This window comes from Anolis sagrei, chromosome 3 (assembly GCF_037176765.1).
Source record: "Anolis sagrei isolate rAnoSag1 chromosome 3, rAnoSag1.mat, whole genome shotgun sequence".
Taxonomy (NCBI): domain Eukaryota; kingdom Metazoa; phylum Chordata; class Lepidosauria; order Squamata; family Dactyloidae; genus Anolis; species Anolis sagrei.
In genome coordinates this window covers 77,159,649-77,275,346 of record NC_090023.1, presented here as the reverse complement: position 1 = coordinate 77,275,346, position 115,698 = coordinate 77,159,649, and the positions used below count along the sequence as shown (strand labels likewise).

Sequence of the window (115,698 nt, the reverse complement as noted above, 5' to 3'; positions counted from 1 at the left end):
CGACCTTTCGATCAACAAGCTCAGCAGCTCAGTGCTTTAACACACTGCGCCACCGGAAGGTCTATTTTAAGACCCCGTTCCTTTATGAGTTTCTCCCTCACAAACAATCTGCTCCATCCCTATCTCATCCTGATTTTTAGTATTTTTAGTATTTTAGTATTTTATCTTGCACATGCGGCTTGCTCGTTGTTATTTTATTGTGTATGATTTTGTTTTATTTTTTTGTACTCATATGTTGTATGTATTTTGCTGTGTTGTTATTGTGTTTTGGTTTAATTTTATTGTAATATGCTGTTGGGCTTGGCTTCATGTGAGCCACCCCGAGTCCCCATTGGGGAGATAGTGGCAGGGTATTAAATATTATTATTATTATTATTATTATTATTATTATTAGTTAAAGCAATGGTATTCCCCATAGCAATCTATGAATGTGAGAGCTGGACTATAAGGAAGGCTGAGTAAAGGATAAACACTTTTGAACTGTGATGTTGGAGAAGAATTCTGAAAGTGCCTTGAACTGCAAGAAGATCCAACCAGTCCATACTTCAGAAAATAATGCCTAGCTACTCACTAGAGGGAAGTATATCAGAGGCAAAGATGAAGTACTTTGGCTACATAATGAGAAGACAGGAAAGCTTGGAGAAGATAACGATGCTGGGAAAATGGAAGGAAAAAGGACGAGGGGCAACCAAGGGGGGAATTGGATGGATGGTATCCTTGAAGTAACTGGCTTGACTTTGAAGGAGCTGAGAGTGGTGATGACCAACAGGGAGCTCTGATGTGGGCTGGTCCATGAGGTCACGAAGAGTGAGAAGCAACTGAACGAATAAACAACAACAATGCCACTTTAGCTCAATGCTATGAAATGTCATAGTACTTGTAGTTCTACAAGGCCTTTAGCAGCAAACTCCAGATCACAGGATTCCATAGCACTGAACCTGGCAGTAAAAGTGGTATCAAATAGTCTCAATTCTATAATGTAGATGTCTCTAGTTCCTGTTTCCATGCCTTTAGTGTTTCGGCAGCAGCGGCAGTGGCAAAAAAATGCAACTATTGACCTCCTCTTTGCTTGATTACATCTTTTCATTGAGAAATTAAAGCCAGTATGATGTAGTGATTTAAGTGTCAGACTGCAGCTTTGGAGACCAGAGTTTGAATCCCTATTCAGTCATGAAAACCCATTGGGTGACTTGGGCAAGCCACATTCTTTTGGCCTCAGAGTAGCCCTCCTACTGAACAAGTCTTGCTAGAGAACGACATCGTAGATTCACCATGAGATCATCATATATTAGAAGCTACGTGAAGGCACACAAAGCAACAGCTTGCAGTTATCTCAATTGTTTATCATAAAGGAGCATTCTTTCCTTATCTGTTGTGAAGCCTTCATTGCAAAGCCTTCACCCAGATCCATGCTTGCCATGAAAACATGAAAGTATTGAATCTAAACTTAATTAAGAGTAAGAGATTAAATTTCTAGACAAAAAACCTTTCTTCTTTTTCTATGTATTGAGGAGAAGAGAACAAGGAACATGACTAGATCCTTTCAATACAGCTAGTGTGTAGACAGTGAGCATCGGGAATGCTTTCTGTATGGCATTATGAAGATGTTTATTGCTCAGAAACTAGGAATGTAAGAGAATTCTCAATTTTCGGAGGTTTTAAAATGGATTTACACAAGCCACATCATCCAAAGTAAACTAAACCAAAAATGAGGAAGTCCATTAATGTGTTGTTTGCAAAATGTGCATGCATTGCAGTTTGGCTATCTTTACCCATGAGTAAATCAGTTTGCATGTTTCTCAAAGACACAAACTGTCAGGGAGTAATTGTTATCAGCTTTATTGGGAAAGCCTACATCTCTTAAAAGCAGTCATGTTAACAGATCAGACAGATAACACCCCGCCCGCTACCACCCCTCAATTCTAGTAAAATAAGAGACATTCCTTTGCTACTTATCTTTTCCCCAGATAAATCCAATGGCTCAGTCTCAGTATTTTTAGCCAAATTCTTCCCTTTTGTATCAGCCTTTTCAATATGACCTTCTGCCTCTATATCTCATGCCTCTCTCCCCACAACCCCTCCTCCCACATTTCTCTGCCTCACCCTCTCTTGGATACACACTGCTATTAACCCTTCCTTCCTTCCTTCCTTCCTTCCTCCCTTCCTTCCTCCCTTCCTCCCTTCCTTCCTTCCTTTCTGTGCTCTTTCATCCTTGATTAGATTCCTTGCTTTTCCTTTGCCTCCATCTTCATCTGTAAAGTTCCCTCTGTATAGTCAACCCACTTAAAGTGTGATAGAATACATGAGGATATTTAACCAAAAACAAAAAACCCTAATCTTACACAGGAATGGAACAGGCTGGTCCTTGAGGTGGGAAATGATCAAAATCGATAGAAACAGACTTGACAGATCTGGCACTTCAAAACACTCCAGTCATTTTGCCCTTAGCTCAGTACTGGCCTGATTTGTTCATGCTACTTTGGTGACCATCAGCGCTGTTTCTTCAAGGGGAGTTTCACATGTAAAGCCTTGACTAATCCAACCTAGAGACTCATGTGGTAAGGTCTATGATCCAATAAGAGATTAAATGCTCTCCATGTCTGCAAGATCCAATAGAATTATCTTATACGATGTAGCCATAGTATCAAAATGTTTCCCAGTGAATGATCAAATAAAGGAACCACCAATTTGTGTAAGTACATGAAAGTTCCACTGGATTTATGAATTCCACCCTAGCTTAACCTCCATTTTACAGTATGTGAACTCAACCTAAACCTCACACAATTGATTACAACGTTTGAAAACTGGTTCAAAAACTAATTCCAATTAAGCAGACAGATGTCCATTGGCTCAGTGGTAGTTCTCCTTCTTCTCCAGCCTACTCCTCCTCAGATCCCAACATCCTCCCCAACACTTCAGAACAGATTTTCAGGGCTGAATGTGAAAGAGGAATTTCAACCATTCACAGAAACATGCAGTTGGATATAACCCCAGGACAGATGCTTCATCTCCTGTGGTCTACAAAGCCAGGTGTCATTACTGTAGCTTAGTAGATGCCATCCAATGTCGAATATTCAGGTATTCTTTTCTTGTCGCTTCATTAGAGGTTAAATCAATTTGAAGGCATAGCAGCCCCATGGATGCAAGTAAGTATTTCCCATGGTCTTCTTCTGCATGTTTCTTTTTTTTTTGGGGGGGGGGTGGCAATTGTAGAGTTAATTTTTATATTCTTGACAGATATCCCAGCTCACTCAGAAGAATAGGACAGTCCATCTCAACTAAGCCAGTAGGGTGCACTGTTCATATTTCTCTCAAGGTAGAGATTCTTCCTCAAGGCTATTTAAGCAGTCTCATTTGCATTTTAAAAATCATCCAGTGACTGCCCAAGCTCAACCATCATATTTTTGATGTGCAACTGTTACAACTCAGCAATACAACAAGACTTATTTTCTTCTGACACGCTTAACACAAGCATTATACAGACACACCCAACGTGAGTGACTTTACCCATTGCTGCTTATGGGTGTTGAGGAGGGGTTTGCCCCATAGAATGGGACTTTGAGGTCACCTTGAGACCACTTTACTTCTATACATAGAATAGAGAGTAGAAACTCCAACTTTAGCTTTCCCTCAGGTAGCAGAATGCCTTGGGCTGGCCCTTAAAGCTTGGTCAGTTAGCAATCTTCCCACAAGAATGGCTACATTTCAGTACTGGCAATAAATGCTTCCTCAGTGACATGAAGGGCTAATACATTTGTTTTCAGTTAACAAACACTCCCCCTCCCTGCTCTACCTTTACCAAATAAAAATGCTGAAACATGCTGTTTTCATCTGCCAAATCTTTCTAGATCTGCTTTAATGTAGGGTATTAATAGGCCACGGACTTCACCCTGTTATCAGGCTGGCTTTGGTGCTTAGCAACTATCTAATCCACAACATCCACTCACAGGGTTGCTTTTCACATTTTATTTCAAAGATGCATTTGCTCTTTTCTCAGGCCCAACCATGTCTGCAGCCTGGCATAAAGGGGAGTAGCTATTTCTATCAATTTGAATAGGATTGTATTTAGCAGGTTTGTTATTGTTGTTTTGTGTGTACTGTACCAAATGCTGATTAGCCAATCTAGAAACCCATGATTATGAAGGGAAAATAAAGCAAAAATGAAATTTGTGCAAACCTATATCCTTGTGCCTCTGTGTTACACTTACAGGGTGTAAAATTGCTGTGTAATCTTACAAATGACAGGAAAACAACAAAAAGTGACCTACATCACTTATCATCGTTCCACTAGGGCTGATATCCCATGTGGATGTTAGCGTCAGCAGAAGTATTATAAAAACTCAGAATAATGGACTCTGGAGTCGTCAGTAAAAAAGCAGGTTCAGCTTTACTTAAGCAGGTCCAAAACACAACCATCACCATAAGCGAGCAGACGTGAAGTACACAGAACAAAGGAAGTGGAAAAATGAAAACAAAACTGCAGCTGGCTAGTGGTTATCTCACTGCTACTCCTTAAACTCCTTAAAGTTTCACACAGCTAGAAATCTCAGGTCACAGGGTCACATTCTCACAGCCTTCTGTGTAAACATACATCCTGGCAATACAATCCCATTGCAACCACATTTCTACTACATGAAATTACATTTAAACATACATCATACATGAAAATACACACTGACAGTGGATTTAACTACCATCATCCTTCCACACTTGTGGCTTTGTCTTTTTCAGATACGATTATTCAAGGATTTCAATTAAAATATTCTTTCTAGAAATCTTGAGGTCCTCCAGTCTGACTCTATGTTCAATTTTCTCTGATCATGGTGGAGAATCCCAGATGGAGGTAGAGCCACAGGCAAAGTCATCTGATGGCTGCTGTGGGGCTCCATACATTAAGAAAGCTCTAAGCATCCTAGGATGCTTATTTTGAGCAATGTGATGAGGTCCTGTATCACATTGCTCAAAATCTGATGATGGATGGGAGTTTCTTAAAGGTGAGATACTGAAGGCACATATGCAAACAATGCCAACAAGGAGAGAAAAAAGAGAAGTCTAAATAAACCAGAATGTGTGTCCAAAGAAGGAAATAAAAAGGGGGGAAATCACCAAAGAGGAATTCAAACAAATAACCAGCACATGTGTGGAAATGGTCTGAAAGGCTAAAGTGCAAAATGAGCTCAGGTTTGCCAAATAAATTAAGAACAATAGCATCATATAATCATTGAGTTGGAAGAGACCTCGTGGGCCATCCAGTCCAACCTCTGCCAAGAAGCAGGAAAATCACATTCAAAGGGGTTCTTTGGTTATGCCAGTAGAAAAAAGGAAGAAAAAAAGGAATTGGTAGGGCCCAATTCTCCCAAAAGGAAATTGGTGTTCAACCTGAGCAGTATGGAGCGGTCAAGGTAATAGGATGTATGCAATCCAAAATAGGTAAAGTAGTAGTCCAGGAATACGTTTGTGCATTTGAGGAATGAACAACTAATTCCCATGCCATGTCCCATCCCAGTACCAATTTGTCTTTCTGATGCACTTCATCTCATCCCTTAGTGGAGACTACCTCATTGTTTATCCCACCTAAAGCTTCCACCAGACACAGCACTCTATCTATCTATCTATCTATCTATCTATCTGTATCTATCTATCTCACCCACGGGTTTTACCATTTTTATCCCTTGCATTTGGCCCAGCTTGCCCTTGTTTAAATTTCTTTTAGCATTTTATTCTTTGTTTTATTATGTTATTATCATTATTTTATTCCATTACTATGTTAGTGTTAAGTATTTTTATTTGATGTTGTTGTCTGTTCTGTATGTATTTTATCTTGCTTTATTGTAACTATTTGGCCTTGGCCTCATGTTAGCCACCCCGAGTCCCTTCAGGAAGATGGTGGTGGGGTATAAATAAAGTTTATTAGTATTATAAGTTTTATTACCGGGCTGCTGTAAATGAATTCAAGTCTTCAGGGCCAGATGAACCACATCCAAGAGTTCTGAAGGAACAAGCAGAAGTCCTTTCAGAACCACTGGCAATAATCTTTGAGAACTGCTGTAGACAGGAGAAGTCCTAGCAGACTCGAGGAGGGCAAATGTTGCCCTATCTCCAAGAAGGGTCAGAAAGAGGATGCAAATAACTACCATTCAGTCAGACACCAATACCAGGAAAGATTCTGGAGCAGATCATTAAGGACACAGTCTGCAATCACTTAGAAAAGAAAAATCCCTTTACAATTGTTTCAATTACAGACCAAGATACAGAGCATGACATTTGGAATATTGTCTGGTGATTTCAAATGCTCCAAGCTCATTATAATATTAATTACTTCTGTCTTTTAAAATGGCAATCATTAATTGCTCACTAAAGCAATATTCTATAGATAAATAACACTTTGTGGCCTCATTTTTTAAGGTTGGCTCTACATCTCATGGTGCCAGAGCACAGCCTGTTTAGCATCTTCCAAGTCATCCAGTCTTCTGTGTGCCCAGGGGGGCGTCTCTCATTCCATATTAGACATGGTTTGAGGTTTCGGGTTTTAGCCTGCCACTTTTGGACTCTCGCTAGCTGAGGTGTTCCTGCGAGTATCTCTGTAGATCTTAGAAAACTATTTCTTGATTTAAGGTATTGGCGTGCTGGCTGATATCCAAACAGGGGATGGGCCAGAGATGTTACTGCCTTGGTCGTTTCATTATTGGCTGCTACTTCCCGGTAAATGTCAGTTAGTGCAATAACAGCTAAACAGTATAATTCCTCCAGTGGTGTAGAGCATAGACATCCTGTGATAATGTGGCATGTCTCATTAAGATCTACATCCATGAGAGAAGCCTCCCCACAGGATTGCAACACATCCGGGCATCCCCTGGCCAACATCTTTGTAGACTGCTGATTCTCTCACACCAGAAGCGACTAGCAACAGGCAAACAGCAGTGCTGCTCTCTACAGTATAATGAAAGTAACAACTGTAAGGCACCCAGGCCACACGTTATGATAAAAGCAACTTTGCACTGTATGTATATGTCTGTGTGTTGCTGGAAGGAAAAAAAATGACCAAGACTGTTTCTGCAGCACAGATGGCGGTGAGGGGATCCATGTCACAACAAGGTTCTCAACCACCTGTCCATTTCCCAATCCTGTTTCCCTCCTATAACTACTGAGTACAACTGAATCTGAGTACCTTTGTTGGTCCCACAACACAGATCCATTGGCCACTCCTATCTTAAGTTAATTCATTTTACTTGTGCACACACATACATTCGTAGGAATACCAAGATGCTTGTTTATAAAGTGATTGTCCTTTCAACTCTGTTGTACATCAGTGAAGCACGGATCATCTACAATATTACCCTCAACTTCTGGAAAGATTCAAAAAATCCTGCAAATCTCTTAGGAAGACTGGCGGACAACCATCAGTGTTCTGGAAGAAGCAAAGGCCACCAGCACTGAAGTGATAATCCTCCACCATCATGTTGTCCAAATGTCCTCTTATCATCTCCCAAAGCAGTTATTTTACTCTCAACTCAAAAATGGAAAACAAAATGTCAGTAGACAACAAAAGAGATTTAAAGATGGGCTTAAAGTAAACCTTAAAAAATGTGGAATAAAGACCAAGAACTGGGAAGCCTTGACTTTAACTGGAGGTTCAGCTCTTACCAACAGTGCTGTCAGTTTCGAGGACCACAAACAGAGGATGAAAGGTAGAAATGTGCCAAGAGGAAAGCATGCCAAGCCAACCCTTGTCGGGACTGCCTTCCATCTGGAAATGTATGTCTCTACAGTCACTTACAGACCTATTGCCAAGACTTCTGGAAAACAATACTATTTGGCCATGAGGGATTGTCAATGATGATGATGATGATGATGATGATGATGGTGATGATGATGGTGATGATGATGATGATGGTGACGATGACAACACATACATAAAACTACATTTTATGCAATATGTGGTTTGGCCCAGAAGCTGTATATCCATAAACTGATTTGCAGGTTTGCATTGTATAACTTCATCCCCATGGATATATACATCAATTCCACAAGTATATGATTGCAAAGTATCATGATTGCACCACTTTTACAGGTTTTCTGAGTGTGCTTTGGCAAAGCTTGATGGCTTACATCATTCCACTTTGGGAGGACTTTGGGAAAGACAAGGAAGCACCTAGTTATGGAATGCAGACTTTGTTGGCACTGATGCTTGTCTCAATTCAGTGCCAAATTAAAACTTGGCTTTACAGCCTAATAAGTTTATGCAATATATGATTTTATAATTTATTACATTTGCTTTTTGAACTGTAAGACATTTATTATTGTTGAATGTCTATGTTAGTTTTATTATTCAAATTATTTTAGTCTTAAATTCTAAATTGCTTGAATTCATTTTATAGTAAGCCATCTAGAAACCTTAGAGCAGTGGTTCCCAACCTGTGGGTCCCCAAGTGTTTTGCCTATAACTCCCAGAAATCCCACCCAGTTTACCAACTGTTAGGATTTCTGGGAGTTGAAGGCCAAAACATCTGGGAACCCACAGGTTGAGAACCATTGCCTTAGAGTGTGAGATGTTGTTCAAGTCAACCTTATCATGTAGCGTTATTGGCCAAATTTATTCAGAAAAGGTTTGCTATTGCTTTCCTTTCAGGCTGAGCAAATAGGACTTGCCCAAGGTAATCTAGTGAGCGTTTCCATAGCTGTTTAGGGCATAATGCCCTGGTTTCCAGTATTCAAGCCACTACATCACATTTGCTTATATGATTATGAGATGGCTAAAAATACTGAAAATAAATACATAAATTCCCTATTTGTTCTCAGGAGCAAAATGGAAGCCCAGAGAGATTTTACAAGTTAAGCATTACTTATCCAGAATTCTGAAATTCATAATACTCCAAAATCTGAAATTGTCTACAGGTTGGCTGAAATAATGACATCATAGCTTTCTGATGGTTTGATGCACACAAACTTTGTTTCATAAACAAAATAATTTAAAATATTGTATTAAATTACCTTCAGTCTATGTACATAAGGGATATGTGAAACACATGAATTTCATGTTTAGATTTGGCTTCTATCTCCAAGAAACGTCATTATGTATATAAATGAAAATACAGGTATTCCAAAATCACCCCAAAAATCTGAAATCAAAAACACTTCTGGTCCCAGACATTTTAAATATGGAATACTCAATCTGTATGATGTAAAATTCAAGATCAAGACATTGTAACTAAGATGAATTAATAGTGCCCAGATTTGACACACACTGCAAGTAAGATAGTGCAGATGAGCAGAAACCTTCAATTAATATAGAATAAAATTTCCAAGAGAAGAAGTGGCTACCTTTATGTGTTCTCCCTCCACTATGCAAATCTTCACCACTCTCACTCCCACACCATGGGCAAGAACTTGGAAAAGTTTTAGACTATAACTCTTTAGCCATTGGCTAGACCAGTGTTTGTCAACCTTCCCAATGCTGCCACCCCTTAATACAGCTCTTCATGTTGTGGTGACCCCCAACCATGAAATTTTGTTGCTATTTCATAACTATAATTTTGCTACTGTTATGAATGTAAATGTAAATATCTGGCATGCAGGATGTATTTTCATTCATTGAACCAAATTTGACACAAATACCCAATATCCCCAAATTTGAATACTGGTGGGCTTGGCGGGGGGGGGGGTTGATTTTGTCATTTGGAAATTATTGTTGCTTTGATTTATAATTAACTTACAATCAAAGAGCATTCCTAACTCTACCAACAATGGAATTGAACCAAACTTAGCACACAGAACTCCCATGACCAACAACAAATACTGGGAGAGTTTAGTGGAACATCCAGAAACCAGTGTGGACTCAAACAATGATAGATCTGGGCCAAACTTGGCACGAATACTCAATATGCCCAAATGGGTACACTGGTGGAGTTTGGGGGAAATAGACCTTGACATTTGGGGGTTGTAGTTGCTGGGATTTATAGTTCACCTACAATCAAAGAGCATTCTGAACCCCATCAAGTATAGAATTGGGCCAAACTTCCCACACAGAACCCCCATGCCTTGAAGGGACGTGCTGATGCAAACCTCCCTCCTGCCTTACAAGCTCTCCTTCACCTGCATATGTGCACCACACTACCATGCACCAAGCACGCCTGCTCTTCCATTCCCCTTGGCTGAAAGGCTGCCCAATCACAGCGCAGGAGGGCTTTTGGTGGGAGGATTCACCACCTGTTTCCAAAAAGGAAGAGAAGGACAGGCGGAGAGATCTTCACCCAAAACCATGTTTTCTGATGGTTTTGGGTGACCCCTCTGAAACCTCCTCATGACCCTCCAGGGGCCCTGACCTTCAGGTTGAGAAATGCTGGGCTAGACTATCTGGGAGATTCTAGAAACTGTAGTCTAAAAAAAAAAGAGAGAAACATTTCAAAACTCTATACTAAGCAGTCCACATTACCTGGCCCAACCTTTTGGTATTCATAGAACAGTGGGGTCATCAGCAGGGGAAAAGCCTTCATGCATGTCCGAGTCTATGCAATCATAATTCTGGCACAATCCAATGACCCAATTGTTGAGATGATTACATGAGAGACGCCATTGTGCCTGGAGCCTTTTCCCCTGCAGATAACCCCAATACTGTGTGGCCATCTGTTATAGGGATGCTAGAGACAGAACTAAAATAGATATCTTCACTCTCCATCATTCACATTAAATGCAACCGTTTGTTTACCTAAGCAGCTATATAATAACCTCCTTTATCCATGACAGTGCACTCTCTGGCTACATATATCCCCTCAGTCCCTGATTCCTCAGGTAAGCCCTGGCTGCCCCCCCCCCCTTTTTTTTTTTTTGCAAGAAAAGAATTAATTGCCTCCTACTGGAAACCTCCAGGAATGGTGATCAGCCTTTTAAATTAGTTGCAGCAGCGCCTTCCCTGCACTGTTTCACATGTTGTATAAAGCTCATTTTTCAAGATCAGAAGTAAATTGCTTGGAGGTGTTTTCAGTTATCTGGGCAGCCTCAAGGTCCCAAGGCAGAAAACTGGCCCTCAGACACACTGGCCCACCCTGATTTATGAATACAACCCTCAGTCTGAGTTAATCACAGTTCTTCATGTCAAATGCTAGCATATTCCAAGTTACATCTTCAACATTGCATTCTAAGGCCCCTTCCACACATCTGAATAAAATCTCAGGGTCCCCATATAACAGAATATTAAGGCAGAAGATCCCACAACATCTGCTTTGAACTGGGTTATTTGAAGCCCCCTCCACACAGCTGTATAAAATCCACATTATCTGCTTTGAACTGGGTTATCTGAGTCCAACACTCAGGTAATGTGGGATTTTCCACCTTGATATTCTGAGATATAGGGCTGTGTGGAAGGACTCTCACTTTATCTGCTTTGAACAGGAATATATGGCAGTGTGGACTCAGAAAATCCAGTTCAAAGCAGATATTGTGGGATTATCTGCCTTGATAGTCTGGGTTATATGGTTGTGTGGAAGGGCCCAGAGATACATTTTCCCCATGGCAACTCTTTCAGATGTGAATTTCTCTTCAAAGTAGCAGATTTCTCTAACTGTTTGAAAGGGCCCTAAGCAAATGAACTGTACTGGGAAACACTGTTTGCCATGAAGAGTGAGATTGCTTTGAAATCAGACTGAGAACACTGGAAAAGAATAGACTGGCTGAAAGGACACTGGGAAAAAGTGAACACCCAGGGCCCATCCACACAGACCTATATCTCAGAATATCAAGGCAGTGTAGACTCAGATAACCCAGTTCAAAGCATATATTATGGGATTTTCTGCCTTGATATTCTGGGATATAGGGCTGTGTGGAAGAGCCCTGAGACCCTTTGAAGAGGTGTGGATGGGGGACAGGCTAGCTTAATGCCATAGTAATCTTAGTGGAACCAATGTGGTCTAATGTTGGAAGGTTTGAATCCCCTTTTAGCCATGGATACTCCCTACATGACCGTAGGCAAGTCTTACTTAGGTGATCCCTCGTATTCCGAGGATGATGGTCCTCCAAGTGTAGTGTCCTGGCGGTGGATCCGTAGGTGACTGTGGACCATGGGACTTTTGTTGGTTTGTTTTTATTTTCCTTGGAAACCGCCTGTGTGTGATTTTTTTTTGGAGGTCAGTGCACATTGATCAACACACAGTCTTCACAGAGTGAGGTTCCTCAGGTGGCATAGTTTACCAAGATGACTGTGGATTCTCAATCTGTAGCAACCTTCTTCCGCCTTCACAGCCATTGTAACATGTAACATGTTATCCTCCACCTGCTCTGCCATTGAGGCCTTTGGGTCTTCGGACTGTGCTTGGTCTGGAACCTCCCCCACAGCCTCTCCTGGGAGTGCACAACTCCAGTTGTTGTGCCCGGAGGTTCATTGGAACATGCCAACCCCCTCAGCATGACAAAGTGACAATCCATCGAGGGGGTTAGGCAAGTCACAGACCCAGAGGAAGGCAATGCTCTCCCCTCTCCAAATAAATCTTGCCAAGACAGACCTAGGATTGAGCTACCATAAATTGGAATAGCCTCAAAAGCATCTGACAACAATTGCAGCCACATTGGCTTCAGAGCTAGATAAAGTAGCTTCAAAGAAACAAATAACATTGCCCCAATGGCATTGCTCTTTGTGTACAGAGTCCTGATTTTAGCATTAAGCAGGGAAAATAAAACATTTGCTTCTTCCACAATTCAGCAATGCACGAGTGCCACCTAAAGGTGACATGTATATATTCCGATTTGCAAGTCCTTGAAGGTACATTTTAAGTAAGATGGAACGCATGAGGGCAGCAAGAATCTTGTCAACCATTTTCATGATATGCCTATTTATCTCCCAGCAGAATGAAAGTCAAATGCATAATTTTAAGGAAACATGTAATTCCTGGATTGTGAAATATCTCAGGTTCTTGATTTCATTATGGAAACTTTCATTTCTTCAGACATTAAAAGATTATTGTATACAACTCTAGTATTTGAAAAGATTAAAATGGTTTATAGAGTCTTAAAACAAAAAGAGAAATGTATAGTGATTGGTTTTTCTTAAGAACAGGAAACAAATCACTAGCAAATTAGCAACAAATGTAATCATTAATCTATCATAATTATAATTATAATGTCCAATTAATATTAATGCAACAGGGCTAAAGGGCATATGTTAATACTGCTAATCAACATTCCCTTAATATTGATTAGTAATGGCTGCTTTTCAATAAAAAAAATAACAGAAGAAACAGAGAAAATACAAAGGGGAGAGAATAAATCTCATCCTGAATTTGGGTTATGTCTTCCAGAATTGTTCATCCATCCCCATCCATCAAAGTCAGAGGACAATTTGGAAAATCTATTTTTGAGGAGCCAAAACACCCAGGATTCTCAAGCCCATATGATCAAAAATATTGGTAAGCTTCCCAAGTTCCAGTTCACACATAATTATAAACAAGGGATACTAGAAGAAGGAAGAGTTGGCCCTAATAGGTGGTCACTTCCTCCATGTTGCCACCATTGCTGCTTCTAGCCAGCCACAGAGCTCTGCCCATGTGCTTGGCCACTGCAGTTACTTCTGCTGATGTCAGAATGGGGTGCCCTCACATTCAGCAAGAAGGAGGGGGTTTCTGGTCACATGGGCATTTGCAGGTACAAGGGATGGAGCTCTATGGCCACCTATGTGTGACAGCAATGTCACCCCTTTCCTTGTATTGAGCAGCACAGGGAAAAGAGGTTATGGCAATTGTGTCCATCTGAGGTGCATCTACACTGAACATTTAGGTCAGTGTGACAATCAATCGGCCCAACAGTGACTAAACATTGCACAGGGCCTGCTCTGGGTTAAATGGTGGGGGTGGGGACTGAATCATTAACCAAGATTCAGGTTATTTGAGGTTAACTGGTTTCAGCAGTCTTGACAAGCACCCCTAAACTCAGACAGTCTTGCCCTATCCCCTCCCATCATGTTGCAGCTGCTGCAACTGTGACACAAGCACCTACCTGTCCTGGGTAGTCTGTTAGCCATCTGCCAGACCATGGCCTCCCTAAAGAAGCTGGGGGGGGGGGGGATAGGAATTTCCACTACCACCACCCCTCAGCTATCTTAGCCACCAGTGATCTGGCTGATGTCAACCAGAGCCCCCACCCCACCCAAAAAAAGACAGGTAAGTAGAGTGTCATGACTGTCACTGTCATAACACTAGGGAGGGGATCCCCTTTAGGTCCCTGTCCAGCAGCATCCAACAAGGCTCATTGTAGCTGGGTAGTTGGGCCTCCCTATTATCTCCAAGGTGTTCCTATCAGGCCACCAATGGGGTTGATCCAACATCTGTGATCTCAGATTACCCCACTTCATTTGTCAGCGTAGAACTTTCCCTCAACTGGGCTAAAATGCACACAATTCAGGTGTCTGAACATCCTGAAAACCAAGGGATACTCTGGAGTTTTAGCTACACTCCTGAATGTTCCTGACTTTGTTTAACACATGACAAAGTTGGTTAGAAGGCAAAAGACTCGGGATACTCATTGCCGGCCACTGTGTATCATGAAGGTCCATTCATGGTGAGTGTGGGTTTTCTAGCCCTAAGACACTTCTCCATTTATAAAGTGAAATACCATTCACTACATTTTCCAGAACAATCAATTCATTGTATTGTCAAAGGCTTTCATGATTGAGTTGCTGTAAGTTTTCAGAAGCATGTTACAGAAGCATTCTCTCCTGACATTTCACTCACATCTATGGCAGGCATCCTCAAAAGTTGTGACCTCCCAACCTCTGAGGATGCCTGCCATAGATGCAGGTGAAATACCAGGAGAGAATGCTTCTAGAACATGGCCATACAGCCTGAAAAACTTACAGCAACCCAGTCAATTCACTCCTTTGATTATTATTTTTTTGGAAGAAAAGGGCTTAGGGCTTGATGAACATAGTTGGTGTGACATGTGCCTCCCAAGGCTGTGGCTTTCCCACCGCTGATTTGTCCCATCTATATACATGCTTGCTTGTATGTGTGTTATTGTGGCATCATCAGACTGAAATAATGTCAATTTTATATTTGGTTGCAATGACTGAGAGCCAGTGACTTTTTACCTATCCAAGATTTTCTTTAAGAAAAAAAGAAAGTTGTTAATTAAAACAGGAACAATTTTTCAAAACTCCTTTTGCAGGGCCAGCTTCTGCCATCATATAAGACACAATATGCAAAGCCAAGCAATAACAGGTTATGCAAAAGTAATTTTGCTTTTGTAGTATTTATGACTCACAAAGGTGCACTCATGCCTGTTCAAAAGCTGTTTAATCTCCAACACTGCTCAGTCTGAAAGGCAGCAATTTATTACATACTTACAGTGCGTCTGTTTCGTGAGATTTATGAAGTCACCATGCTGAACTTATCAGAGCATGTAAACATTTTTTACCACAAAGTTTTAGATCTAGTTGAAGGCAATTGCAGACTCCCCCTCCCTCCCCGGCCCTCAAAATAAAGGTCAGCCTGCTTTTGAAACCATTTTTTGGCTCTCTAGAAGCAAAATCACTGGAAATGAAACGCTTGTAGCCCAGGGTAAAGGGTAAGACTTGATTTTAGTCAACCTTAACACCTGCTGCTTAATTTAACTTTTATTGTGTTTGAAAAAAGCCTGAATAAGGCAGTAAGTAATGGAAAGTGTTTTAAACTGTGAGAATGAGCAATAACCCATGAGATATTACAATTATTTATTTAAACTTTTGGAAATATGTATTTTTAATCAAAGCCAGCTTAGTGTAGTGGTTTAGCACTGGACTATGGACCTCATCAAACAATGTTTTTTCCCCGCCCTAGGATGCTGCTGAGATACAGCCAGGATGGAGCCCACCAGAGCCCATCACATGACACAGAGGTATTTCTGGTGGGGCTCCATCCTGGCATCATCTCAGCTGTATCTCAACAACGTGTTGAGAAGTTGCCCTGAGAATAAGGCAGTCGCTTCTTATTGACTAAGCCAGGAACAAAGCCGGGGGCAGATGGGAAAAGCAGTGGGATAGTAAGGAAGCGATGCAGGGCGCTGCCCAACAGTTTCCCCTGCTGTCCCACGGATTCACCCTGCTGCCCCATGGACTCCCCCACTGCCCCCCAGTTTATGGACCTCCATCTGATGAGGTGCTATGATGCTGGAGAGCAAGGCAAAGAATTCTAACTATCCCTCCCTAAATTGCAAATCCCAGATATCCATAGGATATTGCCATGATGCTGAAATTGTGTTCTGTGAAAGGACCTCACTGTTTACAACTACTTTTCTATTGTCCAGACCTCAAGAACACAGGTCCTCCTGCATTCTGGGCCCTAAGAATTCTGCCCACCTGGCTCTCCTTTTCCTCAGCCCTGTCTCAGAATAAAGGATTTTTCTTTCCTCTTTGTAGAAATAATGCTGTTTGATATCACTTCAACTGCCATGGATCAATACTATAGAAACATGGGAATTATAGTTTTACATGATATTTAGCCCTCTCTAACAAAGAGTGCTGGTGCATCACCAAAGCATTATTCCAAAGCATTGCACTCAGACTCCATTGATTCCACAGTGCAGATGCATCCTTAATCAGGTATTGCTGCATGAATAAGTATGCAAGGAATTCTGAAAGGGGGCACAGACTGGAATGGAAGAATATTTGCTATTATGTATCCAGAACTTTTCATTTTAGTTTCATCTAGTGTAAATTTAAATTCAGGGGAGTTGACCTCTCTAGCTAAAAATCTTAAATATTTCAACAGACTACAAATTCCAGGATGCAATAAGATGCAGTCACTGCAGTAAAAGTGTGACCGAACTGCTATAATTGTCATCACCACCCACACATCATATATTTCAGGGTTTGATTGTTTTTCAAATGCCAGCATGATTTGCCATGGCACCCAATGGTCTGGATTTGTGTGACGTTGTTATTTGCAATTTTGTCAATGACAATAGTAACTCTTAATTATGCTTTCCTTTTTTTCTGTGACTTCCTCTTGTATATGACTGCATTGTGATTTTGTTGGTGTATGCTACTAAAGGCTGTGTTATGTGGTCAAGGCTCCTTCTTTGGAAGCTTTTAAACAGAGGCTAGATGGCCATCTGTCAAGGGTGCTTTGAATGCAATTTTCCTGCTTCTTGGCAGGTGGTTGGACTGGATGGCTTCCAACTCTATGATTCTATGATTCTATGTATGTATGTAACATTTCATGACTAACAGGCTCATAGAAATCTGACTATAGTGTAAGAAGCAGTAGGCCCGGTATCCTCATGGTCTGCATTCTTAGAATATAAGTCAAGGGAAGGTTTTCATTACTGAAAATTTCAGAAAAGAGAAATGAAGTAAAATCCTGAACTTAGCATCTAAGGGCACTTCCAGACAGCACTAAATCATGGGTTTTAAACAGGGGCAAAAATCCCAGGACTTCAGAAGAGATTGACATAAAGTCCTGTTGCTCCTGGGATTTCTGCCACCATTGTCCAGACTTGATGCTTTGTTGCAAGATTTAGAGGCTCCCAAGATGGCTGCCATGGGACTTCCGCTAGTAACTTCAGTGGTTTTTTTAAAACCTCAAGATGCAGATATGTGGAGAATCACTGCAAAAGTTCTGTTCTTTGTCCTGGCCAGAGAAACTCTGCCCTCCAGACATTTCATGAAGTATCTGCAACACAAACAAAGTTTACGGGGTAGGACTGCTTCTGCCCAAGTCAGCACTGCACAATCAAGCAGGAATACACACTTTCAACCAGGAACAGAACTCTGTCATTATTGACACTTTTTAGAGCCTGGCAGGCCTGGCCATCTTTCCAAACAGATTTGGTTGTGTACTTATGGCATCAAACAACAGGGTGCTGTTCCTGGGTTATATATGGCTGTCCCTGATTGCTCTTCTTGTGAAAAAAATATACAACGTTGACTAGGGTGCCACAACTTTGTCCTGGCCAGAAGAAATGTGCCCTCCACACGTTTCATGAAGTTTCTGGCACACAAAGTTTTTGCCTTCTACTCAAGTGTCACCTTCTTTTTAGGAACCAACTAATCAGGAACAAACATCTAAAACCCGGGAATGAACCCTGATTTTAAAATCCTGTAATTCTTTATATTCAACAGACAGACATGCGAAGATCTGCATATTCAGCTCAAAATCGCAATATTCCCGCACCTGGAAATCTTGCAATTTTTGCCTCTTGTAGCAATTGCTTCCATTTTTAGAGGCAATGGCATCTGGCCACCCTTCAGTTTGCTGCGGAAGCTCCTGGGATAAAGGTACTGTCTGAACAGGCCCTTAACTTGTTTCATTCTGCCTTATGCTCATATCTCCCTTTGAAGTGGCAGTGGGTCAGTAAACATAGTAGTTCACAGTACATGACCTGCACTTAAATTAATGGAAATACATATGGAGCAGAATTCAATAGTAATGTGTTACAAGTAATGTTACCACTGGTGTGTTATGTTGTTGGGAGTGCTGAATTGTTTTTAACTGAGTTTTTATTAATTTTAAAGTTGTATTTTAGCAGATTTTTTAAATAATTCATTGAATTAAAATCTCTTTTTATTTCTGCATTTTAAGTTGTTATCCACTTTGTGTTCCAACTTGAGAAAAAGCAAAGTACAAATACAGATGATGATGATGATGATGATGGGGATGATGATGATGGGTTGGGCCATGAGGGGCGACAGTGACATAGTTCATAGTATTTATGTTTTAATAATAATTTGTTACTTTGTGTGTACGTGGGAAACAAGCAATGGTTGCTCTTTATATTTCCTTTTACTTTGTTTTGAGTAATTTTGAGATAATTTTTGTGTTTCTTTAAAGCAATTTTAAGAACCTAGCACATTAAAATGTGTTGTCAATGACTAAAATGCAATACCAAAAACACAAAGGAAACCTTTGAGACCAGCTGATAAATAAAAATTGCGAAAAAGGAATTTCTGGCGTACGTTTGTGGGCTCTTATCACATCCAAAGCAGTGTTCACAGATGCTTATGACAGAAAATACTAGAAAAGTTCTTTTTCTTGGTCTTCAAGCCAATGAGGGATTATTTTGTATCAAAGATCATGGTGACAAATGACTTTATCCCAGGGAGGTGATGAACTAATGCGGAAGCAGGACCTTTGGTGATAGTCCCTATGGCACAATGTCATATGACATCCATTGCTGGTCACCTCCCCACAATGAAGCTGTCCCTTGCTATTGATGGGCAAAATCTATCCATAGCCCCTGGTTGCACTACATTCCTAGGACTTACCTGATATGATGAGGTCCAGGTGTTTCAGTGGTTAGGGGTTATACTCTCTCCTCATTGAAAAAAGAGGGATTTCTTTTTCACTATATACTTCATATAATTGCTAAGTGTCTTTTAAAAATTAAAGGGGGGAGTTGCATTGTGGGAGGGTGGAATCACAGCACCCACCTAGAAGTGTGGCCTCACATTGCCAAGGTGCCACATTTGCATGATGTCAACATAATACCAATAAACAGTTGCTATTCCAGGTTGTGGAAATGCCATGGGATAGCGACTTCAGGAAGTAAAGTCCTAAATGTTTTTGCGTTTGTTTTTAAAGCATCTTTATCCTATTTCTTATCTGAAAAGGCTCCCAGAATTATTTGTATAGTGTTTATTTCACATTTTAAAAAGTCAGTACTTGCCTGCAAGTTTATAATCCACAAAGACATGGGACAAAAAGAAACAAGGAAACGAGGGTGGTGACGGGAAAAGAAAAGTAATTCTATTTCAATAGGGTAGAATGAATGGCCTTGTGTCCCACATCATCTTCTTTCACTGCCATTTGCTGGATATAATAGGAATTGTGGTTCAGCACATGTGGAGTATATCAGGGAAGTGGGAAAACTATACTGGGAAAAGTTCACAGCAATCCAAATCACATTACTCTCTTGGTTTCTTGAGCAAGCTTGCAAAAGTGCCCTTGACATGTTTTATTTCTATACATGCTGAATTAGCGTAGCACTTAGGCTCAGACCGAAGAACTTTAAACAGCTAGCAATCCCACCAACAAAGTGACTTTTGTTCTTAAATGTATGCATACACGCCACTGCTTTGTTGGATCCATGCCTTAGCCTTCAAGGTTTACTAGACGTTTAAATGAGCATTGTGTTCTGGTACATCCCAACCTCCTCCTGACAGATCGTGATATAAAACATTTTACTGCACTTCTTACAAATAAACAATACCAGCAAGGAACTTAGTTATATTATATTTTGTGCTCAAAGCTCCCATCTCTCACAACCATGGCCTCTGGAACATTCCAGGCTCTCACTAAATCATTCATTTATCCAACAGAAATGTAACCATCCTACTGCTGATACAGTTCTATATAACGTGAACCAAAAGTTAATACTATCAGGCTTATATATCATATAGGGTTAGCATTATGGGCACAGGCCAGATTGCTATGTCCAGTGCCACATGACTGGGAGAGAGAATATGGGTAGATGTTGTTCATTCATTCAGTCGTCTCCGACTCTTCGTAACCTCATGGACCAGCCCACGCCAGAGCTCCCTGTCGGCCGTCACCACCCCCAGCTCCTTCAAGGTCAGTCCAGTCACTTCAAGGATGCCATCCATCTTGCCCTTGGTCGGCCCCTCTTCCTTTTACCTTCCACTTTCCCCAGCATAATTGTCTTCTCCAGACTTTGCTGTCTCCTCATGATGTGGCCAAAGTACAAAGCACACCGCCATGAGTCGCCCTAATGGGCTGAGAATGGCGGTTAATAAGTGCATCAAATAATAAATAAATAAATAATACTTCAACTTTGTCTCTAGTATCCTTCCCTCCAATGAGCAGTCAGGCTTTATTTCCTGGAGGATGGACTGGTTGGATCTTCTCACAGTCCAAGGCACTCTCAGCACTTTCCTCCAGCACCACAGCTCAAAAGCATCTATCTTCCTTTGCTCAGCCTTCCCTAAGGTCCAACTCTCACATCCGTAGGTTACTACAGGGAATACCATGGCTTTGACTAGGCGGATCTTTGTTGCCAGTGTGATGTCTCTACTCTTTACGATTTTATCGAGGCTGGACATAGCTCTCCTCCCAAGAAGTAAACGTCTTCTGATTTCCTGGCCACAGTCTGCATCTGCAGTAATCTTTGCACCTAGAAATACAAAGTCTGTCACGGCCTTCACATTTTCTCCCTCTATTTTCCAGTTGTCAATCATTCTTGTTGCCATAATCTTGGTTTTTTTGACGTTTAGCTGCAACCCAGCTTTTGCGCTTTCTTCTTTCACCTTGATTAGAAGGCTCCTCAGCTCCTCCTCGCTTTCGGCCATCAGAGTGGTGTCATCTGCATATCTGAGGTTGTTAATGTTTCTTCCAGCAATTTTCACCCCAGCTTTGCATTCATCAAGCCCCGCACATCGCATGATATGTTCTGCATACAAGTTAAAAAGGTTGGGTGAGAGTATGCAGCCTTGCCGTACGCCTTTCCCAATCTTGAACCAGTCTGTTGTTCCGTGGTCAGTTCTTACTGTTGCTACTTGGTCCTTGTACAGATTCCTCAGGAGAGAGACAAGGTGGCTTGGGATGCCCATCATACCAAGAACTTGCCACAATTTATTATGATCCACACAGTCAAAGGCTTTAGAATAGTCAATGAAGCAGAAATAGATGTTTTTCTGAAACTCCCTGCCTTTCTCCGTTATCCAGCGGATATTGGCAATTTGGTCTCTCGTTCCTCTGCCTTTTCTAAACCCAGCTTGAACGTCTGGCAGCTCCCACTCCATGTATTGCTGGAGTCTTCCTTGCAGGATCTTGAGCATTACCTTACTGGCATGAGAAATAAGGGCTACTGTACGGAAGTTTGAGCAGTCTTTCGCATTTCCATTTTTTGGTATGGGGATATAAGTTGATTTTTTTCCAGTCTGATGGCCATTCTTGTGTTTTCCATATTTGCTGGCATATAGCATGCATCACCTTGACAGCATCATCTTTTAAGATTTTAAACAGTTCAGCTGGGATCCCGTCGTCTCCTGCTGCCTTGTTGTTAGCAATGCTTCTTAAGGCCCATTCAACCTCACTCCTCAGGATGTCTGGTTCTAATTCATTCACCATACCGTAAAAACTATCCTCAATATTATTATCCTTCCTATACAGATCTTCTGTATAGTCTCGCCACCTTCTCTTGATCTCTTCAGCTTCTGTTAGGTCCCTGCCATCTTTGTTTCTTATCATACCAATTTTTGCCTGAAATTTGCCCCCAATGTTTCTAATTTTCTGGAAGAGGTCTTTTGTCCTTCCTATTCTGTTGTCTTTTTCCACTTCCATGCACTGCTTATTTAAAAATAGTTCCTTATCTCTTCTGGCTAACCTCTGGAATTGCGCATTTAACTGGGCATATCTCCCCTTATCACTGTTTCCTTTTGCTTTCCTCCTTTCTTGGGCTACCTCCAGTGTCTCAGCAGACAACCATTTTGCCTTCTTGGTTTTCTTTTTCTTTGGGACATACTTTGTTGCCGCCTCCTGAACAATGTTGCGGACTTCTGTCCATAATTCTTCTGGGACTCTGTTTACTAAATCTAGTCCTTCAAATCTGTTCTTCACTTCCACTGTATATTCGCTAGGAATGTTAGTGAGATCATATCTAACTGGTCTGTGTATTTTCCCTGATCTCTTTAGTTTTATTCTAAACTGAGCAATAAGAAGTTCGTGATCTGAGCTACAGTCAGCCCCAGGTCTTGTTTTCACCAACTGGATGGATGTCTGCCATCTTTGGCTGCAAAGAATGTAGTCAATCTGATTTCGGTGTTGACCATCTGGTGAGGTCCATGTATAAAGCCATCTTTTGGAAGAGAGTATTCGTTATACACAGCAAGGTTTCCTGGCAAAATTCTATCAGCCTGCGTCTCGCTTCATTTTGTTCTCCCAGACCATGCTTGCCTGTGATCCCAGTTGTCATTTGACTTCCCACCTTGGCATTCCAGTCTCCTGTAATGAAAATAATGTCTCTTTTTGGTGTATTATCCAGTAGGTCCTGCAGATCCTCATAGAACTGATCTACTTCTGCTTCTTCAGCAGCTGTCGTTGGGGCGTATATTTGGATCACTGTAATGTTGAAAGGCTTTCCTTGCACTCGAATTGAGATCATTCTGTCATTTTTTGGGTTGTATCCAAGCACTGCTTTAGCAAATTTCTTATTAATTATGAAGGCTACTCCATTTCTTCAATGTTCCTCTTGTCCACAGTAGTAGATCTGGTGGTCATCTGATGTGAAGTGGCCCATTCCAGTCCATTTCAGTTCGCTGACCCCCAGAATATCTATCTTTAGTTTTGACATCTCACCAATAACAACATCCAATTTGCCCTGGCTCATAGATCTTACATTCCAGGTTCCTACGGTGTGTTGATCTTTAGAGCATCGGATTCGTCGTTCACCTCCAGTACCGTCGGCCGCTAGCCTTCCTTTCGGCTTTGAGCTAGCTGCGTCATCACATCTGGGACTAGTTGAACTTATCCTCTGCTCCTCCCCAGTAGCATTTTGGCCATCTTCCGACCTGGGAGTCCCATCTTCCAATGGCATACCGACATATCTCTGGTTGTACTGGTCCATTTAGTTTTCTTGGCAAGGATACTGGAGTGGTTTGCCATTGCCTTCCCCAGGGATCACGCTTGGTCTGACCTCTCTGCCACAACCGTCCCGTCTTGGGTGGCCCTTCACAGTTTCGCTCATGACATCATTGAGGTGCTCAAGCTCCAGCACCACGACATGGCGGTGATCCTTTGCCGGAGATCAGGGTAGATAGGGATCTCAAATGCCAGATTTATCATTGTATAACACACTAGCCATCCCCTGCCATGTGTTGCTGTGGCCCAGTCTGTGTATATATGTTTTGTGTATGTATATATATGTGTATATATGTGGTTTTACACATGTGTTGTAATGTATTTTTATTTTTTTGGCTTTTTAAGTCCCTTCCACTATGTTTTTTCAGTGTTTTTATGAATGATTGGCCTGATGGCAGTATTGTATCCAAATTTGGTATCAATTCGTCCAGTGGTTTTTGAGGAATTATGTTAATTCCCTAAACAAATTCCACAAACGAACATTACATTTTTATTTATATAGATTTTTTTCCTCCCTTCCCTCCACCCCTGGACTGATTTGTGTGGAAAATTCAATCGGACAATGTGGATTAATAAAATGATATTTTAGACACTTGCCTTTACATTTTTTTTACACAAAATGCATCTGGATGTTTATTCCAGCATTTATAGAAGCTAGTCCTAGGTGTTGGGAAAATGTTTTGCAAAGCATGAACACTGGGAATGTGACAAATGCAGGCCCACTTGCCTACTTAAGAATGTACAAAATAGGTAATAGCTCTTTTGTAAATATAATGACCCTAGTTTAGAATTTGAATCCATTGTACAGAATGGAGATAGGTTAATGCAACTTTCCCCAATCTTCTACCATTGGGCACTGCTACCACAGCCAAATTATTTATTATTTATTAACTGCACTTCTATACCACTTTTCTCACCCCTGAGGTGACTCAAAGTGTTTTACAACATAATAAATGGCAAATTCAATGCCTCGCATATATACAGAAATATCACATATCCAAATCAATAACATATAACTATAGAAAATACGTGGAGTGTGATCAGGTCTTGTCAGGCCTTTTTGTTCTGTTTCTTATTGTGATATGGCCTAAGGGCTAATCAATAAAATTACTACTACTACTATAGAAAATAACCATTAAAACTATAGAAACATCAAGCATAGACATAAGCATGAAACATATTATTGCTGCAATTAACAATATAGATCCCTTCTCTTTCGCCCCCAACTTTCTCTCCATAGCGTTTCAGCCCTTCTTTTTATACCCTCCCTGCCCCCCCCCCCATCCCATCAGACACAAAGTTATTTAGGTACAGATTGAATACAAGATTGGAAGGGTAAAAAAAAACAAAAACACGTCTTGGGCCTTCTTGGGGGATGGTAAATGTGATATAGGGTCCTTGAGGCGGATGGAGGGAGAGTCTTATCTGATGTTGGTAGTAGTCTACTGATCAGTTTAGTAAAAGTCAGTTGTGGTGTCATAAGTCAGGTGTGAACTATCACTTGCCAGTAGACTCAGGATGGGGAGGGGCACCGAAGTGTAGCTGCCATCAAGGAGAGTTGGTGTGTAGGCTGCACCTGCCACTCTGGAGGAGCTGAAGTCTCCTGCCCTCCTTTTAACTTCCTCCTTGCTGGCTGTTGGTGGGAGGGGGCAGCGAGGTGTAGCTTCTGCCGAGGAGAATGATGGGAGTTCTCATCTGACACATCCTGAAAAGTGCCAGGCTGGGGTGTTTGCTTCCAAAACACCTTAAATGTGCTGCACTTCAGTCAATCTGCGATCATCAATGACTGGAAAATACCTACAGTAGCAGAAATTTTCTTATTCTGAGTTCAAGAATAACGTTTCCATTCCAATGGAATTCAAGAGGAGGAGGAAAAACAACAGGGACTGGGTAACCATCACTCATAGAAGGACTCAAGTAATGGTGTTCTAACCAGGGGTGCCTCCAGGTGATGTTTTTTCATTCCCTCCCCATACTCACTTCGCAGTTGGAAATTATAGGTGTGAAAATAATCAGATGTGCCAGTCACAAGTCCTATTCCACAAAACATCCTGCTTGCAATGGGAAGGGCATGGGAATCTCTCCAGTAATAACTTTTCACTACTTCAATAAAAAGAAGTAATGGATTCATGATGGTGAGAACTTAGGTGGAAGGGGAAAAGCTAACAAGCACTGTGTGTGAGATTATATCCATCATATCTGGTAACTCATTTTCAGTATCATAGTGAGCTAACAAGCAAGATCAAATCTTTCTGTGTGAAATAAGCAGTAATATCAGTAATATAATGTTCAAATAACAACCCTTCATTTCATATATATAAGCCATTACAAAAAGTATATATTAGTTCTGGAATTACATTTCTGGAAAACATCTGCCTTTCCTGTTTTTGCCCAAGAGTCATATACAATGATTAACTAATTTATACATTTCTAATAATAAAAAGATTGTTCTGTCAATGTTTTGATTTTTTGTTTTACTTAATGGACCTACTTGGCTGAAAATATTTGGTCAATTAAGTTTAAAACTTCAGCTTTCTAATGTTTTCATTGCAAAAATACTTTGAAAATTCACATCCAAATAGACAGGATGGTTTGGTAGCTTAGCTATCTTTCTCTGCTGTAGAATGCCTGCCATTTTTTATAACAATTAGCTTGTTGAATTGTATTTCAGCTTCTGTCAGTCTCTGGAAGTGTGTAAAAGATCAATTCAGTTCTATACACATCACTGAAAATTAGTTATATTTCTTTCTTGTAAGTCTCATTTACTGAATATACTCACTATAAGTCAAGATCATGTTTTGGGGACAAAATTATGGGTTTTATCTGATCCATGAATAAGACAAGGCTCATTCAGCAGAGAGAGGACTGTGCCAGTGCCAGTTCAGGGGGGCCAGCCACCCCTGGCAGCCACAGTCACTATTTACCTACTGAGGCATTCAAAAAGACCAGAAGTGGTACCATGGCAGAGAGAGTAGAGGCTGGTGGGGCCGAGAGCAGGACCTCCCCGGAAGATCTTAATCTACGAACTGGTTCATAGCGTTGAACCCCCTTCTGGGGATATAAAATGGGGTATAAACAAATAAATATTGTAATAATACTATTTTGAAACCACACCTCTTGAAAAAGGGAGAAAAGTAGCTCTAATTCAGATGTGCTGTGTTATCTATATGTGCATTCAGGCTTTCAGCATTTGGTAGCCCTAAGACAAACCCATTGCAGGGTTTTCTTGGCAAGATTTCACATTGCTTTCCTTTGATACTGTAAAATGTAACTTGCCCAAGACCACCCAGCTGTTTTTTACGGTTGTGTAAGGATTTGAACCCTGGTTTCTTCCAGCCCTAATCCAACATTCAAACCCCTGTGCCATGCTGGCTCCAGACTACCCCTCCTCCTCAAGTACATTCCTATTCTATGTTCATGTTTTACGTACTTTCCCTTCACTCCTTTCCTCTTTTTTTAGTCATATTTTAAAATCCATTTTTAAAGACTGGCCATGCTATGTGTGTGTGTGTCTCTCTCTCTTAAAAAAATTGAACTTCCTATGATCTGGGGGAAAATGGAAGAAACACAGAGGAAACATAAAACACAGAAGGTCAAGGATTAGATGTGATTTCAAGATGTCCCATAAAATGTGAGTCCAGAAAACATAGCAATTTCAGACTGCGTGTGGGAGCAACCCTTCCCCCATATCAGTTTGTTTACACTATTTCATCCTAATATTTTACTAGCTTTCTTTAAATTTTCAGCATTGTTTTAAACATCCAGCTTTAAACATTGGCAGAGAACAGGTTTTGATGTCAAAATAAGCATATGATCATGACCATATGGAGACCTGGAGTAGTGTAGCAGTTTGAGCATTGGGCTACAATTTGGAAGACCAGGGTTCAAATCCCCACTCAGGCCCCTTCCACACAGCTGAATAAAATCCCACATTATCTAATTTGAACTGGAATATATGGCAGTGTGGGCTCAAATAACCCAGTTCAAAGCAGATATTGTGGGATTTTCTGCCTTGAAATTCTGTGTTATATGGCTGTATCAAAGGGCTCTTTGACATGAAATCAACTAGATGACTTTGGGCAAGTCATATTCTCTAAGCAAAATGTTTTCCCTAATGCCGCCCTAAGTCCAAAATGACTTGACAGCACACAACAAACATCATCATGTAAGTAGTAAAAAGGGAAGGCATTCATGAGTTAGTATTAATAACACACACATACCTTTTGTGTGTCCTACTGTGGTGATAATAGCACTGACAGTGTATTAGCAAAGTAAATATGGAAATACCCATAATACAAGTTCTTTTATCTTGCTATTAATATATTTCTAAGTTTGTTCTGAAGTGAAATGTTGTTGTTGCAAAAAAATTCCACCTTCTCTGTTTACAACGGGGAGAGGGAAAGAATGACGTAATCATATGTTTTTCTGTTCCTCATCTTTATCTAGTTCTTTCTTTCCTAGCTTGGAAATATGATCAATACGTACAAATATCTCAAAATGTCATTGAGTGGGTGGGAAAGGGCTGAAGATGCTAATGCAGGATTTCGCATTGAGAAATGCCAATAGTACAGTTAACGAGGACTGAATAACAGGGCATTACATTTCCCTGGATAATATAATCTAGCTATTGAAATAGTTTTAATAATGTGATCTACAACTCTCGACTACTCATGTCCAAGAAACTTGGTGGAATACTTGGTGGACTATATAAATGTGTCAAATACGGATGCCGTCATTCAATTTATTATTCTTATTTGCCGAATCAGAACAAGAGTTTCTGAACTCAAAAAGATGTCGTTGTAGGCGTCTACTACAGACCCCCAAGCCAGGAGGAAGATCTTGATGAAGTCTTCTGCCAACAGTTGACCAAACAGGCACAGAAAAGAGATGTAGTAGTCATGGGCGATTTCAACTATCCCGATATTTGCTGGAAAACAAACTCGGCCAAGAGTACAAGGTCCAACAAATTCCTCGCTTGCCTTGCAGACAATTTCATGGTCCAGAAGGTAGAAGAGGCAACAAGGGGATTGGCTACTCTTGATCTCATCCTAACAAATGCGGAGGACCTGATCGATGCGGTCGAAGTGGTAGGATCCTTAGGGGCAAGTGACCATGTGCTCCTGCAATTTGAGGTACAAAGGAAGGCCGAAACTAAGACAAGTCAAACCCGCATTTTGGACTTTAGGAGAGCTGATTTCCAAAAAATGAAGGAAACGCTGAGCAGCATTCCGTGGACACAGATACTAAAAGACAAGGGAGCTATGGATGGATGGGAATTTCTCAAGAGTGAAATACTCAAGGCGCAATTGCAAACCGTGCCAACAAAGAGAAAAAATAGGACAAGTGCAAAGAAGCCAGAATGGATGTCCAAAGAACTTCTAACTGTGCTAAGACACAAAAGAGACATGCACAAGAAGTGGAAAAAGGGAGAAATCACCAAAGAAGAATTCAAACAAATAGCCAACACCTGTAGGGAAAAGGTCCGCAAAGCTAAAGCAAAAAACGAGCTCAGACTTGCCAGGGACATTAAAAACAATAAAAAGGGCTTCTATTCTTATGTCAGTAGAAAAAGGAAAAACAAGGAGGCGATAGGACCTCTTCGAGGAGAAGATGGGGCAATGCTGACAGGGGATAGGGAAAAGGCAGAACTACTTAATGCCTTCTTTGCCTCGATCTTCTCACAAAAAGAGAGTCTTCAACCTCAGCAAGATGGAGTGGATGAGGGATTGGAGGACATCCAACCCCAAATTGGGGAAGAAGTCGTCCAGGAATACCTGGCCGCTCTTAATGAGTTCAAGTCCCCAGGGCCAGATCAACTACACCCAAGAGTATTGAAGGAACTAGCGGAAGTCATTTCGGAACCATTGGCAACCATCTTTGAGAGTTCTTGGAGAACGGGAGAAGTTCCAGCAGATTGGAGGAGGGCCAATGTGGTCCCAATCTTCAAGAACGGAAAAAAGGACGACCCAAACAACTACCGTCCGGTCAGCCTCACGTAGATACCGGGCAAGATTCTGGAAAAGATTGTTAAGGAAGTGGTCTGCAAACACTTAGAAACAAATGCAGTCATCGCTAATAGTCAACATGGATTTATCAAAAACAAGTCATGCCAGACTAATCTGATCTCTTTCTTCGATAGAGCTACAAGCTGGGTAGATGCGGGGAATGCCGTGGATGTAGCGTACCTGGATTTCAGTAAGGCCTTCGACAAGGTCCCCCATGACCTTCTGGCAAGGAAACTAGTCCAATGTGGGCTAGGCAAAACTACGGTGAGGTGGATCTGTAATTGGTTAAGTGGACGAACACAGAGAGTGCTCACTAATGCTTCCTCTTCATCTTGGAAAGAAGTGACGAGCGGAGTGCCGCAGGGCTCTGTCCTGGGCCCGGTCCTGTTCAACATCTTTATTAATGACTTAGATGAAGGGCTAGAAGGCATGATCATCAAGTTTGCAGACGATACCAAATTGGGAGGAATAGCCAATAGTCCAGAGGACAGGAGCAGAATACAAAACGATCTTGACAGATTAGAGAGATGGGCCAAAACTAACAAAATGAAGTTCAACAGTGACAAATGCAAGATACTCCACTTTGGCAGAAAAAATGAAATGCAAAGATACAGAATGGGGGACGCCTGGCTCGAGAGCAGTACGTGTGAAAAAGATCTTGGAGTCCTCGTGGACAACAAGTTAAACATGAGCCAACAATGTGATGTGGCGGCAAAAAAAGCCAATGGGATTTTGGCCTGCATCAATAGGAGCATAGTGTCTAGATCTAAGGAAGTAATGCTACCCCTCTATTCTGCTTTGGTTAGACCACATCTGGAATATTGTGTCCAATTCTGGGCACCACAATTCAAGAGAGATATTGACAAGCTGGAAAGTGTCCAGAGGAGGGCGACTAAAATGATCAAGGGTCTGGAGAACAAGCCCTATGAGGAGCGGCTTAGGGAACTGGGCATGTTTAGCCTGAAGAAGAGAAAGCTGAGAGGAGATATGATAGCCATGTATAAATATGTGAGAGGAAGCCACAGGGAGGAGGGAGCAAGCTTGTTTTCTGCTTCCTTGGAGACTAGGACGCGGAACAATGGCTTCAAACTACAAGAGAGGAGATTCCATCTGAACATTAGGAAGAACTTCCTGACTGTGAGAGCTGTTCAGCAGTGGAACTCTCTGCCCCAGAGTGTGGTGGAGGCTCCTTCTTTGGAAGCTTTTAAGCAGAGGCTGGATGGCCATTTGTCAGGGGTGATTTGAATGCAATATTCCTGCTTCTTGGCAGGGGGTTGGACTGGATGGCCCATGAGGTCTCTTCCAACTCTTTGATTCTATGATTCTATGATTCTATGATTCTATGAATGCCTTGCTCCCTTTAGATCCTTGTTGAGCATAAACAGGAACTTCGATCAAGACTTGAAAATATTACATTTGTTTAATTACAGTTCCCATACTCACGGCAAATTTACCAAATGGTAAAATTTCCAAGTTCTATGCACAGTACATTGACCTTGACACCTTTCCCAATCCTTTACTGAACAAATAGAAAGTTAGCATTTTGAAAATATTAACAATAATTTGTGGCAACCAGATGGTTATTAGATTCTGACCACATTCTGAGTATCCTTTATCCAAAATTATTGAAACCAGAAGATTTTTTGATTTCCAGCATTTTAAAAAATTGTAATCATTACATCTGGCCCGGCCATAGTTTTTAATTGCGTCATGGTGTTATTGATATCGTTTAAGGTTTATTGCTTTGTTTTATGAGTTTATTTATTGTTGTATTTGTTATGTTGTTGTTTTGCTGATGTATTTGGCCTCGGCCTCTTGTAAGCCGCACCGAGTCCTTCGGGAGATGTTAGCGGGGTATAAATAAAGGTTTATTTATTATTATTATTATTATTATTATTATTTAATTTTTTCCAGATTTTGGAATACCTGCCTCTGCACATACATTCCTAGTGAGCTTTCTTGGAGATGGTACCCAAGGCTAAAACATGGAATTCCTTTATATTTCATATAAGGTTGACTCTCCATATCTATTCTACATGAACTGATTCAACCATCCACAGCTTGAAAACACACCAAATTCCAAAAAGCAAATCTTGATTTTGACATTCTATATAAGAGATATCATTTTACTACACCATTGTATATGACAGGACTTGAACATCCATGAATTTTGGTATCTATAGGGGGTCCTGGAACCAAACCCAAGTGGATACCAATGGCCCACTGCACACCTGATATCGTAATGCTAATTCTAAACCATATTTTTAATATTTTTGTACAACATTTGTGTACATCAAAGCATCAGAAAGCTAAGATGTCACCATCTCGGCAATCTATGGAGACAATTTAAGATTTTCGAGTATTTTGGAATTTTGGATAATGGATGAATGTTAAGAAGTTAGTCTTAAATCTGATGTCTTGTCTCCAATATTGATTGATAATGAATTTATTCAGTAATGAATCAATTACCGAATGGTAAATCAACAATGGTATATCCTACAAATTAAAAGGTTTGCTAAAATTGAATTGCCAATTGGGTGCAGGCTCTAGGTTTAAAGGACTTTCCCCCCGATAATACAAAAATGACTCTCTGTTAATTGTTTGAAGCCACTTGCAGCAGGAAGAACTTACTAAGTGGATGGAAGTTGATAGCCTTTCCTCATTTGTAAACAGGAGCAGAAACACTTCAGTGTGATATTGTAGGCTTTATGTGAAAGCATAGATTGAAAAGTCTGTTCCAAACAGCAACCCTCAGTTCATCCTGACCTTGGCCATGTTAGTTAGTGCTGATAGGAGATGGAGTCTATAAGTTGCCCTGGGACAGACATTAAATTTTGGTACCTGTATATAAACTAGATCCATAATACAAACAAAATGTATGTCAAGAGCATATGAATATAATGTGTACAACTTATTTTCACAGGGCTGAAGATCACTCAAGATGAGGCAATCCCTAACTATCTATGATGACCTAATGTTCTTCACATTTCTGTCCTGGATGATATCCTGTCTGTGAATTTAGCTTCAGAAATCCACTCACACCTGCCACTAATCTCCATTTTCTTTAGTTTATTGATGGAAAGCCAATAACAAAGAACTCTGGCGTTCCCTGGATGATCATAGTTATGGGCATGTAGGTCATAAAGCTGCTTAGCTACAAATTTGTTGGGGACATGTCATTTGTTGTTTTCATTAGCCAGGCAACCATTCCCCAAGAGACAGGAGGGACTCCTTCAGTGCGTTTAATGGAATCTCTGTGATGTAATTGTCAAAATCCTGGTTGCTATATATGGCAATTATTTCAGACAGATTAGATGACACAGAACAGATGGGCTGCTTGCCTGCTCTCTTCAGGCCCCCAACATTACTTTTTTCATATTTAGCATTGTGCAGTGAAACCCTTCCACCTAATTTAGTATGACCACAGTTCTTAGATCTTTATACAACTGATTGGGGGATTGGAGTGGAAACTGATGAATAATTTCCTCATATGTTCTTTGGAGCTAAAAAGGTTCTAAAACTGATTAATGACTCCTGTTTCACAATGAAAGCCTACATTAACCATCAATGGCCAGGGAGAAATAAAGTCTACCCTCTTTGACTATACAAACTTGCCCAGCTCTCATTCTTCCAACAAGAGTTATCTGATCATTTTAAGATGAGAATTCAGACTCCACCATTTATCTGCTGTCAATAATAACTCTTAGATGCCACTTCATTTATACCTTTGAAATAGGTATTATATTTACTGGAGAATGGAAAGATGAATGAAAATAATTTCTCAAGTATCATTATTTTGTATTTGGTTAATATAAGCTGCCCATGCTGTGATGAAATTGTTAGTTTTGTGGTGTCTTCTTGGTTCTGCAAATTTAAAGGGACACTTTTCTGAAGCTCATTGTTTTGATAATTAATGCCCTAGCTTTAATTAATTGAGATATTAATGTGCATCACAGTGATTCAATACACAAACACATATGAAGATGTGAATAGTCTTCCAGTCTGAAGAATTGTGTTTAAGGTAGTTATAGCAAGAAAGCACGTATAATCTGTATTTTGTCCAGGTGAAAACCCATTAAGGTTGCACTTACCATGTGATTAACACGATAAAAAGAAGTCTTTTTTAAAAAAGTTATACCATATCAGACATATGAATTGTATAGTCTTCCAGATGTTGTTGACTTCGGTTTACAATATTCTTTACTTTTGATGGTTGAGTAAAACTGCCTAGGCTTGAAGTTCAAAGTGATTCCACAAGATTCATACTCTTGTACTGTATGAATGAAAAGACATGGCTACTTTGGAAGCTCTCAGCCCTTCCTTGTAAATATGTCTTCCAAACATTGCAGGAGCCTCACAAGTAGGTCAATAAATTTTCTGTTATTTATTTAGTAACTGCACCTAAATCACAATAAGTTGTCCAGCATTTGGCTGCCAGACCAGATAAAATATAACTCTTACCATCAACACAGTCCATTTTCAAGGCCAATATAAACTAAGGGACAACATTAAAAGATACAATAGGCTTCTATATACAGAGACATCATCTTTCACTTCTTCTAGAACAAAATATTCTGTACACAATGACATTCATTGTACATATTCTATATGTCTTGGCTTTTTTCTGTGTGTTTGTTACATTACTGGCAGGACATTCAAATGGTGAGCCATAATTCCTAATTGGCCCATAGTTAGGATTAAAGAACTGCTGAGACAAAAAATATACCCTTATTATCTTTCTAATAAAAATATATTTCCCAGTATTCAGGTCCTTCCGTTCCCATAACATGAGTTTTTGTCTTCAACGTAAATATACATTCCGATGTCTGTTTCATGATTTGGCACTTTCCCAAGCATTGTCAATGTTCACACACACTATGTAGCTTGAAAATGAAATCCATATTAATGATCCTGTGTGCGAGTATGCTGTTGAAAGGCTACCCTGGTGTCCATTGTTGCCACTGGGAGCACTGCTGCTGAGCTTGTGTCCCTTTCACTTATTCTGCTGCAGCAGACTTTTCCTCCTCCTAAGAGTTGCACTCCTCACAATGGCACGAGAGGATGTAACGGTAGGTAGCGGTGAGCCTCATGCCACCTGAGCAGCGCAACCTCATGGCCTTCAGTTTAGAAGTCTGTGGCCGGCAGCAGTGGCATGTGGATCGGAAAGGCTGTTTCAGGACTGTGCTGAAGGACACCATCGGCTCAGAGCGTGACGTCTGAGTGCAGCGTCCCTCACAACGAGCCAGGAGCACCATCTGAAAAGGAGGACAGCAAACAGATCAGGAAAGGTAGCCCTGGAGTAAGAGCAATATGTGACCACAAAAGAAGAATGTGCCATGCCAGAACTGACTCATTTCTAGATTGTATCTAATTGTTTTATTATAATTGTCATATAAAGAAAGATACAGTGGGCTTCACTGTTGCAGATTTGGTTACTCATGGATTTGATTTAAATGTTCCTTTGGGGAATCTTTAGATCTCCAGTGTGACTCTCTACTGTCAACTTCTGGGGAGTCCAAAATAGGTTTCTCTGAAGTTAAAAACATTTTTATTTGTGTTTTTTTTTACTTTGGAAGGCATCCTGCACCCTAATCCTAGTGAATGTGGAGGGCTGACTCAAATCAGCACTTCTAAGAAACCCAGAATGTTTCTCATGAGAGCTATGCTCTGAGTATATTAAATAAGAAAATGTCCTTTATAAAATGAAGAATGTTTAATTTACATATGACAAGGATAAATTATGGCTGAGGGATGGTAAATTATACTAACTCCATGATCTGGCATCCTTGGCCATTCCAGAAGACTTTCATTTAAAGTAAACCACCTACACATGTGTAACATTAACTGTTTCTTCCCTATTCCTCATAAACCCGGTCCATTTTATGTTCAAACATAAACCATTAGCCCCAGCGCACCTGCCCTAGCAGGTCGAAATCGGAAATTTGAGTAGATCAATAGGTACCACCTTTAGCAGGGAGATAATAAAGGTGCCCTTAAGACATCGATTGGAGGAAAACTCCTCAGAATGGAAGATGGAGTGACAGCACCCCTCCCATGGCTGGAGTCCAGCAAAGCCTCCAAGATTCCAGAAATAAGATGGGGAAAAGTTCCTTTACCTCAATTTGTGTTGTCTGTCCTTGTTAATTGTATAATCGGCATTGAATGTTTGCCATATGTGTGTTCTGAGTCCCCTTTGAGGTGAGAAGGGCAGGGTATAAATACTGTAAATAAATAAATATTATCATTGTCTTTCTCACTACCCAGCAGACTGCTAGGAAAAAGATAAATGGCTCTTGTCAGACATCGAACAGGTTGATAGCAAGGAAGTTCAGAAATCTGGCCAAGGACCCCAGGATATTAGATCCACTGCTGATTACTTACCCATGGCTTAAAACCTAATGGATATGTTGTGGCAAAATGTACATTTCATTAGATGCACTAGTTAGTGAGATACTTTGTCATAATGCATTTGTTAGCTTTTAGGATCTTTTGCTGCAACAGATGAGAACCTGGCTGCACCAGCATTTGTGCAATGCTGGTACCACTTGTTTGTGGTTTTCATTTTTTCTTCAAGTAGAACAGAAGGGACCTAATTCATATTTCAAGGTATAACAGTCTTGTCCTTGTGCAAATTTTGAGATTTTTTGAGCTAGAAAACTAGGGCAAGGACAAAATAGTCAGCAGCAATGGCAGCAGGTGTCAGGGCTGCAATGGATGCTGCTCTCACACTTTCTCCCCTTCCACCCAACAGGACACAGCAGAAAACCCAACAGCTGCTATTAAGCCATACTGAGTATTTCCAAGCACAACATTTCAAACAAAAACACTTTTTTGGCATTTTCTCATGTTTCTAAATGAAAACGAAAGGTTGGCCAAAAATCACTTGAAACCATATGTAAACCACATTTACTGCTTTTGGCTCAAATGAAAATAAAGTTTGAAGCATTCATGAATGACGGATGTGGATAAGCCTCATAGATGTGAGTAAAACTCCTATCCCTCAATAACTGCAGGAATTTTACCTAGATTTTGTTACCAACAGGAATAGGAAAATAGGAAGAGACCATATATCAAGTCATCTCATCACACTGACCCATTTAGCACAGTATTGTCTCCAACACTGGCTTCCAAAGTCCATCTTGAAAATTCTAAGCACAGGACCTGGACCTTCCTCATGCAATGCATTGCTCTAAAGTGTTCCTTTATCAAATTTAAGGAACTTTCATTTCCAGATATTCAATTTTATGTGATTATTTTTTCAGTAGAATGTCCATTTCATACGAAGGTGGTCAATACAGATCTTTTTGTATTTATTTATTTATTTTGTTTATTTATTTCCCACCCTCTTTTTCTCATTGAGGGACTCAGAGTGGCTATGATTGCATGACTTTGTGATGATATTCAGAATGGATACATATTACATGTTTAACTAAGAGAAATACAACCAGCCCTCCACACTCATTGGCATTAGGGATGGAGGACCCCTACAAACGTGGGGAAACAATACAAAAAATCCTACTTTTTTCACCAAAGGGAACACCTCTTTGAGAAATCACTAGCTTCTCCATAATGGCTGTATGGTCAATCTTTGCCAGAAGTAGATTATAGAATTGCACTGGAGGACCAAGAGATTCTGAGAGAGAACATCTTAATCAAATCCAAAGCAAATAATCTGCCAATGTCAAACTCACAAACATGAAGAGTCAACAATACTTTTTCGGGTCAAAACATTCTAAGGCCCAAAATGACCACCAAGATATTTATGCAATATCACCCTGGCAGTTGATTATCTGCCTAAATATTTCTGATTTCTGTATGCGGTTGCAAAAGCTGGACAGCAAATAAAGCTGAAAGAAAGAGAAGAAAACCTGATGCTGGAGGAAGGTTCTATGGTCAAAATACCCAATAAATGGGCGTCAGTGCAAACCATTCCAGAAACCAAAATGACCAAACGATTGTACTTTGGACATATTGTGAAAAGACACAAATACTAGATAAAGGGAAAGGTAGTAAGGGAAAAAGGAAGTCAGGTTACAGGTTGATAGATACAATCAATGAAGCTGTGGACTCAAGTTTGCCAAATTTGAGCAGGATGGTGAGTGACTTGGAGATCTCCTATTTGGCAACTCTTATAGAGTTGCCATAAGTTGGAGCTGACATGAAGGCAACCAACAAGTCAAACTTCCCATCACGCTCCAAAGTGAAGAAAAACACTTTTTTGTTTGGGGCTTTTTTCCCGCTCTTTTCCTTCTTTTTTGGTGACCAAAATTGTTCTCTGCAGAGAAAATAGTTCTCCTGTCTTACAAACAATGTGTCATGTGTGGGAAACACTGCACAATAGCTCTTTGGTAACACTTGAGAAAATGCTGGATCTATTCATTTTCTCCTGCACCAAAAAGGAAAAAGCCATCATTATTTGTTCTCACATGCAAAGACAAACTTGTCAAGATCTGTATCCTATGTGAAGTCGAAGAATTTTGGCAAACACATCCTCTATGAGTAAAATTCTACCCATAAAATGTGATTTGTTGCCATTTTTGGCAACCTACCCCTCCTGTCTAACTAAATTGTACTTTATTCAGCAGGATCCCTGACCCCTCTATATAGGATTTTGAGGACATTGGAAAATTTGGGACACTATGCCTAACAGAGCTTCAGCCCAAGAAAATTCAGGCTACTTATGCCTTTACCAATACAGTAGAAACATTAGTATTTTGCTTCAAGTGTTTATTTTAAAATTGTTTTTAGACTGCTTAAAACTTGTTTCATTCTATTCAACTTTATACTATTTTTGTCACTTCATGGCCCCAAGTGGGCTGAAAAGGAATGTACACTTTTAATACAGTAATTAAAAAATGTTTCCCTATATTATTTGCACATATTCATTAGTTGCTTACTTGTAGTTGGTCAGGTATGTGCCTTCAAGTTGTCTTATGACAGCCCCATGAATTTCATAGGGTTTTCTTTGGCAAGGAATACTCAGAAGTAGTGTATACATTTTCTTCAAGCATTTTTGCTGTCATATCATATTTTCAGATTCATAAACATTCAAACCAATTGCAACCTGAAACATTAAGGCAGTTCACACATTCTACTTTGTGTCTACACAGGTTGTCTAAGTCCTTATCCAAGAAAGCTAATGTGTGACCAAATATATGTCAGCAGAAATTTTTATCACAGTTATGGTTGGAAACAATTTTAACCACACTCAAGGGAAGTGCAGCTGAATAAATTAGTAATGGGCCAGTTTATATATTTCTTCATGCATACACATACCTGGAGAAACAAAAATTATATTGCCTTAACCAGCAATTGGTAAAACTATTATGAGAGCATTCCTTCAGCATCAGATTCTAGAAAGTCTTCCTGTTTCTGAAAACCCCACGTTCAGAATCGAAAGAAATATATAACTACCGTAGTCCTGCATACTGAACTGGGCTTTAGGCCTTGTGTTTCTTGAAAAGCATGGTCATGACACATTCCTTTTCAAAATAACGAACCAAAACACTTTGCAACAAGCTATTTGTAGACCTAATAGAGGAAGAGCATTGCTAATCATGTTTGCAAGGCATCATTATAACATTCACTCCAAATGCTAAAAAATCTGGTCTCTCACCAGGAATTACCCCTTAAATATTATGTTTATTTTAAAGGAAACTGGACTGGACTTTTAGAGTTGTCACAGAGGACTTTTTGCCTGTTTCTATACAAACAACAGTTAACATCTTTCTGTATGTGACTACCTCACATTTTTGAATCCATGTTATTACAGCTCTCTGTTTTATTATGTTGTGGTATTTATTGCATAGGATTAGGATGTAAGATTTTTCTTCATTTCAGAACTTGGTAATATTTTTGTAGAATCCCCCACCAAGCATCTGGAAATTGTAGTAAAAAAGGAACTTTTTCAAAAGCTTGCTTGATTTTGGATACAAGTACACTCACGGTCACCAAGCAAGCTGTCTTCTATTTCTCACAGACATTGTTCCAACATTTTCACACAAATTGGAATGATGTTGATATAGGCTTACTGAGTAGATTTGCTCTGGTGCAAATTCTTTTTGATCTAGGCAAAGCAGTTCTCTCCCTCCCGGTAATGGATGAGACACATAATGTTCTTATTAATATAAAAAGTTTTTGACTATAGTGTCAGCCATCTCAATAAGATTACAACGTGGGTTGAATGTTAACACAGAATGCAAAAAAAGGGTCTTGTTGGTCCCTTTTTATACCCTCCTCCTCCCAATAACAAAAGAATACATTCAGATGCATAAGTCAAAAATTGACCCTAAACCCGTAGTTTGACTTTTCCATGGGTCAATATAAGTACTGTGCATTAACTCTTATTTTAAAAGGGCAGAGGTTATAATTTTATGTGACTTGCTTTATACTTTTGTCCCGTTTTTACCTGTTGTATGTTATATGTGCACCCTGGAGTACCTTGTAAGCCAGCCTGAGTCCCTTCGGGGAGATGATGGCAGGATATTTAAAATTATTATTATTATTATTATTATTATTATTATTATTATTATTTCTAACCCCTCTTTTGAGAACAGTGACTAAAGGCAAGAGAGGCCTTAAGAACCACTTATGTCCTGTTTTCCATTCAACGTAATGCTGCTTCTTACCTTTTTGAATGACCGAGTAGGAAAAAGGTGGTAGCAGCCAGGGCCAACTGGCCTATTGAGATGGCTCTGACCTTTTCTCCTTTCAGTGGAATGACTCTTGACTTATTCATGAGTCACATCAAAATCCATAATTTTGTCCCCAAAACCTACCCTCAACTAATACCTGAAGTTGACTCATTCACAAGTATATATGGTAATGAAGAATAACCACATTTGACAAAATTTCTGGGATGAGTTGGATGTTGGAAACCATCTATGAAACTTCCAAAATGGCACTAAGCCCCATCCTGATGTGCAGCATGATGTACTTTGTTCACAGATTTGAAACCCATTATTTCACTTAACCAAACTCCAAAAAATATTCCCCCCACTGTGCCCTGGAAATGTTTGTAGGCATCTCTGGATCCTCCAGTGCACGTACCTTTGAACTGCACTTGTACAAAGGGTGACTGATGGAATCAACATAGTGATGCCTCATACAGCGTCCTGGATCTGAATCCATCATGAAAGTGCCGTCAGTTTTACTGTCCGTGTCTCCCATTATTGCCAAAAGGGACAGCACAGAAATCGAAGCGGCTAGTACATGATTTCCCATCATTGAAGAACTTCTCAGGAGTAACAGTAGAGGGCGGTAGAGTATCAAAAGAACTCTAAAGGCTGAGATCCAGTCCCTTTTGAGGGAAGTGAAGGGTCTGTTGTAAGTCTTTGGGTTGTCATTGCCGGTTTTGGGTCCCACCGTTGTTGAAGTTATAATCCATCAAAACATCTCGGGTATAGCTGGAATAATAGAGTAAGTAAAAATAAAAATAAATTATGATCCTGAACTAGGACAACAAAATTGTCTCTAGACAATTGGCATAAATAAGAACAAGGTTGGAAAGGGTGATGTTATCCAAGAAATAACTCACTGAGCAAATATAGTCCTCCAGTAGGTGTAATGAAAGAAGAGTTCAAAGCCTTGCCATGTTTCTCATCTTTTCTATCAACACTTTAATAATGAAGACATTCGTTTTTAATATCAGGAGAAAAGTATCCATGAGATGAAAGACCCCGGTGAGATTCATTTCAGTATGAATTATTTAGCAAGAGTACCTGAGGATTTCTGAACATTAAAAGGAGTGCATATTCACATGAAATACCAAAAAAACAATTAAATAGAATTATTGTTACCATAAAGATGGAATGTTTCTCTCAGGAAGAGAAGAGGAATTCACAAGTTCATCCCATTCCCTTGTGCACTGTCATGTTGTTGCCTTCAAAGTTATTTCTGACTTAGGATGGCCATAAGATAACCCCATTGTGAGAATTTGCCTTTGCTTTTCTCTGAGGCTGAGAAAATGTTATTTGCCCTTAGTTTCCCAGTGGGTTTCCATGGCCAAAGGTGGGTTTAAAACCTAGTCTCCAGGGTCATAGTCCAATCACTACGTGACATGGGCTTCTGTAAACTGCAGACATTATGGATCAGTAATTTCCCTACTTAATCCAGAGCTTGAAAGTATTTAATTAGATAATTAATACTTCTTTGTTGTTGTTATTGTTGTTATACTTTCAAGTCATTGCTGACTTACGGTGACCATATCAAGAGGGTTTTCTTAACAAGACTGTTCAGAGCAGATTTGCCATTGCCATCTTCTGAGACTAAGAGTATGAGTAGCCCAAAATTACCCAATGGGTTTTCATGGCTGAGCAGGGATCCAGACCCTGGTCTCCCAGAGATCTAGTCCAACAATGGTTCTCCCAGTGTGTTGATCCATTCTCAAACATCTAAAATACATTTCATTATTAATGTAATGAAGGTTAAATCTACTACTCTTGTGGTGTAGCTTAAGTTTTCTATAGGTATGGGGTATGACTCACAAATGTTGGTTAGCATTGCTTCCACTATATGTCTGGAAAACCCATGTAGAAGAACAGACTTCCCCTTGCAGAAGGTCTTTGAAGTGTTGTGGAGGGAGGGGATAGTGTGCTAGTCTTGGTGCAAGCAAATAACATTTTGCAAACAATTTTTGAATATCAAAATGAGTAATAGGATTTTTTTTGTTAAAAGAACAGCTTTGGACTAAAATAGAAGTGAATTGACTTCAGAATAAGATGCTCTATCTATCAATCTATCTATCTACAATCTATCTTTCCATAAGAATGTGTGTGGTCTGCTGCTTTGCTTTAACTTCCTTAATAGTGAAAGGCAAATCTTATTGGATCACAGCAAAGGACAATCTGGCTTAAAAAAAATAATTCCAGTAACCAGAAAACACAAATACACAACAGACTGGTCACTCTCTAGGTCAGACCACACTGCTGTGCATGAATTCCTGCTGGTTTTTCAACCAATTATTTATTTATTTATTTATTTCCCGCCACCATTTCCCCAAAGGGACTCAGGGTGGGCACAAAGTGCTGTACATAAAATAAACAATACTTAAGCATGTAAACAATGACAACACAAATTTACACACACAAAACATCACATAATAAAAAATTTAAAATGCATAAAATGCAGCAGTGCCTGTGGATAAAATTGGCGGTCTTCAATTAACAACCCAATGTTCCAGAGTGAAGCAATATTTAAGTCCTCAAATCTAAGCATTACAAAGTTGAATCCACGACATGCGAGTATGGAGAAGAGCAAACCACTGACCACCTGCTGCAATGCAACCTGAGCCCTGCACGATGGAGGACCTTCTTGCGGCAACACCAGAGGCACTCCAAGTGGCCAGATACTGGTCAAAGGACATCTAATCAGCTACCAAGTTTGCAAAATTTGTGTTTTTTTAATCTGTTTGTTTGTTTTGTTCTGTTAGAAATGTAATACAATGTTCTGGTTGCAGATGACATGATAAATAAATAAATAGCATTAAAATCTACTCATGGTCAAAGACCTGTCTAAAAAGCCATGCTTTTAGACTAGACCGAAAAGCTTGGAGACTGGGAGCAATAGCCTTAAAATGGAGGATCATACTCCTGTATACATAACATCCATATCCAACAGAGGGCTGATGTTATGCTGCATTTTAGTAGAGCCTTCAAAATACCAGATGAGCATTGATGCTTAATGTACAATGGGACCAAAGCACTATGACACCAATGCTTTTGTCTTGCTATACGTTAGATTGGTATTGCTGCACACTGGGTACCAATGTAATTGGGCACTCTTGCTGGTATCCTATTAAGCAATTTAGCAAAAGGAGTTACTATAGTTATATTTAAAAAGGTAAAGGTTTCCCCTTGACATTATGTCTAATTGAGTCCAACTCTGGGGGGTGGCGCTCATCTCCATTTCTAAGACGGAGAGCCAGCATTGTTCGTAGACATCACCTAGGTCATGTGACCAGCATGACTGCATGGAGCACCATTTCCTTCCCACCAAAGTGGTACCTATTGATTTACTCACACTTCCATGGTTTTTAAACTGCTAGGTTGGCAGAAGCTGGGGCTAATGACAGGAGCTCACCCGTCTGCAGATTCGAACCACAGACCTTTTGGTCAGCAAGTTCTGCAGCTCAGTGGTTTAACCCACTGTGCTCCCGTGGCCCCTAGCTATATTTAGCTGTATCTTTATATATATATCTAGGTATACATAAAGTTATATAGCATACGATTCCAGTGCATCACTCAATCTATCATCAATATATATCTCTTTCCTGGCAATGGAGAACTCAGAGGTCCAGTTACTTTATGGATCACTGATTACACAATAACCACTCCTCTTCTAGACCAATTTGCTAACACTTTAGCCTGCTGTGTTCTACTTGTTGAGAGCAGTTTTGTACTTGAAGAGTTGTCGCAGGACAATCCTGTTGTTGAAGCTGTCATCTGTCTCAAATGCCATCCAGCCCAAATCTGTTTTAATGCAAAATAATGAGACTGAGGAACAAGGGCTTGTAATTTGCTTAACCATACAGACCCCTGGACAGGAGGCAAAACAGGCATACAGTTCATTTCATTCCATGGCAGGACTTAACATTTAAATAGTAACATTTGTACCCAAACACATGGAAATTTTATGCAGCATAAAAAATAATGTATGTTCTTTGAACACTTATCTGATTTGGAAGAGTTTCTTTTGGGATGATAGATTTCTGAGGTTCTAACCCTGTAGTCTATCAATCTAGTAATTATAAGAATATTGTTCAAGAAATGGATTGCTGTGTAAACAAATGATAGCCATATCTTAGATTTTCTGATCTCTGCAGATTGGTTCCCTGTAATACTGTGTGACCTTCACATATGTTCACTCTGTACATACAAATATATGCTATTGGACAAGATGCCTATCAATTTGTGTGTTTGGCTCCCGACCTTCTCTATTACCATTTTACCTGCCTTTGCCATGAAATACTAGATGGCCCTGGAGGGAAATACCTTCTTTTTCATCCTATCAATAGAGCTGTAGGGCAAACACAGCTACTGAAAAATCATAGCAGAATAACAGGTTAAAGTCAAATGTGGGCTGGTGGAGGTATATGTCTCTTGCCTCTCTCCCCACTTCAGACTTTCTTCCAGCCCCTGAGACTACTTACTATAGGAAGAGTTGAGGGGCAATGCTGGTGAACAAGTATTCAAGGGAAAGTGATCCCAAAATCAGATCTGCAGACTTCCATCCCCAGGTCCAGCTCAGTGTATGTGAAGCATTCTGAACATGCTAAAGCAGTAAATAAATTTTACTTAAGTATTTGCATCTTATTTTTCAACTCAAATATAAAATATAAATTCCACAATAAAACTAGATATATAACAGCAGCGGTCTGTTATAGTGATAGCTTGGCTTGGGGAAATAATAGTCTCTTCATTTTGGTGAGTGAAAATGTGCCTGTTGGAGATAATTGAAGCTGCCCTATGTGTTTCTGTGTAAGTGTCTTTATCTATACACACCTGAACTTGGAAAGCTACTGTCCTTTCAGATTACATACCCCAGTCTGAGAATTCTGGGAGCTGGCTTAAAAGGTAACCCTTTTTCATCTCTTGTACATATTTATATGTTGCTGCATGTCACAAGGAACATGTGATTCCTGGTCACATGGAGCAGAATTGTTAAAGGTAGCAACCTCAGATAACTAGTAATAGCTAGTTTGTATGTGTATTTAAGAGTTTAAGCACATTTCACCATTTCCTGATTGTTACTCCTAACCACAATTTCTTTTTTCCTGCCTCAAGTTAACCTGCAGTAAGAGTCCAATATTCAGTAACTTGTAGTTCTTTCTGTTTCCTCCACATTTGAAGAGTTCATATTACAGAGCTTCTCATCATGAGATTTTAGAAAAAATTCAATGTTTTTAAATAAACCTGCTTAGTAAGATTTTCCCAAAGAAGACTAACTTTCTTTATTTCTGTCACGTTGCCAGGGCTCTGCCTTATTCAGGTAGAGATGAACCAAACTCCCAGTTTGTGTTAAACAATTTAATTAAAACAACACTTACTTTCTGGCTGTTTTAGTAGTCCAAAACATAAAACATAAAGATAGCACTCAGCCAAAGAATATAAAACAAAACTGACAGCAAACGCTGTTGCAGGTTCAAGATAACACCATAGTCAGAAGGTCCTGTCCAGTGGTCAAATGCTGAGAGTTCACTGAGCGAAATCCAGGGATCAAGAGTCTATACCGTAGTCAAAAGCCAGTCCAAAGATTCAAGGTTCCAAGGGTTCAAGAGACAGGTCATGATACCAAAAATCCACAAATCTGGGGGGAATCCAGCAGCATCTACCACCAAAATAAGACAAATACTTTTCTCCCAAAGATCAGTCCCAAGGCCAGCTATTATCTCCAGAAACACCCAGCTGCAACCTATCTCTTGCATACCTCCACCCTTAACTGCTTTCACCCATAAACTCTTACTTACAGATTACTCAACCCTTTAGAACTAAGATTTACATTAAGCCTTCCATCACCAACTGCTCGGCCTACCACCACCAACCATCACCAACTGCAGAACATGATACCTGACAATTTATCTTTTAGACTTTTCTGTCAGTGGTGGTGATGTGGGAATGGTTGTTGCTCTCCTTCTGTTTGCAGGCACTAATTATTCTAGGTTCTTGTGGGTTTTTTCGGGCTATAGAGCCATGTTCTAGAGGCATTTCTCCTGACGTTTTGCCTGCATCTATGGCAAGCATCCTCAGAGGTTGTGAGGACCTCACAATCTCTGAGGATGCTTGCCATAGATGCAGGCGAAACGTCAGGAGAAATGCCTCTAGAACATGGCTCTATAGCCCGAAAAAACCCACAAGAACCTAGTGATTCCAGCCATGAAAGCCTTCGACAATACTAATTATTCTGCTTGTGAGAGACACTACTGTCCCCTACATTCCTGAACAAGAAAATGTATAAAGCTGAGATTTGAGGATTATCAGAAAATGCATCATGCTCAGTTGTATTGCCAACAAACATTGTGTTGCCTTTTCCCTCCCATACTCATACTCATATATATTGGGTTATAAAACATCAAACAAGGAGTAATGATCCACTCTCACATGTAGTAGAAGTTTCTAGTCATTTGAAATGACCTGAGGCAGCAAAGAAAGGATGTGTATTATACAGTATGGCCCCCAAATCCATGGGAGTTTCTTGACTTACTACGAAAACATGAATATGCACATAATAGTGAATCCTATTGAAATGAATTGCTTTTGCCAGAAGCATACCATAGAATCGTGATGGAGGACATACAAAATTCCTAGGAAGAATACCTCTCTAGCAATATAGCCCCCTTCCCTCAGCATGACTCTATGGCTATGGCTCTCAAACTGTGGGACCCCAGATATTTTGGCCTTCAACTCCCATAAATCCTAATAAATGGTAAACTGGTTGGGATTTCTGGGAGTTGTGGGCAAAACACCCGAGGACCCACAGGTTGAGAACCACTTCTCTGTGGTCAACTTTTGACAGAAGCATATCATAGAATTGCACTAGAAGACTTAGAAAATACCTAAAGAGAACATATTTTTCAGATTTGAATAAGTGAAACAGTAAGTACAGCTCTCAAGAAAATCGGAGTCGTACTGTATATTCAGAATATCAGAAAAATTCCTCACCTTCTACAAGGAGAGCTGTCACAGGAGAACAGCTGAGTTCAAACTCCATCAGCTGTGGGGAAATTATGGGCTGCAGAGCTCCTTCAAAGTCTAAAATAATTTTTACCGTCCGGTCAGCCTCACGTCGATACCGGGCAAGATTCTGGAAAAGATTGTTAAGGAAGCGGTCTGCAAACACTTAGAAACAAATGCAGTCATCGCTAATAGTCAACATGGATTTATCAAAAACAAGTCATGCCAGACTAATCTGATCTCTTTCTTCGATAGAGCTACAAGCTGGGTAGATGCGGGGAATGCCGTGGATGTAGCGTACCTGGATTTCAGTAAGGCCTTCGACAAGGTCCCCCATGACCTTCTGGCAAGGAAACTAGTCCAATGTGGGCTAGGCAAAACTACAGTGAGGTGGATCTGTAATTGGTTAAGTGGACGAACACAGAGAGTGCTCACTAATGCTTCCTCTTCATCTTGGAAAGAAGTGACAAGTGGAGTGCCGCAGGGTTCCGTCCTGGGCCCGGTCCTGTTCAACATCTTTATTAATGACTTAGATGAAGGGCTAGAAGGCATGATCATCAAGTTTGCAGACGACACCAAATTGGGAGGGATAGCCAATAGACCAGAGGACAGGAGCAGAATTCAAAACGATCTTGACAGATTAGAGAGATGGGCCAAAACTAACAAAATGAAGTTCAACAGTGACAAATGCATGATACTCCACTTTGGCAGAAAAAATGAAATGCAAAGATACAGAATGGGGGACGCCTGGCTCGAGAGCAGTACGTGTGAAAAAGATCTTGGAGTCCTCGTGGACAACAAGTTAAACATGAGCCAACAATGTGATGTGGCGGCAAAAAAAGCCAATGGGATTTTGGCCTGCATCAATAGGAGCATAGTGTCTAGATCTAAGGAAGTAATGCTACCCCTCTATTCTGCTTTGGTTAGACCACATCTGGAATATTGTGTCCAATTCTGGGCACCACAATTCAAGAGAGATATTGACAAGCTGGAATGTGTCCAGAGGAGGGCGACTAAAATGATCAAGGGTCTGGAGAACAAGCCCTATGAGGAGCGGCTTAGGGAACTGGGCATGTTTAGCCTGAAGAAGAGAAGGCTGAGAGGAGATATGATAGCCATGTATAAATATGTGAGAGGAAGCCACAGGGAGGAGGGAGCAAGCTTGTTTTCTGCTTCCTTGGAGACTAGGACGCGGAACAATGGCTTCAAACTACAAGAGAGGAGATTCCATCTGAACATTAGGAAGAACTTCCTGACTGTGAGAGCCATTCAGCAGTGGAACTCTCTGCCCCGGAGTGTGGTGGAGGCTCGTTCTTTGGAAGCTTTTAAGCAGAGGCTGGATGGCCATCTGTCAGGGGTGATTTGAATGCAATATTCCTGCTTCTTGGCAGGGGGTTGGACTGGATGGCCCACGAGGTCTCTTCCAACTCTTTGATTCTATGATTCTAGGATTCTAGGATTAAACTCCAACACTGAAAAAATTCATCTTGAAACACCGGGTACCTTTTCCTGACACATCTCCTTTGGACAATGAGGACTACATGGGCTCTTATTACTTTACAACTCATACAAGAAGGACTTTGACATCATGCCACCTCAGCAAAGCATCTACTTCTTTTTGTAATGCCTTCTTCTTGTTCTTCTGAAATGACATTTTTACACCTTGCTGATAAATGGCAGGCAAGTAAAATACCTAAATGTGAAGTAAGCTGATGTTAGAAACATGAGGGATGTGGAAGGGAATCTAAAATCAACAGTTGGCAACTATGGTGTCTTTCTTAAGATCAATGCTTTTTTATTTCCTCCCCAATTGTTTTGCAGAATAAGTGGGGGGGGGGGTTGCAAATGGTAGAAGCCAGATGTTGTTATTCATACTCAAGGTGTAGGATATGGACTGGATTAATCAATCACAGGTAAGTACTTCCAAGATTATTGTGGGAAAAAGTAGTAACGGCTGCTCCCCTTTCAGAAATGAAACAAACAGGATATGAGCAGAAAGCAGAGATAAAGAAAAAGTATATATTCAGAGCAGTCTGTGTACCAAGACTGCTTTGTCTATGACTGGAGACTGGGTTCCACATGTATTTATCTCCACGCACTGCACAACAAGCTTTCTCGGTTATCTTTGGAGTGTGAGGGAGAAATCATAGTGACATGCATTTGGCTTCTAATATAATGACTAGTACTGAGCCTACAGTGCTCTCTTCTTTTCTGCTTATTTGTTTGGAACTGTTCCCCAACAACAGTTAGAACAGCCAAACCAGAATTGCAGGGAATTTTGAACACAACTCAAGTAGGTTCCAGGCAGAGGTCTTTCCCACTCTTGCTGAATAAAGTCCCTTCCAGCATCTATAAATGAATCAATCTGAAGATTAAATTGCAGCAAGTTTTCCTAGGGCAGATCTATACTAACTCATTATCCCAGACCTGATTTGGTGTGGCATATGGCAGATTGTCCCATAGTGCCCCCTCCCATCAGCTCCTGCAGAGGTGGAAGAGAGTCCGCACTGCCCAGTGGTACTTAACCTAGTTGTCCACTACCAGACTGCCACTCTTACTGTCTCCCCTCATGCTCTGTGTTTCAATGGTCTCTAATTGTGTTATAAGCCCTACCAGTTGGTCATCGCCTGCAGTAACATTGGCCAGGGCAATGGGGTCATGACAGTGGGGGAGAGGAGAAATTGCCATCTTCTCACCCCACCCCCACCCCCTACCCTGATTGCCCTGTCACTCCAGCTGACATTACAGCAGGAAATGGCCAACTGGTAAGACTCATGTCATGCTTGGAGACGTCCACAATTCTGTGAACAGGAGGGAATGCTAAGTATCAATCCTTGTCATCAAGGCATATGAACCCTGGAAACATAGGACAACACTAAAAACATTTGTGACTGATTCCATCTCAAAATCAGCCCAACTGTTTACATGGGCCCAAAGGCAGGGGATACTCTGAATTCAGGGACAGAATATGGACTCCCCCCTGCCTTTGGTTAACCTGGGGCAAGGTGGCCTTGCCTAACATTACTCTGGATCAGATCTGTGTAGCATTTGGCCTCCATGGAGCTGATCTGCAGCCCTTCCATATTGCATGATCAGTGCAGATGTGAACAGAAGGAACTCTGGCGTCAAAGAGACATTAAAAGGAATGTTTCATTTACTATTATTAACATGTTACTCTCCCCTAATAATGGGATTTCCTCAGAAATACACCAAGACTTGTCAATTAAACTAGTGTTTATCAACTAATTAGCAATCACAGAACAGAGTGAATGCAAAATAATTGAGAGGGGGGAAAAACATACCATAGTGAACAGACATCTTTCACTACTTGAAGGAGCACCTTTCCCAAATACATTATTATTATTATTATTATTATTATTATTATTATTATTATTATTATTATTTATTAACAATAATATCCCGCTTTATCTCTCCCAAAGGAAACTCAAAGCATATGCATAACTTCTCAAAGACTTCTAAAATACAAAGTACGTTTAACTAAGGGCAAAGTCCAGCAATGTTTCTGATAAATAAGGTTTCTCAGAAAGCATTCCCTCTGTTCCACATGCCAGCTCCTGTGGCTTTTGTGCGCAGTCATCACATTTATATCATCCCTCCAGGCAAAATTCCCACACATTCCCAAATATTCCTAAACAAAGCACTTCAACTAAATATACATAGTGACTAGATGTGCTGTGTGTATGTACAACACACAACCATGGAAAGAAGTTTCTTTTTTTATGAAAACATTTTTTATCCCATCCTACATTTAAAGATCTGATGTCAATATATAAAAAGGTCAGTTTCACATGTGGAGGGTATGTGATAAAGCAAAAATAAAATGTTGGATGTAGATACATGGTTTAATGGAAGATAGTTTGAAATTTTAAATCCAAACTAATAGATTATTAGTACAACAAAAAGTATGGAAAAATGTTGGAGTACATGATTACCGCTACCAGACTACTTTGTACACAAAGTGGAAAGATACAGGTATTCTATCTCAAGAGCCCCGGGTGACACCGTGGGTTAAATCGCTGCGCTGATTAATTTGCTGACTGAAAGGTTGGCAGTTCAAATTTTGAGGTGAGCTCCCACTGCTAGCCTCAGCTTCTACCAACCTAGCAGTTTGAAAATATGCAAATGTGAGTAGATCAATAGGAACCGCTCCTATGGGAAGGTAATGGTACTCCATGCAGTCACTGCAGCCACATGACCTTGGAGGTGTCTACGGACAACACTGGCTCTTCAGCTTAGAAATGGAGATGAACACCACCCCCCAGAGTGAGTCACGACTAGATGTCAAGGGAAACCTTTACCTTTTATCTCAAGAAGTTTGATGCTGAAAATGGCAGAAATGGAACAATTAGTGACACTAATCAAAACTAAATCATTAACTGCAAGCAAGCCTGGCAAACTACTGTAAGAAACTACTGGGAGAAATTATCACTATTTGAATTTGAAGAATAGTAGTCACACATAAGTAAAATAATAATTATGCTAAGTAGAAAAATTGAGGAAGTAGCATATGGGTTTACTTAGTGCCATCAATGAGATAATTGGAAATTATGTCTCATTTTCCTCCGTATTTTTTTGTATTTTAGATTGTAGCCAAAGTGACTGAACTGAAGCTATCATACCTTGGACAAATTATGAGATGAAATGGCTTATTAGGGAAAAAATGATAATATTTGGTAAAGTGAAAGATATGGTTAGAAAATAGTAAGACCAGGTGGCCTGCATTTACAGAACTGGAGCAGGGCAGTTGATGACAGGACATCTTTTATAGAGGTGTGTTATAATATGTGCATTTGTGGTGATTTAGCTGTGCTTATGTGTTTTAATCATTCTATAATCTGCCTCGAGCCACAAGGAGAGGCAAGTAAGAAATAAAATTACTATTATTATTATTATTATTATTATCAATATCATCATCATCATCATCAACACCAACATTGTCATCATGTTAGAGTCCTCTCATTCATAGGGTCACTATAAGTTGAAGCTGACTTGACAGAAGTTAACAACAAATCTGGATACCATTTGGATTCCTCTTTGGAAGAATGAAGGAATATAATTAGAGTGAATGTATAACTATATTAAAATAATATCTATTATGATTACTGATGTTTATTGTTTTAGGGCCAAGAAAGTGGAGGTTTATGACACTTCCCTGCCTCAACTGCCAAATAGCCTGACTCTGTGTTGGCATTTTGGACAGGGAAGACACTAGTTTATCTGCCTCAGACAACAAATGCTTTGGGCTGGCCTTGGAAAAGGTCTGGTGTGCATTACGCACTCCTTTTCATTGTTGAGTACAGAGAAAAAAAAGAACTTGGTCACTTTTGCCCTTTGTCTGCTGTAAATAAACATTACAGCTATGGGTTTGTCTGCCTACCCGCTTCCTTCATGTTTCCTTATTTAAGTATTTCTGCCTTACTGATGACTGGGCAGACAATGATGTGACTGCATTTGAAACTCTTGCTCGACATTGTCATCCAACTTTAAAATGCCTGGTGAAGTCATAAAGCAGCTGTGAGTGCTTTCCCACTCAGAGGGAAAGTGGTGAAAATAGAGAAATGAAGCAGCTTAGAAAATATTTCTAAGCAATTCAGAGGGATCACACCCCACAACCAACCACATGTATGAAGACCAAATTCAACATGTATGGATAAGAGACGGCTCCATGCAAATTAGCACTGAAGTCAATGGAATACATTTACATCTGTTGCAGTTCTGGCCCACAATTCACACGTTAATCCAATATTATATAAACAACATTTGGCACAAGAGCAAGTATGGGCTTAAACAAGCTTTTCAAATGTTAAGGATGGGCCCGCTCACTTTTGGCTTCTCTGTTTTCTGTGCCGGCCCCATCCTGACCGATGAGCAGCTCTACAAAGACAGACTCCACCTGTTATATTCTTCAACATGACCCTGTAATTTGGAGGAAAAGCTGAGGACACTGTCATTTCCTTGAGAGTCACTTTACTTGGACTGGGTGTACAATTTACTATCACTTTAGGTTTTTTCCTCAGTAAGGTGAATAGCTTAAAATAGACTTAACCTAAAAAATAAAAACTAGGTAGACATTGTCATGGCCTTTTTAAAAAAGCATTATAACTCTGCAATTTTGTTTTTTAATTTCACTGTAGTCAAAAAGAGACAATATTTCTGAAGAACCAGAAATCTGAATATATTTTTAATGGCCAACACAGGAGGAGTGGGCACAGAGCTGTGAGTGTTTTGGTATCTTTCTGCTTAAGGTTATGTGAGGGTTCACAAGATTTGTTAGAGGAACAGCATTCTTCTTCTCTTCCAGACAGATCTTTAAAAAGCATGAATTCTCATGATGCAGCTCAGTTGTTTTTTTCAGGTTCTGTTGTTTGTTTCTGCCTTCGTCTGCAATGGCTGCATTCTGTTGAAGGGTTATTTGTGACTTCTTGGATTCTCACTCTTCCAGAGACATTGCAGCTCCAGCTGGCTGTTCTTAAGATGCTCCATTTACTGGGAGAGCAGTGCAGATGTCATTCCACAATGCCCAGGTCTGCAGCAGGTCAGAAACCTTTCAGCTAGGGTGCTGCCAAGCTAAAGCAGCAGGCTTTCAGGGAGTGGTATCAGACCTGACTATAACCACAAAGCTTCATCTTTGCATCCAAACATGAAGGATCTGGTTGATACTTTTTACAATGGAAATTCATATCTAATAGAAAATTGGAATATGTTCCCACCTGGACAACAGTTTCCTGAAACTGTGGATATGACCAAAGCTTACTTCTGGCCCTAGCATACCATAGTGTTTTGCTGGAGGGTTTAGCAGATTACTATGGAGATATCTTCTCAAAGAATTCATTGAGTCCTCAAATCCAATTCTATAGTAACTAACTTTTGGGGAAAGTATACCATGAAATCACCTAGTGGACCTAGCTAAATCATAGGGAGACCATTTTCCCTGGATGCAGGTATGTAAAACTGCAGGCATGTTTTTTGTAGTTGCAGGGGTCTTAATGTATAGACAGTTTTAAATTGAGTAAAAATGCTAAAACCAATACCAATATAAAGACAAAGTACAAAATGGAGGAACGGGGGAAAATGTGTAAATGTATGTTTCTAGTAGGAACATGCAAGTGAACATGCTTGGACTTTGTGGAGAACAGAGCCCCATATTGTAGGACCCACCTTTGTGGTACTAGGTAAGAGCATTACAATGGTTTTAGAACATCCTCAAATGTCTTCACTAAGGATTTCTACTATATATCATGGTCTTGATGTGGTTTTATACTGTCAACAATCAAACCATGAATATTGATTGGCAGCCTGGATGCATCGGTTTGGGATTTTAGGCAATATCCTATCTCAGCCTTAGCTGGAGATGCCAAGGTCTTTTTGCAATGAGCTATAGCCCTTCCATGTGTTATACCAAAATTTTAATTCTTCTACTGCATTAACAACCACACATACTTTCAAACATGCATTATATGAGTACATGCCACAGAAAGATCTTAACTAGCTGTCATTTCCGCCTGTACTATATAACAAACATCTTGAAGGCTTGGTTAAGTGTCTTTTGGCATTAAGTATTCTCCTGTCATAATTTGCAAGATAGCTATGTGTCATCTGGAATGAACCTTGATCCCATTGTATGTACAGCAACTGTAAGTTTAGTGAAAAATACTCTGGATTTGTGTTGCATATCCATATCTGCAAGATAAACACCCTCCATGAGAAAAGTGGTGATGTGTAAAGGGACTACAAGGAAGTAAAGAATAACCATTTACATTGGCTGAGAAAAGAACAGGAAAGGGGACAGACTTCCCACAGGATCAATGGGATTGGGCCTAAGAGTTCCTATTGTATCCGTGGAACACATGTATGTGAGTCCTGTCTGTACTGCCACTTGGACACTGCAAAGGCCTTGGAAAATGAAGACACCCCCCCCCCCCCAGCATCATTACACCAAAGGCACACTATCCCTAAAAATCCATATTCATAAGGGATGTTTGCAAAATAAGAAACTTTGGGATTAAAATCCTGCCCTGACATGCCCCTCGAAAAGCTTTAAAAAGTTATTTTTCTGAAGTACACATCCAAGAATTTCTCAGCCCATGCTGACTAGGGATTCTGGCAACTGATTTGCTACCTAATATGCTTTGGGAATTCTGGTTGAAAAAAATGATTTTCCCCCTAAGCTTTATTAAGCCAGGAAAGAGCCTAAATATTATCTTGCCTTAACTGCATACAGAACATGTTGAAAATTGAAATATTGATAAGCAAGCTCTTTGTCCCTGGTGAAGGAGGAAATTTCCTTCTTTACAGGTAGACTTCTCTGGTTTCTTGCAGATATGTCCTCAGTATCTTATAGAATCATAGAATCCTTGAGTTGGAAGGGACCTCATTGGCCATCCAGTCCAGCCCCCTGCCAAGAAGCAGGAAAATCGCATTCAAAACACCTCCATAGATGGCCATCCAGCCTCTGTTTAAAAGCCTCCAAAGAAGGAGCCTCTACCACACTCCTGGGCAAAGAGTAACACTGCTGAACAGCCCTCACAGTTAAGAAGTTCTTCCTCATGTTCATGTGGAATCTCCTTTCTTGTAGTTTGAAGCCATTGTTCCTCATCCTAGTCTCCAGCAGAAAACAAATCTGCTCCCTCCTCTCAATGACTTCCCCTCACATATTTATACATGGCCATCATGTCTCCTCTTAGCCTTCTCTTCTGCAGGCTGAACATGCCCAGCTCTTTAAGCCACTCCTCATAGGGCTTGTTCTCCAGAACCGTGATCATTTTAATCAAGTTAGTTATGGCTTAGTTATGGTTCAAAGTATACTGGGATTGCACCCAACTTTTATTAAGGTGGAGGCATACAATTTTTTGAAGTCTTGTAGGCACTATTTTTTTTAAAAAATAAACATTTTCAAGCCAAATGTTTTTGGTCCACCAGCGGAAGTGCCATCATCTATATGACATAACCCCCATTGAAGGATAGGAGTTTTGCTATGGTTAGAGTTGTAATCAGGATAGGTATTCCCAAGCACTCTAATCATAGAATCATCTATGAGAGGAGATGCAGAACACCAGACTAAATGGGAAGATTTTTTAAAGAGCAATAGTTGAGTTCAAGTTTGCAAAAATGGAAGGGGTTTTCTCATTCCAACTCACTCTGCAGACTACCCTATCCCCATAGCTAAGAAGCACATTCATTTGACGCTTCGGTTACCTCCCATGAAGTCTAACCCTCCCTTCAGAATCTGAGTGTTGAGCTGGCAACAATGCTTTAGGAATGCAGTCTAAAAATAGTGGCGTGTGTAGGTATAATTGCTTTGCATGTCTAGAGGGCAAATATAGAACAATCACAGGTAGTTATATTGATCCATGTGGGTAGATGGGAAACTGACGGTAAGGTAAGATGCTTTGAGGACCAACTAAGGTTTAAAAAAAGCTAGGCGACCATATTCCGTTTCTACTTCCTACATTCTAACATTTGAATGCTAATGAATATATGAATATATCTGTGTGATAAGTATTTTTAACAGACCAAGGTGAATAAATCAATTTTGATGAGATTTGATAAATATAAAATTTAACCATTAAGGGAAGGAATCTGAAAACAAGATGAAGATGAACTTCTATTCTCTAAAGATGGGATATAGTTTTGGTGTATTTTATTTATTTATTTATTTATTTACTATATTTGTATACCGCTTTTCTTAGCCCCCGGGCAACTCAAAGCAGGTAACAATAGCAAAATTCAATGCTCAGATCAACATAAAACAGTTAAAAACAATTAAAACAGTAGCATATTAAACAATCAATTATACATCAATAAACACATTGTTAGCGTCTCATAATTAGAATCAGGATCCAGTCTCATCATGCAATTGTTCCATATTCCTATATTCATTACACTGCCTATTCAAATGCCTGCTCGAACAACCAGGTCTTCACTTCCCTCCAAAATGCTAACAAGGAGGGGGCCGAGGGGGGGGGGTGTAGGGAATCAAATGCCCTGCTCATACCCTGCCTGTACTTTCATGGAGTCTTTCCCTAGTGAATGATCTAAAATCTATTCAGTTAATTTAACTACAAAGGTTGTATTTCCTTCTCTTTTGGTTTGTCTATCTGTCTCATCAAGAACACAATTTTCATTAATAGAATGTGAAGTGGTAGTATGAAAATCATTTTAGGCAATAATACATTAGGACTCTCATATCCGCAGGGGAATATGTTCTCATATTTCATGTGGATACACAAATCCATACAAAATAACAAATCCTATTGAAGTGAAAGACCTCCAGCCCAGGAATTCCATAGAATTATGATGGGGGCGGAGAAAATTAAAAAAGCACCTAGGACCTCATCACATTGCCTTATACTCTGTTTCTGAGGTGTGCATGCAATTGCCAATGGTTCTGATCACATGTCGTTTGTTCCCTTTCATCAGCAACCCATTGGAAACCATCTGCAAAACAAGGTAATTGAGCATGGAATTGAAATTGTGTTTTTTTTTTTTTTACCTCAAAGCACTTCAAATGTCTAGCTTGTAATGAGATCCACTTGAGGGTGGATTTGGGGGTGATTCTGCTGACTGGGGATTGTTTATGACAGAAGCAGCCATCAATTCTCTTTCAATAGTTTCCAGGGAAAGACCTTCAAAAAGTTTGTTTAGTAATTAATAACTTTCTTTGATTTCTTTTAAGTTTTTAAATGCTGGATCTGCGTGATTTTTGGAATTTCTAGTGCTGCACAGATGCAAGATCTTTCAAAATTTCATGGTAATGCTACTTTTAAGACTTCCGGGCTACATAAATGTATAATATTTACCCCAAAATAACCTTTTTTTAAAGAACAAAGGGTGTCATCAGGAAATGTCAAATGGATTGGGAGGAGCAACCCATCTGTGGTGCAATGAGTCAAGGCACACTATTTTCAAAATGTAAAAATCAGGTATGATTTGTACCCATCCCATGTGTATAGAGTATGCATCCAGCCCTTATAAACAACGGGATGCATACAGATATAGTGTTTGCCTATATCCCAGAATATCAAGGCAAAAATCCCACATTATTTGAGTGTGGACTCAGATAACCCAGTTCAAAGCAGATATTGTGGGATTTTCTGCCTTGATATTCTGAGATATAGGGATGTGTGGAAAGGCCCTCGGAAATTTCATGAAATGACACAAATAACTCAAAAAAAGTTTTAAAACTCCATTGCATTGTATTGTGTACGCTGCTTGAAGTTAAGCCTTTTACACACTAATGGTAAAATTGTTTGATGACATTTCCTTGGAGACTGGTCCTAGGAAAGCAGAGATCAAAGACATACAAATATGAATGTATTTATTTTACCAAGGGAAACTGTATCCTTTCTCAGTTTCCATTCAGTCTGAGTCTCAATGCTATGGCAAAGATGTGCATGTCACTGCCATGGTATGTTTAACCTTTGCCAAATCAGACTCTGAGTATTAACTCCAATCCTAAACTTGCAGGTCCTAAAGGGCAACATAACCCTTTCCACCTTCAACAATGCCAGGCCAAAGTGGATTAAAGCCTGGTTATAATAAGCAATAACATGAAAACTTTATCAGCAGCAGACTCCCTGACAATGATTGTTGTTGTTAAGGATGGGGTGGTGCTGGCGATGGTTTTTTTGGTGGTCACTAAAATAATATTGATGTAGCTGAATTCCTGGTGGCTCAGACACCCTCTTGATATCAGCTGGCCAGAGTGTTTGATGGACAAATGGTGAGAACATTCAGGGGAAAGAATACACTGTCTGCCATTTATAAAGTAGCTGCTCAGTGAAATTCCAGCACACAGAACGAGAGCCGGTGAAGCTTGGAGGTGGTATTGCCAATGCTACCCGAATTCTATTCTGAATTAGATTATGTGAAGGGGGGAAAACAGAGAGAGAATATATAGACAACCAGCTGCTCCAAGGCTTACTCCAACCTTGCTTTTATTGTTCTGCTAAGTTAGAGGTGGGGCATCAGAAGGATTCCATGCATACCGTCACTGAGAAATTTTAATATGTTCCACTCTGACACATATAAAAAGGAAATAACAGCTGATCATAAGTCAGACCAGGCGACAGCATCCCTCTCCCTGCTTCCCTCTTTCTCCCATGCAAGAGCAGAACTGTGGGTCCTTAGTGCACTCCACATCCTAGCCTGCAAAGAACTGAGAAGACTAGCTCATATAATCTGAGCAACATTTCTAGGAAATTGAACATGGACACTACAAACACCATGGGCTGCAATCCACAAAGGCATTACTCAGAGATAATGGGTTGCAGTGACAAGAAGGCTTTGACAAACATCCTTTCCTCAGTTCTCATATTGCAACATCAAGTCAATGTCAGAGAAAGCAATCTCTGGAGCACTGTTATTGCAGAATATTTTCTCTTTGCATGATCTTGTGGAACTCACAGCCAGAAGGCTTTTTCTGAGATCAAGGGCCCTTCCGCACAGCCCTATATCCCAGAATATGAAGGCAGGAAATCCCACAATATCTGCTTTGAACTGGGTTATCTGAATCCACATTCAGATAATGTGGGATTTTCCTGCCCTGATATTCTGGGATACAGGGCTGTGTGGAAGGGCACCAAGCGTAACTAAGGAGGCTTTGAAAACCAACAAAATTGTTCTATGGGAAGTATGAATAAAAAAATTTTACATGCAAAGATAAACTTTTAGAAGTTTATTAGTTCTTCTCTTGTACTTTTAGACAGAAAGCAAATTGTACCTAGACACAAAGAAACATTGTTACAAGTATAGAATATAATCTGAATTTAAATGCTTACAATAAGTTATTTATATTTAATTCTTTTTTCCTCACAGTGAAGGCATTTGTTACATTATAATTGTAACATGATGAGGAATAAGTTTATTCCTTTTCCAGTTACCTTTATAGTCGTAATTGTGGCTTCACTAATAAGAAGAATATCACTGGCTTATTCTATGTCTTATCCTATTGAAGCACTTACATTTTTTAAAATGAAGTACCTACTTAATTGATTTTTTAGAAATTGGATATGACAGTATTACTTTTAAAAATTACAACTACAATAATAACTATTTGGGGGCTTGGAACTGCAACTATTGGTAATTACTTTTACCATGTGATCTCGACTATTTAATGCCACTGACCATGTGTCATTTGCTCTACTGAAGTGGTGATGATCCAATAAAGCTGGATAACACATATCCTGCTCAGTAAAATGGTTTCTGACTTCTTATAAAATACATACAGTCCCCAAGTTACAAACAAGATAGGTTCAATAATAACTTTAATCATTGAAATGCAATGTATTTTAATTGTGCTATATCCTACTTCTGTTTTTGCTGGGCTTGGTCCCCATGTAAGCCACCCCAAGTCCTTTCGGAGAGATGGTAGCGGGATATAATAATAAAGTTATTATTATTATTATTATTATTATTATTATTATTATTCTGTAGGTTTGTTCTTAAGTTGATTTTTTTGGTACATTTTTTAAGTGTGACTCCAGCAGATAGATAGATAGATAGATAGATAGATAGATAGATAGATAGAAGATAGATAAACTTTAGATACCATAGGGAAGGGTTAACATCCCTGTGGTGTTTGTTTTGCTGTCTGTGCCCCTGTTCAGAAGATTTCACCTCACTTTCTGACTTGTTGTGAAAACAAGGATTGATGAAAGAGTGTGAATTTCTCTTCCGAGGGATAGATTTCTCTCACTTTCTGTTGTCTCATCCCCATTCTTAACTATGAGTTCTTTGTAAGTCAGATGGGACTGCTTATACTATTTTTGTCTGCCATACCTCTTAAAATAGTGATAGGAAGTAAAGTAATGAAATTTTCTGTTGTCTAGGTTCTTGTGGGTTTTTTCGGGCTATATGGCCATGTTCTAGAGGCATTTCTCCTGACGTTTCGCCTGCATCTATGGCAAGCATCCTCAGAGGCTCACCTCTGAGGATGCTTGCCATAGATGCAGGCAAAACGTCAGGAGAAATGCCTCTAGAACATGGCCATATAGCCCGAAAAAACCCACAAGAACCTAGTGATTCCAGCCATGAAAGCCTTCGACTTTTCTGTTGTCGTTCTTTTAAGGACTGTATCAGAAAATAGAAATATTCTGGTAGTGAGGGATCTGAAGGAAAATTTACTCTAAACCTCTAAGCAATTCTCATTCATGATATTGTAACATTAGTGGTAGGGTGAAGGAGGCTACATGTTATCTAGTACAGTAGATAACCCTTATCCAACATAAATGGGCCAGCAGAACATTGGATAAGCGAAAATGTTGGATAATAAGGTGGGATTAAGAAAAAGCCTATTAAACGTCAAATTACATTATGATTTTACAAATCAAGCACTAAATCATCATGTTTTACAACAAATCGACCGAAAAAGTAGTTCAATATACAGTAACATTATGTAGTAATTACTGTTTTTATGAATTTAGTACCAAAACATCACAATGTATTGAAACAGCTGTGGATCCGGGCGGGAGGCAGACTGCGTTGGATAATACAGAATGCTGGATGAGCGAAGGTTGGATAAGTGAGACTCTGCTGTAATCTGAATATATATGCCTCATCTATGGATTCAGCTATCCACAACCTGAAAATACCCCCCTCCCTCAAAAAAATCCAAAAGGCAAACCTTGATTTTGCCATTTTATATAAAGGATAATGTTTTACTATGCCAATGTGTATCATCAGAATTGAGCACCACAGATCTTGGTATCCACAGGGAATCCTGGAACCACAACTCAACTTGTACCAAGAGCCCACTATACTTGGGGGGGGGGGGGGAGAGCTACAGTTCCTAAAATCCCTCATATATCAGTGACCAAGCTGCCTGGAAGACTCTGGGAGCTGAAGTCTCAAAACTTTTGTTTGCGCTCACCAACTGAGACTGCCATCAAAGGTCCATTAACCAGCATTTTATATTAATAATAAGTAAACTCCGCTTCCAAATGAATATCCCTATGTAGCCCAAATTGTGTTATTGAAGCACAAGTGGATGTACCAGAAACCTTGGAGTATCTCCCAAACTCTATATTTTGGGCTAGTTTTAGCTCTGTGTTTTGGGCTATCTTCAGAAATTCAATCGATTCATAAATCCCTTGTATGCAGGGATTATGTAGCCCCACTACTGAAATAGCTCCACTAGATGATTCAACTCCAGTGCTACCAGTCTGTTTCTGGGCAGAAATCAAAGTACTGGTTAGAACACAGTCCCCCAGAATGTTGCAGGACAGACTATAGTTTAAAAAAAATGCACGAATTGCTATGCACACTGCACATATCTTATTTGTAGTGCAAAAGAAACTCATGAAAGAACAATACCATAGTTCAAATGAAGAACAAATATCACCAGCATAAGTTTAGTCCCATCACAGACACTACTTCCACTATCTCCTAAAGACCAGCATCCAATGGCTGGTCCCAGGCTGTGGCACTCCTTTCCATAGGAGGTCCAGTTGGCCTCCTCTGTGTTCTCTTTTTTTGCCAGTAGGCAAAGATCTTTTTATTTAGGCAGAACTTTGATGATTTCAGTGTGATGCTATGTGCTTTTATCTACTGTATTTACTCAAATCTTATGCTCATCTTTTAGCTAAATTAGGATGTACATTAGATTTATATAATATGATAATCCTGGTGCTGAACCAGAGCAAAAGGGGAAGCTCCTTCAGGATCTGCATCTGGAGCCCCTATTTGAGGGATGCCATCTCTAATTTAATTGCCATGACTCATGCTATGCAATCCTGGGATTTGTAGTTTGATGAGGCGACAGCCTTCTTTGGCAGTCTCCATGATCCCAAACTACAGCCCCCATTACCCTATAGCAGTGAGCCAGGGCAGTTCAAGTGGATTCATTCTACAGCTTAGATGGACCTTGAGGCTTTCCTTTCCATTGCTGAAAGCTTTGGTGCCCAAACACTTTTGTTTTTAAAGAAGGCAGCCACTGCTACATGCACCTTTTTTTGCCAAATTACAAACATGTATTTTTGTTGCTGTGCATTACATTCACTAGCAAATACTTGTTTTGGTTTCAGGGTTTTGAAAATTGGTACTTAATTATCCTTTCAAATGGTGCTGGAAATATCTGAGAGTGCTTTTAAAAATAGAATTGCTTGTTTAATTGCTTTTTTCAACTATGTAAATTACATTTTAGCTGATAGTTATAAACTACAAGAGGAGAGAGATGGGAACAATCAAACAATATACAAAAAGGAGAGGGCAAATCATCCTTTACAAGGAGTGCAATACATTTCAGTAAAGAGTGAGCAAACGCATTGTGCAGAGATTGTCAGCAGAATGTTGAGGAGGGAGATGAACCGAGCCAGAAAGTGGCGCACAATGAAATACTTGGGGAAGGAACAGGACTGCAGAATCCCAAACATAACCATTTCACACAGTAACATTATGGTGCAGCTAGCAAGGACCCATACCCAACACCTCCACCCCACTCCAGCATCCACCTGCTCTGCAAACAAGAACCCTGCTAGGAAAAAGGTGGCAAATCAGGGACCCTTTCATACTGTACAGTTAGGGTACCTATGATTTCACTTTGACTTCCATAGTAATATCCTTGGGTTTGTAGTTGAGGGACATAAATTTACAGTTCTTTGCCAGGGAACTCTAGTGCCCCATCAGATTATAAACTACAATCTGATTCTGTCAGAATTTTTTTAATGTCACGAGCAACTTGAGAAACTGCAAGTTGCTTCTGGTGTCAGAGAATTGGCTGTCTGCAAGGACGTTGCCCAGGGGACACCCGGATGTTTGTGGGAGGCTTCTCTCATGTCCCCATATGGGGAGCTGGAGCTGACAGAGGAAGCTCAACCCGCTTTCCCCGGATTTGAACAGCTGGCCTATCAGTCAGCAGTCCTGCTGGCACAAGGGTTTAACCCATTGCATCACTGGGGGCTCTATCAGATGCAGCCATGCAGGCCTGTAGCGAGGGGGGGGGTAGGGGTTCAACCCCCCCCCCGAAATGTTTCAGATTTAAAAAAAACCTGGTTTACTCATGAATTTTAACTGCTTAACCAAATCCCCATGCTAAGTCTATTTATTTATCGTGTCATCAGCAACCATACCATTGTATTACATTTCTAACAGAACAAAACAGACAGATTAAAAAAACACAGATTTTGCAAACTTGGTAGTTGATTAAATGTCCTTTCAGCAGTATCTGGCCCCTTGGAGTGCTTCTGGTGTTGCTGCAAGGAGGTCCTCCCTTGTGCATGTGGCAGGGCTCAGGTTGCATTGCAGCAGGTGGTCAGTGGTTTGCTCTTCTCCACACTCGCATGTCGTGGATTCCACTTTGTGGCCCCATTTCTTAAGGTTGGCTCTGCATCTCGTGGTGCCAGAACGCAGTCTGATCAGCGCCTTCCAAGTCATCCAGTCTTTCATGTGCCCAGGGGGGAGTTTCCCATTTGGTATCACCCACGGATTGAGGTGCTGGGTTTGAGCCTGCCACTTTTGGACTCTCGCTTGCTGAGGTGTTCCAGCGAGTGTCTCTGTAGATCTAAGAAAACTATTTCTTGATTTAAGTCATTGACGTGCTGGCTGATACCCAAACAGGGGATGAGCTGGAGATGTCTCTGCCTTGGTCCTTTCACTATTGGCTGCTACTTCCTGGCAGATGTCAGGTGGTGCAATACTGGCTAAGCAGTGTAATTTCTCCAGTGGTGTAGAGCGCAGGCACTCCGTGATAATTCAGCATATCTCATTCAGAGCCACATCCACTGTTTCAGTATGGTGAGATGTGTTCCACACTGGGCATGCATACTCAGCAGCAGAGTAGCATAGCACAAGGGCAGATGTCTTCACTGTGTCTGGTTGTGATCCCCAGGTTGTGCCAGTCAGCTTTCGTATGATATTGTTTCTAGTGCCCACTTTTTGCTTCATGTTCAGGCAGTGCTTCTTGTAGGTCAGAGCACGGCCCAGAGTGACTCCCAGGTATTTGGGTGTGTTGCAATGCTCCAGTGGGATTCCTTCCCAGGTCATCCTCAGAGCTCGGGATGCTTGTCTGTTCTTAAGGTGAAAGGCACATGTCTGTGTTTTAGATGGGTTAGGGATCAGTTGGTTTTCCCTGTAGTAGGCGGTAAGAGCACCTAGAGTTCGGAGAGCTTCTGTTCAACCATCTCAAAGCTCCCTGCTTGAGCAGTAATGGCACGATCATCAACATAGATGAAACTCTCTGTCCCTTCTGGCAGTGGCTGGTCGTTTGTAGATGTTGAACATGGATGGAGATGTTGTACAGGCAGGCTGTTCTTCTGTTTCTGCCATCTGTTTCTCTGGCCCTGGAACTCAACAAAAAAGCTCCTGACATGAGAAAAGCCTCCTCGCAGGATTGCAAGACATCCGGGCATCCCCTGGGCAACGTCTTCGTAGACAGCTGATTCTCTTGCCTCAGAAGCAACCAGATGCTAAGTCTATGAGATGCAAAAAATTAAGAGTCCCTCTAGAACTGCAAGCACTATCTCAAGCAAATATTGACAATTTATTCACACCGTCATTACTTGCAGCAATAGCCGATGTAGTGAAGCAACCAAGTTGTGTGTGTGTGTGTTGAATGCTCTCATTAAGGAGGCCAGACTTGTTGGAGGTGGTTGACAGGGACGGAGCTGCAGGCTATTGAAGGCTGCTCTTCCCCCTGCTGTGTTCTTTGCTTCAGTGTGAGCAAGGAGGCAGGTTTCAACTGCCCCCCCCCCGGAAATTTTCAACACCCCCCCCCCCAAATTTCAACCCATCCTGAATTTTTTTTCTGGCTACGACCCTGCAGCCATGGTAGCTGAAGTAGGATCATATTCAGCATTTCACCAAATCTAAGGCAACATTGAATGTAAGGTACACCATGTTTTTGAAGCTTCAATTTTTGGGGGTAAAATGAATATTTTCTGGAATTTTCTCTACTTGCATAATACTTTGTTTTTGTTTCAACTCTGAAGTCATCTTATCTGTATGCCTTAAGATGGAGCCCCTAAAATGGGAAAAATACACCTTAGAATGGGTGAAATACAATATTAAACTGAGCAGTGGCTGGGTTAGTTCTTGGTGCTGGCATCTGAGAAAAGATGGTCAATGTATTGTCGAAGGATTTCATGGCTGGAATCACTGGGTTGTTATAGGTTTTCCGGGTTGTATGCTCACGTTCTAGAAGCAGTCTCTAGAATGCTTCTAGAACATGGCCATACAACCCGAAAAACCAATAATAACCCAAAAGACGGTCACTTTACATGCCTACATGCTCACACACCAGAGGGGAACAAAATACTTCAGTTTGTATGTCAGATACAAATATAAAAATAATGCCCAAGATTTTAGATCAGCCACTTAAGTATAACTAAGTAGCATTTCCTTCCCGACCCACCTCCATCACTGACTTAGAAGGCAGCAGCCACTGCAGGCAATAGGGGTCTGTTGTACTGTTGATCAGGGTGCAGGAGTCTGGTGTTTCCCCACCACTAGCATGAATGATCTCCAGGTGTGAGAAGGAATTACAATAGTGATCCTGCTTCTGTCTGTAATGTTGGAAGCTGATCATGAGGTGTTTGTGAAAACATTAGCCTGCTTCATCCCAATCAGTAGAAGAACAGACCCTCATCATTCACAGCAGCTGAGGACTGGGGGTATTTATGATCCATATGCATTTCCTACAGTATCAAATACATAGGGATTGTGAATACAAAAAGAACTACAAATGTTTAACCCTAGGCCATTGGTTCTCAATCTGTGAGTCCCCAGGTGTTTTGGCCTACAACTCCCAGAAATCCATGCCAGTTTACCAGCTGTTAGGATTTCTAGGAGTTGAAGGTCAAAATATCTGGGGATCCACAGGTTGAGAACCACTTCCCTAGGCTATACATTTGTAACTGTGGTCATGAATTCCAGTCAATTATTATAATTTAAATGGAATCATAGTACATCACATCAAAGTGTGACATATGTCCCTGCTCAGTCTGTCACACAGTTGTTAACAAACAGATTTCAGACTTGACTGGATGCCTTTGTACAGAGCACAGATGCATTCCCTAATACTCCTATCTCTTCCTCTGGTGAAAAAATCCTTCAGTTTCTAGAAGACGTTATCTCATTTACACCAACCAGCAGCCAGCAAGTGATTTCAGTGTCCAGCAAATAGCTACAAATACACTCCACATTTGGATCTCAACTTCACAAGGAATATCCAAGGTGCTGAATCAGGTTTGGATCTCAACTTCACAGGAAATATCCAAGGTGCTGAATCAGTTTTGGAAACTAGGCTTGCTACTTTGGATGGTCTTCAGGGAGAGAGGGTAGGCTACAAATAAAGACTGAATCTAGGTGTGGAGTCAGCAGTCAGGCATGAATCGATCTTCAGCTCTCCATTCACTTGTCCATATAGTCCTCCTTCCCTTTTTCTCACTTTTAGATTGGAATAGAGTCTTTAGAAAATGGCTTTATACCTAGTCAGAGTCAGAGCTTGGAAAAATTACTTTCTGCATAGCAACTCTCACAATGCCCCCCAGCTAACAAGGCTAAGCCAACCAGGGGATTCTGGAAGTTGTAAAAAGAAGCAATGCTTACAATGTTTGTTCACACTGTCAGTCAACCAGTGTTGCAGCTTTCACATGACTCTTCAGAAAGAAGCTTTCTTAACCATCTGATTTTTTTTAACTGAAGACTATAATAATAATAAAAATAAAACTTTATTTGTATTCCGCCTTATCTCCCCAAGGGGACTCTGGGCAGATTCCAACATAAAAATGGCAAACATCCAATGCCTACATAAGCCACACGATACTAACATAAAATCCCAGAAAACCCCATATAAAAGTAGCATTAAAGCCTAACATCAAATTAAGACCTAACATCAGTAAATTAAACCTGACAACAATAAATTAGACTACACATAATCAGATCAAATTGTATAATAACATAAATTTAAACAAAACAAAAGAAACTGAAGGATGGATTTAAGGCTTTTAAATGTGTGTCCTAACACAGAGAAAAGCTCCTTACTCCCCATTTAATCAAAAGCCATGGAAGAAGAAAGTAATAGGCTCTTGATTCCTTCCATTGAGAGCAGAATCTACTCCACTTAAATGATCTAGCTAAATGGGATTACCCTAAATTATGTTAAATTAAGCCCTAAAAATATTGAGACTGCTATTTCCCTTGAACCATCTCAGAAAAAAATAAATGTTACCTGCAATCTGTTGTTGTTGTTTATTCGTTCAGCCATTTCCGACTCTTCGTGACCTCATGGACCAGCCCATGCCAGAGCTCCCTGTCTGCCGTCACCACCCCCAGCTCCTTCAAGGTCAATCCAGTCACTTCAAGGATCCCATCCATCCATCTTGCCCTTGGTCGGCCCCTCTTCCTTTTTCCTTCCACTTTCCCCAGCATAATTGTCTTCTCTAAGCTTTCCTTTCTTCTCATGATGTGGCCAAAGTACTTCATCTTTGCCTCTACTATCCTTCCCTCCAATGAGCAGTCGGGCTTTATTTCCTGCAATCTAGTCACACATATTTGGAAGAAAGCAACGCAGAACACATAAAAGGCACTTCAAAGTGCATGTTGTACTTGTAATAGTCTTCATATTTAAATATGTTTGAATGATAAAGGATGGGGGGAGAGTAATTTGCTCTCTCTGTGCAAGTACTTGGGAGTACAGGGATCTTTGAAGAGTTTTTAAGGATTTTTTTTCCTCTCAAGAACCAGCATGATATAGAGATTTCAGCATTGAACTATGACTTTGAGGACCAGGATTCAAATCCTCACTCCGTCATGGAAACCCACTGAACAAATTCACATTCTCTCAGCCTCAGAGGAAGGCACAGGCAACCCTCCTGTGAACAAATCTTGCAAAAATAAACAACAAACCAAACAAATCATGATAGGCTTGCCATAAGTCAGTAATGCCTTCAAGATGCACAACAACCAACCCCTCAAGACTAGTAAAAGATCATTAAGATTTTTTGTGCATACTTAATTGTTTTTACAGAACAGTAGCAATGCAGAATGCAGTGAAGAATAAAAATACCACCAAACAAAGCACTTAATCTACCATTAAGGCATTGACTAAATAATGAACGATTAAAAAAATATCTAAAGCATGTCAGCATCAAGGAAAGGGTAAATGTATAAGACCCCATTAGTGAGTACCAAAGCTGCTTGTAAAGTAAGTCACTGCTAATCAGCAGTTTCTCGGTTAACTATTCCTGAATCTTGATTGCTGATTATTTGGGTAGAGGCTCAGCCCCTTTTGTCTAGCCTTGGGAAGCTTCAAGTTCCCTTCCCCATCCCAGTGTCCCTGAACAAATAAGGCAGTTTAAGGGCAACCTGGCTCCCAAAGTTGAGCAGCCCTAACCATAAAAACAGCTTCAAGATCCCTGTTTTGCTGTCTGTGTTGTGCGCAACTGTAGAATGACAAGCTCTGATGTTTCCCCTACTCTACAGTTTGACTTTTTATGGGATTGCAAATTGAGAGTCAAGGAAAAGGTAGCCTTATTACCCTTTCCTGAGAACCGCAGGCATTTTGCTCCTAAAAGCAAATGGCACACCTCCCTATATGTACACTTACTCCAAGTTCAAGTGTAAACCTTCCAAGTATATCTATAAGAAAAGAATACAATTTCAAATTAAATAACTATTTGCTGCTCTTTTATGATATCCCAAATCTCAGTCTACTTGTCTCAGAAATGCTCACAGGTCTTTTCAAGTATCTTAACATTTTTGTAGGTTCATGTAGCCTTTCTGAGTTGTTGGTTTGGGAAGGGGTTGAACTTGCTGGATAGGTTTAGAACAGTCATGGGCAAACTTCAGCTCTCCAGGTGTATTGGACTTCAATTTCCACAATTCCTAATAGCCGGTAGACTGTTAAGAATTGTAGGAGTTGAAGTCCAAAAGACCTGGAGGGCTGAAGTTTGCTCATGCCTGGTTTAGAAGGAGAGGGAGAACTGTGGAGGAGTAGCAGTTACCAGGCAATATTCAATACATACAGCGCAGAAAGAGATACATTCACATACTTGGACATAGGTAACAAGAGGAGCACAAAGTTAATATTTTTGGACTACATGAGGAAATCCTTTCTTTTTCTCTCCTTTGTACACTAAGATATAAGAGCTTGAAAAAGCAACTTACATTGACCAAAACCTACATGTTCTCTAAAGTAGGATACTTCTTGTCTTTCAGAAACAACAGAAGACTCCTTTCTCAGTGTCTACAGGAAAATCATTTCCCTGTTAGACACATTTGCAATTCATTTCAAATGATATAAAACAAAACATAGGAATTATCTGTCCAGCAAAGAGACTCATCTAAAGAGAGCAGATAAAGAAAAGTTGCTTCTCTCTGTTTCCTCAAAGTCTTTGGTTAGAGGAGCAGAGTTCTGAAGGGTGGCCAGCAAGTCGACTTGAGCACACTGAGTGTATGTTTTGAGAGCCAGGCAGCTGTCTCCACCCTGACAATGTGCAAATTGTATTGCATTAGAGGCAGGCAGCTTGGATAGCTTTGTATTAGCACTCCGACATGGTGGTTATACTACCTGAAGTCAGAGTAGCCTTTGATTCTATCTTTGAAGTATTGATGTACAAATGATTCTGATTAAAAACTCTGCATCAGGAAGTCCATGCCATGTGGACTTCTGATAGCAGTTAGGAAAATGAGCATATTTATTTACTAAGTCCTTAGTTCTGAGGCTAATATTTGTATGGGCAGCCAAGTAAGGAGTCTGAGAAATAGTCAAACATTCACATACAAATAAAAATTGGCTCAGTGTTTTTCTGGTCTCCAAGATTTCAGGAACGAAACAGCCCTGCTATGCTCTTGTTTCTGAGATGTCCTCATAGCATTTCCACAATGCGCTATCTTTTCAGTCTTTCAACAATAATGGTTAGAAAATGCTTTTGAAAGACAAAAGAAACAAATAAGCACTGAGATTGGCAGACTGTTGAATGGTTCGTTCTGAATTCCCTGCCAACTGTAACTATCTAGCGTTCATACCATCCTGCTTTATAAGCCTTTTGAATCACTAAAGCTAATAGCCTCTATGAGATACTCTGACTAATATTTCCTATGAGAGTATGGTTCCCCTCTCCCAAAAATGAATGGTGCTTATCCTGTACTAGTTCAAGAAAATTTTGTATCCCCAGTCCTCTCATCTAGAGATATTCTTTTAAAAATTTACATATCATCTTCAGCAAAGGCAACTAACACTGTAATGCATCATAAGCATCATGATGCATATGTGAAACTGTCTAGATCTAAAGGCAGATACAGCCAGTTTCACCCAATGTGATAACTCAGAGGAAAGACTCTGTGAATGAGAAGTGAGGCTTACAACTAATATATTTAGGCTTGTTGCAAAGAACCTGGGGCTTCCTACAGCTGTATATTTGTGTCATGTTGTATTCCCTCTTCTGTTTATGACAAGTTACTGCTTTAATTCAGTTATTTGTACTATTTTATACAGTGTTAAATGTGCTATTGTTTTTATTATGGATGTATCTGTTAATGGAATAGTTATTTATAATTATTTCTATTTAAATAAAACAATTATATGATGTGTGTAGTATGACCCACTTAACTGTGGGGGATGTGTTTCCAGAGGTTTGTGTAGATATGTGAAACTGGATAAAAGAGAAGCCTATTGAAATGAAGGACCTCTGTTCCAGTAATACCAGAATCATACAAGGACCTAGAAAATGTTTAAGGAGGACATATTTTGCCAGATATGCATAAATGAACTTGAGGCTATTGGTAACACAGATAAAAAGTTCATACTGTAGTTCATTTTATATACCATAAGCCATTTGGGGCAAAATTACAATTGTATGGAGTTAATATGCAGTTGGAAATAAAACAGCAAGAACCTATGGTACTGTAAGAACTAATCAATTCATTATATCATAAGCTTATAGTCTGCTCCATCCATGCTTAAAATATTGCCCAGTATTTCACTGTTATTGTAATTGTTCATTGCATTCTTGTGTTTTGTATTCATTGCTTATTGTATTCATCATGGTTTTATTTTTATTTTACTGTGTTGTTGCTTGCATTTTGGTTTTTTTATTTTATGGTATTTTACTGTATTGTAATTTGCTGTTTGGGCTTGGCCTCATGCAAGCCGCCCCGAGTCCCCGTTGGGGGAGATGATGGCGGGGTATAAATAGATATTATTATTAATCTCTATTTATTAATAATAAGATGCCCTCAACTTACAAATATGAAGCATCTTTTCTAAGGCCATTTTAGAATAAATACAGCTTGTTATTTCAGTTTGCCTTGCTAGGGATCAAAGGCATCTAATATTTCAAATAGGGTGAGAAGGATGTCGCCTCTGAAATAATCTTTTATCTTTCCTTCAGGAAAGATAATGTTGGAAGAGTTTGCTTCCTAAAGCAAGATTATCTTCTTTTTTTCCTTTTGGCACAATATTTCTCTTTCTAAAATTCAGGTACAGCCTATAAAGAATAGTGTAACACCAATGTTCTTATGCAACAAGGTATTACATTTATATGTTTATCACTAGCTGGACTCTATCGTTACTTCAATATCTGTTGGCACTAAGTGCTCTTTAATAATGTTTTGTTTAAGGATTAATCCAAGACTGCGATATACGTTTCTCCATCGCTTCTCACACTGGTACATTTACATTACAATTATATTGTTCAATCCAGCCCTTTAATTAGTTTTAATGTTTATTGATTATGATCCTTTTAATGGTTTTGTTATTACTTAAAGTACTGTTTTTCTCCTTTTCTTTTGTTGAACAAACAAGTAAGTAAGTATGTGCATGTGTGTGTTTCAAATTGCCAGTCAGCTCATGCCAATCCCAAGAATTTAAAAGAATTTTCTTACACAAGGAATATGTGTCTAAGAAAATAATAAAGAGATGGTTTTGGAAGTCCCTTCCTCTGAAATATAGCCTGGAGCACCTGGTATTTGTTGGTGGTCTCCCATCCAAGAACTAACCAGAGCTTCCCAGACAAATAAGAACTGGTGCGCTAATTAATACATACACAGCCTGTTACATTTTTTTTTGGTTTCACACAGTGATGCTGTTTTAAAGGAAGTATTTAGTTTTCACCCTGTCCACACAAATGGACACAGAGATACACATATACAACTCAAGAGAAAATAATTCTTTTCAATAGGTAGCACTCAAGGCCTGGCCCTTTTTTTTCTGAATGTGATGCCCTGCTTGAGCATCTCTCGGTGTCATCTGCCCACCAGACATCCCAATGGCATTATCAGTCGTACAGGAGGGGTGAGCCGGCTGCTCAATATATCTCCTCTGTTCTGCAGCCAAGACAAACACAGTAGATTTCCTCACCATTTTTAACCAATCAAACACACGTATTAAATCCCCCCTAATCCATAACCAGTGCTGTGCAGTCCATGGCTCAACTTCCCAGGAGTTTGGATAAACGCTAAAGTTTGGAAAAGGGAAGGAGGGAGGGAAAGCGGGGAGCTCCAACAAAACCTATAAGTATTCCCTGCAAAGCATGACACACAAGGCTGGAAATAAATGTTGCCTAATGTTTCAAATTATTCTAAGCACTTCAATAGATGGACTGACAGAGGGTAGCATATGTAAGTTATAACAAAAGTAAACACATCAATTTTAAATCTTCACTTTGACTGTCTTTGTGCTGTCCCACTGCAATGAGACAAAGGCAGTGATGGAGATGCCCTCAGCTCCCTTTTAAATACATATAATGTTTCAGCATTTCTCTGTACTACTTCAGTTTCTGGTGAAATGAGAGCCAGTGAAAAGCCATAAAGAAAAAGCCACCAGTGAAGACACAAAATGACGACAATCATGTTAAAGGCAGCAGTGCTGTTGGTTTCTAGTTGAAGGCTCACTAGCATCATCTTCAGAAGGTACACATTTAAAGATTGGCTGGCAATAAAAAGATGTAGGCAGTGAATCTTTAAACCTAGAATGCATTAACAGTAAAAAAAAAATAAACTGTTTAAAGAGCATGGGGTAGTCAAAGAAACCAATTGTTCTCATTTAGGATCTGGAATATTGTGGGTTCTGTACAAAAACCCTTGCATGCTTGCTTACCTTTGCAAAATGTGCTGCTCCTTCCCTCTTCTGGACTCCTAAAGCGAGAGCTAAAAAGAGGTCTTGTTACTTCCAAATGCTTTTGTTCTTCTGTCCCCCGTCACATGGCTTGCCTTTTATATTTGCAACACACAAAAGTTAGGGCTGTTGTTTAAGAGAGAGAGAAAGAGAGACAGAGAGGGAGAGAGAGAGAATGTCAAATGGAGAAGTGCCATTGCAGTCATATATCAATCAGGCTCGCAGCGGCAGCAGCTCACAAGCAAATGGGAATTCCACAGAAACGCAAAGCTCTTGTTATCTGAGAAATCACTAAACACCACCAGTCGAGCTCCCTTCGGCAGGGACTTCTCATTGGAGAGCTGAAACCCTGGATGCAAATACACAGAGATTCAGGATGTCTCCTTTTTATGGCATGCAAGGCTCCAGCGTTCAGGTCCAAATTCAATTCTGCCACAAATAAAAAGGGATTTGAGGCAGGATAACTGGACCACCACAGGGCAGTCTCATTCAAGTTCCTGCTAACCATGTGAAATGTCAAAGGAAAAAGGGGGATAAGTCTATCTCTGTATCTCCGGCACAGCTTCTTTCACACAGGCATTATTCACATTTATGGGACAAGTCAGCTTTTGTCTAAAGAACAACTGGGGTGATTTTCACTGGATTTATGACTTGGATCCTAAATGTGATGTGCCCTGACTTACTGCAGTTCATCAGACAAGATATATGATGTTGCCCCATCATCAAACCTGAATGAATAGCCATGCATTTTCGAGTTTCCCAAACGCTTCTCCCGACCACTTTGAATGTTCATTTTATTAAAATCAGAACAACAAAATTAGTTCACTGGCATTAATGTCTATTTGTCTATGCATGCAAGCATTTTGTTTCTTATATTTTCTCTCATCTGCACTCTCTCTATTAAATATAAAAGCATGCATTATTTTCTCATTTCTTTTCTTGCTTAAGTATTATTGCACCAAAGACAAAATGGCAAATATCCATTTTCAGTGTTGATAAAGTTGAAATGTAGAAAATGCCCCAAATGCAGCACATCTTTTAAGTTAGATTTATCTGTCCTCCAATAAATAAATAATAAATAAATAAATAATGGAAGGTGCTGAACAGACTGCGCCTTGGCACTACAAGATGCAGAGCCAACCTTAAGAAATGGGGACACAAAGTGGAGTCCACAACATGCGAGTGTGGAGAAGAGCAAACCACTGACCACCTATTACAATGCAGCCTGAGCCCTGCCACATGCATAATGGAAGGCCTTCATATAGCAACACCAGAGGCACTCCAAGTGGCCAGCTACTGCTCAAAGGACATTTATTATAATGCCAAGTTTTTTAAACTTTGTATTTTTAAAAAATACATTACAGCTGTACTCTCGATTTGCTTCTGATATGATAAATAAATAAATCCTCCAATGAGTTTGAGTACTGTCTGTGTATCTCCTGCCCCTTCAGTTCTTTTTAGAACAAGTCTATGCAGTATGTCAGGCAGAGAGAAAGGCACTGGCTGAGACATTACCCAAGAAGTTACATTCAGAAAAATATTCCTTGATGGGTTGTTGTTGGTTTTTTTGTCATGTCAAGAGTGACTTGAGAAACTGCAAGTTGCTTCTGGTGTGAGAGAATTGGCCGTCTGCAAGGACGTTGCCCAGGAGATGCCTGGATGATTTGATCTTTTTATCATCCTTGTGAGAGGCTTCTCTCATGTCCCCGCATGAGGAGCTGGAGCTGATAGAGGGAGCTCATCTGCCTCTCCCTGGATTCGAACCAGCGACCTGTCGGTCTTCAGTCCTACCGGCACAGGGGTTTAACCCACTGTGCCACCGGGGGCTCCAGAACTGCTTGATGATGGAATATTCTGCTACTTCGGATGGTGGTGGAGTCTCTTCTTGGAAGATTTAAATAAAGGCTGGATGGCCATTTGTCAGGAGTGCTTTGATTGTGTATTTCTGCATGGTAGGGGGTTGGACTGGATGGCCCTGGGGATCTCTTCCAACTCAATCATATTTGATTATATGGCTTATTTGGGACCTGAAACACGCATGCCTGTATGTCTATGCAACTTCTGAGATTGTGAGGGAATTTATAAAATCATGCTCTTCACTTGTCGAATCACAGATAGGATAGTCTTTGTTATACCATCACAGCCCATTCACTTTCCCAGCATAGTTCTACGGTGTCTAGAGAATCAATGATACCACACAAATGACAACAAAGCAATGCAGCTAATTGAAAGCAAAAAAATTGGGCTCGAGGCTAAAGAACAAGGAGGAAATCTTTCCATTCACAAGTACTATATAAGTAGAAAGTTGGACTCCTAAACAGACAGACATCCTGAGTGAATGCCATCACAAGTCCCTTTAGAGCTGGACAGCCTGGGTGTTGTTAATATCGAAGCCTCTTATGTGGTAAAAGATCAAAAGACAGATGGAAATGATGCTATAAAAATAGACTCCTCTGAAAGGGGAATGGCGTGTAGATGAGTAAGCATAGTGCACACAACAAAGGAAACATATTTTGGCTTGATCGGTACAGTCTGATTTGGCTGGAAGGGAAGCAAGTGGGCCACTCCAGTGTTAGTATAAGAGACTGAGCCATTTATTCCACCCAAGGAGGTCTTTGTGAAATGCTCAGTATATTGTTTTGCCTTTCTTTTGGACCCCAGGTCCCAGAATCCTGCAGACAGAATGCTGATTTGAAGAATCTGCAAGTTGTATTCCTCCCAAAACTGTAAGGTTTTTTAAGGCTCTGTTTGAAAGTTGCAAATCTAAGATCTCTCTCCCTCTTCCCATTTCATTGGTGGCTCATTAATATTAGGAAGAATTTCATGATGGTGAAAAGTGTTTACAAATAGCATGGACTACTGGATGGAGATCTCTCAGGAATGCATTTTTCTATATTGTTCCAGTTAATCCTCTGCTGCCCATTTACTTTGTGGCTTTTAATATGTCCCAGTTTCTCTCTCCTCCTCTCATTTTCCTCCTTTATCTTCAACTTACTTCAACTCAATTGTTGCAATCTGAACTCAAAGTGCAAATTAGCTTTCACTCAATCAACACAACAGGTGGGAAGGGGCAAAGTTCTGTCCTTTCCAGTTGGGTTTTTTTTATTCAGGTAAGGTAAAGATAAAGGTTTTCCCCTGACATTAAGTCCAGTCGTGTCTGACTCTGGAGGTTGGTGCTCATCTCCATTTCTAAGCTGAAGAGCTGGCATTGTCCATCAGCACCTCCAAGGTCATGTGGCTGACATGACTGCATGGAGCACTGTTACCTTCCCACCAGAGCGGTACCTATTGATCTACTCACATTTGCATGTTTTCAAACTGCTAGTTTGGCAGAAGCTGGGGCTAACAGCGGGAGTTCACCCGACTCCCTGGATTCAAATCAGTGACCTTTCGGTCAGCAAGTTCAGCAGCTTGCTGACCAAAGGGGACAGGCCTTTCTAAATTCAGTACATAAACTGAATGATTCCTTTGAGTAAAACAGCAGCTTTCTATATTCCTCCCCATTACTAATTTTTACTCTCTTGTTGTCTGGCTGCAACCTTTTGATCACTGTCTGATGTTGCTTGGCCACAGTGCATCATAGTTTTCATCTGCAAAATGTTGGCAAGTATAACCCCTGAAGTCTTCCAACTCTGATTTTATGATTCCAGAAGTGAAGATGAGTAAGAGATGCTACCCAGAACCATATCCATTTGGCTCTGCATTCAACGCAGCATGTGTGGAAATGCAATGTACATAATTCACAATCTAAGTACAGAGAAGGGATCGTGACAATTGGAAGCAACTTAGTGTTCAACAACTGATTGAAATATAGCCAGATTTTCTTTACATGTACACCAGAGTACAAAGCAAGTATAATGAAGATAAATATTTATTTATTTATTTATGTCCCCTGTTGTTGCGTATCCCAGTTTAAGTGTTCAACAACTGATTGAAATATAGCCAGATTTTCTTTACATGTACATCAGAGTACAAAGGAGGTATAATCAGGATATTTATTTATTTATTTATTTATTTATGTCCCCTGTTGTTGCGTATCCCAGTTTAAGATCTCTAATTCAGATTCCTGCGCATGTGTGTGCTATTGTCATTTAAACACTGCATTTTTGAGCTGCCTATGGTGTGTATATTTATTATTTATTTATTTAAAACATTTATATTTCACCCTTCTCACCCCGCAGGGGACACAGGGCGGAGCACGGCATATATACGACAAATATTCAATGATGGGACACAAAACCATAAATATATACAAACATTAAAATCACTTATCCACATTAAAATCAGTAGCTTAAAAGCCATCTCAGGACACCATTTTGTCTTATTGCACTGCCTTAAAAGGCTTGGTCCCACAGCTAGGCCTTCACCATCCTTCTGAAGGACAGGAGTGAGGGGGCTGATCTAATATTGCCAGGAAGGGAGTTCCATAACTGAGGGGCAATCACTGAGAAGGCCCTGGCACTTGTTCCCACCAAACGTGCTTGTGCCAGTGGTGAGACTGAGAGCAGGGCCTCCCCAGAAGATATTAGGTTCTACGGTGGTTCATAAAGGGAGATCCATTTGAACAAGTAAACTGGGTCGGGGTCGTTTAGGGCTTTATAGGTCAAAGCCAGCACTTTGAATTGTGCCCAGAAGCAAACAGGCAGCCAGTGGAGCTGACATAACATGGGAGTTATGTGCTTCCTGTATGCTGTCTCAGTTATTAACCTGGCTGCCTCACATTGGACTATTTGAAGCTTCCGAACCATTTTCAAAGGCAACCCCACATAAAGCACATTGCAGTAATCTATCCGGGATGTAACAAGAGCGTGGACCACCATGGGCAAGTCTGACTTCCCAAGGTACAGCTGGTGCACAAGTTTTAATTGTGCGAAAGCCCCCCCCCCCCCCCGCCACCGCTGCAACCTGAGGTTCCGGTCTCAGCAATGCGTCCAGGAGGACTCCCAAGCTGCGAACCTGCACCTTCAAAGGGAATGTAACCCCATCCAGCACAGGCTGTAACCCTATACCCTGTTCGGCCTTGCAACTGACCAGGAGGATCTCTGTCTTGTCAGGATTCAACTTCAGTTTGTTCGCCCTTATTCAGACCATCACAGCAGCCAGGCACCAGTTCATGACCTGGCTCTGGTGGAAAGGAGTAATAGAATTGGACATCAACTGGATACAAATGGCATCGAATTCCAAAATTCCAGATAATCTCACCCAACAGCTTCATGTAGATGGTAAACAACATGGGAGACAATACTGAGTCCTGTGGGACACCACAGGACAATGGCTGTGGGGCTGAGCAGGTGTCCCCCAACAACACTTTCTGGGTACAATCCTCAAGGAAGGACTGGAGCCACTGCAGAACAGTACCCCCAAGGCCCATCATCGCAAGGTGACCTAGAAGGATACCATGGTCCATGACATCGAAGGCCACTGAGAGGTCCAAGAGAACCAACAGGGACACACACCCCCTGTCGAGCTCTCTGTGGAGATCATCCACTAAGATGACCATGGCTGTCTCAGATCCATGACTCAGTCTGAAACCAGACTGCAACGGATCCAGACAGTCAGTTTCGTCCAAGAACCCCTGGAGCTCTGAGGCAACCACACGGTCCAAGGCTTTGCCCAAAAAGGGGAGATTGGAAACTGGCTGAAAATTGTTCAAATCAATGGGGTCCAGTGATGGCTTGCAGGGAGAGATGATAAAACAAGTCTTGCCAAGTAAGAATTATTTCCAAAAATGAAAGACTTTGGTCTGTAGATTTCTAACATTTCAATGATTTCAATATTTCAGAGGAGCATTTAGAAATACAGTTTAAGCAATCCAAGGAAAGGGAATTGGCAGTTACCAAGCAATACAAATATAGCAAATAGAAGAGTTCTGGCTGTAAATTATTTTATTTTTATTTTCTATGAAGGATGTTCAAATAAAATAAAAATAACACATGCAAAATAGAAAAAAAAGATAAAGAATATAGTAAGGAAAGTTAATGAAATAGAAATATCTGATTTCCAACTTTCCTTGTGACAATTATGTAGAAAGAAGAGGAGTATGAAATACCAAACATCCATTTCGTTTTGAAATACAAAATGGATTTTTGGCATTTCACACTCCTCTAGAGGAGACCCAAGGCAGCATTCTTAAGACCATTCCTCCACATTACTGAAATGATTCTACTTGAGTGAATCTGACAGATCCCATTCCACGTGATTTTAAGCACTTCCTCCCATTTCCAGGCGCATGAGAAGCTAAGAAGACAATTTCTCTCAGCTTCAATTCCCACTGTTTCTACATACTTCTGACAAAGTTCACTGGCTGATGATAGCTGGAAGTCTGTCTACATCATATTATGGGCTCTATGGTTCTTGGTCTATGAACTGTTTTTGGAGTATGTGGAAATTTGGGGGGGGGGGCACACAGCACGTGCATGTGATGAAGTCCTGTGTCTGCCTTCCAGCAGAGGTTGGTGTGATTATGTCCATTTTGGGTTTGCCCATTAGATGGCTCTATGGTGATCCTGGAGTTTAGTCCATTGTTGTTGGTCAATTTCCAGATGTTTTGCATTTAGAAAAGAAATGGAGAGCCCATGGAATTGATTGTTCGGGAACAGGCAATTTTTCCCTGCATGCACAAAATGTTCCATTGCAAAACAGTTGTTTAGGCCAAGAGTCAAGTAATGCAAAAGTTCTGTTATGTTAGCTGGTGTCAAAAGTGGCTGATGATGATGTGAAAAAGAAAATGAATAGTCCTCTAGCACTCCCAAATCTGATCAAGAATAGTCATTTCTCCTTCCTCTGCCAAATATAATCCCTGCAGACCCTCACCACTACTTTACAAAGAGGGTTTGTCAGTGTTACCAAGGTGAAGTACATTAGCCTAGAACACAGGGACCCTTTCCCTGACAAGTTTTGTGAAGATGTCAATGTTACATGATGTCAGAACACACCCAGTATGTTCTTCCATACTTGGTTTTATTTTAAATGTTCTTCACACCACATAAATGTGAGGAGTTCATGCTGTCTCTGTAATTCTGAGCATGTTTCAAATTTCAAATTATTTCACTCCCACTGCTTCTAGGCATTCATGTGCCACTGAATAAGATGCTCAGGAGAAAGAGGAGAAGGTTCCTGCCCTACCATTTTAGATCCTGGAGCTGCCCAGAGCTCAAGGTGGGTGCTGCCATTGGGGGATTGGGCACAAAGGGAAACATCATTATAACTGCTCTTTGTTTCTGAATGGGAATGATGGAAAAGAATTGGATGGAGGCAACCCAACCCATGTCCAAACACAGTGGGGGTTGCTATTCCCACAATCACCAAAACCTCATTAGGTATAACTGACTTTAGTAGTGCCTAGCATATATTTGTGTTTTCCGAAGCATACCAACTCCTCTGGAGAAAGCTAAAGCAAATGGTGCCATCAGATTAAATTATGGCCAAATGGGACTCTTTCTGAAGCGTTCTAATACAAATATAGGTTACTATAAGACATCCTCTGCTTTGCAGGATACAAATAACCTTCCATTTAGCATCCGCTGTATTGTAGGACAGGATTAAAAGAATAGGATTTCAGCCAAGCACAGCTCCATTGTGCACCCATGGTTGCTAGGTCAGGATTATCCCAGCCCCAGAAATTTCGAGGCCAGTTTCACACCCAGAAATGATCCCCTTGTGAAGTCAAAGAAATCCAGTCTGAAAATGTTACCAGGATAATACTGAAGGGCCAGACCATAGTTGCACAGAATGTGTTATTAAGAAATCAAGTGTAACACATACATACTTTTCAAGACAGTACTGTTACCCAGAGATTCCTCCCCCTCACCTAGAGGACCAGAGAAAAGAGTCCATACCCTGAGATCTGGGAATAATTCCTGCAGACATTCTTATCACCATCTAAAGCCAATGATAGTCTGGCCCTTCCCTCTACACGAAGGAGTAAATATGTTGTGCTTTGAACTTTTCACAAATTATATGGTACTACTTGATAATAGTAAACCCCTGTGCCTCTTTGTGTGCAATTCTATTCTGCAATTCTATTCTTACTTACTAGGGACTGTCATTTGAAGGCTAATGTCCATAACCATAGTCTGTACTATATTGTTAGAATGAGCAACCTTTTCATGCCTTTTTTCACTAATTGCTAGTTTGCAGATTTTCTATTGCTTTGACACACCCACTCTCTCCTTCCTCATCTCCTCTAACCTGAAGCAATTTTTATTTTTGCTATTCTCCATTTTATCAGACTGCACATGATTATGAAGAAGTAAAGTTATTTTATAAATCCCCCCAAAAAATATTAAGCATGTCTTTTATCTGCTTGTTGATGTGTGTGGGGCTGGTTATTGTTCAGCTTCTGCCATGTCAATTTGATTATAATTTGACCAACTACTATTTCTCTCATGAATTTTATGTGAGCTTGAGGTAAAACTTATTTTAAAAATACAGACCAAGGATGGAAATTACATGGGCTTCTAGATCTTTTTAGGGTGATTTTCCCAATATTCTGCACCATTAGAAGGACTGCAAGGGCGGCTGGGAGTTTCAGTCCAAAAACATCTGGAGGCCTACGTAGTTCCCACCCCAATATAATAGGTGACCTATACACACACAATTTCTGAAGTCTAATTTGTCTGGAATTTGACAGTCTTCATCCACTCAGAAGGAACTATAATGCCTGCAAATTTAATCCAATTTTGCCCCTCCAGTTTTTTTCCTCCCGTCTAGAGGCATTTGCTCGTTCCCCAAGTATAGTCAATATCTGAAACTTTGGAAAATGAGGTAAGGTTGCAATTTGGATCCCTGCCAAAGCAGCACGTCATGCCATGAATCTGAGCCAAAGCAGGCCTCTCTCCATGTTGACAAGGTTGGGCTCTATGATGAATTCCCTGCCCCTGCCCCGCTCCCATATACAGCCCTATTGATTATTTTGCTTTGTCCAAATTTTGCTTTTATTATTATTCAGTCAATATTGTTTCCAATCTGTGCCACAGACATTAAAAAAATAATTCATTACTTTGTGGATCTTTAGATCAAAAAGATACAGATTCATAAATAAAACATCTAGTGTCTAAAGAACAAAAAAAAGGTTTGACCATAGCTTTACTATTATGGTGCATGAAATCTATTCATAATACATTCTGACTCAATAGAAGGAACTAAGAAGTATGCCTGTTCTTTCTTCATTTGCTTTGTATCTTTGGGTTGACTCTGGCTTACGGAAGCCCATTTTAGCGTCTAAGGAGAAATCAGGTTTGATTTGCCTCATGTTATCTGTTTTCAAGCTATTTCTAAATTAGGGTGACCCTAAGGTAAACTTATCATGGTGTTGTCTTAATAAGATTTGTTCAAAGTGGGTTTGCCACTGTTCCTCTAAGGCCGACGGTGCATCTACATTGCAGAATTAGTGTAGTTTGACATTTCTTTAATTACCCTGGCTCAATGCTATCAAATCTTGGTAGCTGAAGTTTTACAAGATCTTTAGCCTTCTCTGCTAAAGAATGCTAGTGTTTCACCAAACTACAACTACCATGATCCAATAGCATTGAGCTTGGCAGTTAATGTGGTGTCAAATTGCATTAAATCTACAATGTAGATGCACCTTAAGAGTGTGTGACTTGCCCAAAGTCACCCACAGGGATTCAAATCCTAGTTTCTTAGAGTCTTAGGTTGGATCCACATTACCAAATAAAGCTGTTAAAACTGCATTATATGGTCACTGTGCATCAATATAATACACTTTGAACTGCATTATATGGGTCTATACAAGTGGTTCCCAACCTTTGGTTCTCCAGTGTTTTGGGTTTCAGCTCCCACAACTCCTAACAGCTTTTAAACTGACAGATTTCTGGGAGCTGGAGTCAAAAACACCTGGAGGACAAAGGTTGGGAACCACTTGTATAGACCCATATAATGCACTACAAAGTGTGTTATATTGGTGTACAGTGACCATATAATTGCAGGTAGACTACTATTTTTAGCCAGGGAAGACTAAATTGATTGCATGGATCTTTTAACCAATGATTACTGCCATATTTCATTTATTCTATTGCTCTCTTTATTGTTATATGTCTGATTTTAATGTGTTAATGGTTTTAATGTTGATATATTGTGTTTTATGTGTTGTATGGCACCATTGTGTGTTTTGTAAGCCACCCCGAGTCCGTATGGGAGATGGTGGTGGGGTATAAATAAATAATAATAATTATTATTATTATTATTATTATGGAGCCCACCGGATACATCAAACGACACACAGCTGTTTCCGGTGGGGCTCTGTCCCTGAGCTGTGCTAAAAGCATCCTACAACAGAGGCTTCCTGTGTTCTCGTTGCCTCCAATGGGGCAAACACACAGGGAAGTCAGGCAGCAATCCTTACCCCCGTGTGACGGAGAAGGTGGTGCTGTGGGCAATGCTGGGCACATGGCGACGGATTCCCCCACTGCCCCACAGATTTGCCATGATGCTCCCATGGCAAATCTGTTGCCTGTGTTAGGGCACCTAATGTGATGAGGTCCTTAGTTTCTTCCCAAAAATGGGAGAGTAGGACATCAAAACATAGAATCATAGAGCTGGAAGAGACTCAAGAGATATCCATTCCAACCCCCTGCCACACAAGAACACACAATCAAAGCACTCTCAACAAATGGCCATCCAGCCTCCATTAAAAACCTCCAGAGACGTAGACTCCACCACATTCCGGGGCAGAGTATTCCACTGTTGACCAGCTCTTATTGTCAAAAAGGTCTTCCTAATGTTTAGGTAGAATCTCTTTTTCTGCAATCTGAATCCATTGCTATATATCCTAGTTTCCAGAGCAGCAAAAAACAAGCTTGCCTCATCCTCAGGGTGACATCTTTTCAAATATATAACCATGGTTATCGTGTTCCTCTCAACCTTCTCTTTTCCAAGCTAAAAATACAAATATACAAATTACTACCAAAAAGCTTCAAGTTCACAAATTGAGCAAATTTGATTAAAACACACACACACACACACATTTATTCTTTTCCAGCTCTAGGCATAGGACAGATGAACAAAGATCTTGGGACTTGAGGTTCAGTAAAGGCACAGTACCAAGAGCTTTGTTATCCATTGCTCCATGCCAATGAATCCTCACTCTCCTCATTCACTCTTTTCACTTCATTCAGTACAAGAGATTTTTAAATGAAGTCTTAATCCCTGATTTCCAGATGAAAATCACTTTGGCTGTCACCCCAGTGGCTTCAATCTGTCCCTTCAAAAGAACTACAACATTCATAGCCAAGTGAATGAGGTGTGTAACCTTTGTTTTCTCCAAAGTGATTCCTCTGACTCATTGCATCCATACAGAGGCATGACTAACTATAGACACCCTTCTGAATACAAAGGTTCCTTCATGCTTTTTTTCCCCCTTGAGAGTGTGTTGTAGTATGCTTCATCTGCTTCCCAACTCAGACTTCTTAGTTCGGTAGACTATAACCATTACAGCAAAATGGCATGCCAAGGCTCCAAACCTTTAGAGGTGGAGCATTGGTGGCCCTCCAGAAGTTGTCACATTTCAATTTCTATCAGTCAAGATGACTATTACTATACAGGAATCCATAATAAATGTACATTTTCTCCAAAACTAAAATACACTGTGAAGTTTAACCACACCCTGACTTCACATAATATGCTGGCTTGTAGTAACCACAAGTTTAACTTTACATTTTCTTTTAGTTTGGGAGAAATTACAAAGCTATGTCTACTGTAGTTTCAATCCCAGGATGCATCACCCTGGATGTGTATAGACTCCATCGCTTTGTTTCCAGTCTCACACATCTTGCTTACCCTCTGCATCTTTATGCAAAGCTTGTGTCAGAGATGCCACTATGGGAAAGCCTTTCCTTCAGCCTATCAGAAACATAAAATCAGGCAAAGCTTGGCACTGCTTCTGCTGGATCCCTCCCTGTGAGGAGCCAGATTTAGAAACCATGACATGCCATCACCCAAATCCTGTTTGTTGCCTCTTTTGTTCTTTTACTGCTGCACAGTCATTAGCCTTAGCAACTGAATAACATCCTTATTCCATGACTGACCGGTATGTCTTGGTTCCTCATTGGTTGCCCTGGGCTATATAAAACGGCACAGAGAAAGCAAGAAATGTTTAAGCCACATGACAGCTGCGGTGCTTGTTTGTTGCTCAGATGCCAGACTGGTTTATGCTCTCACCTTGCCCCGTCCTTGCTCCTGCTTTTGAACTTGCCTTTTGTGAGCGTTCCCACAACTGTCTGGCTCCGGCTCTTCTTTTGTTTGGGAGCTGCTGAATTCTTGGTCCTATCCAGGTACAGTGGCTTGTCTGTGACCCCCGGTTTGTCCTTTATGGACAGTCATTGATTTGTTGCTTTGACTATTCTTGCCCTTCAAAACTGGCAGCTGACATGAAAGGGCCTGGGCAACAGTTTTAGTACCATGTCAGCATGGGGGTATACAGGTACACACATGAACACAATATGTCACAGGTGTTAATCTCAATAAACAATGTTGGGAGCTTTTAAACCTCTCATCCCTGCCTACTAAATATGACATATTACATTTAGACAGGAAAAACAAAATACACAAATACGGGTTGTGTGACACCTACAAAAGAGTTACAGAGGTCTTAGTAGATCACAGGTTAAGCATGAGTTAACAGTGTAATATAAATACAATTATAGGCTGTATCAACAGAAATATAGCATCCAGATTGAGGAAAGTAACAGTGTCATTTTATTCAGTTTTGGTTAGACCTCACCTGCATTACACTGCCCAGTTCTTGAGAAGCATGATACAGGAAGGATATTGATAGCTTAGATATATCCATAGAGAAGACACCAGGATGGTAAGTGTTCTGGAAATCAAACTCTATGAAGAATGGCTTAGGAAGCTGGGCATATTTATCTTGGAAAAGCTAACATTGATAAATAATATGACAGCCATCTTTAAATATGTGTAAGGATGTCATGTAGACAATAAAGAAATCCCCTTTTTCTCCAGATGCTAAGACATGGATCAATGGACACTGCTTACAAGAAAAAAAAATTATATTTTACCATCAGAAAGATCTTCCTGAGAGTAAGAACTGTTTAGTTGCACAACTGACTGCCTTATAGGGTGGCTGGCTGCCCTTTTAAAAGGTGTTTAAATACAGGTTTGATGGCCACCTTTCAGGAATATCTTAGTTGTATATTTCTCTATGACGCTAGAGTACATGGCCATTGCATTCCAAGTCTATGAATCTATGCTATTTAGTTGTTGTGTTGTGTGCCGTTAAGTCATTTCTGACTTATGACAACCCTAAGGTGGACTTAACATGGGGGTTTCTGGGAAGCATTTGTTCAGTGGTAGTTTGTTCTTGCCATTCTCTGAAGCTGAGAGACTGCAGCATGCCCAAGGTTTTCATGACAGACCAAGGATTCAAAGCTTGGTGTCCCAGGGTCCTGGTCCAAAACTCAAACCACAGCACCAGATGGGAAGTAAAAATATCTCCTATCTCCATCCAATCTCTGCAGTAATTTTACTGCTGTGCTAGTGGTCTCGGAGGTCAGGGCATAGCATTTTCACACTGACAAGTCATGCTTCTGCGAAAGGGGATGGGGGCCTCCCAGTTTCAATGACTACTTAGGAAACAGCAAAGTCATACACTGCAGATTGTGCAGCCCAGCATAATGTTGGAACACAAACCCAATGGTTGAACTGTGTGTAGCCTCAGGACTTTGCTGTTCCCTGTATGGCCCACTGAATTTGAAGGATCCTTTTTCAGCAACACATCCAACAGGACTATCTAGATATCCCAAGACCTTTTCCTACTTGAGACAAAGAACAAGGTGAGACCTTCTTCTCTAGCTAAGGAGAAAATCATATTGTATGCTAGAGGCACTCAACTAATTTAGTATAATCTGCATTTCTTTCTTTTCCACTGAAGGAAACAGATGGAGAATTCAGGAATGTCATCCAAGAAGCATCCACTGCTGTCCCCAGCATCTACCATGAGGCTGTTGCCTTAACCTTCTTAATGGTAGGGATAGCCCTGACTCCTTGGAGAAGTGGAATATCTCTTGTTGAACATTGGCTTCAAATCTTCTTGGCCATAGGCAGAGGAAAATATCAAAGAGAGTCAGCTTTTCCAGACATTTGAATTCTTTTACTTCCCCTTTCTTTTTTAACCAGTTGTTATGAGACTTCAAGTCATTTCTGACATATGGAGACCCTGATGCTGCCTCTACATTGTAGAATGAATGCAGTTCAACACTCCTTTGCTTTTCTCTGTGACAGGGGCATGACTTGCCCAAGGTCACCCAGAAGGTTTCCATGGCTGAACAGGAATTAGAATTCTGGCCTCTACAATTGTAGTCCAATGCTCAAAGCACTACACCACATGGGCTCTTCTAAAAAAATAATTCATATCCTCTTTCCTAATATTTAGAGATGACAGTCGACACTGAAATACAAAATAAATGTCTTCATAACCTAGTGAGTTTAATGGCTGTGGGTTGCAAAAAAAACAAAAAAAATCAAACCCTAAAACAACGGAGTAAGTAGGAGTCATTGCTCTGGCTCGGCTCAGCATAGCATATTTTGACCCCTCCAATGATTTTTACAAGGTTCTTCAAAGAAACCAAATTTTATTTTAATAACACAAAGCATCCTTCAAACTTCAAACATTAATCAGATAGTGGATTTGTGGAAATAATGGAATAAAGTCCCACTAAGTTATAAATCTGCGCATCTTTGAACTTCAGTGGAAAAATACACCCTTCCATTTTAAAACAAAGCCAAATTACTACTTGGAAAAAAGAGAGTATTTCCTTTTTGATCCATTTTTGTCTTTCTGTGGATCTAGTTCAGCTTCATCAGTAAAAGCCAATACTCTTCAGCACCACCCAGGAGGCAGTGAGCCATAGTGTTTGGTCCATATCTCATTAGCATTAGATGCAGAAAAAGGTCCATGGGAAAATGGTCATCTACCCGTGAATTTGGCACTGCCAAGCAGCAAACTCCTTTACTTCTGTTTTTCAGGACAAATAGGCTAATTCCCCACTGTCATTCTGTTCAACTGCCCGGAGAATAAACAGCCACATAACTCCTTCTGTCCTACAATGGAGAGTTGGGGCATAGTAAAATGAATTGGATTCTTTCTTTCTTTTTCTTTGTTTCTTCCTCATAAGACTTTGTGGTACTCAGCCTTTTGCAATGAAACTTCTTTTTAAAATGTTCCGATATTCTTCCAGAAATAACTTATCTATCCAGATCATCTTGCTCCCATATGCAGTTTTAGCTGGGAGATTTTCACAGAATCAGACTAATTACTATTATGTAGTCATTATTCAAGTCTAGGGATAAAGGATCAGACCTGGGAGTGAAAGCTCAGAAGTGGGAGCACGGATGGATTGAGTTGAAGTTTCTCTTCATTCCCAGCCAATATACTGTGTAATTATAGGTAATTCCAAATAGAATTCACCAAAAAATCCCACAAAAATTCAATTGGATTTTCTGGTGACCTTTTCCCTACAGCAATCAATTCCAAATAAAATATATTTTTGATATCCTACTTAGCCACTTAGCGAGTGGATGATTAGCTCAGAAGATGCAGTTGTAGTTTAAGAATAAACAATTGAGGTTGCCATGTTTCCAGACACTAACTAGAGTCTCATAAAGTTGCTATGCCTCAACAAGTGAAGAGACAAGTCAGAAAAGAGGCACTGAAGTAGAAAGGACTGATTTTTAGATGTGAGGTGACTTGAAACCTAAACACACATCTATATCCATTGGTATGTTGGTTCTGAAGGCAAAAAGTCAAGAGCAAGGAAAGGGAGAAGAACATTTGGGATTTTATTGCACAAACCTGATAGTCATTGAAAATTAGAGACATACAGGGTTGAACACCATCAACATCACACCTCACTTCACACAATTGTGCTAATTAGGCAATTCATAGTCCTATAATTGTACTTCCACATGCTCCTGTAACTCCACCTTCCTGCACTTCCACTGTTATTTGAGAGCAAATTAGACATTTTAGCCTTAAAAAAACAAAAAGAACTGTAATAGTGCTGGGGGGATAATCTCACTTTAATTCCAACACGTACATTAAGAGGTTACCTTACCTCCAGCATGAAGGCACAGAAGCTACGTAAATGATACGTAAAAGACACACAAGATACATAAAGAAAATCCTGCAGGGTTGTGAGCTACTGATAGATTTTTCTAGTCAATAGCAAAGAACAAGAGAATCATGAGAAGAGGGCAGACCACCAACCACATGGCACGGTGCAGTAGAACCATCACCAAAGGCAATGGTCTAGCTTCAATGCCAGTTTGCCTGCTTTCATGCAACAAAGTCCCAATGTGTGCAGGTGCACTCATGTCATTTGTGTTCAGGAAGGAGGTGGAAGTTTAGCAATATGGCTTGTGAGCCCTCTTGTTTTTCTAGATGAAAGCAGAAATGTAATGATTTGGGGAAGAAAAAGATTTCACAAAGGCTGGTGGTGAATTTTTGATAAGCCCCATATCATTTAGAGCCCTGCATATCAAGTAAGCTGGAAATAGCCTACATGGAGTGTAAGTCTTATGATCTCATTGTATGGACTGCCGGAATCAGCACATATCATGGTGAATCTGGCGGTGCCCATTGCAGGGTGTGAGGAACTCTTCGCCCCACGTGCCACATTGCCCAACTTACCCATTGCCCCATTTCACGGGGGGGGGGGGGTGTCAGGCACCTGGCTTCCCTCCATTGATCCAATACAACATGGGAAACCTCTTGTGTGGCTGCTGTGGTGACATGCACTGGTTCGTCTTTACTTTTGTGAAGTAGCTCTACGTTGTGGGAAGGGAGCCAGCAGGCTTCATTACAAAAGTACAGACGAACTGGAACATGCTGCCAAAAAGTTCCCCGTCTGATGAGGTTGTAAGTGAGAATGGTACCAGTGCTGTCCCTGTCCCACAAGCCTCGGTTGCCATTTTAACAGGTTACCTGGCTTGTATCTACATTTCAAGTTCATTTACTTGGATTGCTGTCATGGCTGTTTCTGTAACCCAAAGGCATACTCCCAACCCTTGTCTACTCCACTTCTGTGACATTACAAGGACCCAGCCCAATGACATCACAAGGTGCTGCTCCACAACATCATAAGATTCTGCTCCTGGGATCTCAGTTTTTGGCCCAGGAACCAGGCCACAGGAAACTTATGAATTGGCATCACTACAGACGATATCATGTATCATGGGTGTAACAGGAACTTGTCTAAGCTTCAACATTTGGGGAGGAGTGATTTATTACTTGTTAATAAAACTATATTTCCAAAGTTGAACGTATTTGGTTTCCCCTTAAGATTTGAAATGTAGCCTGCATTTACATTGCAAGTTGTCAAATCCTACTTATCATATCCGATTTATTTAAGAAGCACTATTTGAAAAGATGAGGTGAACAGCTACTAGTCTTAATATGGAGTTGCCATCTTTTTTATCTCCTTTTTCTACACTTCCCTGGGGAAGGCAACGGCAAACCACCCCAGTATCCTTGCCAAGAAAACTAAATGGACCAGTACAACCAGAGATATGTCGGTATGCCATTGGAAGATGGGACTCCCAGGTCGGAAGATGGCCAAAATGCTACTGGGGAGGAGCAGAGGATAAGTTCAACTAGCCCCAGATGTGATGACGCAGCTAGCTCAAAGCCGAAAGGAAGGCTAGCGGCCGACGGTACTGGAGGTGAACGACGAATCCGATGCTCTAAAGATCAACACACCATAGGAACCTGGAATGTAAGATCTATGAGCCAGGGCAAGTTGGATGTTGTTATTGGTGAGATGTCAAGACTAAAGATAGATATTCTGGGGGTCAGCGAACTGAAATGGACTGGAATGGGCCACTTCACATCAGATGACCACCAGATCTACTACTGCGGACAAGAGGAACATCGAAGAAATGGAGTAGCCTTCATAATTAATAAGAAATTCGCTAAAGCGGTGCTTGGATACAACCCAAAAAATGACAGAATGATCTCAATTCGAGTGCAAGGAAAGCCTTTCAACATCACAGTGATCCAAATATACGCCCCAACCACAGCTGCTGAAGAAGCAGAAGTAGATCAGTTCTATGAGGATCTGCAGGACCTACTGGATAATACACCAAAAAGAGACATTATTTTCATTACAGGAGACTGGAATGCCAAGGTGGGAAGTCAAATGACAACTGGGATCACAGGCAAGCATGGTCTGGGAGAACAAAATGAAGCGGGACGCAAGCTGATAGAATTTTGCCAGGAAAACTCGCTGTGTATAACAAAAACTCTCTTCCAACAACCTAAAAGACGGCTTTATACATGGACCTCACCAGATGGTCAGCACCGAAATCAGATTGACTACATCCTATGCAGCCAAAGGTGGTGGACATCCATCCAGTCGGTGAAAACAAGACCTGGGGCTGACTGTAGCTCAGATCACGAACTTCTTATTGCCCAATTTAGAATAAAACTAAAGAGATCAGGGAAAATACACAGACCAGTTAGATATGATCTCACTAACATTCCTAGCGAATATACAGTGGAAGTGAAGAACAGATTTGAAGGACTAGATTTAGTAAACAGAGTCCCAGAAGAACTATGGACAGAAGTCCGAGACATTGTTCAGGAGGCAGCAACAAAGTACATTCCAAAGAAAAAGAAAACCAAGAAGGCAAAATGGTTGTCTGATGAGACACTGGAAGTAGCCCAAGAAAGGAGGAAAGCAAAAGGAAACAGGGATAAGGGGAGATATGCCCAGTTAAATGCACAATTCCAGAGGTTAGCCAGAAGAGATAAGGAACTATTTTTAAATAAGCAATGCATGGAAGTGGAAGAAGACAACAGAATAGGAAGGACAAGAGACCTCTTCCAGAAAATTAGAAACATTGGAGGTAAATTTCAGGCAAAAATTGGTATGATAAGAAACAAAGATGGCAGGGACCTAACAGAAGCTGAAGAGATCAAGAGAAGGTGGCGAGACTATACAGAAGATCTGTATAGGAAGGATAATAATATCGAGGATAGTTTTGACGGTGTGGTGAATGAATTAGAACCAGACATCCTGAGGAGTGAGGTTGAATGGGCATTGCTAACAACAAGGCAGCAGGAGACGACGGGATCCCAGCTGAACTGTTTAAAATCTTAAAAGATGATGCTGTCAAGGTGATGCATGCCATTTGCCAGCAAATATGGAAAACACAGGAATGGCCATCAGACTGGAAAAAATCAACTTATATCCCCATACGAAAAAAGGGAAATGCGAAAGACTGCTCAAACTTCCGTACAGTGGCCCTTATTTCTCATGCCAGTAAGGTAATGCTCAAGATCCTGCAAGGAAGACTCCAGCAATACATGGAGCGAGAGTTGCCAGATGTTCAAGCTGGGTTTAGAAAAGGCAGAGGAACGAGAGACCAGATTGCCAACATCCGCTGGATAATGGAGAAATGCAGGGAGTTTCAGAAAAACATCTACTTCTGCTTCATTGACTATTCTAAAGCCTTTGACTGTGTGGATCATAATAAATTGTGGCAAGTTCTTGGTGAGATGGGCATCCCAAGCCACCTTGTCTCTCTCCTGAGGAATCTTTATAAGGACCAAGTAGCAACAGTCAGAACTGACCACGGAACAACAGACTGGTTCAAGATTGGGAAAGGCGTACGGCAAGGCTGCATCCTCTCACCCAACCTTTTTAACTTGTATGCAGAACACATCATGCGATGTACGGGGCTGGATGAATGCAAAGCTGGGGTGAAAATTGCTGGAAGAAACATTAACAACCTCAGATATGCAGATGACACCACTCTGATGGCCGAAAGCGAGGAGGAGCTGAGGAGCCTTCTAATCAAGGTGAAAGAAGAAAGCGCAAAAGCCGGGTTGCAGCTAAATGTCAAAAAAACCAAGATTATGGCAACAAGAATGATAGACAACTGGAAAATAGAGGGAGAAACCGTGGAGGCCGTGACAGACTTTGTATTTCTAGGTGCAAAGATTACTGCAGATGCAGACTGTAGCCAGGAAATCAGAAGACGCTTACTTCTTGGGAGGAGAGCAATGTCCAGTCTCGATAAAATAGTAAAGAGTAGAGACATCAGACTGGCAACAAAGATCCGCCTAGTCAAAGCCATGGTATTCCCTGTAGTAACCTACGGATGTGAGAGCTGGACCTTAGGGAAGGCTGAGCGAAGGAAGATCGATGCTTTTGAGCTGTGGTGTTGGAGGAAAGTTCTGAGAGTGCCTTGGACTGCAAGAAGATCCAACCAGTCCATCCTCCAGGAAATAAAGCCCAACTGCTCACTGGAGGGAAAGATACTAGAGACTAAGTTGAAGTACTTTGGCCACATCATGAGGAGACAGGAAAACCTAGAGAAGACAATTATGCTGGGGAAAGTGGAAGGCAAAAGGAAGAGGGGCCGACCAAGGGCAAGATGGATGGATGGCATCCTTGAAGTGACTGGACTGACCTTGAGGGAGCTGAGGGTGGTAACGGCCGACAGGGAACTCTGGCGTGGGCTGGTCCATGAGGTCACGAAGAGTCGGAGACGACTGAACGAATGAACAACAATTTCTACACTCTACAGGGCGTGCCCTTCCAGTAGAAAGAATGAGGCAGCCATTTCAGGCAGCAAATACTTATTGGGGAGGTAGCAATGATAGCCCCCTTTTTAAATGGAGGACAATAGCAGTATATTCATATCAGCTTTTCCATAAACCAGGGGTGGGAAAAATGCCACAACTGGATTCTGTATGACCTCTCTCAGATCAATTTGGGAAAAATACTAGGTGAAGCCTTTGCTCTTAAATGCCCTTGTTCCTTTTCTGTTCAGATAAAAGCTATCTTCTGGGCATACGTCAGCCCGAAGGGACCGGGAGATTGATGAAATTTCACCTTATGGCATGAGGTAGGGGGGCAATTTGGAGTAAAAATTGTGAAAATTTGCCATGAAGTCATGATGGAGGATCTTTCGATTAATCAAGACATTTTTATCCAAATAATTAAAAAAATATTCCTTTTTTTCAGTTTCATAGAGGTCTTGTGCCCCCAATCCGCACAAAAGTGGAGAGCCTACTGTAGTCTGAATGTATTTATAAAGTAGTAAGCATGCCCCTTGCCAAAAACAAAGTGCCAAATAGAATTTATATGGAGCAGACATAAAATAGCTGACTGGATTCAGCCAAGATTTCCCATGGTTATTTTCCACTAAAATTGGAAGCATATGCTTCTCTGGAAAGAGATAAGTGAGTTAATGGGAAAAAAAACCCAAGGTGAAATGATACTGAACAAACTGTTAGGAGCTTGCTGAAAATACAAATAGCAAACAATGGTTTGAGTATTATCAATCTCTCAGTGAAATGTGAGAACAAAGTTCATCTGGAAACTCAGTATAATTCTCCAGATTAGCATCAAAGTGGGTAAGAGGAATTTGGGTAAGAGGAATCAAGTAAACAATTGATGGCTTGAAAATACTTTGTGAGTTCCATATTATTGCTAGCAGAGGCCTCTAGACAGAATAGGACATTGCATGCAAACAATAAAAATAATGAAAACAAGCAAGCAAAAATGTTTTTGATACAAATTCAGATTATTTCAAAAACAAGACTAGGCCACATAAATGAATAACAGAAAGCTTTGAGAGGAAACAGAATATTTCGGGGTGAGGAGGTCAAAAGACATGGTAAATACTTTACATTTTCTTCTACTTCACATGTATTATTGTTTCTAAAATAATCATAAGGATTCTGAAGAAGTTTAAGAAGTATAGAAATCCCATTACAGTAAGGCATAATATGTGAAAGATTTCTCATAATCAGAGGCATAGATCGAATTGTTAGGACTTCATCACATGAATCAGGCAAACCAACATTCCCTGCAATGTGCAATGAGGCATGACACTGTCACATCCTGCTGTCAACCTGCCTCCTCTCCATGATTATCCTATCCCTAGCTATTATTGGGTATAACCTCTCAATCCTGCAATATTTCCATTGCTGGATCCCTTCTGCTTTTGTGACAGCATATCATCAGCAGAGTGAGGGCAGTGAGCAGGATTATCCTCCTCCTCCTCCTCTTCCTTCCTCCCATTCACTATTCCAAAGCTGTCAATTTCTGTTTATTTTATATTTTATAGTTATATTTGCATTTTTGTGTGTGTTTCAATACTGGGGTTGCAAAGATATTACCTAAGAAATTGACCAATAATTTAAAAACAGATGTTGAAAAAGCTTTCACCATAATGAAAGAGACGATAATTTCCCCTCATAGCTTCATAGCCTTTCTCTATGAAGATATGAGTAGTACCACAAGACTCCTACATAGCCGAAACCCATGAGGAACTACCAATAAAAGTATTCCAGTTTATCAGCATCTTTTTTGTTCCCCTGCTAATAGTCTTCTATACTTTCCCTTTTCCTTGTTATACTGATTTTGTTTCAGACAATTGTACAATGCTCCCTTCATTATTTTGCCATTAGTTTCATAGTAGTTGCATGATTAACTGTTTTCACTGGTTTTATTATCATCATCACTGTTTTACTCTTCCTTGTATTCTGTGATTTTGTAAAAACACACAAGACGGCACACAAAATTCATAACGACTGGTCTGCCAATCTTGCGCAGACATACCCCACCATAAAAATAGTTCCATAAAAATACAGCACTTCGGTAAACTATGCTCCAGAGCAAATTGCAAACAACCGTCCAATATTTCACAGATAAAAGCCAGAATCTGCATAGCCAAGCAACATCAGACTATGGTCAAGGTGGCAACATGTATTGATGAGGAAGAACACACTAGCTAGAAAAAGCTATAACAATTTAGTTTTTCCTGAGTCTGCAAGGAAGGGCAACATTCTGCCTGTCCTCTCTCCACTGCTGAGTTAACAGACTGCAAACTACTTTTGTATTTTGAATTTAGTGTTCAACAATTGGAATCATTTCAGTCATTTGGAAACAGGATTTCAAGAATCAAACTGTTTCAGTTCTCAAAATTGTTTCCTCTGGGAAGTCACATTATGTCTTATGTGTCCTGTAATTTAAGGTGCTTTTGAACTCTTTCCTCTGGCAAGTATGATTGTGTGGAAGAGAGAAATATAGGTTTACATACTGAAGCAGTGGGCTTTCACATTGATTTATGGCCATGTAGGAAGGTAGATTTACAACGGTTTTTCTGCCTTCTGGTGATTTTTGTGTCACTTCTGAACAGAAGAGGATTGATATTCTTTTATTCCCTCCTCCACACACACACACAAACACACACACACTACTTGCATGTCTCCCTGTAAAACTGTATTTATTTGGAATGCTTTTTTAGAAAGACATCTTAACCTTTCTGCCCTGTATGGTAGTATTTCTTTGATCACCGGCAGCAGGTGTTGTAAGCTTGAAGTTTAACAGCAAGAAAGCACAACTGGAAGAAATGCGGATGGGGGTTTAACTTGTATTTTACATGTATATCTTATTGTATGTCTTTTAATAGTGTTTTATCTCTTTTTTTAATGTTGTTGTATCCTGCCACAAGCTGCTGGGAGAGGCAGGTAATAAATTCATTATTATTATTATTATTATTATTATTATTATTATTATTTGATACACAACAAGATTAGTACACAGCAAACAAGATCACTTTGCTGGTTTTTGTCTTCGTTCATATGTCAGACACTTCCCAAGTGTCTAGGACTGTGTGATGTTTCAGCGAATCATGTGTGCAGATCTCAGTAAGGTAGCCTTTTGCAACCGACAGATGGTCATTTTGTCTGTGCCCATTGTTTTTAAGTGCAGTTCGAGGTCTTTAGACACTTTATCCAGTGTGCCAATCACCACTGTTGTTATCAAGTCTGAAAAGAACCCACCTCCCTTTTATTAATGAGATAATGCAACTGTTCTGCAGGTCTTCCCAGGCACCAATGGAGCCACTGGCAGCCACCCACAAACTGAATGGACACAGCAGCCAGCAACTCCCTGGAGAACTCTACAACCAGTTCCTAAACTTCATTAATAAAATTAGATAAAATAAACCCAGATTTTCTATATGCTCTCTATGTTTTTGTCTATTTTCCCACCACTAAATTCAAACCACTAACTAACGAGACTGGAAAAGCCAGCGCAGACCTACTATAGGGTCTTCAAATCCTTCTCCATCACCATCACAAGTGTATAAAACACTAATAAAATCCTGGCCCCACCGGGCTCCAGGGGCTGCATCCCTTTAAACTGTGGATATGGGGGGCCATCTTTCCTCACTCCATATCCACAATCTTATGTGCCAGGCATTTCCCGGACTCCTCAACGCCCCTCATCTAACCTATGACCCTCTAGGAGCTCTGGGTTTCCCAGTAGCTCCACGATCGCCCCTCTAACCTTTCCTTTCCCCAACTAACTACCTAACCCATAATCCCTTACCTAGTGTAGAGACATTGATCCCACCAGTATTGTTTTGTACCTAGGTTGGGTTGGGAGACCCAAAAAGCCCCTAGCTGCCCACTGATCCCCTGTGTATGTTTCCCTAAGCCCACAGGCCCACTCTTGCCTATGGGACCCTCATGTGCATGTCTTCCCTCTCTTGTGTTCCCACACTATCTGGTTATTCCCCCTCCCCCTCATAAGAAGACTGAGAGAGGTAGGAGCCCCTTGGAGAGCCTTACATGCCCCAATCTGTGTGGAGAGCCTTATGTGCTCCAATCCATGGGGATCAGTATCCAGTAGGATACCCCTGTAACCATAGCCCCTCATTTGTGTATATATATAATCTTGTTCATGCTTTTGAATCACTTTATGAAATTATGGGAGAAGTTGTGAGCCTAGCCTTGCAGTGACCTTCACCCACATTCTTCCTGTCCTGGGAAGATCAGCCAACATCTTGCCAGGCTTTATTTGCATTTGATTGGATTCAATCAGCTATATCAACATAACCCATAAGACACAGGTAACCCAGAGGTCAACAGGAGCCGGGGGACCAACCGATCTTTGTGTTGCTGCATGGACAATATGTGATATTTGCCATCTTGATATGGAGTTCGCAGTTAGGGGAACCATGCCACTGTCAGATGGTATTTGTGGCACAAGTTCCAATGGATCATCTGAGTGACTACTACTATTACTACTACTACTACTACTACTACTACTTATTATTATTATTATTATTATTATTATTATTATTATTATTATTAATTTGAAACACAACAAGATGAGTCCATAGCAGACTGCTGGCTGTTGTACTGGATCACATGTCAAACACTTCCCAAGTGTCTAGGACAGTGTGATGTATCAGCGAATGATGCGTGCAGATCCCAGTAAGGTGCCCTTTTGCAGCTGGCAAAGGGTAATTTTGTCAGTGCCGATTGTGTTTAAGTGCAGGCCAAGGTCTTTAGGCACTGCACTCAGTGTGCTAATCACCACTGGGACCACTTTTACTGGCTTTTGCCAGAGCCTTTGCAGTTTGATCTTTAAATCCTCATATCGTGTCCAGAGATGGCCCTAGGTAATTTTCAAAGGTAAGCAAACAGTATTTTGGCGCACCGCACCCCCCAACCAATCATTGATATATATTTTCTGTTCATCGTGGGAGTTCTGTGTGCCATATTTGGTTCAATGCCATCATTGGTGGAGTTCAGAATGCTCTTTGATTGTAGGTGAACTATACATCCCAGTAACTACACTTGCCGCACTTGCTCCCTTGCCTGGCCTGCTTTGAGTCCGGAGGTGTGCCTGAAGACCCCGGCATGTGCACCAAAAGTCATCTCTTCTCCTGACTTTCTCCTCAGCCATTGGGACCAAGAGAGAGAGAGGTGGAGATGCCCATCTTTCCTGAAGGTAGGCGCAAAAACAAAGGTGGGAGCGGAGGTGGGAGATACCTCCAGCCGGAGGGGCTCTCTCTCTCTTGGTCCCAATGGCTGAAGAGAAAGTCAGGAGAAGAGGCGACTTTTGGTGCACACGCTGGGGTCTTCAGACACGCCTCCGGATCCAAAGCGGGCCAGATGCGGCGGCTCTGCCCCTTGGCCCACCCACGGATTGGGGAGAGGAGAGGAGGCGGGTGGAGCGCCGGGGGATCGGGAAAGGGAGCCGTCATGGGGAAGGGATTGAACATGGAGAATGATTGAGCACCGGCTCTGCTCGCGCACCCGGTGGCCGGGTGGAGCAGGAACGAGAGGGGCTAGGCGAGGCTCAAGGTCCCGGCCTCTTTGGGAAGAGAATCGCTCGGCTGCGAGACAAGAAAGCCGAGGCTCCCCCCAGACTGCTAGGGCTGTTGTGAGCTGGCACTCCTCAAGTGGCAGTTGAGGGGCATTTACAGAGTTGCCTCTGTGCCCCTGGCAAAAAAAAGTGTTCTGCGTCCTGTTACTTCGCGTAATGGACGAGCCGCCCCTGATCGTGTCAGCTTTTCCAGTTGTTTCTCTTCAATCCTGCTGTCACCTGGGATTGCAACATCAACAATCCATACTTTGTTTTTTAACACGATTGTGAGGTCAGGAGTATTGTGCTCCAGAACTCTGTCTGTCTGAATTCAGAAGTTCCAGAGAAGTTTAACGTGTTCATTTTCTGTAACTTTTTCCAGCTTGTTGTTGTTGTTGTTGTTGTTGTTATTTCCCTGCAGCACACAATCACAACCAGATTACATAAGCCCATATTTTGAACTATCTAGAAACTACTTGACAATTTCTTTCAAAATGTATTCAGTTGTTTTTTCCTTTCTTTCAGCAGCCTCTATTTTACTTACGATTTCCATTTTGGTGTTTATTTAATTTTGAAGGAGCTAGTAAACCAGATTTGTCACTTCAACCCCCTTTCTCTGATTTATTTTTCCCACATGTTCAGTAAGGGATTCTGGAGGCAGCCACTATTTACTTTGCCTGTTGCATGACTGGCTGGAGTAAAAACTCCCCAACTCATGCTTTATTGCATATTTTAATGGAGATACATTGCTGCAACCTGATATTGTGAGTCTGTATTTCTTCACCATCCTTCAGCATCCTCTCAATGCCAATGCGACTAAGATGCCTCTCCTCCTTCTTGGCAGGGGGTTGGACTGGATGGCCCATGAGGTCTCTTCCAACTCTATGATTCTGTGATTTGATGATTTGGGTTAAAGTACAATTAGAAAAAGGGGTTGAATGGGCATAAAAAAGAATTTCTTTGTCAGAGGCTTTCTTAACTGAGATATACCAGTAGTATGTTTATGTCTGATAGCTAAATTGCATTGGAACAATGGAAAAAATAGCTAACCCATAAAACAGCCATGATAAGATGAGATTCTCCTGGATGCTAGCAGTCTAAGTCTAAACTGGAATTTGGGTTCTGTGGAGCTTCCAACGTAGCTCACTGATGTGCATCCCATGGCCCATCATCAAATATAATAGATGTCTGTTCTATCTTTCTGCTTCTGCAAAACTGCCGTTGAGATGTGCCTGCATCCCTCTGTATCCATTTAACAACTAGTTCGATATTGTGGGTACCTCTTCATGTTGGCAAGCAGAGAAGCTTGGCATAGGGAGATATAGAGATCTATGAAAAGGTTAGTATTCAACACTGGTGTGATAGTTATTGGCCCAATTAGGGGTACATTTTGGCTCTGCGGATGTTTAGGGACTGCACATCCCATCACCTATAGCCAGTATAACCAATGATAATGAATGTTGGGAGTTACAGTACAAAATCTAGATACTTACGCTGTTGTCAAGCCACAGCACCACCACCATCCCAGAATATTTGTAGATCACCAAGAGACTCCAAGGAATATATATGGTTTTTCTTTATTTTTAAAACATTTTCTGTGACTCCAAAATAGCAAAACATCAAAACTGTTGGAGAGATTCTGGGACAAACCTAGCAGCAACTGTAACAAATGTAACCCTTCAATAAATGTATAAACTTGAGGTTTTATGTGTAACTTGTATCTTTTGTGTATTGGGTCAATGCCTAAACATATAAATGATATAAAATGAATGTATCAAAATGCATCTAGAAGGCAGCTACCTTTTGTTAGTATAATCCCTTGGGAACAAAGGATTATAGCCAGGGTCCTTCCAGCTATTTCTGTAGACAGAGAAATATCAAAACCATTGTGTGTATGTATGTGTGTGCAGGCAGGTGATCCTTTTGTCACCAAGATGGGCTCAGGATGTTTGTTCATTCAATTTGAGGTTGAGAGTCTGGTGCTCACATAGAAGAGAGGGCTCAGCAAATATGAATTCACTAACTCTCTATACGGGCAGCCAAGCCCTTGATTGTCTGGAATTATCACTTTGCTCTTTGGATCTTGCACCCTTTGTTTCACATGGAACTGGGCACCTGAGTTAATCAGGGACTCAGCAGCATATCCACATCACCATTTCCTCCTGGATTGTGCCCTCTACAGTGGACTGGCTTTGTAAAGTAATCAACTGTCAGCTGTCTTTCTTCCTGCCAAGGGAATCTCCTCCTGAAGGCTATGACATCAAAGGAACCCCTGGCAATGACAGCTGGGATCCTAGCCTGCCTCTCTTTTCAGCCAACCAAGGGAGAGAGCAGGAAGTCTGAATGTCAGAAGTGTATAAGATGTCCTCAGAGGCGGCCCTAGGTAATTTTCAAAGGTAAGCAAACAGTATTTTGCCCCCCCCCCCCCAACCAATCATTGATATATATATTCTGTTCATCGTTGGAGTTCTGTGTGCCATATTTGGTTCAATTCCATCATTGGTGGAGTTCAGAATGCTCTTTGATTGTAGGTGAACTATACATCCCAGTAACTACAGTTGCCGCACTTGCTCCCTTGCCTGGCCTGCTTTGGGTCCGGATGCATGCCAGAAAAGCCCGGCGTGTGCACCAAAAGTCACCTCTTCTCCTGACTTTCTCCTCAGCCATTGGGACCGAGAGAGAGAGAGAGAGAGAGAGAGAGAGAGAGAGAGAGGTGGAAATGCCCACCTTTCCTGGAGGTAGGTGCACAAACAAAGGAGAGAGCGGAGGTGGGAGATACCTCCAGCCGGAGGGGCACTCTCTCTCTCTTGGTCCCAATGGCTGAAGAGAAAATCAGAAGAGGCGACTTTTGGTGCACATGCTGGGGTCTTCAAACACGCCTCCGGACCCAAAGCAGACCAGGCACGGTGACTCCGCTCCTTGGGGAGAGGAGACGGGTGGAGCGCTGGGGGATCGGGAAAGGGAGCCAGTCATGGGGAAGGAATCGAATGCGGAGAACGATTGAGCGCCGGCTCTGCTTGCGCACCCGGTGGCCGGGTGGAGCAGGAATGAGAGGGGCTAGGCGAGGCTCAAGGGCCCGGCCCCTTTGGGAAGAGGATCACCCGGCAGTGAGGCAAGAAAGCCGAGGCTCCCCCCGGACTGCTAGGGCTGTTGTGAGCATATGGGGCGCTCCTCAAGTGGCAGTCGAGGGGCATTGACGGAGGCGCCTCTGCACCCCTGGCAAAAAAAAGTGTTCTGCGACAGCTTACTTCGCGTAATGGACGAGCCACCCTGGATGTCCTGTATTTTTCTGTGAATGTGGGCTTGTACCTTTTGAGGCATAATAAACCTCTGTAGCTATGCTTTCAACCCAGAGTGCCTGTACTCCAGGCATGTAGCCGGGGGGGGGGGGCTTGGGGGGCTTCAGCCCCCCCCCCCCCCCCCGAAATTGTCATGGTAGTCCATGAGAAGGCCTTACTCGTACATTATTTAAACTGTTATGTTTATTCATATCATGATCTGATCACCATGTTCAACATATCCCATATGCATGGGGGTATTGGGGTAATGATACAAAAGGTTTGCTAAGGTAGACCCTCTTTCACTCAGATTCAGCCCCCCCCCCCAAATCAAACTCAGCTCCCCCCGAAACAAAATCCTGGCTATGGGCCTGCTGTACTCTATCCTGTCTGATCTGGTTTAGTGAAGGCTCACTGGGCATAGACCTCTCTACCTGTGCTCCTAGCTGAAATCACTACAATACTATGCCCTTCTGCATCCTACATGCAATTGCTAATCTAAAATGGTTGGCGTAATGAATCAATTGTTGAATGGTATGTAAATTCCATTGCTTCATTGATCTATTCTACTCAGGAATAGCAATTAGTTAGTCTTCATTTTCTAAAACATAAAAATATTAATCCATCTTTGCGAAGCGCCTTATTTGATGGCAATTCACACACATATAAACATCACACAAACTCACATTGTTCAGTCATTTGTCATTGAATACTATTGTGTTTGACTCCATGTGGAAATCTCTGCCCAAGGTTTTTGCTCTTCAGTGGCTGATTTTATATACAGAGAATTACTGAGCTGATGTTCCAGGTACTTAATGATGAATGTGCATGTGGGAAGGCATTCTTCAAGATACATGCTTTTCTATGGGTGCATGTTAGAGGAAAATCAAAGGGAAGAATAAGATTTCGCATCTCTTTGAGAGGCAAAAATCATCAAAATTTTGCAAGTGGAAGAAGCTGGCTGATGTAGCATTGGCATATGGAGAGGATTACAGGAAGGCATGCATATGCAAACATTAAGAAAATGCCAGATATAAACAGAGATACCATTTTTGTTTGCTTCAGGCAGGACGCAAAGCCATTCCAGAAATTAACTGGAGCACAACAGCCTATACACACTTTAGAGAGACTACCAGGATAATCAAGACTGTGTGGGTGCAAACACGAGCTTCTGACTGACATGCTTTTAGTTCTTGGAAGATTGTATTGCCTTTGTTACTCAAATGCATTGTGCTGAATTGAAGGAAAAAATCTGATGTTAAACCAGGCTATGAGATTGTCAACTTCTCTCTTGTATCTCTGTAAGTAAATCAGTAAGGAGTACAGGATTCAGCATAACTCATAACTCATTCTTTCATTCTTTTCTACAGTTAATGCTATTAAAATTGAAGCTTTCCATAAAAATAAAAGGGATCTTCAAGATCGTTATGGCCTACAGCCAAATGGCATGGGAAGAAATCCATGGGGTGACACCAACGCTAGTGATGCAGCTGCCTTGCACCATTTTACTCGGAGAAGTGGATGGATATATAAAAGACTTAATGCTGTTCCTTACCTTCTATCAAAAAAGAAGCTTCCCTTTTTCTGAGTACAGAGGTGAAAGGTTAGAAACTAGTCCACTCCAGGTGAACTTTTAAAAAGCATGAATACCCTCCATACTCTCCGATTCAGCAGGGAAGCTCTGAAGAGCTTCTAATGCTTCTATTGTCCCACACAGGTTAATCATGTATCTGACATTGGTTTATGGTTAGGTTGAAACAGTTTTTTGGGTTGATGTTTTGTCTATATTTTTTACTTTAAGATGATTACATTGGTGTTGTTGTTGTGTGTTCAAGTTGTTTCCAACCTACACCAACCCTTGGCCAGAGTCATCCAGTGGATTTTCATGGCTCTTCAGAGAATCAAACCTTGGTTTTTAGATTCATAGTGCAACACCCAAATAATTATGCACACTGGCTCACATAAACATATATTGTATTTAAATTAGTGCTGGTGTTGTTTTTAATAAAATAGCTGTTGCTGTTTTTTTTACTATAATCATTAGTTTGGGCAGTATTTTGTTTTCATTTATACCATGAGCTACCTTAGCAACAATGTTGGAAGAGACAGGAAGCATAAAACGCAACAATGAAATAAATAAAATAAATTTGAGTAGACCTACAGAGTTCTTGTGATACAATATGCAGTGATTCTCAACCTGTGGGTCTCCGGATGTTTTGGCCTTCAACTCCGAGAAATCCTAACAGCTGGTAAACTGGCTGAGATTTCTGGGAGTTGTAGGCCAAAACATCCGGAGACCCACAGGTTGAGAACCAATGTGAAATGGCGTCTTTTTCACAACAATGCTAAACACCTTTACTTGGAATGAACAGCTCCATCAATTTCCATAAAACTTACTTTGCACAAAGTATGCTTAGGATCACATTCCTCAAAATAAAAAGGCAACTCACATAATTGTTGTTACTAATCCTAACAGTCAGACTTAAGTGAACTGGGAAACTAATACAACTATTCCTCCCTATTTGACATTATCACTTCTGTTTATTATTTTTTAAGCCACTTTCACCTTGTTTTTACAGGACAATCGGTTTATTGAAGTCTCTTTAATCTACAGGACAATTTTAGAAAAGATCATTGGAGCGATGGTTAGAGTCCCAGTAAGGTTTAGAGAAAGTTAAAGCTGCTGATACAGTCAATGGGATAAAATAACCAACTTTATGCTTCCATTTTCATTGTTTTCATTTAGGAATTATTCCTGTTTGCATTTAGCAACATGACTAGTCATCTTATTGATGATCTATACTTCATATGAGTTAGAAAAAGCTGGGCTAGCTTATTAGAGCATAAGACAGAAGCATTCTGATAGAAGAGTTCTATTATGGATTCATCTGACAAAGTTTACATTTTCTCTAAATTTAATCAGCTTGCTAATCAAATTAGCAAAATGCCTATACTGGGATTGCTCTTGAACTAATATTACCACTTGTAACATTATTTGGTCCTTGAGCTATCTCCTAACTGAAGATCAAGGACACTTAATCATTGTTGATTAACCCCAATTATTGAACTACACATTATTCTCTTTGTATGAACATGATGCTCAACTAACTAGGCAACAGGGGTTACAGTGCAGGGTCCATGCGGATAAGAAATGAGGACATCAAACAAAAGCTAGGTTGGATGAACTGGTGGAGAGGAAAATGCTGACTGGCAAATAAATAAAACACAATTTGGATGTTGGGAATGAGGAGGCTTTGTTGCTCCAGCTTTCAGAATGGTGATTGTCTGGTGTTCATTTGGTTGCAGTTGTAGAGAGTTGGCAGAAGATGATTTTGGCATTTGCCCTGGCAGACCTGCCTTTTGTGGTGGTCAGCATGGCTCATGAATCCAGGATTGGATGAAGAATAGCATTCAATCATTGGAAGTATATGGGAGTTACCTTCAGAGATTTGGGGGTGTGGCATGGAGCCAGCCAACCCCAGCCAGGATATGGCTGTGAGATCACACTGGGCTTCACCCAGCTGGAGCATCTCAAGCTATTCCATGGGATTGACAAGCAGGTCATTTTGACTGGCTCATCAAAGCCTGGGTCCAATTTATCTACAGTTGTAACTAGATAAAGTTGTGGCCCATTTCCTTCCATGAAATGGTGTCTGACTGTTCTGTGATTTACCATTTATTATGGAACTCACTACTGCACACAAACACATACACCTGAAGACACCACTACTCTGAACAAAGTTATTAAATGCTCATTTGTCCATTTTTGACCAACTTTGTCCCCTTCTCTTCAAAAGTTCTGGACCACCTTACAAAATATTGTTTTATATTGTGAATCCCAAATCTGCTAGCTACCATAACTGTCATGGTCACAAGTCCCTTTTCCAAAAGTTGTGTGTGTGTGTGCCTTCAAGTTGCCTGACAATTTATGGTAACCCCATGACCCTAAAAGTAATGTTAGTTCTGCCAACACCATATATAAGCATAATGCACTATAAAAGGTAGGCTTCCATACAGATTTTACAACTCTGATGTAATATCTCAGATGAGACACCCAAAAAAGTTTGATGAAGGCAGACCACTATTAGCACCAAACAAGAATTACCACTTCCCCTTCTCCTCTCTTATCATATTTCAAATACATATCACGTAGAAAGGAGGGAAAGTAGCAACTAAACAGCAGTCATAGCCTGGCCCTCTGTGCTCTATCTGGATTTCATTGTGTCTACAAAAGTGATCCACTGTGATATATGACTTCTAGTGCTGCCATATAATACAAATGCTTACCACAGTATAATGAGTATGACGGGAATTGTTTCAAAATTTATAAAGGGGATTTTTTTTGCTGTAGTTTTTTGTAGCCCATGTGTCAGGATTTGCCCTCTTCAATTATTTATTAAGAAAGCAATATTTTTCTAAGGTGGGTGTACAGCTTGTGTCCTCTGCTTTCAATTAGTTGGGAATTTACTATGTTCAGCCAAATGTCCATTCATCAAATTCCCCATTTCTGGCAAAGTGGATGAATTCTCCATTTACATTCTTATGGTTAAACCAATGAGTCTACTTATGTCTCATGCTAAATCTCAGCTGACAACAGACCTGCCTGGATGGTGGTGAGATGTGATTACTGAGGTTCTTTCCATATATTTATTGGTTTTAGTGGAAAGTCATGCTGTATTTGGACAGGTTGCTTCACCTGTCTAAACTGGTGGCCATCTACTCATTAAGAACGTAAGTACAGAAAGAATGGCATGGCTAAATCAAAGCAATTTCATCAGGGTTATACCAAGACACTGCACAGTTTGAGCTAAAGGGCAAGATGGGAACCCCACTCCAGAAACAGAGACTAATCACACAGACAATTGAATATTTTTTTAATGGCTAACTTCGGGATGTCATCCTTAACACTTAAAATGCAGACTGCTTGGACAGACTGACAAGGTAGTATACCAGACATACATCTCTGTCTTATAGAAGAGAGAGAGCAAGGAGTTCATGAAATACATCTAGAAAGCTACCGAAAGCATAAATTTCCTGAGCCACTTTCCTCATTCTGTCTAATGGAAAGGCCAGTCCTACTTTAACATATAATCCAGCATGCTGCCTCACAGTAGCCACCAATATATCTCTCCAAATTCGAGATGCAAAGATGATCATCTTATACTGTTCTCCCCAAGGAAATGTTATTCACTAGTACACTATCCATAAAATGGAATATCTATCATGGTTCGGTCCCCTTGAATACCTATGTCTTCCATTAATTTGCCTCGCTTGTCTTCAATCCAATGACCACTAGTGTGTTTTGTGACAAATAGATCAATGCACTGAGAACAAACCGTGGGATGGAACACTTTCCCTTGCCTGTCCTGAAATGTACTATCCAGCACTTGGAAAAGTTACATTTTATACTGCAATTACCAGATCTGCTGCAGACACATTTCTCAGAGTGGTAGTTCAAAAATAACTTTCCAATGATAGTCTTAGATGAAACAATCAATGCACTCCAGACAGATGGCCATTCAGCCTCTGTTTAAAACTCCAGAGAAGAAGACTCCATGACTTCCAAGGCAGCATATAACCCTGTTGAACAGCTTTCACCCTCAGGAAGTTCTTCTTGATGTTTGCGTGGAATTCCTGTTCCTGTAATGGAATCCATTGCTCTAAGTTCTAATGCTAGGGCACAACACACACACACACACACAAACCTGTTCTCTGTGCAGAACACAAGGAATTTTCACACACACACACACCCCACACACACACACACCTTTAATTTTTCTGAAACACGTTGGGACATTTAAATAAAGGGGAAATACTTTGGATGAATGCTTGTTTTCTCTCACAGCTGGGAGAGAATGACTGTGATGTGTTTTTTGCATGCAAGAATGAAATAGTTGGGGATTTACATCCCTACCTCACACATTAAACCTGTTTTTCTTTTTGCTGCTTCTTCAGCCAGTTGGTCATCCTGTTTCTGAATTTTCTCTGAGCTACTACCTTGAAATGTCTCTATCCACTTGTGTGAGCCCTTCTCTGTATACATTTAAATGCAGCCGTGTAGCATCCTGCTGATCTTGGAAGAATACTGCCTATTCCTTCATATTATCCCATCCCCAGCTGGAATAATAACCCTTATTATTACATGTTATTACTCTTAGAAATTGCTCTCTCAGGTCTTTCTGAATACTTCCCAAATATGTAGCCTTACAAAGCCATCCACAGGCCATCAATCTGTCCTTATTTCCATCCTATCACCAAGCCATGCAGAAAGTTCTCTCCAACTCCATTTGACAAACAGCCAGTAACTTCTCCCACACAAGCTGCTTCTTTTCATCTTCTCCAGCCTGCCTTTCCATGGCGTGATTTCCTCCCTCTCCATTGTGTCCTAACAGATGACACTGAACCACAGTTCTGATTTAAGCCATAGCTACCACAGAATTATTTCTTGTCAGCACAAAAGCATATGACTCCAAGAAGACAGCCCAGTCATGGGACCTCTCCATATCTTCTTACATAGTTTTCCTAACAAATCTAAACCTTTTCTGAGCCAGACACAAAAGGCATGAAAAATAAGTTTTTGTTTGTATCTGAATGGTATGCAAAAATGTGTGTGTGTGAACTAACCCATGTTTGTATGCATAATTCTGATCATTGGTTTATTTCTTAGTAAACAGTTATGACACATCAAAATAATCATTCTAAAGCATAAGAACAGTGTAGAATTGTTTTGTCTTGTTTGCTTGTTGTTGTGCCTTGCATGAGGGATGCCTTTTTGGTCTCAAGTATGTTGTATTTGACAGTAATAAATTGGACCTGATCCTTGGCGCAGAAAGGCCAGACCCACCCTGTGGTTTAGGAAGGACAGCATTTTTACCAAATCTTCCTCCCAGGCTTTGTATAGAAGCTTCTCTGCAGAGGTTTGTATTTAATATGTTCTCTTACAAATCTCTAGGACTTCTGGTGTTGGAAGGTGCCCAAAGGACTGGGCTGAAGAACATGGAGATTACTAGAGACATATTATCCAGATAATAATAATATTGCTGGAACACCCCAGCAAGTGAGAGTCCAAAAGTGGCAGGCTCAAACCCAGAACCTCAATCAATGGCTAATACGAAATGAAAGACTCCACCCTGGGCACACAGAAAACTGGGCGACTTGGAAGGCGCTGAACAGACTGCATTCTGGCACCACGAGATGCAGAGCCAATCTTAAGAAATGGGGCTACAAAGTGGAATCCACAGCATGCGAGTGTGGAGAAGAGCAAACCACTGACCACCTGCTGCAATGCAACCTGAGCCCTGCCAGATGCACGATGGAGGACCTTCTTGCGGCAACACCAGAGGCACTCCAAGTGGCCAGATACTGGTCAAAGGACATTTAATCAGCTACCAAGCTTGCAAACTTTTTTGTCTGTTTGTTTGTTCGTTTTGTTAAAAATGTAATACAACTGTCTGGTTGCTCCTGACACGATAAATAAATAAATATCTCAGATTTTTAAAAATAGCATTTTTATTCAATTTTCTCCACTTTTGCAGGAGCCCTATGCCCCCAACCCCAGCAAATATGGGGGACATGTTGTATTAAGCAGGTGCATGTAGGATCAACCCTTACACAGTGCAGGCTGAAGGCTTTCGTGTCATTAGAGTATTAAATCCCCTCTGGATTTTAGTACAAACCTGAAAGGAAATTTAGAACAAACTTAAAGGAGGCTTTGGGGATAGGTTTGAACATCCTGGATAACTCATTTAAAATTCAGATTCCAACCCAAAAAGAGTTACTGCTCCTCTGAGATAGAAGCAACCAACCACTGTCACAGAAATAATAGGGAAAGGGGAAACTTTCTGCATGTAGGAAAAGCCAAAAGCATGGCAGGACATGCAAATACTTTGCATACAAAAGCTCCAAATCTTCAGCTGGCAAAGATACTTACTTACTTAGGTGATCCCTCATAGCTTGAGGATGATTGTCTTCCAAATGTGGTGTCTTGGTGGTGAGTCCTTAGGTGGCTGTGGACTCCTATTCTTGATCCGCATGTTCTCCCGCAGTGAGGACATTGGTTTCCAGACAGAAGATGGTCCCAGTCGGGGTTGGCTTGATCTGCCTTCCTCTTGGCACATTTCTCCCTTTCGCCCTCCATTTGTGCCTCTTTGAATTCTGCAGCACTGCTGGTCGCAGCTGACCTCCAGTTAGAGTGCTCAAGGGCCAGGGCTTCCCGGTTCTTGGTGTCTATGTTTTTGAGGTTGGCTTTAAGCCCATCTTTAAATCTCTTTTCCTGTCTGCCAACGTTCCATTTTCCGTTCTTAAGTTTGAAATAGAGTAACTGCTTTGGGAGACAGAAAGGGGAATGATAAAAACGTAACAAATGTACAGTCTTCAGAGTTGTGTAATATCTTGTTTTTTAGGTTCATCCAAATATCTCAAGCATATCAAGCTTTTGAGTCTTCCATCATCATCAACAACTCCTGCCTCATTTCTAGATTGAGACACAAAGAAGCTCAGAATCCTTCATTGCGCTAGATCTTATAAAATGTAAGAAATGGGGGGAAACAAAAACTCCCAAAACCTGTCCGGATGCAGTGTCCATCTGGTGACCAGCAGTCTTCAGGGAGACTGGCTCCCAAGATGGGGATTTGCAGTGGCTCACTGAAGAAAAAAAGGTGTTGAAACATCAGTGCGCATGGCTCTCTTCTCCGATAACAAAAAAGACAGAGATCTGTGAGATCTGTCCATTTGTTACAAGTTTGAAGAACCTCAGCCTTGGCAGCTATATTTGTGTCCACTGGCTAGCAATGCTTTGTTTCTTCTTTGAAACACCCAAAGGGACATTCTACATTCCTTTCTACAGCTGAAGTGTTTCCTTTTTACACAGGAGCTTCTCTTTGTTTCTGCAGTTTGCCTTCAAGTCGTTTTCAGCGTACGGCGACCCTAAGGCAAACCTATCATGTCTCCCTCTCTCATGTTCTCAAGCGTGAGCAATTATGAATCCTTGTGTTTATTTTACTAGAATACACCTGCAACCTAAATAGTGTATGATAAGCAGATGTTCATGCCTATAAACTGAACCAAGCACTATGATTTATAGACTCCTGAGATTCAGAGTTTGCAAGTGAAAGCCAAGGTCACTGCTGGATTTTTCACATTTAATAAATCTTAACAATGCTTGGGAGGTTGAGCTTTGGGTGGGGGAAAACAAATCCATTACAACTTGTAACAGTTTGAGAGGGATGCCAATGATGATCTGTGAAGCAGATGTAAGACAGGTTGATGTTGATATGTGAAAATGACCTCGCAGAGTAGATCGAACACTTGATTTGGAAACACATGTGACATACTGGCTGAATTGGAAGTGAAGGTTGGGGCATCACTCCTGCTCACATTTATCTGGGAGTAAACCCCATTGAGCTCAGTGGTATTCTTCTGAGACGGCAATCCACGATTGGGTTGTTGTAGGTTTTTTGGGCTATATGGCCATGTTCTAGAAGCATTCTCTTCTGACATTTCACCTGCATCTATGGCAGACATCCTTAGAGGTTGTGAGGTTGTGATCTCAGGATGCCTGCCATAGATGCAGATGAAATGTCAGGAGAGAATGCTTCTAGAACATGGCCATACAGCCCGAAAAACCTACAACAGTGATTCCGGCCATGAAAGCCTTCAACAATAAATCCAAGATTGGATGTGTGAACCTTTAAAAAATCTGTCTGTTTACCTGATAACACTCCACACTCCAGCAAAACCCAGTCATGTTTACTCAGAAATCAGTTGCAATAGTTTCAATAGGACTTTAAATGTCACCCTTTAAATGTTGTTGGACTACAGCTTCCAAAAGCCTTTGCCAGCATAGTCACTGGTGAGAAATGCTAAGAGCTGCAGGACATGAATCATTCAATGTATAAGCTACCAGCTCTTTTCATTCAACACAAGGGTTGAATGAAAAGTAATGCTTCCACCTTCGTTACTTGGGTCTGGATGGGAATAATTTAATAAATCAAATGCAGAAATAATCCTTAGAATGTGCCCTTTAATTGCCACTATTCACTTTTCCACATATTCACCAGACAATTGAATACATTTCTGCCAATGATGAACAAGTTTTCTGAAGCCGTCACGGAAGAAGTCGACATTCTGTTTCTGCAACCAGCATCTCACAGTTCTCCCAACATCTTCATCAGAAGCATAATGATGTCCCCGCAGATCTTCTTTCATTATCAGGAACAGATGGAAGCGAGACAGTGCCAAATCATAGAATCATAGAATCATAGAATCAAAGAGTTGGAAGAGACCTCATGGGCCACCCAGTCCAACCCCCTGCCAAGAAGCAGGAATATTGCATTCAAATCACCCCTGACAAATGGCCATCCAGCCTCTGCTTAAAAGCTTCCAAAGAAGGAGCCTCCACCACACTCCGGGGCAGAGAGTTCCACTGCTGAACGGCTCTCACAGTCAGGAAGTTCTTCCTAATGTTCAGATGGAATCTCCTCTCTTGTAGTTTGAAGCCATTGTTCCGCGTCCTAGTCTCTAAGGAAGCAGAAAACAAGCTTGCTCCCTCCTCCCTGTGGCTTCCTCTCACATATTTATACATGGCTATCATATCTCCTCTCAGCCTTCTCTTCTTCAGGCTAAACATGCCCAGTTCCCTAAGCCGCTCCTCATAGGGCTTGTTCTCCAGACCCTTGATCATTTTAGTCGCCCTCCTCTGGACACATTCCAGCTTGTCAATATCTCTCTTGAATTGTGGTGCCCAGAATTGGACACAATATTCCAGATGTGGTCTAACCAAAGCAGAATAGAGGGGTAGCATTACTCCCTTAGATCTAGACACTATGCTCCTATTGATGCAGGCCAAAATCCCATTGGCTTTTTTTGCTGCCACATCACATTGTTGGCTCATGTTTAACTTGTTGTCCACGAGGACTCCAAGATCTTTTTCACACGTACTGCTCTCGAGCCAGGCGTCCCCCATTCTGTATCTTTGCATCTCATTTTTTCTGCCAAAGTGGAGTATCTGTACTGTATGGAGGATGTTGTACAGTGGTGAGATTCAGTCTCTGAAGTTTCAAGCCTCTGCGCTTTCATTTCAGGAATCAGCATCCTGGGTACCCATCATGCACAGATATTCCGATAGCCAAGCAAAGCAATAATGTGACCCATACGTTCTTGTGACATGCCGATTATGCTTGAAATTTCTCTCTGAGTGATACGATAATCATCCTGAATCAATCTGTCAACCTTTTGCTTGTGAAACTCGGTGGTTGCTGTCACAAGATGTCCAACTCTTTGTTTGACACCTCAACATCTTTAAACTTACTCGCCCAACGAGGCACAGTACTCACATCAACACAATCACCATAAACAGCTTGCATTCTCTCATGAATCTCCTTTGGAGTGACACCTTCTGCTGTCAAGAATTCAATGACAGCAGGTTGCTTAAGTCACATTGACTGACCATCTGTGCAGGGTTCCATAATTTGCACTTTAATCACAGAACCATTCAATGCAAAGGCTTTCTGCCAAAATGGAACTGTAGAAGAGAGTCTACTGAACAAGCCAGTACCTGCTGCATACCAGTACTGCCATCTGTTGAGGAGTTATGAAGATGGAGGCATTACTTTTCATTAAACCCATAGGAATGTATATATAGGGGGAAAACATAGTATACATCCACAGTTTCAGACATCCACTGAGGGTCTTGGGACATATGCACCATAGACTGGGTGGGAGGAGAATATTATGATGATGATGTTTATGTTTAATATGTTTATTTATACCCTGCTTTTTCTCTCCACAAAGGAGATTCAAAGCGGTATTATCTCCCTTTATATGGGGGCAGGTTATCATTTGCTGTTCCAACTTGGACTCCCAAAATATCTTGGCCTGGGTTTGCCTCTTATACATGCATCATCTGATATGAGGTAGTATAAGTACTGATCATAAAACAGGCACTTAGATGCCTTTCAAGAAAGAAAAAAAA

General features: G+C 40.8%; 1 protein-coding gene across 2 annotated transcripts; it reads right to left on the bottom strand.

Moving 5' to 3' along the window:
- Window positions 1–33,918: 33,918 nt before the first annotated feature.
- Window positions 33,919–112,063, bottom strand: NDP (norrin cystine knot growth factor NDP). Of its 2 annotated transcripts, XM_060770229.2 has the most exons (4): window positions 111,658–112,063; window positions 74,279–74,422; window positions 40,607–40,962; window positions 33,919–34,812 (listed from the first exon to the last, which is right to left on the bottom strand). In XM_060770229.2, exons 3-4 carry the CDS (start codon window positions 40,781–40,783, stop codon window positions 34,585–34,587), a joined length of 405 nt encoding a protein of 134 aa, XP_060626212.2. In that variant the 5' UTR covers window positions 40,784–40,962; window positions 74,279–74,422; window positions 111,658–112,063; the 3' UTR covers window positions 33,919–34,584. The 2 variants fall into 2 exon arrangements, with proteins under 2 accessions (XP_060626212.2, XP_060626211.2); XM_060770228.2 differs by lacking the exon at window positions 111,658–112,063 and having other exon boundaries at window positions 74,279–74,702.
- Between the last annotated feature and the right edge of the window lie 3,635 nt (window positions 112,064–115,698).

Coding starts and splice junctions, on each gene's coding strand:
- NDP (XM_060770229.2), bottom strand. CDS start 40,783: ATGATGGGAAATCATGTACTAGCCGCTTCGATTTCTGTGCTGTCCCTT. Junction 34,813..40,606: donor TGTACAAGTGCAGTTCAAAG/GTACGTGCACTG, acceptor CCTCCTTTTCAG/ATGGTGCTCCTGGCTCGTTG.